The sequence below is a fragment of the Puma concolor genome, chromosome A1, assembly GCF_028749965.1.
Source record: "Puma concolor isolate L17-30 chromosome A1, mPumCon1.1.hap2, whole genome shotgun sequence".
NCBI lineage: Eukaryota > Metazoa > Chordata > Mammalia > Carnivora > Felidae > Puma > Puma concolor.
Window position 1 is genome coordinate 96,647,939 of NC_141667.1, and position 144,179 is coordinate 96,792,117.

The 144,179-nt window shown below is 41.1% G+C and overlaps 2 protein-coding genes, 2 long non-coding RNA genes and 1 pseudogene across 6 annotated transcripts; 4 read left to right on the forward strand and 1 right to left on the reverse strand.

Moving 5' to 3' along the window:
- Positions 1 to 19,620: 19,620 nt before the first annotated feature.
- On the forward strand, positions 19,621 to 22,410 carry LOC112860567 (large ribosomal subunit protein eL20 pseudogene; annotated as a pseudogene).
- A 369-nt stretch (positions 22,411 to 22,779) lies between these two features.
- LOC147584314 (uncharacterized) lies at positions 22,780 to 31,087 on the forward strand. The gene is made up of 3 exons (XR_015255337.1): positions 22,780 to 23,336; positions 25,262 to 25,351; positions 30,832 to 31,087. It is a non-coding gene; the product is annotated as an uncharacterized LOC147584314 (long non-coding RNA).
- Positions 31,088 to 34,360: 3,273 nt separating this feature from the next.
- THBS4 (thrombospondin 4) lies at positions 34,361 to 78,188 on the reverse strand. Its single transcript, XM_025923539.2, has 22 exons — positions 77,933 to 78,188; positions 71,564 to 71,767; positions 60,175 to 60,422; positions 56,663 to 56,771; positions 56,196 to 56,278; positions 55,816 to 55,867; positions 55,390 to 55,601; positions 53,762 to 53,899; positions 51,502 to 51,570; positions 49,412 to 49,564; positions 46,434 to 46,538; positions 45,767 to 45,874; positions 45,354 to 45,513; positions 43,903 to 44,021; positions 42,968 to 43,020; positions 40,275 to 40,468; positions 39,280 to 39,458; positions 38,594 to 38,642; positions 38,300 to 38,496; positions 37,290 to 37,462; positions 35,119 to 35,258; positions 34,361 to 34,586 (listed from the first exon to the last, which is right to left on the reverse strand). The coding sequence occupies exons 1-22, from the start codon at positions 78,018 to 78,020 to the stop codon at positions 34,525 to 34,527; spliced, it is 2,895 nt and encodes a 964-aa protein (XP_025779324.1). The 5' UTR covers positions 78,021 to 78,188; the 3' UTR covers positions 34,361 to 34,524.
- LOC147584315 (uncharacterized) lies at positions 35,221 to 37,065 on the forward strand. The gene is made up of 3 exons (XR_015248365.1): positions 35,221 to 35,311; positions 36,589 to 36,669; positions 36,755 to 37,065. It is a non-coding gene; the product is annotated as an uncharacterized LOC147584315 (long non-coding RNA).
- Positions 78,189 to 124,021: 45,833 nt separating the features above from the next.
- Positions 124,022 to 136,057, forward strand: MTX3 (metaxin 3). Of its 3 annotated transcripts, XR_015248366.1 has the most exons (10): positions 124,022 to 124,119; positions 124,628 to 124,697; positions 125,074 to 125,150; positions 126,113 to 126,205; positions 126,717 to 126,899; positions 127,042 to 127,118; positions 127,626 to 127,783; positions 128,162 to 128,258; positions 129,031 to 129,119; positions 132,805 to 132,827. XR_015248366.1 is itself a non-coding variant. In XM_025924774.2 (9 exons), exons 1-9 carry the CDS (start codon positions 124,039 to 124,041, stop codon positions 132,913 to 132,915), a joined length of 939 nt encoding a protein of 312 aa, XP_025780559.1. In that variant the 5' UTR covers positions 124,022 to 124,038; the 3' UTR covers positions 132,916 to 136,057. The 3 variants fall into 3 exon arrangements, 2 of the variants coding, with proteins under 2 accessions (XP_025780559.1, XP_086554097.1); XM_025924774.2 differs by lacking the exon at positions 128,162 to 128,258 and having other exon boundaries at positions 132,805 to 136,057; XM_086697971.1 differs by lacking the exons at positions 126,113 to 126,205; positions 128,162 to 128,258 and having other exon boundaries at positions 132,805 to 136,057.
- The last annotated feature ends 8,122 nt before the right edge of the window (positions 136,058 to 144,179 follow it).

Consider the following 144,179-nt stretch of genomic DNA (forward strand, 5'->3'; position numbering starts at 1 on the left):
GTGTGTGTGTGTGTGTGTGTGTGTAACTGACATACATCACCAAATACATTTAAGCAGTATAGCACTTTTCACATATATTGTGAAATGATTACACAGTTGGTTCAGCTCACATCCATCATCTCATATAGATACAATAAAAAGAAAATTTTCTTCTTGTGATGAGAATGCTTGGGATTTGCTCTGTTAACAACTTTCTTACATTTCACACACTGCTGTTAGCTATAGTCATCATGTTTATGTTATATCCCTAGTACTTATTATCTTAGTTATTTGTCTTTTAACTGGAAGTTTGTACCTTTTTGTTTAAGATTCTATTTTTAAGTTATGTCTACACGCAGTGTGGGGCTTGAACTCATAATCCTGAGACCAAGAGGTACACGCTCCACTGACTGAGCCAGCCAGGTGCCCCGGAATTGTGTACTTTTTGTCCACCTTTCTCTAATCCCCCTTCCTCTGACCCTTTGCCTCTTGTAACCACAAGTCTGAGCTTGATTTTCCTATAAGTTTGATTTTTTTTTTTTGATTCCACGTGTTAATGAAATCATAGAGTATTGTCTTTCTCTGACTTATTTCACTCTGCATAATGCTTTCAAGGTCTATCTATGTTGCAAATATTAGGATTTCCTTATTTTTTTTAATGGCTGAGTAATATTCTGTGTGTGTGTGTGCATGTGTGTGTGTATATACCACACACATACACCACAACTTGTTCTGTTTTAATATTTACTTAGAGAGAGAGAGCGAGTGTGCAAGTGGGGGAGGGACAGAGAGAGAAGGAGAGAGAAAATCTTAAGCAGGCTCTGCAATATCACCACAAAGCCCGACGTGGAACATGATCTCAGAACCATGAGATCACAACCTGAGCTGAAATCAAGAGTTGGATGTTTAACCAGAGAAGCCACCCAGATGCCCCCACAACTGCTTTTTCCATTTATCCACTGATGGACACTAGGTTCCATGTCTTGGCTATTGTAAACAATGCTGCAATGAATTTGGGGGTGCAGCTTTCTGAATTAGTGTTTCCATTTCTTTTGGATATATTCCTAGAAGTGGAATTGCTGGATATAATAATATAATTTTTGAGGAGCTTCCATACTGTTTTCCACAGTGGCTGTAGCAATTGACAATCCCATAAAGGTTCCTTTTTCTCCACTTCCACACCAACCCTTGTTATCTCTTGTCTTTTTTGGTGATGGCCATTTTAACAGGCATCAGGCAAGATCTTACTGTTTTTAATTTGCATTTCTTTCATGACTAATGATGCTAAAAGCATCTTTTCATGTACGTGTTGTCCTTTCATATCTGGACATTTCATTGGAGAAATAGCTATTCAGGTGCTCTGCCCATTTGTAATTTTTTTTCTTTTGCTGTTGCATTGTATGGGTTCTTTATATTTTTTAAAATATTTTTCCCTTATCAGTTTTATTATTTGCAAGTGTTTTGTACCATCCTGTAAGGTGTTCTTTTCACTTGGTTGATGGTTTCTTTTGCTCTGCAGGAGTTCTAGTTTAATCTATTCCCACTTCTTTATTTTTTATTTTGTTGTTTGTGTTTTAGTTGTCCCATCCAAAAAATCATTATGAAGACCCATGTCAAAGAGATTTATTGCTATATTTTATTCTAGGAGTTTCATGGCTACAGATCTTACATTTAAGGCTTTTTATGTCTATGTATTTATTTTGAGAGAGAGAGAGAGAGAGAGAGAACAGGGGAGGGGCAGAGAGAGAGGAGAGAGAATATCCCAAACAGGCTCCATGCTGTCAGCGCAGAACCAGGCTCCGGGCTTGATCCCACTGTGAGATCATGACCTGAACCAAAATCAAGAGTTGGATGCTTAACAGACTGAGCCACCCAAGTGCCCCAAGGCTTTAACCCATTTTGAGTTAATTTTTGTGAATGACGTTAAGGTATGGATCCAGTTTCGTTCTTTTACATGTGACTATCCAGTTGTCCCGGCACCATTTATTGTAGAGACCAACTTTACTCCACTGAGTATTCTTGGCTCCCTTGTCAAATATTAGTTGACTGTATATATTTGGGTTTATTTTTCAGCTCTAGGTTTTGTTCCATTGGTCTATTTTTCTATCATTATTGCCAATGCCACACTTTTGATGACTATAGCTTGAAATTAGGAAATGTGATGCCTCCTATATTGTTCTTTTTCAGGATTTCTTTGGCTATTCGGGGTCTTTTGTGGTGTTACATTAATTTTAGGAGTGTTTTTTTTTTCTTTTTTTACTTGTGTAAAAAGTGTCATTGGAATTTTGATAGGGATTTTGCAGAAGTTTTTAACCTGGGTGTCATGGGCTGCAGTGGGTTGACTTCCTGAAATGATATGCAAAATTTTGTGTATATATGCACATTAGCAAGAGGGGAGGGTCCTTGACTTTCATCACAACCTCACAGGGATCTGGACCTAAAAGGCTAAGTTATATGATGAAAGTTTTCTGCCCCAAGTAACAAAAAGGTAATACAGGAAGGCTCTGGAGTGAGACTTCCTTGGTTTGAAGTCTCATTCTGCCACTTGTCAGCTTTACCATCTTGGGCAAGCTACTACTGTCTCTGTGCTGTGAGATGGGATGATGGTGATAAAGAGTTTGCACATAAAGTACTTTTAATAGTACCAGGCACAGAAAAAAGAAAAAAAGAAAAAGAAAGGGGCTCCTAGGTGGCTCAGTCCATTAAGTGTCTGATTCTTGGTTTTGTCTCAGGTCATGATCTCACCGTTCGTGGGTTCAAGCCCACGTTGGTCTCTGCACTGACAGCCTGGAACCTGCTTGGGATCCTTTCTTTCTTCTCTCTCTGCCCCTCCTCTGCTTTCTCTCTCTCTCTCTCTGTCTTGAAATAAGTAAGTAAACTTTAAAAAAATAGTACCTGGCACATAGTAAATGTTTAATATATAATACATATATATTTTAATACATAATACATAATATATGTAATACATATAATACATATATAATATGTATTATAAATAAAAAATAATAAATGTTTAGGGGCACCTGGGTGAATTAGTCAATTAAGCATCTGACTTCGGCTCAGGTCATGATCTCATGGTCTGTGGGTTCAAGCCCCGTGTCAGGCTCTGTGCTGACAGCTCAGATTCTGTGTCTTCTCACTCTCTCTGCCCCTCCCCTGCTCATGCTCTCTCTCTCTCTCTCTCTCTCTCTCTCTCTCAATCTCTCAAAAATAAATAAACATTAAAAAATTTTTGAAAATCGAATTTGTCTAAAAACTTAATAATTAGAACCTTCTAACCATAGGATTGGCTATGGCATGTAGCAATGAGTTCCCTGTTGTTTGAAGTGTTCATGAAATAGATGACAAACATCAGGGAGGCTTTTGAGAGGATCTCTGAATTAGAAGAGGGGTTGAATTAGGCCCTCTTAAGTTTCTGTGAATTAAATTTTCCTTTCAGGCAGGTGGCAAGGGTGAGACCAGCAGGCCTCCAGCAGGAGTGACAGCTGCTCTTGCTAAAATGGAAATGTATTTGTGAACAAGCAGGCGGTTTCAAGAGCATATTTCTGGCACACTCTTCAAGACCAAGTGAGATTCTGCACCATTATGAGCAGAGAGAGTACGAGTGGGGAAATCGTCCTGGGTGCCCTGGGAGATCACATAGTAGGGGATTAGGAGTGGAGCCTTGCAGAGCAGAGGCTGCCTGCTCCAACTGCTCCTCTGATTAACATATTTAATGAGCACTTACCAGGCCTGAGGGCTGGGTGTCATGGTGGGTGGTGGGTGGGGTTAAAAGATGAATGAGATCCAATACCACTGTTCCTTCACTGTGCTAGTTTTCATTCCACTTATTGGACTTATGGGCTATTCATGGAGGGGTAATAAAGTCCAGCCAAGTGGCTGAGTAATATGGATGTCTTTGGAATGGTTGGTTCAGAGAGAAGTTCTCTGTGTGGATGTATTTGTGCTCATGAGCATAGGGTATCCATGCACATCTCAGATTCCCGAACTCTGGATTAAGTAAAATTTGAGTGGGCTTGTGCTGAGCGAAATTTTCTTCTGGTTGGTTTATCCAGAAACAGACTCTGAGAGAAGGATTGCGGTACACCCTGTTTATTTGGGAGGTGAAGGAACCCTAGGAAGGGGAGGTGAGAATAAGGCAGGGATGGGGAGGTGAGTGTCACTTGATTCCCCTGCACTTGTAGCCTGCCAAGGGAGGGGGGGTGCGGAGAAGGCCTGAGTGCCAGAGAATGCTCTGAAATAAAGAACTGCAGGTATTGGCAGTTGGACATCAATGGGTGACAAGTGGTAAGAGAGATGGACAGGCCACCAAAAGCATCTGTTACAGTGTTTTTGAGTACAACACTGATGTAAGCAAGGCCCAGTGTGCATTGAGAAGCAAGATGGGTCCCAGTGAGTTCCTTCTCAAGCCTGAGGTTGACCAGGGGCCCTGTATAAAGTTGTTGGGTCTTTGTGCTTCGTAAAGGCAGCTGGCCATGGAGGCACAGGTGGGGCTGAAAGAGCCAGCTTCTGCTCAGTATATGGCCCCTGAGTAAGAGATACTCCCAGTAAACCCAGGTTTGAACTCTGAGGGAAGATGAAAGCATGAAGTCTCAGAAGGGTGAGAGGAAGGTGTAGAGAAGGAAAGTGGGGGCTTCGGAAGTCCCAGGATGTGCCTACCTTCTGCTAAGTCTTCACCAAGACCGGCGGTGGGGACGGCCTCCCACGAGATCCCTGGAACTTTGTCGCATATGCTCTGTCAACACTTTCTGTTTGAGTACCCTGAAGCCTTTCATAGTTAGTGGAGGAGCATGAGCCTACAAGTCCCCAAACCTGGGATCTAGTCCCCGCCCTGTTGCTAACAGCCATGTGACTTTGGCAAACCAGACATGACCAAAATTCAAGTTCTCAGACGCCAGTCGAGGGCCAACTTTGCAAACAGACTTTTAAAAGGATAACAGTCTCAGGCCTGCTATGTTACCTGTTTCTGGCACAACTGATGAATATTTTCTGTAACTACATAATAACTTCAGGTTTGGAGCTAGTGACACTGAGTTTGAACCTTGCCTCCAACATTTATAAAGTAGGTGTCCTTTGCCAAGTCCTTACCATCCTGTGCCTCAATTTCTTCACCTACAGAAAGAAATTCCTTCCCCTGCAGGATTAGAGGGAATGTGTGCAAAGTGTCTGGAAGGTAAGCTGAGCTATTCCTGTTGGTGTCCATCTTTTCTCCTCCCTGTCTGTTGGCAATATGATGTTTTGGTCCGATGCCTGGGGCACAGGGCAGTGTGGTGGAACTTCACAGAACTTCGAGATCAATTCAGGTGGAGGAGGAGTTTGTTGGGGTCTTCTCTGTCCTGGGGCAAAAGTGAGGCCCACTCCCTGCCTGCTTCTACCCTGCTTTCCGTCTCACGGGGCTGGATGAACGTTTCGCATTAATGGACCCCCTTGTACACCTGAGTGCTGAGTTCGAATAACTGGAGAGGGGGGAGGAGATGGGGTTGGGCTACTTATTTCCTTGGTTCCTTCTCCCTACGGTTTTGCGGGATTGCTGTGCCCATCTACCCAAGGCCACAGCTGTTGTCCACCGACCCTCACTGCACTCCTGTCCTCTCCAGGAATGATGATTATTCTTTCCACTTGCTCTGTCAAGGCTGGTGGGAAGGGGTGGGAGCAGCTCCCCCCTCTTGTTTGGCCAGTGGAGGGGAACGCGGGGAGGGATACTGTACTCTCCACTTTGGTTTCCTGAAACCTGCCCCAACCTCATAAATGGCCCTTTTATTAAAAATCCAAATTACCTAATTGAGTGTGCCATCTGTTTCTAGTAGAGCCCTGCTGGTAGGAGGAGTTAGGACTCCTGGCTTGGAGCCCAGGCCTTGCCATTCGGTAGCTGTGGAAGTAGGAACAGGTCGCCTAACAGGTGTCGACCAGAGGGGTGGAGTCTAGCCCTCCTCTGTCTGTGCCTTCAACATCACAAGTTGAGGCCTTCAGACTGTCACTTCTAGGGGCTAGACAAGAGCTCCATGTGTGAAGAGGGTTGAATGAAGAGGGAATGTGGAGAACGCAGCTCTCTCTAAGATTCTTGTGCAGGAATGCAGATAGTGTGGCCAGAGCTTTTCATTTTTATTACTGTTACTCTGCAATACATTTTAAAATTCTACAGTAAGGGCAAACACAAGTGTGTTTCTGCCCACTACACTATGGACAGCAGTTAGAACTTTTGATTTCTTAAGAGAAGCTGAAAATCCAGATTTTAGTGTGAACTCTTATAATTTTTTTCCTTCTTTATTTTGAATTTAAAAAAATTTTGATTATTTTGAGAGAGAGTACAAGCAGGGGAAGGGCAGAGAGAGGGAGAGGGAGAGAGAGAGAGAGAGAGAGAGAGAGAGAATCCCAAGCAGACTCTTTACTATCAACACAGAGCCCAATGAGGGGCTTGAACTCTTGAACTTCGAGATCATGATCTGAGCCAAGATCAAGAGTCAGACACTTAACTGGCTGAGCCACCCAGGCATCCCCCAAGTATTTTTTTAAATTAAAGTATAGTTGGGGCGCCTGGGTGGCGCAGTCGGGTAAGCGTCCGACTTCAGCCAGGTCACGATCTCGCGGTCCGTGAGTTCGAGGCCCGCGTCGGGCTCTGGGCTGATGGCTCAGAGCCTGGAGCCTGTTTCCCATTCTGTGTCTCCCTCTCTCTCTGCCCCTCGCCCGTTCATGCTCTGTCTCTCTCTGTCCCAAAAATAAATAAACGTTGAAAAAAAAAAAAGATTTTAAATTAAAGTATAGTTGATACACAATGGTAATTAGTTTCAGGTGTGCAGCAGAGTGATTCAATGACTCTGTCACAGCAAGTGTAGTTGCCATCTGTCCCCACACATCACTATTATAGCACCACTGGCCATATTCCCTATGTTGTACCTTTCATTACCCTGAGTCATTTGTTCCGTAAGTGGAAGCCATACCTCCCGTTCCCCTTTGCCCCTTTTGCCCATCCCTCTACCTTTCTCTCCTATGGCAACCACCAGTTTGTTCTCTGTATTTATGGGTCTGTTTCTGCTTTTGTTTAGTTTTGTTTTTTTTAGATTTCACATATAAGTGAAATCATATGGTATTTGTTTTTCTTTGTCTGACTTGTTTCACTTCACCTAATACCCTACCCTATAGGTCCATCCATGTTGTTGGAAACGGCAAGATCTCTCTTTTTTAGGCATTAAAAAAATTCATTTATTTTTGCAAGAGTGTAAGTGGGGGAGGGGCACAGAGGGGGACAGAGGATCCCAAGCAGCCTCTGTGCTGACTGGATGATAGCAGAGAGCCTGATGTGGGACTCGAATTCATAAACCGTGAAATCATGACCTGAGTAGAAGTCAGATGCTCAACCAACTGAGCCACCCAGATGCCCCTCTTTTTTTTTTATGGCTTAATAATATTCCAGTGTGTGTGTGTGTGTGTGTGTGCCACTCTTCTTCATCCATTCACCTATCACTGGACACTTTGGACACTTGGGTTGCTTTCATACCTTGGCTATTGTAAATAATGCTACAGTAAACATAGGGGTGCATATATCTTTTCAAATTAGTGTTTTTTTTTCCTATTGGGTAAATACACAGTAGTGGGATTACTGAATTGTATGATATTTCTAATTTTTTGAACATTTTTTGTTTTGTTTTTAAGTAATCTCTACACCCAATCTAGGGCCTGAACTTACCACCCTTGAGATCGAGTGTCACATTCCACTGACAGAGCCAACCAGGTGCCCCATATTTCTAATTTTTGAGACACTGCCATACTGTTTTCCACAGTGGATATACCAATTGACATTGTCACCAACACTTAAGGAGTATTCGTTTTTCTCCATATCCTTGCCAATACTTGTTATTTTTTGTATTGTAAAAAAAATTTTTTTATTAAAAAAAATTTTTTTAATGTTTTTATTTATTTTTGAGACAGAGAGAGACAGAGCATGAGCCCGGAAGGGGACAGAGAGAGAGGGAGACACAGAATCTGAAGCAGGCTCCAGGCTCCGAGCTGTCAGCACAGAGCCTGATGTGGGGCTCGAACTCAGGGACTGTGAGATCATGACCTGAGCTGAAGTCAGACGATTAACCAACTGAGCCACCCAGGTGTCCCCCCACCCCCGCCAAATTTTTTTAATGTTTATTTATTTTTGAGAGAGAGAGAAAGAGAGTGTGTGTGTGGGGGTGGGGTGGGGCGCAGAGAGAGAGAGGAAGACAGATACAGAATCCGAAGCTGTCTCCAGGCTCCGGGCTGTCAGCACAGAGCCTGATGTGGGGCTTGAACCCATGAGCAGCGAAATCATGACTTGAACAGAAGCTGGATGCTCAACTGACTGAGCCACCCAGGTGCCCCATTTCTTGCCTTTTTAATACCTGACAGGTATAAGGTGATATCTCATGGTGGTTTTGATTTGCATTTCCCTGATGATTAGTGATGTTGAACATCTTTTCATGTATCTGTTGGCCATCTGAATGTCTTTTTTGGAAAGATGTCCATTCAGTTTCTCTGTCCACTTTTTAATTGGAATTTTTTTAGTGTTGTAATAATTTATATATTTTGGATATTAACTGCTTATTGGATAGATTTGAAAATATTTCCCCCCATTTAGTAGGTTCCCTTCTTGTTTTGTTGATGGTTTCCTTTGCTGTTCAAAGCTTTTTATTTTGGTGTAGACTCAGCAGTTTAATTTTGCTTTTTGTTTCCCTTGCCAGAGGAGACGTATCTAGAAAAATATCGCTAAGACTGATGTCTAAGAAGTTACTGCCTATGTTTTCTTATAGGAGTTTTATGGTTTCAGGTCTCATATTTAGGTCCTTAATCCATTCTGAGTTTCTTTTTGTGTATGGTGTAAGACAATGGCCCAGTTTCATTCTTTTGCATGTAGCTGTCCAGTTTTTCCAGCACCATTTATTGAAGAGACTGTCTTTTCCCCATTGTATATTGTTGTCTCCTTTGTCATAGACTAATTGACCACATAAGTGTAGGTTTATTTCTGGGCTCTCTATTCTATTGATCTATGTGTCTCTTTTTGTGCCAGTACAATACTGTTTTGATTACTAGAGCATTTTAGTATATCTTGAAATCTGGATGGTGATACCTCCAGTTTTGTTCTTCTTTCTCAAGATTACTTTGGCTATTTGGGGTCTTTTGTGGTTCCATACCAATTTTAGTATTATTTTCTCTAGTTCTGTGACACATGTTATTCATATTTTAATAAGAATTGCACTGAATCTGTAGATTGCCTTGGATAGTATGAATATTTTAATAATATTAATTCTTCTAATCCATGAGTGTGGAATATTTTTTCATTTGTGTCATCTTTAATTCTTTTCATCAACATTTCATAGTCTTCAGACTATGTATTTTAATTCCTTCGTTCAGTTTATTCCTAGGTATTTTATTCTTTTGGGTGCAGTTGTAAATGGAATTTTCTTAATTTCTCTTTCTGCTGCTTTGTTATTAGTGTAGAGAAACACAACAGATTTCTGTATATCAATTTTGTATCCTGTATCTTTACTGAATTATTACTTCTGATAGGTTTTTCTTTGCAAAATCCTAAGGGTTTTCTATGTATAGAATCATATCATCTGCAATTAGTGACAGTTTTATTTCTTTCTTACTAATATGGATGTCCTTTTTTTCCCTTGTCTGATTGCTGCGGCTAGGACTTCTAGTACTATGTTGAATAAAAGTGGAAATCCTTATCTTGTTCCTGATCTTAGATGAAAAGGTCTCAATTTTTTACCATTGTAATGATGTGAGCTGTGGGTTTGTCATATAAGGCCTTTGTTATGTTAAGGTATGTTTCCTCTACACTTGATTTTAACTGTAAGGCTGAGAAGTGATGGGTATATTTCCTCTAAAGCCACTTTGTTACCAGTTTTTATCACGAATGGATATTTCCTCGAATGCTTTCTGCATCTATGGAGATGAATGTATGTTTTTTATCCTTAATTTTGTTAATGTTGTGTATCATGTTAATTGATTTGCAGGTACTGAACCATTCTTGCATCTCTGGAATAAATCCCTGGTGAATGATCCTTTTAATGTGTTATTGAATGTGGTTTGTTAATACTTTGCTGAGGATTTTTGCATTCATGTTCATCAGGAATATTGGCCTGTGGTTTTCTTTTTCTGTGGTGTCTTTGTCTAGTTTTGGCATCAGGGCAATGCTGGCCTCATTTGGAAGCTTTCTTATCCTATTTTTTGGAATATTTTTTTGGAATAATTTGAGGAGAATAGGTATTTTTTAAAAAAAAATTTTTTTTCAACGTTTATTTATTTTTAGGACAGAAAGAGACAGAGCATGAACGGGGGAGGGGCAGAGAGAGACAGAGCATGAACAGGGGAGGGGCAGAGAGAGAGTGAGACACAGAATCGGAAACAGGCTCCAGGCTCTGAGCCATCAGCCCAGAGCCCGACACGGGGCTCGAACTCACAGACCGCGAGATTGTGACCTGGCTGAAGTCGGACGCTTAACCAACTGTGCCACCCAGGTGCCCCTAGGAGAATAGGTATTAACTCTTCTTTAAACATTTGGTAGAGGGGCGCCTGCGTGGCACAGTCGGTTAAGCGTCCGACTTCAGGTCATGATCTCGCGGTCCGTGAGTTCAAGCCCCGCATCAGGCTCTGGGCTGACAGCTCAGAGCCTGGAGCCTGTTTCCGATTCTGTGTCTACCTCTCTCTCTGACCCTCCCCCATTCATGCTCTCTCTCTGTCTCAAAAATAAATAAACGTTAAAAAAAAATTAAAAAAAAAATGTTTGGTAGAATTCACCAGTCAATCCCTCTGGTCCTGGACTTTAGTTCATCAGGAGTTTTTTGATAACTGATTCAGTTTTATTACTAGTATTCATTCTATTCAGATTTTTTTTATTTTTTCCTGATTCAGTTTTGGCAGATTATATGTTTCTAGGAATTTATCCAGTTTTTCTAGGTTGTCCAATTTTTGGTTATCATTTTTGATAGTAGTCCCTTATAATCCTTTGTACTTTTTTTTTTTTAATTTTTTTTTTCAACGTTTTTATTTATTTTTGGGACAGAGAGAGACAGAGCATGAACAGGGGAAGGGCAGAGAGAGAGGGAGACATAGAATCGGAAACAGGCTCCAGGCTCCGAGCCATCAGCCCAGAGCCTGACGCGGGGCTCGAACTCACGGACCGCGAGATCGTGACCTGGCTGAAGTCGGACGCTTAACCGACTGCACCACCCAGGCGCCCCTGTACTTTTTAAAAAGTATTTATTTTTGAGAGAGACAGAGTGTGAGTTGGGGAGAGGCAGAGAGAGAGAGACAAGAACCTGAAGCAGACTCCAGGCTCTGAGCTGTCAGCACAGAACCCAACATGGGACTCGAACCCACTAGCTGTGGGATTATGACCTGAGCCAAACAAAGATGGATGCTTAACTGACTGATCCACCCATGTGCCCCTAATCCTTTGTGTTTTTGTGGTGTCATTTGTTACTTCTCTTTCATTTCATTTCTTTTCTTTTTTTAAGATTTTATTTTTAAGTAATTTCTACACCCAACATGGGGCTCTAACTTACAACCCCATGATCAAGAGTCACATGCTCTTCTGACTGAGCCAGCTAGGCACCCCTCCTCTTGAATTTCCGATTTTGTTTATTTGGGTCCTTTCTCTTTTTTTCTTAATGAGTCTGGCTAAAGGATATTGATTTTATTTATCTTTTCAAAGAACCAGCTCTTGATTTCATTAATCTTTTCTCTCTCTCTTTTTTTTGTCTCTATTTTATTTGTTTCTGTTCTGATCTTTATTATTTCCTTCTTTCTACTAATTTTGGGTGTTGTTCTTCTTTTTCTAGTTTCTTTAGGTATAAAGTTAGATTGAGATTTTCCTTGTTTGTTGAGGTAGGTTTGTATCACTATAAATCTCCCTCTTAGAACGGCTTCTGCTGAGACCCAAAATTTTTGAATTGTTGTGTGTTATTTTCACTTGTTTCCATGTAGTTTTTAATTTCCCTTTTGATTTCCTCATTGACCCATTTGTTGTTTAGTAGCATGGTGTTTAGTCTTTATGTGTTCATTTTTTTTTCCAGTTTTTTTTTCTTGTAATTGATTTCTACTTTAATACTGTTGTGGTTGGAAAAGATGTTTGATGTGATTTCCTTCTTAAATTTGTTGAGATTGTTTTGGGGCCTAATATGTGATCCATCTTAGGGACTGTTCCATGTGCACTTGAAAAACAACAACAACAACAACAACAACAACAACAACAACAACAAAACCCTGTGTATTCTGTTGTTTTTAGATGGAATGTTCTGTATATATCTCTTAAACCCATCTGGTCTAATGTGTCATTCAAAAACATTTCCGAGGGAGGGAGGGAGAAAAAAAAATTTCCTTATTGATTTTCTGCTTGAATGTTCTATCTATTGATGTAAGTAGGGGTTAAGTCTGCTATTAGTATTGTACTCCTGTCAATTTTCCCCTTTATGTCAGTTGATATTTGCTTTATGTATTTAGGTGTCCAATGTCGAGCATATAGTTATTAAAATTGTTACATCCTCTTGTTGGATTTATCCTTTTATTATCGTGCAATGCCCTTCTTTGTTGCTTGTTACAGTCTTTGTTTTAAGGTATGTTTTGTCCCATAGAGGTATTGCTACCCTGGCTTTTTTCCCCCCACCTTTATATGGAGTATCTTTACCATATCTTCACTTTCAATTTGTATGTGTCTTTAGTTCTGAAGTCAGTCTCTTGTAGGCAATATCTAAATGGGACTTGTTTTTTTTTAGTCTATTCCATCTCTCTGTATTTTTTGATTGAAGCATTTAGACCATTTGCAATTAAAGTCATTATTAATAGATATGTACATATTGCCATTTTATTCATTGTTTTCTGGTTGTTTCTGTATTCTCTGTTGCTTCTTCTCTTCCTCTCTTTATGATTGATGACTTTTTTTTAACATTTATTTATTTTTGAGAGATAGAGCATAAGCTGGGGAGGGGCAGAGAGAGAGAAGGAGACACAGAATTTGAAGCAGGTTGCAGGCTCTGAGCAAGCTGTTAGCACAGAGCCTGATGCGGGGCATGAACCCACAAACTGTAAGATCATGACCTGAGCCGAAGTTGGATGCTCAACCAACTGAGCCACCCAGGCGCCCCTGATTGATTACTTTTTTTATTGTTATGCTTGGCTTTCTTTCTCTTAATTTTTTGTGTGTCTCTTACAGGTTTTTGGCTTGTGGTTACCATGAGGTTTATGTATAACATTCTAAATATATAGCAGTCTATATTAACTTGAGGGTCACTTAAGTTCAAACACATTTTATGTATGTGTTGTCATATTTTACATCTTTTTATTTTGTAAGTCCTCTTAATTTTTTAGATGTAATTGATTTTACTACTTCTGTCTTTCAACCTTCATACTAGCTTTATAAGTGATTGCTGTGCTACCTTTATGTTTGATTTTACTCAAGAAATTTTTCCTTTTGTTTTCTTAAGATTTTATTTTTTGGTAATCTTTACACCCAACGTGGGGCTCAAACTTAAAACTCCAATATCAAGAGTTACCTGCTGTACCAACTGAGTCAGCCAGGTGCCCTGAAAATTTTTTCTTTTATAATTTTTTTTCTAATTATGGACATTTCTTCTCTTCTTACAGAAGTCCCCTTAACATTTATTTTAAGACTGGCTTCGTGGTAATGAATTCTTTGATTTTGTTTGGGAAACTATCTTTCCTTCAAATCTGAGTGATGTTCTTGCTGTGTATTCCTGGTTATAGGTTTTTTTTTTTTCTTTCAACACTTTGAATATATCATGCCTCTCCGTTCTAGCCTATAAAATTTCTGCTGAAAAAAAAGCTGATAGCCTTATGGAATTTCCTTTGTATATGACTAGTTGCTTCTCTCTTGCTGTTTTTAAAATTCTTTCTCTTTCATCTTTGACATTTTAATTATTATGTGTCATGGTGTGAACCTCCTGGGATTCATGATGTGGAACTCTCTGTGTTTCTGAACCTGGATATCTGTTTCCTTCCCCAGGTTAGGGAATTTTTTAGCTATTATTTACTCAAGTAAGTTTTCTGCCCTCTTCTCTCTCTCTTCTCCTTCTGGGACCCCTATAATGCAAATGTCAGTTTGCTTGATGTTACCTAAGAGATCCTGTACTCTGTCCTCATTTTATTTTATTTTTGTTGTGTTTTGTTGATTAAGTGTTAATTTTAATTCCAGTAGAGTTAACATACAATGTTACATTAGTTTCAGGTATACAGTATAGTGATTCATTAATTCCATACATCACCCAGTGCTCATCATGACAGGTACACCCCTTAGTCCCAGTTTCCCCCTCCCCCCACCTACCTCCCATCTGGTAACCATCAATTCGTTGTCTATAGTAAAGGATCTGTTTCTTGGCTTCCCTCTCTCTCCCCCTCTCTCTCTTTCTCACTCTCTCTTTTTCCCTTTGCTCATTAGTTTTGTTTCTTAAATTCCACATATGTATGAAATCATATGGTATTTTTCTCTGACTTATTTCACTTAGCATTTGACTCTCTAGCTCCATCCATGCTCTAATCCTTATTATTTCCTTTCTTCTGTTAGGTTTGGGTTTTGTTTGTTCTTCTTTTTCTAGCACCTTTAGGTGTAAGGTTAGGTTGTTGCTTTGATTTTTTTTGCCTCTTGAGGAAGGCCCGTATTGTTTTAAACTTCCTTCCTAGAACCAGTTTTGCTGCACCCCCCAAATTTTGGACTGTTGTGTTTTCATTTTCATTTGTTTCTATGTATGTTTTAAATGTTTATTTATTTATTTTGAGAGAGAAAGCAGGGAAGGGGAAGAGAGAGAGTGGGGGAGAGAGAAAACCCGAAGCAGGCTCCATGCTGCCAGCACAGAGTTTGATGTGGGCCTCAAACCCACAAACCATGAGATCAAGACCTGAGTCAAAACCAAGAGTCAGACGCTTAACTGAGCCACCCAGATGCCCCATCTTTCCATGTATGTTTCGATTTCTTCTTTGATTTCTTGGTTGACCCATTCATTGTTTAGTAGCATGTTATGTAATCTTTTTTTTTTTTTTTTTTGCTCTTTCCAGACTTTTTCTTGTCGTTGATTTCTAGTTTCAGTGTTGTGGTCACAAAAGATGCATGGAATGATATTGATCTTTTTGAATTTCTTGAGACTTGTGGCCTAATATGTGATCTGTTCTGGAAAATGTTCTATGTCTACTTGAAAAAATTTGTATTGTGCTGTTTTAGGATGGGATGTTCTGAATATATCTGTTAAATCCATCCGGTCCAGTGTGTCATTCAAAGCCAATTTCCTTGTTGATATTCTGTTTGGATGATGTGTGCTTGGATATAAGTGGGGTCTTAAAGCCCCCTGCTATTGTATTACTATTGATTATTTTTCTTTATGTTTATTAACTTGTTATGTATTTGGGTGCTTTCATGTTGGGTGTATAAGTTTTTACAATTGTTATATCGTCTTGTTGGACTGTCCCCTTTATTATTAAATAATGTCCATCTTTGTCTCTTGTTGTGGTCTTTGTTTTAAAGTCTCTTTTGTCCATTTTAAGTATGGCTACCGTGGCTTTCTTTACATTTTCATTTGCATGATACCTGTTTCTCTATTCCCTCACTCTGAGTCTGCAGGTGTGTTTAGGTATGAAGTAAGTCTCTTGTAGGCAGCGTATAGATGGGTCTCTTTTTTCCAATGTTTGTTTTTTTGAGAGAGAGACAGACAGACAGGGAGAGAGACCAGCATGAGGGGGGAGGGGCAGAGAGAGAGGGAGACAGAATCTGAAGCAGGCCCAGGTGCTGAGTTGTCAGCACGGAACCTGATATAGGGCTTGAAATCATGAACCCCAAGATCATGACCTGAGCTGAAGTCAGCCACTTTACCCACTGAGCCACCCAGGCACCCCCACCATTTTTATTTTAAAACACCCTATGTCTTTTGATTGGAGCATTGACCCATTTATTTATTTGAGTCCAATTTGAAGTTATTATTGATAGATATATATTTATTGCCATTTTGTTACCTATTTTGTGGCTGTTTTAGTAGTTGTTATGTGATTCTTCTCTTGCTCTCTTTCATGGTTCGTTGGCTTTCCTTGAATTCCTTTCTGTTTATTCTTTGCCTGTCTACTACTGATTTTTGATGTGTGGTTACCATTAGGTTTGTATATAACATCTTCTGTATATAGCAATCTATATTAAGTTAATATTCACTTAAGTTTGAACCCATTCTCTACCCCTTCCCCCTGTCCCCCACATTTTAGATATATGGTATTGTGTTTTACATCCTCTTATTTATTTAGTGAATCCTTTGACTTATTTTTACAGAAATACTTACTTTTACTGCTTTTATGTTTTTTTTACTTTTCATACTCTCACTTATGTTCTTTCCTTTCCATTCAAAGAGTACCCTTTAATGTTTTTTGTAGGGTAGGCTGAGTGGTCACAAACTCCTTTATTTTTTGTTTCAGAAACTCTTTATCTCTCCTTGTATTCTGAATGATAGCTTTGCTGGATAGAGTATTCTTAGCTGCAGGTTTTTCCCTTTCAGGACTTTGAATATATCATGCCACCCTCTTCTGGCCTGTAAAGCTTCTGCTGAAAAATCTGCTGATAGTTACATACAGGGAGAATCTAATGATGCTATCTTATTTTCTGTTGCTGCTTTAAAGTTTTTTTCTTTATCACTACTTTTTGCCATTTTCAGTACTATGTGTCTTGGTGTGGACCTCCTTGAGTTGATTTTCTAGGGGGATTCCTGTGCCTCCTGGATGTGGATATCTGTTTCCAGATTGGGGAAGTTTTCAGCTATTATTTCTTCAAATAAATTTTCTGCAGCCTTTGCTCTCCTCTTCTTCTATGATCCCTATAATGCAAATGTAGAGACTGAGTTCCCTACAACGTTTCTTAATTTGCATAGTTTTTCTTCTCATTTGGTCAGCTTCATTACTTTCTGTTACTTTGTCTTCCACTTCATTAATTCATTCCTCTACTTCATCTAGACTGGTGTTTATTCCATCAAGTGTATTTTTAATTTCATTTATGGTATTCTTCATCTCTGATTGGTTCTTTTTTTCCCCAGAATCTTGAATATTCTGTATTTCATTTCATTACGTTGTTATTGAAGTGTAGTTGACACACAATGTTATGTTAGTTTCAGGGCTACAGCACAGTGATAAAACAACTTTGTATGAAAGGAACTTGATAGATGTTTTCCCAAAAGAGACAACATTCGGAGAAATGTACCTGACTATCAATAATGAGTTGTGAAAGTAAAAGAAGCTTTTTAAAAATTATCAGTGATAGAAACATGCTCGTCAGGTATTCTAGATATTGACATAAACTATCTTTCTAATCTCTATAGAAAATGAACTTACACATTTTTGTCATAAGAGGCAAAGATTTGAATCTGAAAAGTGTATTCTAGAGATGTGTCAGGCAGTAAAAAAAGTACAAAGACATCATTTATATATAGAAAAAATTCAGGCATGAGCAACACCATCTGATGGGTTCTTTTTAAAAAAAATCTCTGTTAAAGATCTCATTGATGTCCTCCACTCTTTTCTCAAGTCTAGTGAATATCTTTATGATCATTATTTTAAATTCTCTTTAAGTCATATTATTTACATCTGTTTTCCTTAGGTATCTTGGTCTGGTTTGGTCCTGTTCTTTCATTTGGGACATAGTTCTCTGTCTCCACATTTTGTCTAACTCTCTGTGTCCATTTCTATGTATTAGAAAAGTCAGCTATGTCTCTTACTCTTGATGCTAGTGGCCTTAAGAAGAAGAGGTCCTTAGTGCATGGCAGTGCAGTGTCCCCTAATCCCCAGGACCTGGTGCTTCAGGGAGTGCCTCTCATGTGTATATCACGAGTTGTGCTGTTGCGTCCTGACCTCTTTTCCCTTCAGTCCATGTCTCTTTGCCTGTTGTGGGCAATATTTGTTCCTCAGAAGGGGTGGGGTGTGTTTTTACAAGTTGTGTGCTCATCTGCTTGTGAAATGAGACCTGCTGCTACCGCTGGCACTGAAACTGAAATCCTGCAAACCTTGTTGGTCAGGAGATGTGGTGTTGGCAGGGTTTGTGCCAGTCTTCTGGGGGAGGGGGCCTGCAGCACCAGGACTAAGGCCAGTGTGACTGGAAAGGGCAGATCTACTGATGTGGGGGGTGGGTGGGCATGGCTTGTGTAAGCAAGTTAGGTAATGAGTGTCAGAGGTACACTTGTTACTGTAGGTGGCCGCTATTTATGCTGGTGGGAGCAGGAGGTAAATGGAATGTGCCAGTTTGTTTGTTCCTGGAGGGGGCTTCTGTGATCTCTGTCTCTCTGAGTCACACTCTGAGATGAGTAAATCACTCTCCCTCCCATCTGCCCCAGTGTATTTCAACTGCTGATTCTGGGCTGTTTTTGCATGGGCTGTTGTGCTATCTCTTTAAGGGTGGCGACTTGGCTTCCTAACACCCTCTGGGCTCTTTCAGAGCTGAGACCTCGGATTTTTTTAAAAAATCCCAGGTTTCAAGTTCTGCTGGTTGTACAAACTCACTAAATTTGGCCGCTCTCACTTTCAAAGCCAAATGTTATGGGGATTTGTCTTGCCTGTGTGGGCTCCCTTATGTGAAATTTTGTTTTTCACCCTTCTCTGTGCTACCAGTTCCCTCCCCACCATGGGTGGCCATGGTCTGTTTTGTTTCCAAACTGTGTCTTCCCCCTTCCTACCTTCCTCAGTGTGGCTTCTTCCCAGCCTTTAGTTGTGGACTTTGTTCTGCCCGTCTTAGGGTTATTTCCTAGTTATATATGCTGATGTGAGTGTTACTTAGTTGTATCCATGGGATAGAGTGAGCTTACGGGTCCTTTTACTCTGCCATTTTCTCAGTCTCTCCTATCCTCATTTTTAGACATTGTTTTTTTGCGGGGTGCCTGGTAGCTCTGTCAGTTGTGTCTCACTCTTGATTTCGGCTCAGGTCATGATCTCACAGCCATGGGGTCAAGCCCCATGTTGGGACCCCATGGAACCTGTTTGGGATTCTCTCTCTCCTTTTGCCTCTCCCCTGCTTGTACTCTCTTTATCTCTATCTCTCTCTCAAAAAAAATCTTTTTTGGGGGTGCTGAGGTGGCATTTGGTTGAGCATCCAAATCTTGGATTGGCTCAGGTCATGATCAACCAAATGCCACCTCATGATCAACCAAATGCACTGTACATGGAGCCTGCTTGAGATTCTCTCATCCTCTTCCCCTTTGCCCTCTCCCCTGCTCCCTGCTTGTGCTTAAAAAATATAAAATAAAAATAAAATAAAAAAATCTTTTTTATTTTCAGCTTGGGTGCTTTCCCTTATCCTGCCTTCCAGATCACTGATTTTTCCTTTTTCATCCTCTAATCTACTGTTAATTCCCTCTTGGGTATTTTTCATTTCAGTTATTATATTCTTCAAGTCCTTCTGAGATTTTTGTCTTATTCTTCTGTTTGGAACATATTGCTCTGTCTCCTCATTTTGCTTGACTTACTGTGTTTCTGTGAATTAGGTGAAACATCTACTTATCCTAACCTTGATGGAATGGTTTTGTTTATCACAGGCCATCCCCTGTGAATACTGTGTGTTACTGGTGACTTTGGTTGGTTGGCTGGAGATGTGGCTGTCATGGGCTGGGGGTCCCAGGAAACTCTATACTAGGCTGCCCTGTTGGGATGGTTGGGACTGAAGTAGGTGTGGGCCAGAGTGGTCCTGGGACCCTCTCTGCAGAAGGTACCTTGGCAGGACAGCTGAAGCTGAAATTACAAGCCAGGGTATTCCAGGGTACCCTGTGCATGGCTGGAGCTGAGGTGTGCACAGGCCAGGGGATTCTGGGATCCTCTGTATAGATGGTTCGTGCCAGAGTGCTTAGAGCCAAGGTCAGTGTACCCCCAGTTGCTCTGCACTGGAGGGGTTCCCTGGCAAGTTGTCTGGAGCCAAAGTGATGTGGGTCTGGAGAGTTGCAGGGTGCTTTGTCCCTGTGTCGCCTTGGTGAAATTGCCATTAGCTGTAGTGAGCATCGACCAGGGATGTCCTGGTGTGTGCACCATGGTGGGGTGGCCTTGGTGGTATGGCTGTGACTGGTGTGGGCTAGGGGCCTGGGGCTCACTGAGGCAGCAGGCCAGCTATCGCACTGGGCCCTGCTCCTGTCCACACTGTCAAGGTGGAGGGAGATTGTAAATTGTGCTGCTCACTAGTCCCTCTAACCTTGAGAGTGTTCCCACAACTCTCCTACCATCTGGCAGGATTTTAGGGTTGGTTTGTTTATATTCTAGTTGCCCTTTTAAACTTGAGCTTTTTTTTTTTTTTCTTGGGTACTCCAGGGAAGAGGATCTCCCAGCCTGTGGGTACCATCCCTCCCCAGTGCAGTTGGCAGCGTTGGGGATGGGGATTCCCCTTGTCGCTCAGTCTCCGTCTCTTGCCATTCTCTCTGGGTTGTTTATATTATTTGTTGCGCAGAAGCTGTTCAGACAGCCCTCAGTCCTTCTCCAGGAGGAATTGATCTACAAATGGGGGTAGATTTGGTATATCTGTGGAGGAGGTGAGTTCAGGGTCTTTGTACATTGTCATCTTAGACTAGAGCTCCAAATTTGTCTCAGTTTTTAAAGTTTGCATTAGTTAACAAAACACACAAAAAAGCCCCAAGAACAGTGAAAACACTGTGCAGACCAAACAGTTTTTGACTGAATTAACTTCTGTCAAGCCACCTGTCCCTGCCTGGTAAGCTATGTTGTGTTCCCTGGAAAGTCATTCTTTCTGGTGAGACATTTAGGACAAGTCTTTTTTTTTTTTTTTTTTTTTTTTTTGACTTAGCTAAAAACTCTCAGGATTAAGTAAATGAGGGTTCTTTCAGTGGACAAATGCTTTACAAAGAGAGTCAGAGAGCAAGGGAATCCAGCAAGTTGCTTTAATAAAGTTTCATCCAGTCCTAAAACAAATTATTCTTTTGCAATTAACAGTGTTGGAGTGCAAATGGCTCTCAGTCAAATAGAGACCTGGACTAATGCCAATTGGATTCACCTACTTTTTTGCGTTCCTCCCAGTGCCTAGCACAGCGCCTAGCACACAGCAGTTGCTCAGTAGGTGTTGGTTTGATGTGTGAGTGAATGAATGATGAATGGTTGGATGAATGGCTCTTTGCTTGGCTCACAGAGAAGACTGGCATGTGAATTTAGGCTGAGGGACAAGGAAGGTCTTCTCTAGGCAATTCCAGAAAAAGAGAAAAAAAAAAAAATGAGGCTTCTGTGTTCATTCACAGCCTCATCTGTAATAATTGAAATATCATTTGTTTCATGTGTGGTTGCTGGTTTTTGTTTAATTTAATGTTTTGGTAATGAGTTCTTAAGCACTGAACTATTAGCAATGTTGTTACTAGGAGTAAAATAAGTAATAAATGGTAGTTGATTTTTAATGAACTTCAGGTGTTGTTTTTTAGCTAGAAAAGGGGAGCCTGCTCAGAATAGGCATGTTTTTGGAGGATTGCCGCCCCCTCGTGGATTCAGTGGGGAAAGACAAGAGTTTGAAGCCTCCTGCTCTTGGCTTAATGGAGGCAACTGGCTTTTCCAGTTCAACAAATACTTTATTCAGGGGCTGAGGGTAGGGTACAGATAAGAATATTGCATACTACTCATCCTCCAGCAGCTCACAAACCACAGAGCTCGAAGGGACTTTTGAGACGTTCGTTTTTAACCCCTGGTCCTCAGAAGTCTGGTGGGAGCGGTCCTCTCTTGGGTGGCGGTTGAGAGTGGACAGTGCGCCATGATGGCACACTTCGGGGTACAAGGTAGTGGAGCGCTGCCTGCCTACCCTGAAGTGCCGCACTCCGCTGTTGTATCTCCTGCGAGTATTTGCACCTAATCATGTCGTCGTCAAGTCCCGCTTTTGGTACTTTGTGTCTGAAGATGAAGAAGGCTTCAGGGAAAATTGTCTACTGTGGACAGGTGTTTGAGAAATTCCCCTTGTGGGTGAAGAACTTCGGCATCTGGCTGCGCTATGACTCCCACAGTGGCTCCCACAACATGTACGGGGCGTATAGGGACCTGACGACGAGGGCGCCATCACCCACTGCGACCGAGACATGGGCACCCCGCACCGCTCCCTGGACCGCTGGATCCAGATCATGAAGGTGGACGAGATTGCAGCCAGCACGTGCCGCCGAGCAGCAGACAGTTCCACGACTCCAAAAATCAAGTTCCCACTGCTCCACCGGGTCCTGCGTCGCCAGCACAACCCACATTTCATCACCAAGAGGCGGAACACCCTCTTTTAGATGCAGAGCCTCCCTGGCTCCAGTTCTGCCCAAATGAATTCAACGGGAAAACAAAACAAAACAAAAATCAAACAACAAAAAATGGGCTTCTTGTGAAGATAACAGAACACCTTTTTCTTTTTTCTTTTCTTTTCTTTTGTTTTCTTTTCTTTTTTCTTTTATGTTTGTTTTGAGAGAGAGAGAGTACACAAGCAGTGAAGGGGCAGAGAGAGGGAGAGAGAGAATCCCAAGCAGGCTCCCTACTGTCAGCGCAGAGCCCATCTGCGCTGAAATCAAGAGTCCCACGCTTAACCCACTGAGCCACCCAGGTGCCCCTAATGGAGAACACTTTCTTTTTAAAAAAAAATTTTTTTTTAACATTTATTTATTTTTGAGACAGAGAGAGACAAAGCATGAATGAGGGAGGGTCAGAGAGAGAGGGAGACACAGAATCTGAAACAGGCTCCAGGCTCTGAGCTGTCAGCACAGAGCCCGACGCGGGGCTTGAACTCCCGGGACCGCGAGATCATGACCTGAGCCCAAGTCGGACACTCAACGGACTGAGCCACCCAGGTGCCGCTGGAGAACACTTTCAATGAAAAACTTACTTCTATAAGTTTTTCTTAGACTTGAGATATCTGCTACTGTTTTTTTCTAGTGGGTGCTATAAAATAAGCAATTAATGAACAGCTATTTAGAAGAACCCCCCACCCAAATATGGCCAGAGATGTTCATATAGTTGGACAACTCTTTTTTGCAGAGATGTATGTGCCTCACAGTGATTACTTATTGTGTTTTATAATGTATAAACCTGATATTACTTAGTAAGGTAACCTTAGTGAAGGGGAGACATGTGTGCTAGATCATAGCTTGGATAAGGGTTTGAAGTGAGTCCTTTCTTCAGGGTACTTTGAACCAAAGCTGTGACTTCAGGAGCTGTCCCTTGAGGGTGCTCCACCCACGTGGAGCACTTCTCAGGGGCTGTTTGTAGAATTTCTAGGTGGAGGACATGGCCTGGTCTAAACATAGGCATCTTTTTATTTTAGGAACAAATCAAACAGTAGGAACTGAATTATCCAGGTCCAGCAAATAGTGGCTGGAGAAACTGCATTGGGGTCCAGCCTTGGTGATGTGAGTTGGAAGGTAAGGTCAAGTTGTTTGTTTGATTTTCATTTTATCTTTTTCCCTTTATGTCATTTAATCACCCATACTTCTCTTAGGTAATATTCTGCTGAATCTATTTATTTATTTAAAACAATGTTTATTTTTTTGAGAGAGAGAGAGCACAAGCAGGGGAGGGGCAGAGAGAGAGGGAGACACAGAATCTGAAGCACACTCCTCCACACTGTCAGCACAGAGATGGATGCAGGGCTCAAACCCACATGCCGTGAGATCATAACCTGAGCTGAATGAAGTCAGACGCTTAGCCAGCTGAGCCACCCAGGCGCCCCATGCTGCTGAATCAGTTTTAACGGCTCATTGGTTTCTTTGGTACTTTCTTAATGTTTATTCCATTTCTTCTTATAGAAACAACACATGTGCAGGAGTTTGAGAACAGTGAATATCCTTGGCGGGCTCCCCATTTCTGCGTGTGGGTCCAAGGCTGCCTGTTTCTGCCTCTGGTGACTGGAGGTTGGATGGAGAGTGTCGCCAGAAACACCTTCTGGAGTTGGGAGTGTGGGGCCTGGAGGTTGTCTGGCTCTCCGTGTGGCCCCCTTCTTTTTCCTGGGCGTAGGTCCCTGTGGCCTCTGCTCTTCAACTTTTCTTTGGTCAGCTCCCCTCTGTTAGAGCTGAGCAGAGCCCTGCTCCCTGCTCTCACTCTGTCCCCCTGCCTCTCACCTAGCCAGCCTGCAATGTCAGTCCTTACTGGGGCTCCTTCCTCAGCCCCATTCTACAGGTTCTCTGCGCGTATTGGGGGGGAGGAGGTGGTGCTTCCTTTAGGAGGGCTGCATTGGTGCTCCTCGAGATCAGCCTGCCTGCTGCTGTAAGCTTGGCCATCTAGAGCCCTCATCTCTGCTCCAGGGTGCAGGCTAAGTGTCCGACCACAGTCATGACCAGGTACTCCCATCAGAGGCTCCTCTCCATTTCTCAAACCATTTAGGCGTGGAGCAGACAAGTCCACTCCAGACTCCACCATGCCCCTGCTCCCCCAGCCTTGGGGAATCCCTTTCTCTTCTTCCTCTGCCACCACACCCTTCTGCCTCTTGAGCACCTGCAATTTCATTCTGTAAGTATGCCTTTTCCAAACAATATTCCTGGTGGCTTTTTTTTTTTTTTTTTTTTTTTTTTGTAGGCTCCAGAAACCCAAAGAGGATCCTATACTACACCTTAGGTCATCATCATTTGGGCTCATTCAGAATGTGGTGGGGTAGCACCAGAAGACACTGAGCCCGTCTCCCTTTGATATTTCCCTCTTCCCCAATTCTCCATTCAGAGGGTGGACTCTGAGCTTATTACCTCAGAGGGGATGTGGCATGTGTGAGTCAGAGCCGGCCTGCAAGCTAAGCCTTTAGGGGAACTTAGGGGCCATAAGTAAAGGAAGACTGGGAACAGACAGAATTTCTTTGCCAAAAGCAAGGAGGGCGGGCGGACATAAGGCTTTCCTTCTCAGATTAGGGACAGATTGTCCCATGCTAGAGAGAGAGGGAGAAGAGGGGCTTCCTGCAGCCCTCCAGGTGAGGGCCAGTAAAGAAATGGCTCCAGGGGTTCATTCAGATTTGGGGGCCCTCTTGTGGTTTTATGGCCTCTGAGAATGGGGGTGGTGGTGAGTGCTGACCATGGTCGTGTTAGGAGGAATCTGTGTGGACAGCCACTCCCCAGTCACTAACACTTTGGTACTGAGAAGGCATCCTAGGGTGATTCTGAGAGAAGAGTGGAAACCTCAAGCAAGACTCAAGTAGTACTTGTCTGGAGTCTGGGAGAATGAGTTTTCAAAATGAAAACGAGTTGGAATTTGGGAATTAAAGTGGGTTTTCTCACAAACCTGAGTTCAAGGGCTGATTCATGTCTACTACATGGCTGAGGAGGCAGGTGATATGAGGAAAATAATTGTCATTGTTTTACAACAGGCTCAGGAAGAGGCCACTGTTACTTCTGGGGCATCTAGCCAGAGAAGGAAGCTTTAATTCTGCAGGTCTCATTCACCCCCAGCCCTCCAGGTAAGTAGGTGCATTTACACTTCTTTTTAAGGTTTAACATGGGGGGGGGGTGGCAGGAGGACGACAAAAGAGGGGTGCTTCTTGCCACATCCCTGCCTGAGGCCCCGAGTCCAGCATGAAATGTTCTTTGGACCAAATGGCCAACAAATAAGGGTTTGATTGCTGAGAGCAACATCACCCAGGCCATTGATATGCTGTAGTAGCTGCCTGGTGATGCCTGGGGAGCCATAGGGAGCGGTACCAAGGCTCTTTTCCCCTCTGTGCAGTGACGGTCCCCATTGTAGAAATGCGCTGTGCTCTAGAACAACTGTCACTCCTTATTTGGAGTTGAGGATGTATTTCCCCAGACTAGCACTGGACTGTATTTTGTTGGTTTTATTTTTTGCTTATGAGGGCAATTTTTGTACATAGAAAGCTATTAATGGCTTTTATGTTTTTTAAAAAAATTTATTTACTTACTTTGAAAGAGAGAGAGAGGGAGGGGGAAGGACAGAGGGAGAGAGAGAATCCCAAGTAGGCTCTGCGCTGTCAGATCCTACTGTCACCATGCGCTGTCACCATGGGGTTCCCTCTGACAAACTGAGAGGTCATGACCTGAGCCAAAGTCAAGAGTCAGATGCTCAATCCAATGAGCCAGCCAGGTGCCTGAGGTTTTTAAAATTAGTATTTGATTAATTAAAGATACAAATTGCAAAACCTTAAGTTTATAAGTTCAACTTAAAAATTTTCTTACTCTTCTATACTCCATAAATATACAAATGTACTTATAAATGTATTATAAATGCACTATAAATGTACTTATAAATGTACTCTAGAACAATTTATCATCACTTTTAAGCTTTTGATTAATGTTTAGTCTCATTTGCAAACTTAAATTTTAAATTGCATTTATAAGTTGAATATATTAATTTATAGCATCTAAAATACTATATTAATGTATAATATACTATAAACTTAATATGTTTATTTTTAAATGTTTACTTATTTAGAGAGAGAGAGAGAGAGAGAGAGAGAGACTCCCAAGCAGGCTTTGTGCTGTCACTACAGAGCTCGATGTGAGACTTGATCCCACGAACAATGAAATCATGACCTGAGCTGAAATCGAGTCAGATGCTTAACTGACTGAGTCACCTAGATTCCCCCAAACTTAATATGTTTAAATTTCATTTATAAAATTAATTTTTGTATCATTTGTCTGGCAAAAACTACCTAGGTACTCAAGTAACTCTTGTAAATATAACAAACTTATAAATATTGTGGATTTAATTTATCTTAATCACCTCACTCTTATTGATATAGTCAACCAAATTCTTCCATACCTTTTAACTTAAAATCAGAAGTCTAAAGTCAAATACACAACTATATGTACATATGTATATATAATACTAATACATTATATATATATTATATATATAAATAAAAATGTTTATATTTTTATTTTGAGAGAGTGCAAGTGGGGGGGAGGGGCAGAGAGAGAAGGAGAGAGGCTCTGCACTGCTGGCATGGAGCCCCACACAGTGCTCTGTTCCAGGAACCCACAAGACCATGACCTGAGCCTAGATCAAGAGTTGGATATTTAACCACTGAGCCACCCAGGTGCCCCAACCCTGAAAGCTTTTTTAAAAATAATGGATGTAGGGGCGCCTGGGTGGCTTGGTCGGTTAAGCGTCTGACTTCAGCTCAGGTCATGATCTCATGGCCCGTGAGTTCGAGCCCCGCATTGGGCTCTGTGCTGACAGCTCAGAGCCTGGAGCCTGTTTCAGATTCTGTGTCTCCCTCTCTCTCTGCCCCTCCCCCGTTCATGCTCTGTCTCAAAAATAAATAAACGTTAAAAAAAAATAATGGATGCTGTGGTCAAATCCACAGATATTCTAATTTAATTGGTTGGGGGCAGGGCATAGATTTATTTTTTAAGTTTCCCCAGCTGATTTTTTTTTTTTTTTTTTAGAGAGAGACAGAGAGGGCACAAGTGAGCAAGGGGCAGAGAGAGAGAGGGAGAGAATATCCCATGAGGGGCAGAGAGAGAGAGAGAAGCAGGGTTTACCTGAAGTGGGGCTTGAGCTCACCTGAAACAAGGCTCGAACTCATGAAACTGTGAGATCATGACCTGAGCCAAAGTCAAACGCTTAACTGAGCCACCGAGGCACCCCTCCCCAACTGATTTTTATATGCAATTTTAATGAGAACGACCTTTCTGAGACTGGGAATATGCTTTACCTTTACCTTTACCATTTTATTTTATATTTTATATTTTATTTTATTATATTTTATTTATGTTGCATTGTGTTGCATTGTGGTCCATTCGATTCCATCCCATTGCATCTCATTGCATTGTATCTCATCCCATCCCATTCCTTTATTTTAGAGAGTGAGAGCCAGGGAGAGGGACAGAGAGAATCTTAATCAGGCTCCACACTCAGCATGGAGCCCAACGTGGGGCTCAATCTCATGGCCCAGGGATCGTAACCTGAGCCAAAATCAAGAGGTGGGCACTCAATGGACTGAATCACCCAGTTCCCCAAAATGCTCTTTTCCTAAAATGACAGTGAGACTTAGCAGGTGTTTGTTTTCATCAAGAGAATTAACTGGGCAAAGTAAGAAATCAGCAATCCTTTATCATCCTCTGAAATTTATTTTGAAATTTCAAAAGAAAGCCAAAGGTTTGGGAGCGACTACATTAGAGGTTAGTAAATTATTAGGACTCTGGAGTTCTTAGCCCTTTAGGGAAGAGGAGTCTGGTATCTTTGCATCCCAGGTGCCTAGTAGAGTGCAGAGAACATAGGAAGCTCAATTTTGCTTTCAAATGAACAAATAAGTGAGGAAAAAAGACTTTTGAATTTCAGAAAATGTGTTTCTAAGCATGGAAACTCTAGTTGTGAGTGGGAACTTAAAAACATGCCTAAATGAGGAAGCTTCAAATGTGTGTTTTTTAAAGTATCTTTATTTTAATAGATAGCACATGTGCACATGCACAAGTGCAAAAGTGGGGGAGTGGCAGAGAGAGAGAGAATCCTAAGCAGGCTCAGTGCTTTCAGTGCGGGACCCTACAAGTGGAGCCCGACATGGGCTTGAACCTACAAACTGGCAGATCATGACCTGAGCTGAAACCAAGAGTTGGATGCTTAACCGACTGAGCCACTAAGATGCCCCAGAATGATATATTTTTAATTGAATCACAAGTTCAATTTATTAGATTCTCTAATATGCCAAATTATTTACAATATTTCAAGTAATTTATTTGTATTTTATTTTTTAAAGTTTATTTAACTAATCTCTACACTCGTGGGGCTTAAACTCACCTTGAGATCAAGAGTCATGTGCTCTTCTGACTGAGCCAGCCAGGCACCCTTCAAGTACTTTAAATACCACATATTCAGAAATAATTCCTAAACACGACACAAAAATATTAGGACAGTAGGTTTAGTATCTCTATACTTAATTCTAAGTGTTTTTAGGAATTAAAAATCCTTACTGATTAAGGAAACTACACTGTCTCAAGAAATTTAGGGTAAACTTCTCAGTGGACTGTGTGCCCTCAAACAAAGGCACCTCATATCCCACTTTTGTAGGTTCATATAAATGACTTAGTTCTCAAGTTTTTTTTAGACCAGATTCTTTTCTGTCTGTTGAATATACTCTGAGTTATCTTCCTAGTCTGGGTCATTAAAAAATGCTTTACAGATACTTTAATAATGGGTGACTAGATGTTGCATCTTTCTCATTTTCTTTGACTCTATAGCCCAGAATTAAAATTAAGCTAAGGATAACCTCCCATGATAATTCTGAGATATGGGAATAATAACCTGGGAAGAGAGAAGCAAGAGCTTCCTTTTTTGAGGGTGCTCTACTTCCCTCTCAGCCCCTCCTCCCATGCCCCTGGGGCTTCTTCTCATGGCCCAGGGCCCTCCTCCTGCCCTCCAAACTCTTCCCTCAACTTGTGGGTGTCTACCCTGGAATGGTCTTTCCCCACAGTGACATTCTCATTTTTCCGTCACTCCTCCCATTTCCTCAGAACCCTTGATCTCAGTGAACAGTCAGGAGGAAGACAGACAATAGAATGAAATCGTGAGTGAGTGAGGGCTGCTCACACTCTTAGAGGTATTAATAAGATTATTCTTCTTTTGTGTTTATTTCTATAAGGCAATTATTCTATGTTTTTAAAAATTTTTTATTTTACTTATTTTTTTTAAGTTTATTTATTTATTTATTTATTTATTTATTTAGAGAGAGATGGGGCGCCTGGGTGGCTCAGTCGGGTGTCCGACTTCGGCTCAGGTCATGGTCTCTCAGTTGGTGGGTTCAAGCCCCGCGGCAGGCTCTGTGCTGACAGTTCGGAGCCTGGAGCCTGCTTGGGATTCTGTGTCTCCTCCTTTCTCTGCCCTTCCCATGCTCATGCTCTGTTGTGCTCTGTCTCTCAATAATAAATAAACATTAAAAAAAAAAAAAGAAAAGAAAAGAAAGAGAGAATGTGACTGGGGAGGAGCAGAGAGAAGGAGAGAGAGAGAATCCCAAGCAGACTCTGAACTGTCAGTATGGAGCCTGATGTGGGGCTTAAACCCACAAACTGTGAGATCATGACCTGAGCCGAAATCAAGAGTTGGATGCTCATTTGAGCCACCGAGGTGCCCCTATGTTTATTTTATTTTTTTTTAATTTTTTTTTTTTAACGTTTGTTATTTTTGAGACAGAGAGAGACAGAGCATGAACGGGGGAGGGTCACAGAGAGAGTGAGACACAGAATCTGAAACAGGCTCCAGGCTCTGAGCTGTCAGCACAGAGCCCGACGCGGGGCTCGAACTCACGGACTGTGACATCATGACCTGAGCTGAAGTCGGACGCTTAACCGACTGAGCCACCCAGGCGCCCCATATGTTTGTTTATTTTTGAGAGAAAGGGAGAGCAAGGGGGGGAAAGGGCCATTAATAAGATTCAAATGAAGACCTTGCTAACATGGATGCAACTCTCATAGAAATTTGAGTTTCTGCACTAGAGTTGAATATAAATATTAAAAACTCCCAGGTTTCAATTTGGGGGAGAGGGCACCACACCAGCTAGGCCATTGCTATAGTTTGTCGCACGCATCTGGCTAGCCTTTTTCAAGTGTTTCCTGATTCTCACAACTTTCTCCACTTCTCCACATTTAAAATATTGAATATATTTGACATGTAATGTGCAAATTTAAGGCATACAACTTATTAGTTTGATACATCTATATATTGTAATATAATTGCCATTGTAGCAATATTTAACCCCTCTATCATGTTATATAATTATTCTTTCTTTTTAGCAGTTGGGATAATTAAGTTTTAGTCTCATAGTAAGTTTGATTGTAGTACAATATTGTACAATCATCTACATTCATTATACTGTATAGACTTTAGATCTCTATGACTTATTTACTACTTGTTGCAAGCTTGTGCCCTTAAACACCATCAATCTTTTTTATTTATTTTTTAAATGTTTGTTTATTTTTGAGAGAGACAGAGCATGAGCCGGAGAGGGGAAGAGAGAGAGGGAGACACAGAATCTGAAGCAGGCTCCAGTGTCTGAACTGTCAACACAGAGCCTGATGTGGGGCTCGAACTCATGGACCACAAGATCATGACCTGAGCCGAAGTCGAATGCTCAACCAACTGAGCCACTCAGGTGCCCCAATCTTTTTTTTTTTTTTTTTTTTTTAAGTTTATTTATTTTTGAGAGAGAGGAGAGAGTACGTGCATAGGGAGGGGCAGAAAGAGAGGGAGACCGAGAATCCCAAGCAGGCTCTTTGCCAATGTGGGGCTGGAACTCATGAACCATGAGATCATTACCTGAGCAAAAGCCAAGAGTCAGATGTTTAACTGTGCCACCCAGTGGCACTTACTGTTCCACATGTAAGTGATATCATACAGTACTTCTCGTTCTCTGACTTACCTTGCTTAGAATATTGTGCCCAAGGACCGTGATGTTGTCAAAAATGGCTGGATATCCTTCTTTCTCATGACTGAATAATTTTCCACCATGTATATTTACCACATATTCTTTATCCTTTACTTCACTGATGGACATTCACGTTTCCATATCTTGGCTATTGTGAATAATGCTGTGATAAATGGGAGTGCAGATATGTGGTTGAACTCCTGTTTTCCTTTCCTTGGGTATATGGTAGATCTTTTTAATTTTTTTGAGGAGCCTCCATATTGTTTTTCATAGTGGTTGGACCAATTTACATTCACATGAATAGTGTAAAAGGGTTCCCTTTTCACCACATTCTCACCGGCACTTGTCTTGTCTTAATGATAGCCATTCTAACAGGTGTGAGTTGATAACTCATTATGGTTTTGATTTGCATTTTTCTGATGGTTGGTCATGTGGCATATTTTTACATATGCCTATTGGCCGTTTTGATGTCCTCTTTGGAAAAATGTCTGTTTAGTTCTGTCCATTTAAAATCAGGGTTTGTTGTTGTTATTGAGTTGTATGAATTCTTTACACGTATTGAATATTAACCCCTTATCTGATGTACATTTAGTTTCTGTTGCTGTGCAGAAGTTTTTGAGGTTGATGTAGTTCCATTTGCTGACTTCTGCTTTTGCTGAATGCTTTTGGCATCATATTCAAATCACTGCCGAGACCAGTGTCCAGAAGCTTCTTCTCTACATTTTTTCCTGTTGCTTCTCCATTTAAACAAGAAGTTTTCTGAAAGTTTCAAGCTTTCTACAGCATTTCCCAGGATACTGAGGAGGGGCAACCAGAAATAGGATAGTATACCCCACCCAGTTGTGTGTTGGTAAATGTTTGACCATCAGGTCTCTGGAGCCCTGCTTTGTAGTGTTTGCCCATTTCTGTGGTGTAAATATTCTCATGATGGCTAATATCAAACCATCAACAGCTTGACGGGATATCCTGTCTTCAAAACCTAATAGTTGGCTCTCCTGAGATGGTAAGCACTGGCTTCAGCACATCACTGGGTCTGTTGCTGTCTGTATATAATGACCTTTGTCTTCCCAATGGTCTAATAAGCTCCCTAAGGGATACAATTGTATTATTGATCTCTTATAGGCCAATGGTACTAGCATGGTTATAGACACAAAAGTATCAAACTTTCCTATGGGTATATTGCTTTCCTAGAGCAGCTGTATTGCTAACAGCAGGGAGACTTGGGGGTGGGGAGGGGACAGGAAGGCTGCCTCCTCTTTCCACCAGCATCAGGGAGGCAGGAAAGGAGAGAATATGGGAGCCAGAGGATGGTTTTGATAAGGAAATCGGGCTCACTGAAAGTCCAATCAAAATACTGTAAGAATTCAGCTCAGCTTCACAACCGGATCTGATTAACACACTCTCTTTAACTTACAGAGTAGTTTATTTCCTGTCCAGGATCTGGTATATACTTTGGTGATGAGAATGAGATCTCTGAAGAAACAGATTTGTGGTTTTCATCACAGACTGCCTAGTAAAGTGCCAAAGACTCAGCAGAAGGGCATGAACAAAGCTATAAAGGTGTAACCTAACTGTATTGTTGACAGAGCGTGTGGAAGACCAAATGGGCCAGAGAGCTCCGAGAGGCCCTAAGGGCTCAGGAAATAATAACCTTTCAGTGAGATAAAAAAAAAAAAAAAGTCAGGAAAAGGACTAGGATTGAAAGAGGATGATCTCTAATGAAATGAACTTGTTCTTAGTTTTTTTTCTTTTTGGAATTGGGAAAGAATTATAGGTGTGAAACCACAAACTGAAAAAAGCCCACGACAGCAGTATGGTCCAGAAATCCTTGAACAGTATCTCTGTGTAACATAGTCCCGCTGGAAGACTCGACAGTGTCAGCAGAGGGAAAAATTGGTAGACAGGCCTGAATTCTGTCCACTCACTGAAGACCTTGATGTGGGAGATCTAGTGTCCTGAATCAGGAGGCAACAGACACCTCTAGGCTTTACATGTGTAGGGGGCTGTCTTGAAATCCTGCATATCTCCTATTGCTCACGCATATGCGTCGTATTTTAGGACTATTGAAATCATGATAAAACTGTGGTGATAGTGTTTATCCTCTATTTATGACTTAAGATACCTCCAGGAGTATTGGAATAGGAGGATATATTACTACCCAGCAATATTCTTTAAAACAGAATTCTTAGGGAGTTTATAAAAATGGGCCTGGATCTTTGCCTTACAAATGGAATGGTATGTCTAAATTAGGCACTGAAATTAGGTTACTGATATAATCATAGAGCATATGTTGTGAGGGTTTTTTTTTTTTTAAATTTATTAGAGAGCGAGCGAGCACGCATTAGTGGGGGAGGAGCAGAGGGAGAGGGAGAGAGAAAATCCCATGCAGGCTCTACCCTGTCAGTGCAGAGCCCAATATGGGGCTCAATCTTACGAACCCGTGAGATCATGACCTGAGCTGAAACTAAGAGCCGGGCACTTAACTGAGCCACCAGGCACCCCTGTGAAGAGCTTTTTGAGTTGTGGAAGGGCTTATATGATCCATCTACACTTTTGTCCTTGTTACTTAAGAGGCATTCGGCCATCAAGCCAGCAAACATTTACTGGATATCTACTATATTTCAGGTACTATGTTGAGTACTGGGAATACCGATTACAGTTAAAAGACATGGTCTTTGATGTCAGTAAGCTTACATTCCACTGGGGGGAGCCAAATATATAAATAAGCACAATAGCTGCTGAATGTGCGGGTGTGGAAAGGTGTGTGTGGAGTGGGGGAGGGTGTCAGAAGGAATTAGATTGGCTCCAGGACTGGTCAGGAAAAATCTTGGGGAAGGTTCCCCTGAGCATGTGTTTTTGAGGCTGCTGAGGTGAGCAATAGCACTGTTAGGCTTTTATGTGAAGATAACCTGAGGGACCAGTGATCAGACCTTCCGCCTGAGTCTCCTGATTCACGCACTTGCTCAATCTCACTGATTCACCCAGTCTAAGCAAAAATTCCCACTACAAGTTCAAGATGTATACCTCAGAGAATCACATACACACCATCAAAGCCTGAGCCACATGTAAGCAATGTCTGAGTAGCCCAGGTTTTAGAAATTATCTCTTCTTTATTGCCACATCCATATAAAAAGTTTGATAGTATTTGGATTGGTAAAAGGCAGGCACAGTGTATATAAAAAAAAAAGGTGTAGTAAGTTAAAAAATAGATGGCTTTAGTGCTTGGAAAAACAATTATGGATTGCTTCTTTGGTTTAATTATCCAGGCGATCGAAATTCTGGGTTTGAAACTCTTGGAAGTCCTCTGGGATGGTGTCTGCAAACCAGAACAGGCACAGCGGGGTTAGTAAAGCTCCTTCCACCTGGAATCCGGGTCCATCTCGTGCTGTGCAAGCATCCTGTAGGGGTCACTGTCAGCCTAAGCAACAGGCCCCTGAAGCCTCCACAGCCATTTTCTACTTCAGGCTGCTTTGCAAATTGTTGGCTTAAAGCCCGGGAGTGCTCATTCATAGGCCTAGAGGAAATTAGCAGGCAGAATGGATTTTGAGTGTGATTATGTTTGAGCCATGAGAAAATAAAGGCTGCCGTAAATTAAATCTGACTGAATTTCTCACTGAACCCCAAATCCTAAGCCAAGCAGTTAAATTCTGTGGGTCTCAATGTCCTCATCTACCAAGCAGGAAAAATGAGATCTACCATTTACTTTGGTTACACAGAGACTGTTACATTTTAATGAATATGCCGCATGAGCTTGGAGCTCCTGAGAAGAAAATGTGCTATAAAAATAAGGCGGCGTTTTCTGATTAATGATAGTAATAATATCGTATAGTAACAAGAATGCACGTTACCATTGCAGCGATATTTGAGGTTGGACCAAATGATGTTTTCTTGGGAGAAGCAGAACACGCCGAGCCGGCCTCCACGCATGGTGGTGTCTATGGTGACCCCGGAGTCAGCTACCAACTCAGAGCCTTCATAAAAGCGCACTCTGCGGACAACACAGCCCAAGCTGGTCTTCATGAACCTCAAACCCAAGTCAAGGTGAAGCACCCACTGTGGGACCCAGGGGCCCCACTTTAAAAAAATTTTTTTTTTTCTATTTTTGAGAGAGAGACAGAGCATGAGGTGGGAAGGGTCAGAGAGAGAGGGAGACACAGAATCCAAAGCAAGCTCCCGGCTCCGAGCTGTCAGCACAGAGCCTGACAGGGAGCTCAAACCCACGGACCACAAAATCGTGACCTGAGCCAACCAGCTAACTGACTGAGCCACCCAGGTGCTCCTGAGGGGCCTCACTTCTTAAATACTCACATCTTTGCTGTTTCATACTCCATTTTTCACAGCCCTGGGTTGTGCTCCAGCTGTGGCCCCTTCCCTATTGGACTGGAAGTTCCATGAGGTCAAGGACTGTATGTTCCTGTCCTCCCATATTCTTTCTCTCCAAAAGCCTAACACAATGCTGGGCACAGAGTCCTATTCGATGGGTACTTGCTGATGAGTTAAAGAGAAACCACAGTGTGAACCATGGCCAAGAGGCTTTGTGACCTCATTGTCCTGTGAGTTACCTTGTCCAGACAACATGCTGAAAAATCACTGCTTTTCCTGAGGTCTGACTGGTAGCACCTGGTGCAGTCTCAGAATAGTGATCCTCCTCGGGAGCAACAGCCCTCCCCTAAACAAGGGCTTTAGAAATTTGTGGCTCTTTGTCTGGCATTTTATGACAGAAGCCAGGGATGCTGAATGGCTTACCAAGCCCTGGAGAGAACAAACTTGTCCTGCATCCTATACTCCTTTGGAGTGTTCCTTCAGACACCTGGGTAGGTGAAAACCCTGCTTACAATTATCAGGGCGGGCCTAGACCCTAACTTCCGTTTACTTGAGAACATCAAGTATTTTTTGCACTGTTTTAATATATACTGAATTGGGGGGGGGGTGGTAAATCGAGAAACGACTACTTTGTTTTGCTTAAAAAGAGGTGTTCACCTTGTTAGAAGTTAACTCACCAGCAGAACAACCTGCATTAGAACGTCACTGCCTCTATTTCATTTTGTGTTGTGATATAGTGGTGTTTAAGCATTTACATGATTTTGTCATAAATTATTATTTTTCTCTTACAGTGTTAGGGAATTAGATAGTTTTGCAAATTATGTGCAGGCAGATTGTATATTCTATGACTGCATTTTGGGACAGAAAAGAAGGCATTAGGCTTCATAAGGCTCAGAACATGAACGTCTTACTGTGTGACAAACAGTACATTTGACTAAATGCTCAAAGAAGAACAAAACATGAATTAGCCACCACGATTTTCTTTTTTCCACCAGGCTGGTTTCCTGGTCAGGAGACTGCCACTGGTCTACATAAGCTGTTGTTGGTGTTGATCTGCACGTTTGAGGAATGAGCAAGTAAGTACGTGGTCTAAATTTCAAAGATGTAGCCTAAGCCATCCTCGTTTCTGAGAAGAGTTTTTAGTGCTTGTTTTTTAAATAGTCCTATAGGGAAATGAGGCAGATGGCATTGGCTCACGTGAAGATCCGCTCCTGCCGCATGTGGTACAGGCCCGGCAGTGGGGAGACCAAGGTAAAAGGAGATACAGGCACTGTCTTCAGGGAGTTGATAGTCCAGAGGGGAAGAGACCACCAAAGGGACCCACCGCAGTGCAGCATGCATATTCGTGAACAAGCCACCATACAGGGCAGGTGTGGATAGGAGGCTTACCCAGGCCTTGCCTCACAGTGGTCAGCATGGCAGAAAGGGGGTCACCACTCAAGCACCTCCTTCCCCAATGCTGACACCTCCCGTGCAGAAAGTCCCTCTACCCCAAGTTGGGCCATAATGTCCAGCTGGTTAGTTTGAGCTTGGGTGTCTTTCTCCTACTACTTTTCTGGGAGCCATGGCCTGAGTCTTGGAAGCATGCCCTTGGAGGGCCATCCGGGGTCAGGACTGCTCAGGGCGGTGAAGGCTCTGTGACGCACAATGAGGATGTGCTTTGCTTCAAGTGCAAGGTGAGATGTCTTCCACGTACCTTATGTAGCCCACCTGGGGCCTGTGCTGCAGGAACCAGCGGTAGGACACCTTGTCCTTCCAGCCCACGTTCCTCGAGTCCTTCCACAGCAGCCGGACCTGGTCACTCGTGTCCCCGGTGTGCCACAGGGAGTTGCGGAGATGCTCCCCCGGGCCTGTCTTAGACTTAACAGCCTGGAAAGGACATGAGCACGGTAGAACCAAATACACAGACCACCCTTCCTGCTTCCTGGGTCCCTGGGGTGGTGACTTCATGGTTAGAATCTGGCTGTCTTGGATTTGGACAAAAGCGTAAACACTTAAATGCCCTTTCTCCTGAGGTGACCCTTAACCCTTTAATAACCAGCCCTGGCTGATACCCCACTAACCCATTCCACTTTTTTTCCTGCTGTAAATCCATTGCTCCCCACATGTGTTTCTGAGAGCTCTCAAGTGTGCCTTTTCTCCAAGCAGGAGTGAGGGAGGCAGCGGCTCAGCCCTCCTGTACACAGCTGGCCCCATCAAGGGAACAGATTAGCCAGTTAAACTGGTATGTTGTGCCTGGTGACATACCCCCAAATCTCTCCCAACTCTTGAGCCCTACTCACACTGACATTTTCACCATCAGTCACCCATAGGTTAGGACACAGCTTATACCCAAGAATGAAGGCCAAGCCCTGGGTGTGCTGTAGCACAAACACCTCGATTTCACAGATGAACTAAATGCCACATGGGACAACAGAGGATTTAAAATTTTTTTTTTTTTTTTCAACGTTTTTTACTTAATTTTGGGACAGAGAGAGACAGAGCATGAACGGGGGAGGGGCAGAGAGAGGGAGACACAGAATCGGAAACAGGCTCCAGGCTCTGAGCCATCAGCCCAGAGCCTGACGCGGGGCTCGAACTCACGGACCGCGAGATCGTGACCTGGCTGAAGTCGGACGCTTAACCGACTGCGCCACCCAGGCGCCCCCAACAGAGGATTTAAATTAGGGCTCCGAAGAGAGATGAGTATCTTAGAGCTGTTGGTACCTTAAGCTGGATGCCAGGTTCCGCCACAGCGCGGAATGGCGTGGCTTGCCAATATGTCTGCTCTGTCTGCTTCCACATGACTACGTAGAAGCTGGAGCTGTCTTGGTAACCAAAGATGAAGCCAGCGTAGTCATCGTCTGTCTGGGTGTTTACGTGGAAGGTCCCTTCAAAGTCAACTCCGTTGAATGCCGTGTACCCTGCAGGGATCAGAAGAAGATCAGAGAGGCAGACCAGCCACATGAGGAGCTGCAATCAGTGGATTCTATACATGTGCTCCTGATGCCCTGGACATACCCACTGCCAGGCCAGGATCGCTGTTCATAGTCTGCACAATCTCCATGCCCTGCAGAGAGAGTTGAAGGCCATCTTAGAGGGTGGAGAAAGCTCAAGGAAGCCCAGAGCCTCCGGCAGCATTGGTGAGTGGTCAGCAAGGTCTGACCTCCACACAAAGATTTAATTACCTGAGGAACTGTTCTACCTCGTTATGTCCTCAAAGAAAGCACATACTTGTGAGAGGGGAAAAAGAATCTGAATAGAGATTATTTTGCTAAAACTGTAATTAAGGGTTTATTGAATCAGCTTCATCGAGAGAACATAGACTTCTAATGAATGTGACTTCCTGGGTGACACTAAAAAACCTAAGCCTCTCTGTGCCTGCTGTTTGTAGCTACACAATAAGGAAGACATGCAGGAGGCAGTCCCCTGGAGAGATCAGGAGCATGGCTCTGGGGTCAGACTGCCTGGGTCCCAGTTCCAGCATTCTTAGCCATCACCTGCATTGCTACCCGGAGCAATCATTTCGGATTGATGGGACTTGATCTCATGTGTAAAACAGGGCTAATGAAAGTGCTCTGTCATAGGGTGATTGTGAGGAGTAAGTGCAGTCCGAAACAGTGCCCCCTGTCACTGTTACCCACTTCTCCCAGAACGACCTGTGCTGAGAGGCAGAGCTGAGCTGCTGTTGACCACGTGACGCTTACCTGGTTCAGGACCACCCAATTGGGATCGATCTGGGCATCCCCTTCAGGGTCCAGGACTACTGTCTGGTAGGCCCTGAAGTCGGTCAGTGTGACCTCCGCATTCTCTGGGCAGACATCAATCCGATCGATGACCTGGTCCTGGTCAAAGTCAGTCTCACAGATGTCTCCCACGCCATCGCCTGGGTGGGGCGGGGGAGGAGGAGAGGAGCTGGCTACCGCCCACTCCGTGCTTGACTGAGACAGGGCTGGGCAAGGAGCTGGAGGGAGCCCACACCCCACCTCCAGGGCTATGACTCTCCACCCATGTGGGCAGAGGAGCCCAGCAGCAGCCATGTCTGAGGTGGCCCCGAGCCCCATCCTGGAGTCATCATGGTTGGTTGCTGAACCCCACTGTAGGTGACCAAAAGAATTTTCTGGGGATAGAGTGGTGTGGTAGGCAACTCTACAAAACTGATCTTGTCAGAAACCTTGGGTCAGGATGCTGGGGTTCACCAAGTGGTGAATCTTAAGGCTGACCTTACATAAGCAAACATCTATAGTACTTTCTCTAGAACATATGAAAAACAGGGAAATTATCATCACCAGACAGTCTCTAAGACCATCCTTAGGCTCTCTGGCTCCTCTGGCTCATGGTTTGTTTTGTTCAGCTGACCTGGTATTAAGATATTTGAACTGAATACTGCTGAGCTGTGGATGGGTGTACCCTCCCCCACTCGCCAAGGTCCTCACTACTCTGTGTCATTTCTGGCTTTGTGCACACTCTTCCTTACTGGCCTCGCCCCTGTAGCCATCTGAGCTTGGGACCTCATCCCAGGGCTACTCAGAGGCTGCCGGGCAGTGCTTCTCTGACGGAGCTCGCCAGTGGTGTCTACCAGCTGTCTGCTGACCACCCAAACTGTGGCTCCTCAGAGAGGCCCTAGGAGAAGCGTGCCACTGTGGGCCTGGCAGAAGGGAGCCTGGGGGCCCCCGTGCAACCCGAGGCTGAGCCCGCCTACTGTTGCTATCCTCCTGGGCTGGGTTGGGGACCAGCCGGCAGTTGTCTGGTCCTGGGGGCACCACGTCTGGGATGCCATCGTTGTCATCATCGTCATCACACTCGTCACCGATGCCATCCTTATCAGTGTCCAGCTGGGCGCTGTTAATGACGGTGGGGCAGTTGTCTGTGCTGTCCTGGTGTCCGTCTCCATCACTGTGGGAGGAGGAAGAGGTGGTTTGTGGCACAGGTGACCAGCGAGCAGGGAGGAAGAGAGAGTTGGGTGTGGGGGCTTGGTCTTTGTTGACCCACATGTCCTTAGGGCTGCCCTGTGGGCCTCCGGGACCATTTTCTCCACTTCCTCATCTTGTTGAAACAAGTACATCATATCCTACTCAAGAAGATAAAGGTTGATTTCTGATTTTGTGACCAGATGTTCCTATCAGTCCCTGGGGACTGTGATCACCTCCCCACACCCTGCCACCTCCAGCTGAGACTGTGCAAAGGGAACAAAGTGAGGGGCAGTGAAGCCAGGCTGCTCAGTGAATCCTGGCTCAGCCACTTGCTAGCATACAGCCCCAGGCGTGATACTTGACCCCTCTGTGGCTCAGTGTCCACATCTGTAAAATGGGAGTAACAGAGCCTACCTCATTGCGTTGTTAGGAAGATTAAATGCTTCTGTAATTAGAATTTTGCATATTGCAATTTAATCGATGACAGAGTACTTGTATGTGCTGGCTCCTAGGAAGCCCTCCAGTGTTTTCCATTCCTCTTCACAATCCCTGGCCAGCAGACCCAAGAAGGATCAGATGTGCATGCCTCAGGAAGAATGGCAGAGAGGAGGGGGCGGCCCCTGCCTGAGAGGTAAGCATGGAGGCTGGGCTCAGTCCTGCTCTAAAGCACTTCTCAGAACCCTCATTCTCCACCTGACATTTCTTTTTTCCAGGCCTTAGAGCCACTCGAGGAGGAGACTGCCCTGTCCCCAGAGTTTTTTTCCCCGTGTTGATGGAGGCCCTCTTTGGCTACTCTGTATCAGAGCAGATGTCCCTTTCACCTCATTCTACCCATGGCCTATCCCAGACAGGGGAGGGAAGCCAGACACCAGCCCATGCCCTCCAGGCCACATGTCCCAGATGGGTCCCAGAGAAAACGAGGCCAACCTGGGCAAGTAGAAGATGACATGGCTCAAACAGCGGAATTCCTGTGCCTGTAGCAGGGCTGACTTTTAAATCCTAAGATCGAGCTGTTTCCATCAGCAGCCATTCTATACGGCCTTGCACATTTTTATGCAAAAACAAGCAGTTCCTGTCCTCCTCCTGAAGGTTCAAGTTTATGGGAATTAAAATGTAGCAGAATGAGTCATTTACTTTAGGCAAATATCTAGAGGGTGACAGGATAGGATATTTTAGAGATTCCGTAGATGGCAGTCGGTGCAAGACCACCTGCACCAAGGAACATTCTTGATGTCCATCCCTTAGGGAAGGTTCCACTTAGAAATGGAGACCTCCTAGGGCAGACTGTGGCCCTCTCCTCGTGTGGTGGTAACAATAACACAGCCACCGTTTGGTGCAGGTCACCTGTGGACCAGCACTCTGCCAGGAGCGTTACCTACTTTAGCTTTTATTCTTACAGAACCTGCAAGGTGCATTTAATTCTCTCTACTTTGCAGATGAAGAAACTGAGACTGCATTGAGAAGTAGGATTAAGTGCACTTGGCTGACACATACTTTGCAGCAAGGACACTGAGCACAAGGACAGAAATGGGACTTTATGGCAGCTGTCCTTGCACAAGGTTGGGCTCAAGAACCACTGGGGATAGGGCCACCTCCAAGGGGTTGAGAAGGGAGGCCCTGCTTTGTCTTCCAGGGTCCTTTCCCTCTCTCATCCCTGTCCTGCCGCCCCGACAAGCATCCCTGATGGAAATGAAAGGGGACAGAGCCTAGGACCACAGCCGCCTCCAGGGCAGAGATAAACTTGTCTGTGTTCTTGCTGATGTTGCTACAGCATCTGATCCAGCCCTGTGTCTTAATATAGGACTACATCGTGTGGGGCTAGACGGGTTGACAAAACTCATTTGCACAGGACAATACCACCAATAAAGGGACACAAAACGAAAAAATTCCAAGGACAATGAAATAACAGTGATCTCTCAGCAAACTGACAGTTTCCTATTTTGGGATGATGGTGAAGCTTCCCTGAGCTGAAAGACTATAATAATAAAAGAGCTCATACCTACTGAGTGCTAGCTATGTAAGGGAAGCTGTGATGTGCACTCTCCATAAATTAACTCCATCTTCACAGCAGACCTGGCTACGTGCCATTGTCGTCCCCATTTTTCAGATGAGAAAACTGAGGCACAGAGATTTGATGACCTAAGGTTAGGTAGTTTGTAAGTGAAGGGGCTGGGATTTATCTAGCTGTGTATCATCCAGAGCCCATGTCTGAAGCATGATGCTCTATTGCCTCTCCTGTGCTAGAATCTCACTTGCTGGAGTGCCTCGTGGCCCCTCCTGACACCGTCACCTGGCTATAGAGAACTTTCAAGGAAGTGCGGTGACCCTGGCCAGAGGCAGGGCTATTGTCCCCCCAGTAGCTCTATCTCTCTCAATTTATTCAGCAAGATCCCAAAGCAAGGTAGCAGCAGAAAGCTCCAAAAGCTAAAATTCCCTCTAAATTTTTCGTTGGGCCTTAATGCAGCTGGGAAATGTGCCATACCTGTCCTGATTGGTGTCACAGGAGTCCCCAACCAGGTCGTTATCCACATCAGACTGCAAAGAGAACGGACCATGTAATTATTTATCCCTGGGCCTTCATGCACAGAACGTTCCAGAGAAGGCAGATCTGGCCCCTCACCACTGCATCTCAGGAAGTCTCTCTGGAATTGGGTTGGTGCAGAACTGCAAAAGGACAGCACCATATTGGTGTAGGCACAATGCTGAATTGTCAAAAAAGCCTTCCAAAATATCAAGCCACATGGCTGGGCTGCCTACACACCAGATGAGCTGATTGGAAAGGGCGCCGGGGCAGGATGGTGGCAGGTGGAGACGTGGAACTCTGGCACGGGTCTGAGGAGAGCCAGCCAAAGGCATGGGGACAAGGCAAACTGATTTGGCTTTGCTTCTGCATGTTGGAATTAAGCCAGAATGGGAGTGAGTCACAGAGGGCAACAATGACGCCCCTCTCTCAGGGCTTTAAAAATACATGACACATCATACCCAATTATCCAGACAGGAAGCGAGAAGGGAAACAACACGGCGCTAACTGAACTTCATCTGAAATGTCCAGACATAGGCTGTATAGGGGCTTGGGGACTAAAAGGGCACAGGCTCCCAAAGGTTAGTTTCCATGCTACATTTTCCTTCCAGCAAAAAGACTTGTTTTGGGCATCATTAAATTCCTACTACTAAGGCACTCTACATAGGCACTCTACAGCCCATGAGATTAGCCCAGAGGGCCTTAGGTCTCGTGAAGCGTTCTTCCTACCACCTCCAGACCTAAGGTGTGCAATTCTACCATGTCTGCTCTGGTAGGTAAGTGCAACAGCAAGGAGCTGAGCCAGTGTGCTCTGCTGTTTTTCTAGGCACCGGTCTTAAAGAATCTTCACATAGGGGAGCTCAGCCTAGAGTATGAGGCCCTCAAACGCTACTCACCTGGTTAGGGTTACTGACATCAGGACAACTGTCACAGGCATCCCCCACGCCATCACCATCCCTGTCCCGTTGGTCACGATTGGGAACTTTTGGGCAGTTGTCCAGAATGTTTTTTATTCCTACAAGAAAGGAATGGTTCCCTGAGTCAGGTGAACACACAGATCTAGAAGACAGGCTTCTGGGTGCTAAGAGATCAAGCCACTACCCAGGCCTGGGGTGAGTGACTTCTGTTGAGCTGTCCTCCAAGAACCACACTACCTTTCTCAGCACTCATCTGGATGTACCCTCAAAGGATGGATTCTGGGAGACTTAAAAATGAACAGCGATCTGAGGCATTTCTCCATGCAGTGAGAAGTTGTGCAAGATGTCAAGGACTATCATGTAACCAGATGAAAAGGTCATGAGGGCTAGGTGGGCCAGCCCTGGAGAGGGAGGACCTTGTGGCAATGTGAATAAAGACTGGGACCCAAGGGCTGGGCCCACCGTGCGCCCCCTCTTCCCAACTGTTGTCTGTGTCCTGTCATGCAAGCAGCCTGTAATCAGTCATGGTGGGAGTGGTATTTATAGCATAGAAACTGGCAAATGCTACATCTTGGAGCTTTTTTTGGTTTGTTGAACTGGTTTACCAGCATACCACTGGATCTGATCATCAGTAGGGCTTGCAGAGGATGAGGTCATGTTTTAGGGAGGTGTGGATATTCTGGAGTGGTGTGTGTGTGTGTGTGTGGTGGGTGAGTAGGTGGAGGGCTGGGAGTGTATTTCTAAAGATTTTCCTTCAAGGCCCTTGTGATGTGAAATATTTTTCAAAAACTATCACATCCAGCCTATACTTTGATGATAGTCATCTATATGCTATGGAAGCTACACAGAAACAAATGTTCTGCCTCCCATCCTGAGAGGCTCCAGAGCTCAAACTGTGCTCCGGGGGTTGCCATTCACACAGCCCACACTAGAAGGCCTCTTCAGGGGAGCCTAGAGCTGGCCCACTCCTGCCTCCACACTCTTCCCAGAATAGGCAGGGGAAGGGCCTGTCTTCCAGGAGATGCCTGATTCTTCACAGGAGGAGCCAGACCCAGGGCCTGTAGTTTGTGACCCTGCTCAAGGCCCCCTCATTCAATTCTCTGCTCCCAGGAATCTTACAGGTGGGAAGTGGGGGTGGGGGAGATCTACTCTTTCTAGGAAGATACATGGCCTACAAAGATGCCGCTCGAAGTAATCCCCACAAAGTTTCTGGCAAAGTTGTAGAATTCCAGAAACACCCAGGGTTATTAAATAGAGGAGTGGGCTATGGAGTCTCCTTCCATCGAAAGAGGCAGGCCAGACACAAGCTGCAGGAAACCACTCCATGTGGGAGGCCTTCTGAGTTAGCAATGCTATTTCTGCTCCTAACAGAGAACAAGGGCAAAAGGACACACGAGTCCCACATAAAAGACAAAGCAAGACAAGCCCACCATCTCCATCCATGTCATCATCACAGGCGTCTCCTTTTCCATCTCCATCAGTGTCTTTCTGGTCATTATTCAGGACATTCCGGCAGTTGTCACAGGCGTCCCCAAAGATATCTTTGTCACTGTTCCTTTGGTCCACATTGTGAGTCAGGACACAGTTATCCTAAAGGATCAGAAGACCATTTAATCAGACTTGATTGAATCCCTCCAAGGTCTCTGGTCCTGCAGTGGATGCCAGCCAGCCCCCACCCCATTGTCATGCACTGTCAGAACTCAGGAGAGAGAGCCGCAATGCCAGGGGATCACAGGCATGGCAACTATCATGGGGGATGACTAATACAATAGGGGACTCTGCAGGCTTTCTTCTGCATCCCTGGTATGTGGCAATTCATGCGCCCGGCTGGCAGAGCAAGTACCTGCTCATTCAGGATCCCGTCTCCGTCAGCGTCGTCGTCACAAGCATCTCCTATGCCATCTCTGTCTGCATCTTCTTGGCCAGAATTGGGCACATACTTGCAATTATCCTAAGGAGAAGAAACAAGAGCTCAGAGAAACATCTACATCTGACTTTTTTTTCAGCTTTATTGATGTATACCTGGCAAAATTCTAATATATTTGAAGTGTACACTGTGATTATTTAATATACCTTTATGTTGTGAAAGGATTCCCACCACTGAGTTAACACATCCAACATCTCACTGGCTCTTTGTGTGTGGGTGAGAACATTTAAGTTCTATCCTTTTAGCCAACTGCAGTTAGACAATACAGGGTTAACAACTACAGTCACCATGTTATACATTAGATCCTCAGGTTTATTCTTCTTATGCCTTCGTATCCCATCTGTACCCTTTTACCAACCTCTCCGTATTTCCCCACCCCCATCTACATCTGTCTTAGGTCAGAAATGATTTCTAACCTCAAGACTGACTGTAGCCGCCTGACTTTCCTGTTGATGGCTGTTTGGCTACGTTTGACATGCAGCTACTTTCAAAATGCAGTTTTAAATGGAACCCTCCCCCATATAAGCTCTGGCTCTGGACAGCCCACAGTGAACGTGGTGTTTTTCTTGTGTGCCCTCCTTACCTTCTTGCAGTTCCTGGCAGAGCACGGCAGTTCTTCGTCGGGGTAACTGTCAATGTCCACATCCTTTCCGCAGATATAGCCATCGCCAGCCCAACCAATGCCACACTGTGAAGGGAAAGCGCAGGAGAAGTTTGGGAAGCCAAGCCTGGGAGGAGGCAGGTGGCTGACAAGGGCCTCAGCTCTGACCCTGTGAATCCCTGCTAATCATATATGCTTCCCCAGAGGGAGGGCCCAGAGCTACACCACCTTGTTGGGTAGGATTTTAAAACTATTGTTTTTTGAATAGTCTTATGAATCAAAAGGTACAAAGGGAGATAGAATCAAGACTCCTCCCCATTCCTATTCTTTTGGCTCAGGCCATCCATTATTATGTATACTTCCACAGATACAACATGCACAGACAAGCAAATACACGCATTCTTTTTCTTTTGACTTTTAACACAACTGACAGCACCTCTATCCACTGTTCTGTACTTTATTTGGAGCTCTTTCCATATCACTCCATGTAGATCACGTCACTCTTTTTAGTGGTCACAGATTATCATACCCAAAGTGGTAGGCATGTGCCTTAATGAATTCAACCAGTCCTCTACTGATGGGTGTCTGGTTTTTAAAACATTTTTCTATTGCAAACAAGGCTACAACAGGTTACTCTAGTACATAGGTCATTCTGCACATGTACTGGTGTCTTAGTGTGGAATTCCTGGTTCAAAAGGTATTTGTAATTTAGAGTTACTGTTAACCTGTTCTCCACATAATTATTCAATTTCCTCTCCCAGCAGAAACGAATGCATGTGGCTTTTGTGCCACTTCCCGTATCATTCTTGAACCGCAGTCATATCTCTGATTTTAACAGTCTTCTAAATCAATTTCCATCAAAAGAGTAACCTTCCAAGGTGCTTTACCTTTACTCATGCCCTGTAGCAGAAGAAGATTCCCACAGGTCCAGGGCTGGGCCTGTGTGTTCTCTCCATCCCTGGAAAAGTCTACCCAAGTACCCTGTCGCCACCAGCCCTCACTTCATTGCCAGCATAAGAGGCATCAATAGTTATTCTGTATCAGACCCTACACCCATTGTCTCCAATCCTTACAATGACACTGCAAGGTCATTGTTACCCCATTGTAGGTGAGACAACTAGGCTATTGAGCAAGGATCGCTGGCAAACCGAAGACAAAAGAAGTTATTCAGTAAGTGGTGCCCTGGGCATGAGGTAGGACCTGGGGGCCCAGCCCAGGAACAGGACAGGCACCTGCAGAGGGGAAAGGCAGAACAGAGGAAGGAACAGTGAGGAAGAGGACCTGGAAAAGGACAGGGAACCAGAAAGTCAGGGAGAGGACAGAGAGCCTGAGGAACAGAAGCAGGGTTTAGGGAAAAAGAACTTGACATGAATAAACATTAAATTTCCTGGCCTTGCTAATCAAAAGAAGGTGATTGAAGACCAGTGACTTCCTAAGCGGCAGCCTGCCTGTTCTCAATCATCCATGCTTTCCTTCTGCAACCAGGAATTTAGAAGGCAGGAGGCCAAAGACACCCCTCCCGTAAGTGCCCCTATTTCCGTGCAGTTGCTTCAGCGGGCCTTCAGAAGGCCTGGAAAGCTTGGCCATGGGGTATGGTCCTTGACTCATTTTAATGAAAGAAAAAATTTCCTCTAGGAACAAATACATTTTTAATGAGCCATTTTCTGGCAGATTAAATTATTTTAGTAGTCACACCAAGTGTATTAATCCTTTACCATCTGTCGTCGTGCCTTATTACATATTCAAAAACATATTAAGAGCTCCATCACCCACCATCCCAGGGAAGTCATTAATTTGTTCACAGAAAATTAGGATTTAAACACAGATTTACACTCGCCTCTCAATGGTAATAAACATGCCCAGGCAACAGGAATTAGGCAAGTTGTGGGGTTTTTCCCTCTGACCCAGCTTGCTCCTTTGTCAGGACCTTGTTACAGACTATATGTGCTGCCAGAGAGAACGCGTGTTATTACATTTCTTCAACTTCATTCTGATTCTTCTCCTTTCCAATATTTGAAAAGCGATATGCTCCCAGTAGAAAATTTTGTGAGCATAATGATAAAGAAGCCTAAGTTCAAGGTATAGAGAAGAGAGAAAGTGTCTCCCAGAATCCATCCTGCCGCTCAGGAGTGACCATCGTAAACCTGGGAGTCCACAGTCTGAAGGGCCACCTGCCATGGGCCTGACTTACTGGGAAGCAGCTGAAGTGGCTGATTTCTCAGTGTCTAGAAGCCCTGAGGACTCTGGAGCCTGGGATTCAGGAGTGGGTGTCAGAAAGGGCCTTCTTCTTCACCAAGGGCCTAGCATGCACCCACCTGGCCCGAGACCCACGTCAGCTCTCTTGCCAGCCAGCTCCTCCCCAGATGGGCTCCAGGGTTGGGTAATGCATAGGGAGAAGAGTGACCATCCGCTGAGCTATTCCTGAATCTGGGTGTCGGTGGAGACGGAAAAGTGCCCTCTGTCCCCTCGCGCTCACTGGCGGGAGACAGGAGGGTTCTCTGAGAGTTGAAACAGCCTACCACTTCCCTCCAACCTGCTTCCTGGAACATCAGGCCAGATTCTAAGGACAGCTAGAAAGGATGGCAGTATGCTAATACATTCCCCGAATAAATAGGGCAGTGGATGGGAGGGAGGGAAGGCGGCCCCTTCGCTTCTTGCCGCCCACTTCTTGGCCCTCCACAGAGGGTATCTAGGAGTGAGGGCTCTACCACTGATGTGCCCGAGGGAATCGTGTTGACCCATGACTGACAGGGAGAGAAAAGGCAGCTGATGTTCAATGGACTTCACATTGCTCTCCGCGAACTCAGCTGACCCTGTTACTATTAAATTCTGTGTTTATCTCAATTGAAATGTTTTCACTTCCGAGTACTTTTTACCTGGAAGCAAGGAGAAACTGGGGAGGGGTTGGTGTTTGAAATGGAAGAGGAAAAAAATCATTGAGTGGGTGACAGACAACTTACCACACATGTCACATCCCCTTGCCTCTCTTCAATGCACTGTGCATTCACACTGCAAGGATTCAGCTCAGGATTTCTGCAGCTCCTTTCGGTTTTGCATCCCCTTGTCTGATCACCAGTGTACCCCGGTTTGCAAGGCCCACAGCGGTAAGATCCCTGCAAAGATCAGATGATGAGCTGGGGCTCAGAACTGTGAGCAAGGTGACTGCAGTTGTGTTTCTTTTTGTAGGTACTCAGTGATGCCAAGATTTAGGGACACCCATGCCTGCCTCTCCGCCCATGTGTACATCTTGGAGGACTGTGCGAATGTTGAGGAAGACACCGCCAGCCTGGAAGCTGCAGCGAGCCACACGGACATGAGGGAAGAGCGGGGAGGGCAGAAGAAGGCTAGAGTGAACCACTGTCACCAGGACTTGCCAGCTCTGCCGTGGAAGACAAAAGGGGAAGGGGCTGATGGCGCCAATGAGGCCCTGGGAGGCAGAGAGCATTTATTCTCAGGACAAGGGAGACGGTTTGATTGAAAAGCATGTTAGGAAAAAACAAGGTTTTTTTTTTTTTTTAACTGTTCCTTTGGCTTTTTAAAAATGGAATGACAAAGAACAGTTGTACAGAGAAATGTCAACGGCCTTGCACTGAGAATTCTTGATGAGGGAGGCTCCGTGGAGAAGCCTGGCAAATGAGCTGTCAGCCCTGCTACAGCAGCCCTTCTACCGGCCGTGACTTTTTTTTAACAGCTTTACTGAGATGAAATTACATTTCATGAAAGACACCCATGTCACCTGTAGGGTTCAATGATTTCGGTCATTAACAACCTCTTACTGCCAACTCCAAGGGATGCTCTTGAGTGGTCTTCCTCTATCTACTGGCCTTACCGGATTGCTCCATTTGGTTGGTTCTCTCCTTTTCTTGGCTCTTGCTCTTTTTCGTCGGCCCATTTTTGAGGTTCTCCGGAGTTCTACTTTCTAGATGGTTCCACCATCTAGTTTTCTTCCCCCAGGGTGACTTTAGTTATTACCTTTATGTCAGTGTCTCCCAAATCTCTATCTGCAGACTCACTGATAAGGGCCTGGTGAAAAGCTAAGAAGCAACAATCCCTATATTCCTAGGTAGCCGAGTATGTGGATAGGAACACAGGCTCTGCAGCTGGAAGTCTTAGGAGAGGTGTGGGCTTGGCCCAGTTACTTTTCTGGAGTTGTTTCTTCAACTGTCAGATGGGAATAATAGTGCCTAGTGACATGGTTGTTGTGAGGACTAAAATAAGGGGCTTGATATTTATAAAATGTTTTTAAATTTAAAAAAATGTTTATTTTTAAGAGAGAGAGAGAGAGCAACAGAGCACAAGTGGAGGAGGGAGAGAGAGAGAGACACCCACAGAAATCCGAAACAGGCTCCAGGCTCTGAGCTGTCAGCACAGAGCCTGATGGCAGGGCTCGAACTCACAAGCTGTGAGGTCATGACCTGAGCTGAAGTCGGACCCTTAACCGACTGAGCCACCCAGGCACCCCTATAAAATGTTTTTACATACAAGCAAACTAGAGTAATTTTCCTAGGGACAAAGTTAGAAGCAGTCACAAATGGAATCAGCAGGTCTCTTGATGGTTACTGGGCCACACCTCTATCTCGGAATCAGTTGACAAGAACTTTCAGAAATAAAACCGTATCTAAATATATACACTTTAGACCTCTTAGGAGCTAAGCATTTTAATACAAATGACTTTTGGAGAGATTTATAAAAATAATGAATACTATTTGGGGATTGTGTCATCACCAATAAAATGTATATACTGAACTGTATAAACTAAGAAGCTCTTCATATTTTTAAAATAAAAGAATATTTCAAAAATATATTCTAAAAGCCCAACATTGCAACTATGATTAAAATATAGCAGTTAGAAAATAATTCTTATATAAAAATTACTTATAAAATTACTCTCACATGAAAAACTATTTTTCAACATAAACTTTTATCTTCATTTGCCAACCAAATATGTTGTACCCACCTGTTCTATGTGTGTTTGGGTTATGATTTATAAACATATGATTGTCTCAATAACTGGTCTGCTTTGATAACATCATCCATGAAAAATACTTACCAGAGTGTTAATACAGATAGAGTTGAGAACACACGCTCCGTTTTGACACTCATCAATGTCAGTGCAGACCTAGTACAGGAAAGTTTAAAGACATACTCCATTTAAGCAGAAATGCAAATAAATTTTGCTTTGATAGCTTTGGGTGAAGACATGGGATTTCAGGTAAAATGATAACAGGAGCGTCACTTTAGCCACCTCCCTGTGTTTGTACCAATCTGTACTTGACCTAATTTCAAGTGATAGTTGCCGCCTTGGGATTTAAGGTTGTTCAGAAAACAGAACTGGTATGATTCATCTGTTCCTGCAACCTTTTTACTCAGGAAAGTACTTCTATATCCTGTTTGGTACTAGATGTACTTCTGTATGAGGATTCCTAGCTTTCTTCAATTCTGGAAAATTCTCAGCTTCCCTCTGCTCCTACTCTTTGAATTCTTTCTTTGGAACTACCAATATAAGCCAATATTGGACTTTCTCATTAATTTCTCCTTTTGACTCAACCTCTTGTTCATATTTTCACATATCTTTATTTTTCTGTGCTGCATTCTGGATGATTTCCTTAGATGCACCTTCCATTCTATATATTCTCTGATAGCTGTCTTGCCCATCTATTGAGTTTTTAATGTCAATGATTACATTTTTCACTGAGTAAGTTTAACCTGTTTTTCAAAGTTGCCTTTTATTTTTCACACTGCCCTATTTTTAAATTATGGTATCTATTCCTTCCTTGGCCTCTTTATCCTTTTGAACTGTTTTATATTTATCATGTATCCTCAGGGTAGCTTAAACCACCATTCACATAAATCACCATTTTTGTTTATGAACAAAATGTTTATGAACAACATACCTTTAGCGCCCTGTTTTTGCATGTTCTACTGGCACTGGGTTTCAGAGTCTCTGGTATGCTTTGACATTAGCCAGGGCCCCAGGGATTTTACTGCACCAGGGCTAATTTTTATGTTAATTTTCTGGCTTGTATTTCCATGTGGTATTAGTAACATAGATTTGAAGCTCATAACGGTGTACGGCACAAACCTGGAGCTCTGATTTGTTGTGGGAAATATTCCTTTTTGTCAACCATGTCCCAAAGATGACATGAAGTTTCCTTGTTGATTTTGGGGGCTAGTAGTTTTCTCATCTCCTTGTAATGCATGGGTAGGGTTCATGGCTTTATGAAGGCGTGGTAGGTCTTTCTAAAGGTCCAGGACTACATCTGCTATACCTACACAGGTGCTAAAACCCCTGATTCCCACTCCTAGGACTGATACCCAGCTCCTACCTCCCATAAGCATTAATTTGTTAAGTTTTAGCAAGGTGGCTCCTTCTACTTCAGTCGAGTCTACCATATTACTGGAAATCCACTGGGCACTGCTTCTTACTCTCTTACACAAAGTACTGTCTATTTCATTTCGTCTATTTTCCTTGGTTTCGTCTTGGAGACTTTTGTCTTTAGAGGAGAGGATGAAAAACTTTGGGTCATTACTCTAATGGTTTCTTGTTACTCGTCTATGTCCAGCTTGCCTCCTTTTTCTAGTCTTAAAAAATGATGCCCTCTAGAATCCTTTGATAGGCAGCTAGGAAATAATGAACCCTTGCCCTTCTTCAAACCTAATAATTTCCCTAAGGCAGTAAAATATATTTATAGACCAACCACTTTTAAGGGCTGAAGACATCAAAAAGAATTTCACAGTCAGTCAGTTAAATAATGGCCAGGATATAGTAGAACATTTGGAAATAAATGGAGACTGTCACAAAGTGCTCAAGTGCTTTATGGCAGTTTATAGCTTATATAAGAAGAAGGGGGGTTTCCTCAGGGGATTATTTCTACTCTTGAAATCCTCTCATCTCTAAAACAGCTTCTTATCAGCAACAATGACTCTATAAAAGTGACCTAATTTTTCAAAGCTTTTATTTGTTTCCTTGATTCTCAAGTTATTCTGCAGGGCAAAACGTTCAATGGCTAACAGAATAAGTCTGAAATCATACCACATATTTAGTTTTCCTAGTGATACTCTATTGGTTTCCTAGTGATACTCTATTATCCTGATTTAATAGTTTCCTCCCTACTGGATATTATGAACATCTATACTCAGAAATGAGTTGGAAAACTTCCCTATTTGTCCTTTGTGCACCATGACATTCCACATGGCATTGGCTGTTCAAGGAGGTAAAGGGTTATAATGAAAGAGGTGGGAACAAACCCAAGGTTTTCTGTTGGTAATTAAGACAAAAAATGAGTAGAAAGACCGTAACTTCAGCCCACCTGCTTGTTTGACTTGGCAAAACTGATCCCAACACCCTGTACCATGGGCCCTGTGAAGCCCATGGGGCACGCATCACATCTGAAGCCAGGAGCCAAGTTCACACAGCGCACACCTGGGTAGCAGGGATGGTATTTGCACTGGGAACAAAAAAACCCAAAGTCTTTAGCCATATGGAGAAAACACAAACTCTCATTCATCTATATGTACATGCTTATTTACTTAACTGTCCATTTCTTGGTGACCAAGATGGTAAAAGGATATAAAGGCTTCTAATTTCATAGTTATAGATGGAATCTCAGACACACACAGTATAAGGCTGACTTCTAGTGGGCTTTGCTGTATTACAAATAACGGCATGGCCAAGTGGAAAAGGTCCTTAACGATAATCAGTCTACCTCCCAGTGTAAATTCTCTGATATTCTACCTTGTAACTTAAAACCACCATGGAAGGACAGTGTTCCTGGACTGCCTGTCAGGTGGCTGTTAGATGAATCCAAATGCATTACTAAACCAAATTCTCAAATGAAAAAATCTCAAGAAGACAAGGTCAGGGTAGCTGTTGCTTTTTTCAACAAGATGTGATCTATTAGGGTCTGTGCCTGCCTTCATGCCCTATAGAGTCCACGGATGTTCTAAGGCTCTTGGTAGTCTAGGAGATTGGTTCTGATTTTTTTTTTAACCGCTTCAACTAATGTAAAAAACATGACCACTTCCTGCCCTTTCAAAAGGAGGAAAATTCCAGCTCACAGATAAAAACCAGATGCAGTTCTGTGAAACATGTACAGACGTCTCTCCAAGTGCGGGATTACTACAGACCATCTTAATTGCTTACTACCTGGGAAAGTAATCAGCTGAGTGCTACCATGAGCCTGAAGGAGCTGTGTGTGTGTGTGTGTGTGTGTGTGTGTGTGTATGCACACACACCTAACTCTTTGCAGGCACTGTTCTTTCTCCTTCTAGTCCTCCTCTGGCTTGGTGGGAGGGGAAAGGCATATTCTGGTGGCGGCCTTGCTACCTACTGTGAACATTGCTTTGGGACTAGACTAAAGACTGGCTAACCACAGTCTTGAAACAATCTCCTTTAGAGGCTTTTGCGAGCCGGCCAAACAGCCTGTGTTTGCTGTATGTCCTTCTGGCTCCATCCCTCAGCACTTTTGGTTACTCACAGGTTATAGGATCTCCTCAACAGGCTTTGCTGGTCTGAGATTCCCCTCTGCACATCTAACCTGAAGAAGTTAGTTGCAACCCCTGAAATATACCCTCACACAGATATTCCCCCTCCCGTGTTTGCAGAAGTGTAGAAAAATCCAAACTGTAACACTGACTACATGAGAGAAATAATCGATGCTGGGGTACAAATCTCAGCATTATAGTGACATGGCCCAGCAGAACAGCCGGGAACACAGAGAGGAGATATTACAAACAGAGCCACAATCAGGTGTCATGCCTCCTTCATCCTGCTGCTCATGGTCTTGTGGTCGCTAAGGATTCACGAGGGAGAGTATTTATGTCACCTGGAGAACAGCCCATGTCATCCCAGCATCATCAAACTGGCTTCCTTTTCCATAAGCTGTAGGGTGTACAAGATACTTAGGGAGCCCCTGTCCCGCGGAAGCTGAACTTTTACCTCATCAATATCAGAACAGGTGATCCCATTTCCTGTGTAGCCCTCGGGGCAGGGCCCACACTGAAAGCCATCTCTGGTGTCAGTACATCGGACGCCGCGGAAACAGGAGTTAGAATCACAGCGGCGCACTGGGGGTGTCGAGGATGTCGTGGGCGCTGGGGATGCAGGGGGCACCAGCGTGTTTGGGGTTGGAGACTGAAAGCTCAGTGGACCTAGAGGAAAACCAATAATCCGCAGACTTTTTGACCACCAGAAAAACGTAGCTGATTCAAAATGCTATTTGATTTTCCAATGAACTTCCCTTCCCTCCAACTCTGTGCCAAACCTCCAGAAACCATAGTCAGTGTAGCCTCACTCCATGGCCCTTCATCAGTCCTCACCTGCTCGTCCAACTCAGGATGAAGCAGTTACTAGAACAGCACTTACCGCAAGCCTGGCACTCAGCTATGGTATTTCGCAAAAATGATGTTTCCTTGACCTTTAGAAATGGGAAGGGAAAAACAGGATGGAAAAGGAATATCTGATATAGAATCCAGGAATGAAAGAATCCATGTGTAGCAATCTAGTAAACACTTCTTAAGGTAGTGCTAATGTAGCCTTTGATGGCTCCAAGGAGAGCCATCACATACCTGTCCCCCACTTCCAGAGCCCTTCGAACAGACCTCCGGGGTAGTGGGCCGCATGGGGCCACCTGAGGTCTGCCACCAGGTCCATCTCCCTGCCCCTGCTGCCTCAGCAGCTCCACTAGCTCGTATGATGAGCTTCTTTGACAGGACTAGGGATTTTTGATGCTGTGGCCTTGTTACCTGCTGTCTCAGAAGATCCTTCACCTCTCCCAGGAGCTGGTTGAGTTGGGTCATTTGCCCCAAGAACTGCCGGTTAAAGTCTCCTGTAGCAATAGCAAAAGGCAAGGAGTATTCAGCCACTAACAGACATTTCTACCATGGCTCAAAAGCAAATGGTTTCCCAGAGAATCATCATGACAAAAACCCGAGGAGAGGAATTTAACTTGGGGTAATTCATCTAATTCACCTAAGAAAAAAAATGATAATGATGCCATTGGCTGTTAGCCCAAATTCATGAGTTATAAAAATAAAAGTACAATGGAAATATTTCTTGTCCCGCTCTTCGGCACAAGAGCCTGATTTCTGTAGACACATCCTGTACCTGTGCTCTACTGAAGTTCACCTTTCAGTGATGGGAGCCAGCCCACTTGGGGGCTCAGGGTTTATCTGTACTGATGAAGGTGTGCAAATTGCCCAAGAGCCCATACCTGTGCTTGTGGTGGCCAGTGGCTCACTCTGCTGTAGGAAGCAGTCTTGCAGGCTGGCCACCTGGAACAGTGAGCCCCTCACCACCAGCTTCAGCTCTTCCAAGGAATCCTGGAAGAAATCACATTCATACCACACATTGCTGACACTGTTAAAAAAACCAATGTGCTTGCATACTCACATAATTTTCATAACAGAGTAAGTAGCCCTGTATACTTAGACTCTGACAGCTTGCATAATTTTGTGGGTTTGATTTTTCCTAAAACCTGCCAGCCCTATCCTTCTGACTGAAGCAAATATGGAAGTAGCCAATAACCTAGGAAAATGCTGGCATCCAACTTGGCCTGAGGGTTCATCAAGGTGTCTCCGAGAAGAGGAAAGGCTTTTGCTTTCATGGTCAACAAGTTATTTTGTGGCAGACACCTCTTAAGAATTGTCTGGAATTTAGTTATGGAGTTTAGACTGTAATAAATAAGACACTGATCTCAATTTTAAACGCTATTGTTTTTAGGATGTCTCGGCTCCAGGTTTTAGCAAAGACCCTGATTTCCTTGGGCTAGGAGAATGAATAAACAGTATACTCTCTGATTATCAGGTAGTTGGAATCATACTTTCACATTATTGGTTGACATCAATCATTCTAGTCACAAAGTCAATTTCCTCACCTCTTTATTTTATAATTTTTAATCTACTCATTATTGTATACTCGTGACAGAAAAAGTTTATGTTAACTGCCAGTGTAAAGTTACCATCCTTATTTTATTATTATTTTTTAAATTTACATCCAAATTAGTTAGCATATAGTGCAACAATGATTTCAGGAGTAGATTCCTTAATGCCCCTTGGCCATTTAGCCCACCCCCCTCCCACAACCCTTCCAGTAACCCTCAGTTTGTTCTCCATATTTATGAGTCTCTTCTGTTTTGTCCCCCTCCCTGTTTTTATATTATTTTTGTTTCCCTTCCCTTATGTTCATCTGTTTTGTCTCTTCAAGTCCTCATATGAGTGAAGTCATATGATATTTGTCTTTCTCTAATTTCACTTAGCATAATACCCTCCCGTTCCATCCACGTAGTTGCAAATGGCAAGATTTCATTCTTTTTGATTGCTGAGTAATACTCTATTGTATATATATACCACATCTTCTTTATCCATTCATCCATTGATGGACATTTGGGCTTTTTCCATACTTTGGCTATTGTTGGTAGTGCTGCTATAAACATGGGGGTGCATGTGTCCCTTCGAAACAGCACACCTGTATCCCTTGGATAAATGCCTAGTAGTGCAATTGCTGGGTCGTAGGGTAGTTCTATTTTTAGTCTTTTGAGGAACCTCCATACTGTTTTCCAGAGCGGCTGCACCAGCTTGCATTCCCATATCATCCTTATTTTAAAAATGAGGATGTTCATATGTGAAATTTAAGACACAAAACAGATGAACATATAGGAAGGTGGGGAAGAGCAGAGAGGAAAGCAAATCACAAGAGACTCTTAACAACAGAGAACTGAGGGTTGATGGAGGGAGGTGGGTGGGGGATGGGCTAGATGGACGATGGGTATTGAGGAAGGCACTTGTGATAATGAGCACTGGGTGATGTATGTAAGGGATGAATCACTGAATTCTACTCCTGAAACCAATACTGCACTGTATGTTGATTAAAATTTAAATTAAAAAATATATAAGTAATAAAGAAATAAAACAAGGACACTAAGTATTTTCAGAGTAATTCTGTTTTCTAATTTTGCTAAGTTAATACGCAACACATGCTATGTAACAGATATTGTTTTGGACATCAGGCTATAAGCTCTATGGAGGCAGGGCCATGACTGTTTTGCCCACTATGCTTTCCTTAACGCCTAGAATATGCCTATTTGTTAGCTGACTGAATAAATAAGACGGTGACTATGAAGATAGAATACTGTAGTCTTTGATAGTCTAAGGATTTAGAACTTTTGGAAAAAGTCCAATGAGTTTAGTTTCTGATGACCTTGACATGGCTGACTCCTGGCTTTTAGAAATTGACTTATTTAGTGGTACACACTAAATTCTGAAATGGTCAGTGACACAATTTGTGACTGTCATTCTGATTATTTGGGCTACTTTGGGGATTCAGAAATAAAGTTTTGCATATCTCTCTATTCACTATTTTTTTCTCTATATAAAAATCTATACTAAGTCTATATGTGTTTTTCTCTTTTTCTGCAAAAACAAAAGAACCCTTGCATTTTAGCTTTCTTGCAGTTTCTGCTTGAAAATGCTTCCTATTCTCCAAACACAAAATTCCAGTATCAGATTCATTGTTTTTATATTTTTATGTAAAACTTCTCAGCATTCCTAGTTGTAATGGAAATTATTGCTTATACCCAGTCTCTTTGTACAAAGGGATCAGAGCAGCTTGTAACTAAAGCACATACAATAAAATAAAGTAGAAATGGAAATGAAGATTGAGACACAGAAGATAACATTATGGGCCGTAACAGATGAACACAGTTACTAATTTTGGCATTGACTTCTACATCAATGGAAGGTAAAATTCAAGAACTATGACCAGTTATAATAAATGGGAAGGACAAAGAATGCTAGTTCTTTATAGGAAACACATTATTTCCTGGCACAAAAATTTTAAAGCAATATATGTGGCAATTTCTAGGGGAGGTGCCATGATATAATAAAAAATACCATCAACATATCATAAAACAGAAAAGGGGTGATGAGACTTTTAAGGCCTCATGGAACTAAGTTGGCAGTAAGGTCTTTTTTGCTAGGATTGCTCTAATAAGACACATGAAAAATGTTCCTAGTGCTTGGAGTTTCCAATCATTCTTTGTCACTTTCATTAAAAACAGTAAAATTATAGAAAGATTTAAAATAGATCATCCTATTGCTCTAAGATTTTGTTTTTGTTTTATGTAATCTCTAGGCCCAATGTGGAGCTCAAACTCAAGAACCCACAATCAAGAGCCGCATGTTCTACCAAACGAGCCAGTCAGGGGCCCCTCTAAGATTGTTCTTTAAATTTTTGCTTTTCCTTTCTGATTAGCTTCTGATTAGAATCAGTGTTATTATTATTATTTAAAAAAAATTTTTTTTAACGTTTGTTTATTTTTGAGACAGAGAGAGACAGAGCATGAACTGGGGAGGAGCAGAGAGAGAGGGAGACACAGAATCTGAAACAGGCTCCAGGCTCTGAGCTGTCAGCACAGAGCCTGGCGCAGAGCTCAAACTCATGGACCGTGAGATCATGACCTGAGCCGAAGTTGGATGCTTAACCGACCAAGCCACCCAGGCGCCCCTAGAATCAGTATTATTAAAAATACTTAGGCCTAGGCACCACCTCTACAGAATTTAATTCAATTTGCCTTGAGCCTAGGCCCTCTTTCAATGGGCTTTTAAGTTCTACAGGTAATGCTAATTATGCATCCAGAATGAGACCCACACATGACCTCAGCATACTCCTCTGCATTCCCTGAGCCTGGGCTCTTTCCACTTTGGAGAATGGCTTATGGGTTTCTACCTGTGCCTTCCTCTGGAAGGTCCTTAATTCAATGGACTCAGGACTCTGGGAAGAGCCGGAAAAGGCTCTGGGGAGATTGTGAACAGAATCCACTTGGGTGCAATCCATGTAGAGCTCTACAGAGCCAGTCCCTCGCCGCAAGTTGGTGAGTCTCAGGAGGACCCTGTGCCGCCTGCCATCAGCCAGATGCAGGTTGTTGAAAACCACCAAATGAATCCTCCCATCGTTCTTCAGGTAACGGAGTACAGCTGGAACCAAGCACATATCAACCAAGGATGAGAAAAGGATGAGAAAGGGCAAGTCTCTGCTAAACAGCCTGTAGGTCACAAGGCTGGGTTACTAGAAAGAATGCAAGCAAGTTGGAACCATAAATATTCAACACATTGTGTGCCAGGCATTATTCTAGACACCTGTAACCCACTCTGTTGTTGAGGATGCTTTGTGCTCATGGAAAGACAGACACTAAGTAGCACATCTGAAAACAAACAATTTCAGACAGTGGTAAGTACAATAAGCAAGCAGAATCCATCAAAAGTCAATTGAAATCCAAATAAGCTCCTGAACGCATAAATCCATTAATTTACCAATTCATTTATTAAGCACTACAATGGAGCTGGGTGCTGCCCTTAGTTGCTTTCAACACTTAATTTCTATTCACTGCAACCCTATCAAAGTGGAATAACTCCAGATGACAAAAGTGAACGTCAGGTAAGTGAAGGAACTTACACAAGGACACCTAAGTGGCAAGACTAGAATTTGAAACTGAGAGGAGGGCACCTTTTGGGATGAGCACTGGGTGTTGTATGGAAACCAATTTGACAATAAATTTCATACATTGAAAAAAAAAAAGTAAAAAAAAAAAAGAAACTGAGAGTGGTTTATTTCATGACTAAAGGAATGCGAACTATGTCTAGGCCTTTGTAAACATATATTGAATGGAGTATTATCTGTCATACTGTCCCTCTGCAACCCATCTTCAATTTAACAATGCTCAGAAAACCTAAGGTATCCATGGTTGCAAAAGAAGGACTAAGAAGAAGATCTACTATCTTATTTTCTGTTTGATTTTTTTTCTTTTTCTATGTAGGTAGCTATCTATTCACATATATCCTTAAGCTCAAGCATTTCCACTTCTTGTTAAATAAAAATTCTTACAAACTTTAAGATTCTGGTTTTCTGTCTTGCTTTTTACTCCATTACTTTCTTGAATTTATTGAGCCCTGAGCTGAAATCTGTTCAGCTGAGCCTTTGGGAGTTAAAGCCCATCGGGTGAGGTTTGCTCTAAAGACCCAAGTTTGGTCTTGGGAGCAAACCGATTTGCTTCTAAGGGCTTAGTGAGTCGACCCAAGAACACCTCCAAATTCATCCATAGGTACCATTGCCAAACTCCAGTTCATTGCCAGAAATAATCATTTCAGGAATATGTAAGAAACATTTGGTACAACATACATGCATAAAAAGACAGGGTGTACTAGCTACTTTAATTTTAGTGTAATCATGAAATGGGATACTATGGAATAGGTGCGCATTAAAAACACAGAGTCCTGGTATTTTGTGGAGTGAGAAACACGTTGAGTCACAGTATAATTTCGTTCAGAAAAAAATATACAGAAATTTAGAAGGAAATATGTCAACTTTAATACGGTCATTGATGGGTGCTTGGATGATGTTTTCCTCTTGCTCATCCTCATTGTCTAATTTTTTTCACAAGAAACATGCGTTATAGTATACAAAAAAAAAAAAATTAAGAAAAAGTGAATTACGTACATATACCCAGACTGTGCTGCTGTCAAGCTGTATGATTTGTAGCAAGTAACTTGGACTATTTTTCCACAGGTACCTTTTCTGAAGAGTGTAAATGCCAACTTGGTGCCTCCCCGTGGAGTAACCAGCCTGTTGATGTTGTAGTACTGCCAGAAAAAATAATCACCACTATGAAACTTTCAGGATTTATTTGAAGACTTCCTCCAAATGTATAAGGCTGTCTAGGTGGATATTCCCACCGCTTCTAAAATCTGCCCAGATCTGTTTTTCCATTTGACCATGACTGGAGAGGGCCAGATAGCCTTAGGTTCTGTGATATACAGAGATGCCAGGAGGAGTAAGGAGATCTTCTCTTAGGCCTATGTGCTCACCACCACTCGCTTACCAAGAGAAAACAATTGGTAAGACCTGGCAGGACAGACTGGCTAAAAGACCTTTCTCTGACTCTAATATAAAACATAGTATTTTATATATGGTGGTATGAAGAGAAAGAGTGGGAAGGAAAAAAGTAGACATGAGTAGACATTCTCGAGGCATTATAAATATGGGATACGCCCGAATTTTTACCTCTTTAATGTTGTTCAGAATTTAAACAATAACTGCACAGCTGGAAATTGAAGGCATATATGGTACCCAAAAGAGGGAGAAAATTGACCAAAACCTATGGACTAATTCAACTTTTCAGAGCTCATTTCTTTATTGTTTTGAACAGTTTTACAAATACCTGGAGTTTTACAGGCCAGTGAGAATACCACTTGGGACACCAAACTTCAATTAGGTCATAGACATGTATACTCAACATCTCCTTATTCTCTTCACACCACAACCTCAGTGCCTCAAATTAACAGTTTAAGAGGATACACACAGTGGCTTAAAACAGATAGCCTTGGTTTTCTTCCTCAAACTGAGATTTCTGTGGAATTCAAAGGAAACATATTTTCATGGGCATCTTGCCTGCTTTTAACAGGCTTTCCAGGGCATGTGGGCCATGATTTATTTTCATAACTGAATCACTAAGTTTAATTTTATAAATAGTACCCAGTGGAGCACTTTACACATAGCAGGTGCACATTAAATGTTGTGAACATGAACTTTCAATGAATAATAAAATGATTGCATGGAAAGTGTTCCATATATAAATTATGAAGTTTAGAGAGGGGCAATTCAGTATCTACTGCAGAGAGCAAAACCTACTGTTGTGCTCATGCTGTTATTTAAGGGGATTCTATACTTCTGCCTGGCTTTGTGTTGCAGTGCAGTGCTGAAATGACAAATTCCTCATGCTCCTAGATCTTGTGACAATGGCAAGAGGAAACAAAAGCAAAAGAAGAATCACGGAAACTTCCATCTTCAAAACGTCCGTTAGCAGAAAAATTATCAAGTGCTTTGACATTTACCATTCTTCATATTTGATCCAGTGATTCTCATTTCTCTTATGGCTTCCATTTTTCATTTTTCTTTTTTATTGCAAAGTAAGGAGTTTCAATGCTTCAGTGCTTCAATACTTATTTTATCTTCAGAGCAGTAAGACTACCCCAGAGGGCAGACAGGCAACTGCTCAGGAAACTCACTGTTGTCACATCAGTCACACTGAGTTGAGACACATTCTAAAGCTCTGGCTCTAGGAGCTTGCAGCCTGCGGGGTGGAAGTTTCCCCGACCTTCTCCAGAGACAGCACCGTTGGAGCAGGAGAGGGTTGGAGCAGGAGAGGGCAGACATAGTTGCCTCCCTCTCTCCAGCCCCCTTTTCCAGTGCTCACCTTGCCCTATCTTAATGCAACACACACACACACACAGCGGAGAGGGCAAAATGGAGGGGAGATACTACAGAGGTAATAACATAATCAGGTCCCCCCCTCCAGGAGGGGTGCAAAGCCAGTCCCCTGAAGCTGCTAAGAGTGGTCTTCTCCTGGGTCAACCACACCTCTGCCCATCACCACCTCCAGGAACACCGCACTCAGGAAAACAGTCATCAGTACAGCTTTGTTTCTTCAGCTGCGGCACACTGCGTTCTCTTATTCCCTCTTCACTCACCACTAGCTGAAACCAGTTTGGTGATAACTGCCTGAAAACCGCACGTCTTCAAACGGCGTTTCTGTCTCCACTCTGTTCTGTCGCTGGCTTTGTCCACCACATTCCTGCCTCACGTTCCCACCGAAAGCTTCTCTCTGCACAATTTATCTAGACCGACAGCTTGAGCTCCTTAAAGGACTCTTCTGACCAAGTTATTGCCTTCTCAAAGCTGCACACAAGCAAGCAACTGAAATCTTTTAATAGCTCCCTAGTGGTTCCTAAATAACATCTAACCTCCTGATCCCAGGACTAGCTGCAACCTTCCCCCTGCCTTCATTACCCAGCCAAGCTGAACAACCCGTATGAGGTTTTCCCTCTGTGTGGAATGCCCTCTGCTCCATCGCTTTCTTTCCTGATCCATCACGGCTACTCATCTGAAACCAAGATCCAGCTCCAGTGCACCCGACTTCCCGAAGTCTTCCTTCTTCCCAATGGCTGGCAGCTGTCTTCATTCCTAGTCCTGTAACACTTTGTCGGGACTTTTCCAGCTGTACTTTTCCAGGACTCAGAGTCCAGTTTTGGCTCAGATACTTAATAGCTATGTGACCCTGGGCCTGTTAATTTTGTTAGCTGTCCATTTCTTAAACTATTAAATGCAGCTAAGAAGAGTTTTCCTTTCTATCTCTTTTGGTTTTCAGTGGTGGTCAAATAAGAAAATGCAAAAACTACCAACTGCTATGCAAATGTAGGTATTAGTGTTATCTATTTGTATTTATTTCTTATCTTCACTACTAGAGCATAAAGTCTGCCGCCAGGATTCTAACTTTTATCAATTTTCTCACATACCATAGCATCTGAAAACGCAAAATACAGCTATTTATTGGATGAAAAATAGAGTATTCATGTATCCACTCTGATTTTTTTTTAACCCACAATCTCTTAAACAACGTGAAGGGCAGTTTCTACTGGTTTATTTTTTTTTTCTACTGGTTTATTTCCTTCTAAACTTAGCATCTTTGTATCCCAGACAATTTGGGGCTTGATTTTATAGCTCCATTTACATGCCTGGCTACCAGCTTGACACAGAAACCACGTAACTTAGCCTGATTAAATACCATCTCCGCGACTGGCAAAAGATGAAAGAGCAAACCCAAGCAATGAAGATGTGAAATACTGCTTTCTTGGAAAAGAATTTTCAAAGGGTGCTTTTCGGAACAGTGGACTTGGTAGTCAAAAATATTATGATGTACTGAATGTCAGAGCAATGAAGTAGGGCGCCAGCTTTAAAGAACTGGAAATGATAATATTTTGTCTGCCTGGGCAAAAGAGTTCAGAGTGACCTGGCCCGCAGGCAGCAAACTCGTGAAGCCGTAGTCCAGGGCTTTCTGCTTTGCTTGGCAAATGGCTTTGCTCTTTGGCACTTTTCAATATTTGATGAAAGCCATTGCTGTCAACCTTTCCTCTTCTTTTAAAATAATTGCACATTAAAAAAAAGTCTTCTTGCCATTAATGTCTCTTGTGATGGATATTCTTGTTTGCCTTTGCTTATTTATCTTCATGCCCTATACACTGAGTCTTTTTAACTTTAGTGCTTTGGAAATACATATAAAAGGTAAGCCGTCAAATTGCTTTTCCTGAAAGTACCCTGGGTGACTCCCAAGTGGGATGAATGCCGTGTGGAGGTTTTGAAATTTTCTTATAGCAGTTTGAACAAATGTACACAGAGTACATGTATACACACACACACACACACACACACACACACACACACATCCTGCAAAGAAACCATCCAGTGAAAGGAAGCACAGTAATTATATTAAACATCTGCAGAGGGCTTGATATTTTGAGAAGTTATGAGATTCCTCAAGTGTGCAACTATCTGGTAGGTGACAAAAGCTGTTGAGTGCACACGAAATCCCAAGGTCATTTTATAGGAGGGAGTTCCAAAGCAATTCCTTAAGCACCCATGGAATCTTCTGGTCTTAGCAGAGCGACAGAATATGAACACTGTAAGTTATCTAGCTCAATATCCCATTTCACAAATCCCTTCAATAAAAGTTTAGCCTCTACCAGCACATTTCCAGGAAGAAGGAACTAATTACTTTGTAGGGAAACCCATTTCACTTTTGGATTGCTCTCCAAGATTTTCCTAATAAAGAACCAATATCTGTTGTTCCCTCTGACTTCCACCAATGAATCCTAACTGTGCTCTTCAGAACTATAGACAGATTTAGTCTTATCCTTAATTCAAATGATATTCTTCAAATATTTTAAGGCAACTTTTATCTCTCTCATGTCTTCTATTTGGCTCCTTTATTTCTCCAGATCCTTTAACATTTTGATTTGTGATGTCATAAAAAATGAGGTCCAAAGGGCTGTTGTTTTGGTGACTCTCCTCAAGGTAATCTCTGACTTGAGAGTGTCCTTGTGTCATGTGTCCTGAATGAGTATGGTGGGACTATTAGCTCCTTTAATCCAGCCACATGAATGCATTAATGAAGTCTAAAATTTAAGGAGATTTTTTTTAAATGATGACAGGTGATATGTATTTTTTTAATTTTTACTTTTAGAGAAAGCATGCAAGTGAGGGAGAAGGGTAGAGGAGGAGAATCCCAAGTAGGCTCCTTGCTCAGGGCAGAGCCTGAGACGGGGTTAGATCCCACAACCCTGGTATCATGACCTGAACTGAAATCAAGAGTCAGACATTCAACCAACTGAGTCACCCAGGCACCCCTTAAGAAGATTTAAAAAACTGTTGCATTACTGCATCTGTTAATTAATTCATTCATTCAGCAAACATTTCTAAACAACTACTAAGTGTCAGGCACTGTGCTTAACATTAGTTGGTTCTTAATGTTGACTAGACCTCTGAGGATAGTTCTCCCACAGCCTGTACTTTGGCAATTTACTTTTCACCCCTAGGTGATGGATTTATATTTATTATTGTTAAATTTCATATGATTGTGGCATATGTGGCAGACTGGTAGGACCTTGTTAAACTTGATGATGGCATCCAACATGTTCAACGGTCTTCTCTAGCTATGTGCCATTTGCAGACATGATAAAATACTATTTATGCCTTCACCTAAGTCACTGATATGCTGAACGGTTCAATGCCCAAGACAGAGCCTTGTCAAAAACCACGAGATTTGCTGTAAAACAACTTACTAACCCCTAATAGTACTATTTATCTAGCTTATTCTTTTTTATACTATCCAGAAATGTATAATGAGTGGCTTCAAAAAATTCTTTTCAGATATCAAGATACATTATGCTCACAGCATCTTTTTGATCTCTCAGCTTAGAAACTACTTTAAAAAAAGTTTGGCATGACTTATTTTTAGTGAACTCATTTTCTTTTAAATAATCCCAGCTCTTTCTTTTCCAGGTAATCCCAAGATACAAGGGTAATAATATAACCCTCCAGGAGTTCGTCCTAAAGTTCACTAATATTCTTTCCATTTTCTATACATGACCATTTTAAAACCAAGCAATTCAAGGGCACCTCATAGGAATACAGTGAAGATCACAACCGATAATGAGGTTTGAGCCTTTAGAACACTCTTGGGACACTGGATGGGCCCATAAATATTATTATTAATGTTTCAGGCACCTCATTGTCCCCCTTCATTACTGGGTTCAAAATTCTAATTTTTTTAGGGGGGGGGAGGGGCAGTGGAAGAGGGAGAATCTTAAGCAGACTCCATGGCCAGTGGAGAGCCTGATATGGGGCTCGATCTCAAAAACCATGAGATCACGACCTGAGCTGAAATCAAGAGATGGACACCTAACCGACTAAGCCACCCAGGTGCCCCCAGAATTCTAGTTTTGAAACTCATCTAGCTCTCTTATACTGTGTTTCTCTTTAGCCCACAGACTTCTCTGTGAACCATTACTCTGAACTATTTGACATGTCCTATCTTAATGCTAAGGAGCTTGACTGTCTGCAGTTATTACTGCAAATTCTTGGGGTTCCCTTCATTTCCACAGCACCAAGTTGTTCTTTTTAAAAAATTTTTTAATGTTTATTTATCTTTGAGAGACAGATTGTGAGCAGGAGGAGGGCAGAGAGAGAGGGAGACACAAAATCCTAAGCAGGCTCCAGGCTCTGAGCTGTCAGCACAGAGCCCAACATGGGACTTGAACCTATGAACCGTGAGATCATGACCTGAGCCAATGTCATGTCGGTCGGACATTAAACCAACCGAGCCACCCAGGCACCCCCCCAAGTTGTTCTTCTGTGGCAAACAAACTAAGACTAAAGAAGCAGTTCTTATTGTTTTTTTCTGAAAGGTGAAGGTCTCATCAAGGCAAGCCAAGAGTTCACCAAATCCTCTCTGGAAGACAGTCCCCTAAAAAAAACAGAGATCTTTCTCTTCCTCTTCTTTCTACCTATCTTATAGAAGCATATGGAAGAACCTGAAATTTTTATTGAGCTTCACAATCTATAAAAAGTATATTTATATAATTCAGTTCTTGCAATCAATCAACCCTACTGTAGAGACAGTAAACCAAGGCTAAGCACTTCAGAGACATATTCATGGAGACAGAGCTGTTAAGAGATTTAACTGTGACTCAAACTCAAAATCCTAACTGGAAGGTTGCTTCTATGCCAGATACAAGAAAAATATCAACCAGGTCTTCTGTACAGCCAGGTGATTTCTGTAGAATGCTTATTTCTACCAAGATTGTACCACCTGTATTACTAACAATCTGATCATTTATATCAAAAATAGTCCATTTCCCTTATGTCCTCATCCAAATGGTCTTCAAAATTCATTAATGCATTTGAGCCAGAACTATTATGTGCCAGACATTGTATACTTCCAGAATTTTCACAACAGTGTATATTTTCTTTAATAAACAAGGCTACTCTTCACAGCCTCCATTTATTCTATTCACTTTGCTCATGAGCTACTTTATGTACAAGGCACTGTGCTAGGGGCTACAAAAGACACAAAGGTGAGTTCAGGGATGCTCAGTTCCTGCTTTGAGGGAGCTTACAACCTACTGGAGAGAAGAATTCAAGAACAAGGCAAACTAAGATTAGTACCTTCTGTAGAAATCGTAATAAAAGGTGTCAGAAAGAATTTGAGAACGGTCTTGTATCTTTAGGATTTTGGTATCTGTATATGATGCAGGAAAGGTACCCGTGGGGAGCAAAGGACAAGAGTAAAAGGATAGAGAAAGACAGACATCATGAGTGGGGCCAGGAAATGGTAACTAGTCCATCTAGCTCAAGCATAGGCTGCATGGAGGGTTGGAAGAAGGGATAAATTGCAAAGGCTGGTTGGGAGATCATGCCACAGAAAGTTCTGACAGCTCAGCAGGGACATCTGTATCTTATTCAGTTTGGAATGGGAAGCTACTAAAGGTTTCTGCCATCCAGCCTAACTCCATCCAAGTTATGCTTATGAACAATAATGAGGCGGCCATGCAAAGGCTGACTTGTAGAAGCAGGGAGCTCATTGGCCAACTTGTGCTGCACATTCTTCACGGAATACACTTCACTTTACTGTAGGAGCTCATCTAGATCCCTAGACAGTGACTGGGGTTCACCTTCAAGGTAGATGATTCTCCTCGACCCTCCAGGTCAGGCCTGCACGGCCACTATCAAATACCTCGACAGGGAGTCACAATCACATCCCCGTCTCTTCCATGGAGCTGATGGACCCAGTCACTTCTCCTTCTCGTTCCAGTCTGAAGGCTACTGCTCCTTCACAGAACCTTCAGATTGACCGTGTTGGCAACTGTCTATACTTTTCTCTATTGCTCCAGTGAAAATTCTCTATGTCAAGTTCGTCCACTCTCCAAACTCTGGTATAAATTCCTCTTTGTTTTCCTTTAATTTTCATTTTCTAACAAAATCCAGAAAGGTGGAGAGGTGTTCATCCAACCTTGGGGTCTTCTCCTCTAACATGGAGATCAGCTGGTGTTTACAGCTGAATCACATGACTGCTGGTTGTTCAAAGGAAGCACTAAAAACACGCTTACCTCTTCATCTTGCTATCTGGTGTTACCTCTGCCCATATAGAGTCAACAAAAAGAATCCGTTCTGGGGAATGTGCTGCCTTGTGTTTCCAGGCAACACAGATTTTCCACAATGGGCTCACGCATACTGGACAATTGTGAAATGGAGGGGGGAGATTCAGTGAGGATGAAAAGCTAGGAGCAGAGTTTTTCACTCCACAGAAGGCCCTTCTGTCACCAAGCTGAGACATGTCACCATGTCCCCAGACTCCCTTCACTATCTGGGACCTCAACACAGCCCCTGACAGGCCCGAGGTACAGACAGAGAGAGCACATATGAGTGGGGAGGGAAGGGGCAGGGGGGTGGTTGGGACTTGACATAAAATGAATTAAAAACCCATTCCTTCCTGCTTTTAACTCTGTAGTCCTATGAAAGCTAAGAATTAGGAATTTCTGTCAGCTCCTGATATCTGAAAATTAAATGTTCAATCACAATTAGAATCTGATAGAGAGTCTGAAGCACTTGAAGTAAAGCAAAGTGAAATAAATATAACATCTAGCCAGAAGGACCAGCCCCCCCCCCCTTTTTTTTATTAAAATCATGAGGCAGCAGGAACACGTATCTGTCACATTCCTCAATAAGCAGGAACAGGTGTTGTCCCCAGGGCATGGGTGGAGGCGAAGGAGATGAAAAAATAGTGACCTGTTTCTTTGAGAATCATTTCTTAGTATTTGTAGTAACTCACTGTGACAATGAAACATTTGACAGCAAAGCAACCAAACAGATGACAGACCTGTGTAAACTGGGATGAAACAGGTGGAAAAGAACGCTGTTCATTTAGTTCTACTGACTGAGGTATGTTCTCTGCATCAAGTCCAGGGAGGTTCTTGCAGAGCTGGGAGTTAGGTCTGCTAAGCCACATGCTTCCGAGGGAACAGAAGAATGGTGTGGGTGGCTGTTAGAGGCTGAATGTTTGTGTCCCTCCTCCCCACCTCCCCCCAAATTCAGATGTTGAAGCTCTAACCCCTCAGTGTGGTGGTATTAGGCAGTGGGCCTTTGGGAAGTAATTAGGTTTAAATTGGGTCATGAGGGTGGGACCCTCACAATGGCATTAGTCTCCTTTTAAAGAAGGCAAGACAGAGAGCTTGCTCTCTTCACTGGCACACACTGAGGAAAGGCCATGGAAGGACATGGCAAGAAGGTGGCAGGACCCAGGCTTTCTCCATGAACAAGATCTGCTGGCACCTTGATCTTGGACTTCTCAGCCTCCAGTACTGTCAGAAATAAATGTCTCTTGTTTGACCACCCCGTCTATGGTATTTGTTGTAACAGCTTGAACTAAGTCAGTGGCCTAATGGTCCTGGGTCCTGTCCCTTCCCAAACTGGACTCAGAATAACAGGAGGTGGGACAATGTCAAAGGGCATTTTGGCCACAAACAATTCTTCATCCTCTCTCCAAATTATCAACTCATCCTCCCCAGACAGGTCAATGAACAATCAGAAGAATTTTGTATTGAAAACTGACATGAATGTTGGATCAGTATAAAATTGGAGGAGGAAACCATCTCAAGACAAGAAGGTCCCAAATGTTCAAATAGGAAAAGAAGATTCTTAGAAAAATGGTTTCTGCAAATGTGCTTACCTTTGTTTAAGCGTCCCATCACAGTGAATTCAAAATATTTGCTGCCATCAACTGAAGAGTAAAGGCCCAAGATGGTGGATGAACTTTTAGAATGTAGCTTGAAGGTGGAGATCACATAGACCTCATTCAAGGTGGGATCTGTCAGGATTGGCTGCAGAACAGCTGGGTTCAGCCTCTGGCTGGAAGATGGGAGAAGGTCAAAGACTAGGGAGAATGGAGAGAAAGGGATAATCAGTGAAAAAAGTTTGGGACAAACATTTTTTTGAGGGGGCACAATTTGACAGTAAGATATAACGTACATGAACACGGTTACCATTTACATTGCTAAACTCACCAGTTCTTCCTTATCATTCTTACAGTGGCTGGACATTTGAACCAGAAAAAATACAGCATAATCATCATCACTAGGTCATGAACCCCCAAGAGAAGACTAAATTTGCAAACCGTAAATCACATTTGGCCCAAGAAGTGGCTCTGAAAAAGCCCACTAGGAAAAGCACTAAAGGCTACAAGGGAGACAGGTGAGAGCATGCAAGTCATTGTTTCTCTTATGTCTCCAAGTAGTAAATGCCTGCCTTAGGGTTCTCATGCACCCCCTGGACCAGAGCTGACTGTAGTTTCCAGGTCAGTGATAAATGATACCAGGCATGCAGCAGAAAGAATGGATGTGGTGGGACACAGTGTGTCAGCAAACAATTTGCTGCCTTTGTGAGACCCAAGTGTTCCCTTTCTGCATATATAGTTCTCCCATATTTCTCTGTTAAAAATCCTGATGCAGGGGTGCCTGGATGGCTCAGCCAGTAGAGTAGGAGACTCTTGGTGTCAGGGTTCTAAGTTCTAGCCCCAGGTTGGATGCATCTATCTCTATCTTTTCTTTCTTTCTTTCTTTCTTTCTTGCTTTCTTTTTCTTTCTTACTTTCTTGCTTTCTTTTTCTATCTATCTATCTATCTATCTATCTATCATCTATCTATCTAGAGATATAGATACATATACATATTTGTAATATTTTTGAGAGCTTTAAGAGTATACATCCAGAATTATTTAAAAGGCAAAGGCCAAATGGGTAATACTCACTAGAAGTTATTCAGTATTTTTGTTGGTTTATACTAATATTGTTTGAACAATTCCAAAGCCTACAGGAACTTCAGCCTCTAAAGCTGTTTTCTAGATACAATAATCTGGTTATGAAAAGGGTAATAGAATCCATAATTTATAAAGAGCTCTTACAAATTAATAAAATAAGCAATAGAAAAATGGACACAGCAGTCAGAGAAAGGTAAGTATCATATGACTTCACTCATATGAGGACTTTAAGACACAGAACAGATGAACATAAGGGAAGGGAAGCAAAAATAATATAAAAACAGGGAGGGGGAGAAAACAGAAGAGACTCTTAAATATGGAGAACAAACAGAGGGTTACTGGAGGGGTTGTGGGAGGTGGGATGGGCTAAGTGGGTAAGGGACACTAAGGAATATACTCCTGAAATCATCGTTGCGCTATATGCTAACTAACTTAGATGTAATTAAAAAAAGTAAAAAGAAAAAAATTTTTTAAAAGAGAAGGAAAATGGGCACAGAATATGAAAAAGCAATTTATAGACAATTTACAGAAAAAGAGTTACAATGGCAAATAAGTACTTTGTGTGTGTGTGTGTGTGTGTGTGTGTGTGTGTGTGTGTACACATTACTGTATCTAGAAAAAAGGTTTAGAGGCCGAAGTTCCTGCAGGCTGTGGTATGTATACACACACACACACACACACACACACACACACACACACACACACACAGTTCATATGCTTAACTAATGATGAAGGAATTGCTAACTTGAACAATAAGGTATTTTTCTCACCATCTGACTGTAAAAACAAAAAATACAATGATACCCAAAGATATCCAAAGAAAATGGGAGAAAATCTAACTGGAAGAGGTGGAAAACCAAAGCCTCGTTAGCATAGCACTTCTTTTTTTTTTTTTTTTTTTAATTTTTTTTTCAACGTTTTTTTATTTATTTTTGGGACAGAGAGAAACAGAGCATGAACGGGGGAGGGGCAGAGAGAGAGGGAGACACAGCATCGGAAACAGGCTCCAGGCTCCGAGCCATCAGCCCAGAGCCTGACGCGGGGCTCGAACTCACGGACCGCGAGATCGTGACCTGGCTGAAGTCAGACGCTTAACCGACTGCGCCACCTAGGCGCCCCAGCATAGCACTTCTTAATGAAAACATCAACTGTCCTTAGCAGAGAAAGAAGGGCTTGACAGAGATCAAAGAGATTTTAGCCATCCAAGCCATCCTGTAGCACTACAATTGTTCAACAAATTATTGTTTATAATATCAAAACACTGCATGCAACTTAAGGGTCCTTTATTAGAGCGCTCAATAAATAAACTTTAGTCCCTCCCAAAAGTGGATTATTATCTATCAAAAATGGTAATGCAGCTGAATACTTACAGATATGGAAGATGTTCATGATATATAGAATTGAAAAAATCTTAAAACTATACATGTAACATGACCCCACTTGAAATATATATTTCCAAATGAAAACATTTGAAAGACAGCACAACAGAACCTAACATGAATAGTACCTATCTCTGGGTCATATAATTATACATTTATTTCCTTTTTTTTGCTTATGCAATTTTTTATTTTTATTTTTACAATGAACAGGTGTTACTTTTGTAATAAGAAAAAATAAATAAAAGTTATAAAACAAACAGGCAAAACCCTAATTACTCAAGAATTTCTACTCTTTAAGAAACTATCTGTCTTTATACTGGATATGTATTCTTTTCCATGTACTTAAGGACCTTACAAAATAATGTATTTAATATTAGAAATACTGGAAAGCAAAACATCTATTATGTTCCTTCTAGGACTCTGCCTTTCCCCCCCACCCCCAAACATGAAGACTATTGCCTACTGTACTTCAAAAAGGGAACAGAATTTTTTAATTTCCAGAGAATTGCAAGCTTTACATTTCCATCAGTAAGAACAAGGGAAAATGAGACAATATGTCTAAAAGTTCCATTCAGGACAAGCCATCTGCCAATGTGTGTTCAAGGTATGGGAACTGCATTCAACACTAAACTCTTGCTATTCTGGAGTCTTGCTTTGACTAGGATTAGGCACATGATTTAGCTCAAGCTAAATTTACCCTATTTCAATCTTCAAGGCTCATCTAACCCACTGGCTTCTCTCTCAAGAGGCAGAGTTGGGATTAGTTGGTAATGAGTTTGGAGAGGGTTTTGAAAAGGAAATGAGACACAATTTTCTATTAATGTTATTACATTTCATTAATAGTGCCACGATCTAAGCACAACTTTCTACTGTTAGAGGTGAAATTACTACTACGAATCAGTCCAACTACCACAGTATGACAATTGAATACATACCAATAAAACTAGCAAGGCAGCTCACAGGAGAAAGGATACAAATTATTATTCAGTTGAGCTGATGATGGTAAGACTAATTAACTCAATAAAACAATCTATCAGAAACTTAACTTAATCTGATAATCTACAGCAACTAAGTTAACCAGATAATTTAGGAAGTATAGCCTTATTCTGAGTCCTATGAAACAGGCAGCTCCAAGAAGCAGCAAAATCCATACCTGCAGCACATCATGAGGCTGTGTGTTCACATGTCAGGAATTCATACAACACAAAATATTAACCCCTAAGTTTAAAACTGCCAAATCCTATGTACAATCAGAAAACTTTTGAATTGTTTTGAAAAGCTTCCTTTTTTTTTTTAATGTTCACTTATTTTTGAGTGGAGAAGGGACAGAATGAGAGAGACCGAGAATCAGAAGTGGGCTCCACGATGACAGCAGAGACCTGATGTGGGGCTTGAACTCACAAAGTTGAGATCATGACCTGAGCCAAAGTCAGACACTTAACCAACTGAGCCACCCAGGCACCCCGAAAAGCTTCCTTTCTAACATCAAAAAGCAAAGGCAGCAGAAGCAAAAGCAAACAAGTGGGACTCCATCAAACTAAAAAGCTTCTGAACAGCAAAAGAAACCATCAACAAAATGAAATGACAACCTACCGAATGACAGAAAATATTGACAAATCATATCTGATAAGGGGTTAATATACAAACTATATAAAGAACTCCTACAACTTAATAGCAAAAAAAGAATCTGATTTTTAAGTGGGTGGAAGATCTGAACAGATATTTTTTTTCCAAAGAAAACATACAGATGAGCACTGGGTGTTGTAGGTAAGTGATGAATCATGGGAATCTACTCCTGAAACCAAGGGCACACTGTATACACTGTATGTTAGCTAACTCGACAATAAATTATATTAAAAAGACATACAAGTGGCCAAGAGACACATGAAAAGATGTTCAACATCAGTAATCATCAGGGAAATTAAAACCACAATGAGTTATCACCTCACACCGGTTGGAATGGTTATTATCAAAAAGAAATACCAAGTGTTGGCAAGGATGTGGAGAAAAGGAAACTCTTGTGTACTGTTTGTGGGAATGTAAATTGGTGCAACCACTATGGAAAACAGTACGGAGGATCCTCAAAAAACTAAAAATAGAACTACTTATGATCCAGCAATTCCACTTGTGGGTATTCATCCAAAAACCCTAAAAACACTAATTCAAAAAGATATATACAGGTTCATGTTCACTGAACCATTACGTACAATAGTCAAGATGTGGAAACCATCGAAGTGTCCATTAATAGATGAATAAAGAAGATGTGGTATATGTGTATCATGGAAAATTATTTAACCTAAGAAAGGAATGAAATCTTGCCATTTGTGACAACATGGAGGGACCTTGAGGGCATTATGCTCAGTGAAATAAGTCAGACACAGAAAGACAGATACTGTATGATCTCATTTTCTATGTGGCAACTAAAACAATAAGCAGCCAGGCTCATAGACAGTGAGCATACTGGTGGGGGGGGGGGGGTAGGGGTGGAGGCAAGGGTGAAAAGTGTCAAAAGGTACCAACTTCCAGTTATAAAACCAATAGGCCATGGGGATTTAAAGTACAGCATACTGATTATAGTTAATAATACAGTATTGCATATTTGAAAGTTGCTGAGAGGAAACCCCAAAAGTTTCCATTGCAGAAAGTCATTTTTTTTTTTTTGTAATGGTGTATGGTGACAGACGTTAACCGGCTTTATTGTGGTGATCATTTCACAATGTATGCAATTTTGGAATCATTATGTTTCATGTTCACCTGAAACTGATATATCCTTCTGTGCCAATTACACTTCAATTTTTTAAAAAAGCTTTCTTACCTTCCTCGAAGAGAGGTCACAATGAATAAATACACACTATAGTATTTCCAATATTTCAAGGCAAACTAAATGCAGTGTATTATTACCTACCCCCTGAAACCACTATTCTGGTTGCCTGGTCTGAAATCAAAAGGAGTTATTTGGTGACATGCAAAGTTTAAATGGGTTATTACTGCAATAGGAGAGGGAGGAATTGGAGACTTCCCTCAGAGGCATGCTTCACCCTGGGTTTGTGAGGAAGAACAACTTTCACTTCAACCTGTTTGACTCCTTCCAGCTTTATTTCATGCCGCAGTAATAAGTCAACAGGTGAAGGTCATCACTGGATGGCCAGTGAGAGCCCTAACATCTTTTCTTGCTTAAGTAATTTCTTCCTTTTGACCTTTACAAAAAAAAAAAAAAAATCAGTTTAAACTTAAGCGCATTCTGCCCAATGGTCATTTTCACCCCATTTCACACAGAGGTTTGAAGATTATTCAGCTGTCTTTTCAAAGCATTTATCGAATTTTTACCTCTAGAAGAGAAACACCGACTTCTTGGTCCTTCCTGCTCTATTCATCTCAGGAATCAAGAGATGATGCCGACTCCCAAAGATGGTTTTGGGGGCCAAAGAGCAGCAAAGAGCCAGTAGCCGGGCAAAGAGAGTAAAGCTGCGTGTGCCTTTCTCGGGAACTTCGCTCCCGCCGGGTCGGAGTTTAGTGTTCAAAGGCTTAGGGGATGGCCGGCCAGAGAGAACCGCAGGGGATACAACCTGGATTTCAGGATGTGTTAGAGGTCTAGCGCAGGGTGAGCTCTGAAATGAACTCCACTTCTTTGCATGGACTGAAAATAAGTTTCGAATCCCCTAAGCTGTTGTTTAGGGAAGTGGTCTCATGGCTGGATAATGGTCTCTCAGAAAATGCTGTACTCCAATCGCCACTTCCAATCACAAAATGCTGGGACTCAGACCCCAGAGGGTCAGAGAAGTACCGACGGAGGCCCTGGGAGCCAAGGGCAAGCAGCGCGCGGAGCTGGTCCCTCCTGTCGTCCAAGAGGAGCGCGAAGGAGGAACCCGGGGCTCGTCGCCCCCGCCCCGGCGAGAGCCCACTTACCCTGGGGGGTGGCCTGGGCGCCGGCCCCTAGCCACGGCTGCAGGGCCAGGTGCAGCAGGAGGAAGGCGGCTCCGCGCGGGGCCAGCATATTGGCTCTTCCTGCAGCCGCGGACGCCCGCGAGCGAGGCGGCTTGGCCGTGCCTCGGTGTCCCCAGCTGCGCGCTGACCCTCCGTCGGGCCCCGCGGGCGGCGCAGGTGCAGGGTGCGCGGGGCGCGGCCTCCGGGGCTGCCGTCGGGGGCGGTGCAGAGCTGAGCGCACTAGCGGCTGCCTCCGCCGCTGGCGCCGGGCTCTTTATGGTCTGGCCGGCCGGAGCCGGGGGAGGGCCGAGGCCGGGGCGGCCCCCTTGGCGGGGAAGCCGGTTCGCCGGGAAGAGAGGGGGCGGCCAAGCGGGGAGCGTGGGCGGCGGAGGGGACGGACTGCGTGTGGCGAGGGGAAGGAGACGCGGTCTAGCGGGACCTGGGCGGGCGAGGGTTCTTGGGAGAGAGCGGGGCAGCCAGGGCTGCTCTAGGCACACAGGACAGGGGAGAGATGAAGTGACCCTGTCCGCCCCCCCCCCCCCCTTCTTTCCTCCTTCTGTTTTCTAAAAAGAACCGCGCTTGGAGAGGCTTTGTAACGCCCGTAGCCCGTCGTAGGTTCCCTTGAGAATGAACCCTGAAGACTCTCCTGCCTCCTAAAGCGGTCCAGACAGCAATTGGTTTCTTTTATTTCAAGCTTTTCTTGAGTGCCTCGGATGTTGAATATTTTTCCCATCAAGTTTTAAGACACGAACAGTGAACGTTTGAAAGTTTTGAGTTTTTAACGGAAATAAAACACATCTCAAGGAATCAATCCGGACAGAACCATTTATAGGAGGGCGGTTTATTTTCAGTCTAGTTTCCAAACACTCTTGCATGCCCACTTCTGTTGCGTCCTCCCAAAAGATTCCACGTGACAGTTTGAAGGTTTGGGAGCAGGGAGCATACCGAAAGAGAGGGAAGGAACATAAGGAATTCATCTCTCTCCTAAGTGAAGCCCCCCAGGATAATGGGGATTAACCAGAGGAAAAGATATTTCAGAACAATGGCAAAATGTTTCCCTGTTAGACAATCTTGAGTAATGGAGAAGATCCAGCAAAGTATTTCTATCCCTGTCGTCATGTCTCAAAGAATGTCACTTGGAAGGTTAATAAGCTATGTGCCACAAGCTGGAAGATGAACCCATCATCTTATTTTCAAGCTTAACCCTTCACCTATTATGATTCCAGCCATTGCTGGTGACCTGGAGATTTGCAAGCTATCTTAGGATATCGCTTCTCTTTGAGGTCTACCACAGTTCTGGGTTTTATTTAATGCCACATTACACTAACGCCACTCTATGGAATGGGGTACTGCTTCTCTACATATGAGAGTGCACTGTAGCGAAAAAGGGCATGTGTTTCCAGCAATGTAACTGTAAACCAATGAAATGACTGAAGAATGTTCAAATCTTCAAACTGTCCCCGACAGTGGCCTGGGTGAGAGCAGCCTCCAGGTTCCCAACTTCTGCTAGAAGCAGAACAGCTTTGCCTATTTATGTCTTCTACAATGGACTGACACAATAACTGTAGTTATTTGGAGGCAGATCTTAGTTTTAAGTCATCTTCATTTAGTCACCTTTGCTAGGTGACCCCAATTCTTAGGAGACGGCCAGCAAAATAGCTTGCCCAGGTAGACACACAATAAATTTTGCTTGAAACTGGATGACTACTAAGGGAAACTGGATGACTACTAAGGGTAATGGATCAACAAGAGAACCAAGTGACTTTCTGCTAGCCCAGCACACTTACAATCTAGTTTTGCTGCTAAAGAGCCTGGATGTTTATTAAACTATTCACTGGAGAATCTCACCCAGCTTTTTCTTTATGTCTTCCATAAGGAAGGAAGAGGAGGAACCAAGAGGAAAATCAATTATTTTTTATTATAATAAAATCCATTAAATTGGCTATGAAATCTATGACCAAGGAGGTGAAAGACTTAATCAGTTTCTTTTCTGTGCCACCTTATTAAAATATCTGTTGTTGCACTTATCACGCTGGATTTTAATTTATCTTAATAACGCATTGTTGGGGGAGCCTGGGTGGCTCGGTCGGTTAAGTGTCCTACTTCGCCTTGCGTCATGGGTTCGAGCCCCATGTCGGACTCTGTGCTGACAGCCCAGAGCCTGGAGCCTGCTTCAAATTCTGTGTCTCCCTCTCTCTCTGCCCCTCCCCTGCTCTCACTCTGTCTCTCTGTCTTTCAAAAATTAAACATTAAAAAAATAATAATGTATTGTTTATTTTACCCCAATATCAGACTATGAGCTCCCTAACACTCTTATTTATTTTTGTAGCCCCAATTGCAAGTATAGAGCCTAGCACCTACTGGTGAATAACTCACTGAACTGATTTTCCATCTCTCAGCAAAGTAGGTTATAAGAGGCTGTGATATGTTAGTAATCCATTTGTGTGAGAGGTTGCAAAAAACTGTCCCTATTCTTTGTTCTTCCATCTACATATCTTTTGCCTTCCCACTATGATTCTCGGCTTGGTCATGTAACGTCCTTGGCCAATAGATTTTAGGAAATATGCCACATTCAGGAGCTTAAAAAGTATTTGTGTGATTGCACTTGCTCGCTCTTTCATCTCTACCTTTGCCATGATAGCATGGCTGTGCTAGCTTGTTGGAGGATGACAGACATGGAGCAGAGATGAGTCACCACAGTCATCCTAGGCAAAGCCACCTGAGATTAGCTGTCAGCTGACTCAGGTGAGTGAGCTCAGGCAAGATCAGCAGAGCTGTCTAGCCAACTCCAGACATGCGAATAAACGTTTATTTTTGGAGGGCATTAAGATTTTAGGATTGTTATGTAACTGACATAGTAGCAGTTACAGTAGGTAACTGATATACTAGGTGTCCTTCCATTTGTAACTGTTTAACACAGAATATAACATTTTTTTATGTTTGCTCACAGCTTTCAATGTCTGCCACTCCCCTCCCCCTCAGCCCCATATCTGAGCAAGCTGAGAAGAAAGCCTGGGTTCTCCCTTCTTTGGTGCTGGCAGGAAGTTCCACTGTGCAAGCCCTAACTATAGCCAGGAACCCTCACCCCAGCCTCACCCCCTAACCACCACGAAAATCCCCAAACCATCTCCTTTCCCTGCTCTCTGAAACCATCTTCACACAAGCTTGGGAGCCCATCCTACTCTCGCCAGAAAGCCTCATTATGTGGGTGATAAACTTTTTCAAACCCTTTTGCTACATGCGTGGCAACATCATCAGTCTCAATATCCAAACCTCATTTTGGATGTGGGGATACCCATCTGCTCCTACTCCTTCTGTTCTTTAGAAGTGCAAGAAGTTACTCATATTACATACTGCTATTGGGCACAACGAAGCAGAAGTTTTGCATATTTGTTAATTGTTATTTGAACAGGGTTATCATTAGTTATGCCAAGTTTTCCACTTGAGTTCTTGAAGGGAATGGAAATGGGAAATAATGATTAATATGTAAAGAAAGCTTGGGGGCGCCTGGGTGGCTCAGTCAGTTAAGCATCTGACTCTTAACTTCAGCTGAGGTCACGAGCTCAGGGTCACGAGGTCATGAGATGGGACCGCGCGTCAAGCTCTGTGCTGAGCATGGAGCCTGCTTAGAATTCTCTGTCTCCCTCTCTCTCTCTCTGCCCCTCCCTCCCTCTCTCTCTCTCTCTAAAAAAATATAATAAAATAAAGATGGCTTAAAAGGAATATAGTTTACACCATGATGTGTGATAACATTTATGCCACAGCACAGGAAAATGCAGAGTTTGGGTTCCTATGTAGTTTAATGTTAATAACAAAGGAAGGTACTTGATTAAGTGACAGGAAAACAGCTTCTCTAGAAACTCATTAGCACAAATAAGGGTCTGTAAATTAGGTAGGGGGCTTTTGATTGGTGTGCAGTTAAAAGTAAAAAGCTTTTTTTCCCAGAAATTAAAAGATAGCAATTTAGGCACTGAAGATTAGTGAAGCGAAAAGAAATGTGTAAAATCACTCATTTTCAATCTCACTAAGAGTCTAAGCAGACTGTTAGAAAAACCTCTCATTAAGCTTCTTTAATATACTAAATGCTGTGTAAAAATTTCTTGGAAAAATGCAGTTGTGCAGACATTTATTACAAATAACTATGTCTACCCAACTTGAAGTCTAAGGAGAGTTTTGAAACTAGCATTTCTTAAAGTAACTTGTCTCCTTTATTAAACAATACATTAATCCATCTGCATGGTAGTTCCTGCAATGTCAAGTGATAATAATGATTATTGTGCCAGGACAATACCAAATTTAGTGCCAGATGTCTAAATATATTTGCTAAGAAAATATGATGCAAGGTGCAATGAAATAATAGGACATAAAGAAAACTTGTAATAAATACTAAAATGCTATTCATTTGGATGTCAGGGGTTTAGAATTCAGGATAATTTGATTTGAATTGAAGTTTATGGGAAAAAAAAGGTTTGTAAGCAAACAAATAGTATCACTTGAATTCCTGGGGACATGTTTAATCTAACTAAAAGAATGAACATATAAAGGATCTCAGTTAACTATCAATAGGAAAACTGGTATAACTAATTACAAATGAGCCTTAATGAGTTCATAAAAGAGTTGGATTAGATATACACAATTTTTCTAATTCCAAATTCTAAAATTATGTGGGTGTTGCTATCCAATCAGTGACAAAATTGTTAAGCTAGAAAGAATAGTTGCCTGTCAGGTATGAAATCTTAATTAGAGAGAGTTTGTTCTCATTAATGTGATCAGTTTAGCAACAAATATTTACTATGTGTCCATCACTTAATATATTTAACAAATATTTATTGACAGTCTTCTAGAATGTGCCCAGCATGCTGTTAGACAATGCCATACAATGATGAATAAAACATAGTTCTTGATCTTCAGCTCACAGTTTACTCAGGAAACCAGATGATGTAAATAATATGATAAGATCTATAGTAGACACGTGTCCTAAGAAACAAGGAAATACTTAGGAGAAAGTAACTTGTAGTTAGAATTGGAAAAGACTTCCTAGAAGGTCTGGCTTTTCATTTGAATCATGAAGGATGAGAATCTCCATGTGACAAAGTAAGGGAAGAACACAACAAACAGGAAATGCATGTTATATGCAAGAGCATCAAGGGACATATCAAGACAATATCTGGGGTTGTGACCTTGGCAACTTGGTGGACTGTAGTGCCATCCACCAAGATATGACGGGGAGGTGATGATTTGTCTTGGCTGTATTGAGGTGAAGGCACCTTTGAGACATTCAAATGGAGCTATCCATTAGGCATTTAGTTTCATGGGTATGTAACTAGGAGAGAATTGGGTTGACATCATAAATTTATAGGTAGCAATATAGGTACCTATATAAGCCATAGGCATAGATAAGACTACCTAAGAAAAGTGTAAGATCAAGGAAGAACATTGATGAACACTACACTACAGAGCCAGTAGAGAAGGAGAAACCAGCAATAAAGAGAGAAAGATGTAAAAGAAGCTAAGGAAAGTGTAGTGTCAGGGAGGAGTGGTAAACAGTATCAGCACTTTTGAGAGGTCAAGCAAGGTAAGGACTAAAAGACCGTGCTTGGATTTATCAACCCAGAAGTCAACGGTGATACTGTTGAAAGCAGCTTGATGGAGTAGTGTGGGTGAAAGGAAGGCAGAGTAATGCCATCAATGAGTGAGGACCACAGAATAGGCAGTGGAGATAGTAAGGGTAACAATAAAAGTAAGGTAACTTTGAAAAAGCTTGCCTATGAAGTGGAAGGTGGAGATAGAGCAGTAACCATTGGGAGAAGTATGAATGTATTTTCATGTATTTTGAAGACAGCTCCTGCCAGGGAGGGAGTCATTGATACATCATTTTTCTTAATCAAGGGGCACTAAAAGTATAACTAGCATCATGTATTGGTCTATACATGTATCAAATATCATGTATTTGATATTTGATATTTGATATTTTCTTTTAATTTAAATTTTAGTTAACATACAGTGCAATGTTGGTTTCAAGAGTAGAATTCAGTGATTCATCACTTACGTACAACACCCAGTGCTCATCACAATAAGGGCTCTCTTTAGTACCCATCACCCACCTAACCTGTCTCCCACCCATCTCCCTCCATAAACCCATAGTTTGTTCTCTATTATTAACAGCCTCTTGTGGTTTGTTTCCCCTCTCTTTTCTACCCACCTCTTTCCATATGTTCATTTGTTTTGTTTCTTAAATTCAACATATGAGTGAAATTATATGGTATTTGTCTTTCTATGATTGACTTATTTTGCTTAGCATAATATAGTCTAGCTCCATCCATGTCATTGCAAATGGAAAAACTTCATTCTTTTTGATGGCTGAGTAATATTCCATTGTATATGTATATACTACATCTTCTTTATCCATTTATCAGTTGATGGACATTTGGGCTATGTCCATATTTTGGCTATTATTGATAATGTTACTATAAACATTGGGGAACATGTACCCCTTCAAATATTTATTTTTGTATCCTTTGGGTAAATACCTAATCGTGCAATTGCTGGATTGTATGGTAGTTCTATTTTTTTTTTTTTTTGAGAAACCTCCATACTGTTATCCAGAGTGGCTGCATCAGTTTGCATTCCCACCAGCAATGCAAGAGGGTTCCCCTCTCTCTGCATCCTGGCCAACACCTGCTATTTGTGTTGTTAATTTTAGCCATTTGGACAGGTGTGAGGTCGTATCTCATCATGGTTTATTTTTTTTAAAGGATGTTAGCATTTTATTTTTTTAAGTTTATTTATTTATTTTGAGAAAGAGTGCACACAAGTGGGGAAGGGGCTGAGAGAGGTAGAGAGAGAATCCGAAGCAGGCTCCACACCAACAGTGCAGAGCCCATCACAGGGCTCGAACTATTAACCATGAGATCTTCACCTGAGCCAAAGTCGGATGCTTAAGCGACTGAGCTTAATCATGGTTTTGATTTCTATTTCCCTGATGATAAGTGACATTGAGCATCTTTTTCATGTGTCTGTTAGCCATCTGGATGTCTTCTTTGGAAAAGTGTCTATTCCTATTTTCTGCCCATTTCTTAACTGGGTTATTTGTTTTTTGGGTGTTAAGTTTGTTAAGTTCTTTATAGACTTTGGATACTAACCCTTTATCTGATATGTCATTTGCAACTATCTTCTCCTATTCCATAGGCTACCTTTTAATTTTGTTGATTGTTTCCTTTGCTGTGCAGAAGTTTTTATATTGATGAAGTCCCAATAATTGATGTTGGCTTTTCTTTCCCTTGCCTTCAGTGACACGTCTAGTAAGAAGTTGCTGCAGCCGAGGTCATCAAGACAGCATGGTACTGGTGGCACAAAAACAGACATAAAGATCAAGGAACAGAATAGAGAATCCAGAAATGGACCCACAACTATATGGTCAACTCATCTTCGACAAAGCAGGAAAAAATATCTAATGGGAAAAAGACAGTCTCTTCAATAAATGGTGCTGGGAAAACTGGGCAGCAACATGAAGAAGAATGAACCTGGCCCACTTTTTTACACCATACACAAAAATGAATTCAATGTGCATGAAAGACCTAAATGTGAGACAGGAAAACATCAAAATCCTAGAGGAGAACACAGGCAGTAACTTCTTTGACCTCAAGCTTTGTATATTAAGCTTTGTAACATAGCTTAAAATCCAGAATTGTGATGCCTCCAATTTTGTTTTTCATTTTTAGGATTGCTTTGGCTATTTGGAGTCCATACAAATTTGTTCCATACAAATTTTAAGATTGTTTGTTCTAGCTCTGGGAAAAATTCTGGGGGTACTTTGATAGGGATGCATTAAATGTGTATATTGCTTTAGATAGTATAGACATCTTAACAATGCTTGTTCTTCCAATCCATGAGTATGGAATTCTTTTCCATTTCTTTAGGTCTTCTTCAATTTATTTCACAAGTGTTCTATAGTTTTTAGAGTGTAGATCTTTTACCTGTTTAGTTAGGTTTATTCCTAGGTTATCTTATTGTTTTGGTGCAATTGCAAATGGGATTGATTCTTTGATTTCTTTTTCTGCTACTTTGTTATTGGTATATAGGAATGCAACAGATTTCTGTGCATTGATTTTATATCCCATGACTTTGCTGAATTCATGTATTGTTCTAGCAATTTTTGATGGAGTCTTTTGGGTTTTCCACATTTTCTAGATGTCATCTGCAAATAGTGACAGTTTAACTTCTTCCTTGCCAGTTTGGATGCCTTTTATTTCTTTTTGTTGTCTGATTGCTGAAGGTAAGACTCCCAGTTCCATGTTAAATAGTAATGGCAAGAGTGGACATCTTTGTCTTGTTCCTGACCATAGGGGAAAGGGTCTCAGTTTTTCCCCATTGAGGATACTAGCTGTGGGTCTTTTGCATGTGGTCTTTATAACGTTGAGGTATGTCCTATCTACTCCTACTTTGTTGAGGGTTTTTTTTATCAAGAATGGATGCTGTATTTTGTCAAATGCTTTTTCTGCATCTATTGACAGGGTCATATGGTTCTTACCCTTTCTTTTATTAATGTGGTGTATCACACTGATTGATTTGCAAATATTAAACCAGCCCTGCAGCCCAGGAATAAATCCCACTTGATCCTGGTGAATAATTCTTTTAATGTACTGTTGAATTTAATTTGCTAATATCTTATTGAGAATTTTTCCATCCATATTCATCAGGGATATTGGCCTGTAATTCTCCTTTTTTAGGGGGATCTTTGTCTGGTTTTGGAATCAAGGTAATGCTAGCTTCATAGAATGACTATTTCTATTTTTGAAACAGTTTGAGAAGAATAGTTATTAGCTCTTCTTTAAATGTCTGATAGAATTCCCCTGAGAAGCCATCTGTCCCAGGACTCTTGTTTGTTGGGAGAGTTTTGATTACTGATTCAGTTTCTTTGCTGGTTATTGGTCTATTCAAATTTTCTATTTTTTCCTGTTGCAGTTTTGGTAGTTTGTGAATTTCTAGGAATTTGTCTATTTCTCCCAGATTGTCCAGTTTGTTGGCATATAATTTTTCACAGTATTCTCTTGTAATTATTTGTATTTCTGTGGTGTTGGTGGTGATCTCTCCTCTTTCATTTGTCGATTTTATCTATTGGGATCCTTTCTCTTTTCTTTTTGGTAAGTCTAGCTAGGGGGTTATCAATTTTGTTTATTCACAAAGAACCAGTTCTTAGTTTCACTGATCTGTTCTACTGTTTTTTATTTTTGGTTTCTATATCATTATTTCTGCTCTAATTAAAAAAAATTTTTTTTTAATCTGTATTTTTGAGAGAGAGAGACAGAGCATGAGCAGAGGAGGAACAGAGAGATAAGGAGACACAGAATCTGAAGCAGGCTCCAGGCTGTGAGCTGTCAGCACAGGGCCCAACGCGGGGCTCAAACCCACTAACTGGGATATCATGACCTGAGCCGAAATCAGATGCTTAACCGACTGAGCCACCCAGGCGCCCCTATTTCTGCTCTAATCTTTATTATTTCCCTTCTTCTTCTGGCTTTAGGCTTTATTTGCTATTCTTTTTCTAGCTCCTTTAGGTGTAAGGTTAGGTTGTGTATTTGGGATCTTTCTTGCTTCTTGAGATAGGCCTGAATTGCAACGTACATCCCTCTTAGGACTACCTTTGCTGCATCCCAAAGGTTTTGACTGTCATGTTTTCATTTGTATTTGCTCCCATGTATTTTAAAAATTTTCTTCTTGGGGCGCCTAGGTGGCTCAGTCGGTTAAGCGTCCGACTTTGGCTCAGGTCACGATCTCGTGGTCCGCGAGTTCGAGCCCCGCGTCGGGCTCTGGGCTGATGGCTCAGAGCCTGGAGCCTGCTTCCAATTCTGTGTCTCCCTCTCTCTCTGCCCCTCCCCCATTCATTCTGTGTCTCTCTCTGTCTCAAAAATAAATAAACGTTAAAAAAAAATTAAAAAAAAAATAAAAATTTTCTTCTTTAATTTCCTGGTTAGGCTATTCATTCTCTAGTTCAATGTTCTTCAACCTCCATGTATTTGAGAGCTTTACAAAATTTTTCTTGGGGTTGAGTTCAAGTTTCATAGCATTATGATCTAAAAATATGCATGGTATGATCTTGATCTTTTTGTGCTTGTTGAGGGCTGATTTGTGACCCAGTATGTGATCTATTCTGGAGAATGTTCCATGTGCACTCAAAAAGAATGTGTATTCTGCTGCTTCAGGGTAAAAGGTTCCAGATATATTAAGTCCATCTGGTCCAGTGTGTCATTCAAAGCCATTGTTTCCTTGTTGATCTTCTGCTTAGGTGATTTGTTATTGTCGTAAGTGGGATGTTAAAGTCACCTACTATTTTTGCATTACTATCAGTGAGTTTCTTTATGTTTATGATTAATCAATTTATATACTTGGACACTTCCAAGTTGGAGGCATAAATATTTACAGTTGTTAGATCTTTTTGATGGATAGACCTCTTAATTATGATATAGTGCCCTCTTCATTTCTTGTTACAGTCTTTCATTTAAAATCTAGTTTGTTTGACATATGACAAGCTGGCTACTCGAGCTTTCTTTTGATGCCCATTAGCATGATAGATAGTTCTCCATCCTCTTTCAATCTCAGTTGTCTCTGGGTCTGAAATGAGTCTCTTGGAGCACATGGGTGGCTCCATTGGTTAAGCATCCAACTCTGAATTTCAACTCAGGTCATGGTCTCATGGTTTGTGAGATTGAGCCCCAGGTCAGGCTCTGCAATGACAGCATGGAGCCTCCTTGGGATTCTCTCTTTCCCTCTCCCCCCCTCTCTCTCACTGTCCCTCGTGTGCTCTCTCACAAAATAAATAAATAAACATTTTTGAAAAAGATTAAAATGAGTCTCTTGTAGGTAGCGTACAGATGAATCTTGTTTTGTTTTTTTACCCATTCAATTTATGTCTTTTGACTGGAGCATTTAGTCCATTTACATTCAGAGTGATTAAAGATATGAATTTAGTGCTATTGTGTTGCCTGTAGAGTCGGTGTTTCTAGTGATGCTCTCTGGTCCTTTCTAGTCTTTGATGCTTTTGATCTTTTTTTTTCCTCCACTCAAAGAGTCCCCCTTAAAATTTCTTGTAGAGCTATTTTAGTGGTCACAAACTTCTTTCATTTTTGTTTGTCTGGGAAACTCTTTATCTGTCCTTCTATTCTGAATGACCACCTTGCTGGATAGAGTACTCTTGGCTGCATATTTTTGCCATTCAACACATTGAATATATCTTGCCACTCCTTTTTTTGTCCTGCCAAGTTTTTGTGGACCTGCTGTGAACCTGATCTGTCTTCCCTTGTAGATCAAGGACTTTTTCCCCCTTGCTACTTTCAGGATTCTTTCCTTGTCTGTGTATTTTGTGATTTTGACTATGATATGGCTTGGTGATGGTGGCTTTTGTTGAATTTAATGGGAGTTCTCTGTGCTTCTTGGATTTTGATGTCTGTGTCCTTCTCCAGATTAAGGAAGTTTTCACCTATAATTTGCTCACATACACCTTCTGCCCCTTTTTATCTCTTTTATCTTCTAGGACTCCTATGATACAAATGTTATTACATTTTAATAAATTGCTGAGTTTCCTATGTCTGCCTTCATGATCCCTGACCTCTTTCCCTCTTCTTTTCAGTTTCATTTTTTCCCATAATTTTATCTTCTGTATTGCTAATTCACTCCTCTGTCTCATCCATCCTCGTTTTTATGGCCTCCATTTGGGTTTGCACCTCAGTTATAGCATTTTTTTTAAAAACTTAAAAAAAAAAGTTATGTATTTATTTTGAGAGAGAGAGAGAGTAAGTGAGTGCAAGGGGGAGAGGGACAGAGAGAGGGACAGAGAGGGACAGAGGGACAAGGGGGAGAGGGACAGAGAGAGGGAGAGAGAGAGAATCCCAAGCAGGCTTCAGGCTATCAGTACATAGCCCAACTCAGGGCTCAATCCCACGACCCTGAGATCATGACCTGAGCTGAAATCAAGAGTTGGATGCCAAACCGACTGAGCTCCCCAGGTGCCCCTCGGTTATAGGATTTTTAATTTTGGCCAAACTAGATTTTAGTTCTTTTATCTCTGCAGGAAGGGACTCTCTGGTGTCTTCCATGATTTTTCGAAGCCCAGCTAGTCTCCTTATAATCACTGTTTTAAATTCTACTCAGACATCTTACTTATATCTGCATGATTAAATACCTGGTCATCATTTCTTCCTATTCTTTCTTTTGAGGTGAATTCCTCCATCTTGTCACTTTGGAGGAAGAAAAAACAATAACGACAATAATAGAATGAAATAAAAATTAAAAAAAATTAAAAATACCATATGAAGGAAGGTACATTGTAGGTATGTTTTGGTCTGCTTTTTAAGAGAAGCTGCAATATTCTCTCTCTCAAATTATGCAGATTGTTCTATTAATCCTCAGATTAATTTCCTAGGTGTTCAAAATGGTTTGATGTTGATCTAACTGCATTCAAGAGATGAGACAAGCCCAGGGTCTCCTTACTACTCTGCCATCTTAATTCCTCCCCTTGATATTTTGTGTTTTCTTGTCATCGTTTTCATTTTATGTGTCCCATCACTCCTCTAATAACAGTTTCACAAGAGTGAAGCCTGTCTGTGTAAGACAGTAACAGAATTCCCATCCCAGGGGTTTATTTTCTCTCCCATAACACGGAGTCCAGAGACAGAGTTGCAGTGGTAGTTCAGTGAATTAACAATGTTATGCCTCTAGATCAGCTTTTGGACTTTTCTCATGGTTACAAGTTAACTGCTGCAGCTCCAAACATCTTATCTTTACATGACATTGTCCAAAAGTAGGAAGCAGGAAATAAGGCTTCTGCTGTTGACTCTCACTCTTGGTGTTGCTCTCTCTTTCTTTCTTATTCCAGTGGGGAAAAAAGGAACCTTTCCCAGGAGCACCCAAACAGACTTCTCAGGTGTTATTGTCTAGGAGTAGATCACAGACATATCCATGTCTTGTCTCTAAGGAAAGGTGGGAAAGTGATGACTAGTGTCCAGCCTCTATTGTGGGAGTAGACTGTACCAGGAAGGAAGAAAAAGAGGACAATGGTTAAATGACCATGTCAACATGGTCAGCCACAGATTCTGTGTCTTCCACTTTGTTAGTGCCACCACAGTGATAGGTGCTTACAGGGAAGTCTTTGGCAAATAGTCTTTATTCTCTTGTGAGGTTCACAAATAAGTGAAGCTAAAGGAAAAGTGATGTACTGGTAAATCAGAGTAGGAGGAAAGGTGTGAGAAAAAAAAAAAAACAATGTAGGAAAAAGTGGAAGGGGGGGGAGGGAAGGACAAAATAACTTCAATTTCAATGGGTCTAACATAAAAAAAAGTTCAAGACCAGGAATTGGCAAACTGGTCCACAGTGGCCCATTATCTGTTTTTGTAGGCTCAGCAAGCTAAGAAGAGTTTTTATATTTTTAAATGGATAGGAAAAAAATAAGAAGAGTATTATTTATGACATGTGAAAATTATGTAAAACTTAAGCTATAAATAAAGTTTTATTGGAACACAGCCATTTTCACTCTTCTGCAGCTGCTTTTGTAGCACAATGGCAAAGTTGAGCAATTGCAACAGAGTGCATATGGCTTGTAAAGTCCTCAAATATTTACTCTCTGGCCCTCAACGGAAAAAGTTACCAAGCCCTGTTTTAGACCACATATTTTCTCAAAATCCTATCCATTAAATCAGGCTTAATATTAAGCAGAGAAAAAACGAAGGGGTGGGAAGGAAGAAGAAGCAAATATTAGTGGGCTCTTGTTGCTAATATTCCATTCCTTACTCTACTCAGACCTAGGAGTTGAGGGGCACAGGGCATGAGTTTCATCTTGCTTCCTAGTACCACAAACGAATAAATATTAGATCTACTGTTCCTCTCCTTCCTCTTTTGAGGTACAGTATTTTTCCAGCAGTATTAAAATGGACCAGTTTATAGCACTTTCAAGAGAAATGGGAGGGAGTTGGTCACTGACCTGAAAAATCCGTCTAATGAAAATGTGATTCCTTTTATGGGAAATGTGAACTGCAAACATATTTTATTATTCCATTTGACCGCTGACTTTCTTTGGTATATAGTATGTGTTCCATCATTCATGTCAGTGAAAAATGAAATTCCAACTTACATAATTCTCAGAAAGAGATTTTCTTGTGGGTCTCTAGCATGTCCCTTTATAGAAGTAATTCTGAGTATGGATATAATTGCTAGTGATGTTGATTCTTTTGGCTGCTACATTTAAAAACTGACCAGCAGAAAAGGAAAATAGACCTGACAAATTCAGTAAAGTAAAAGTTGTGCCAGAAAACCCAGAAGTGAGCAAAAGTAGCATGGGAATTGGGGAACAAGAAAAGAGAGGGGCACTTGGGTGGCTCAGTCGGTTAAGCATCCGATTTCGACTCAGGTCATGATCTCATGGTTCATGAGTTCCAGCCCTGCATCGAGCTCTGTGCTGACAGCTCAGAGCCTGGAGCCTGCTCTGAATTCTGTGTCTCCCTCTCTTTCTGCCCCACCCCTGCTTGCACTGTCTCTCTCTGTCTCTCAAAAATGAATAAATGTTAAATTTTTTTTTCTTAAAGAAAAGAGAAGTGAGGCCTGGGAAGAAAAGGTGAGAAGGCAGCAAAGGGTCCCTCAAGGACAAGCTTATTGTGTCTGCAGGTGTTAAATGCTGATTCCTTTTAAAGAACCTGTCAGAGAGTCCCATGCCCCTTGTAATATTTTCCTCTTTCATTATCCCCCATTTCTCCCCCCATCCCCCATGTGAGAACTCGATTCCAGTGCCCTCTGGGGGAGCTAGGGTGTTCCATGGCAACCCCCTGAAGTCACCAGTGGAGACGCAGCTTTGTGTCAGTCCTTTGAGGACTACTGTTCCTCTTACCTTGGTCCCAGCAGCAATCTTTCAACATTGTCTATATAACTGATAGCTTAAGCTGCTGAAATCAGAGGACTTGTAGGCTTGCCTTAGCATACTCTATCAGGGCTTATCCTGTGACATTATGACTAGTTTTTTCATCTTCATTTGCATAACACAACTTACTTATACACAGTACTTATGTGCATATTCATATATGCATATTTGTTCATGCATACGCATAAGAACACACACATACACCCCTCATCTTTTTCTTTTTTCTGTGGAAGAGTCTTAGTATCCCACACAATAATAGTAATCAACTTTAAATATCTCATTAATATCTCATTAAATATCTCATTTACGTGACCTCAATCTTCACAACAAGTGAGATAGGTAGGATGGTTATAATTCCCACTGTACAGACTAGAAAACTAAAGGTCAAGGAGGTTGAACAGCCTTCCCAAGGAAATGCAAGAGCCTGCACTCGCACTCAAGTCTCTGACCCCAGGCCCAGCACCCTTCTACTCTGCTGTGCTGCCTTAGGGAGAATGGATATCTGATCAATGCATAAAACCCTGCTTCCTGGGACACCTGGGTAGCTCAGTCAGTTGAGTGTCTGACTCTTCATTTTGACTCAGGTCATGATCCATGACTCAGGTCATGGGGGTTATGGGATAGACCCCCAAGTAGGGCTCCGCACTGAGTGGGGAGCCTGCTTAAGATTTTCTCTCTCCCTCTTCCCCTCCCCTATTGGCTTGCGTGCGCGCTCTCTCTCTCTCTCTCTTTCTCTATCAAAAAACAAAAACAAAACCCCAAACCCTGCTTCCTGGGCAAATTAAGTAAAATGAGGCCATAAGAATGCATTTCTTATTATTAATTTAGCTTATTTATATAGAAATATTACATGAAACAAAAAAACCTCAGTTTTCCAGTATTTACTGTTTCTTTCTTTGCACTTTTTAAAGACCATTGCCAAAATGGTGTGGTCACCAGCACAGTATATTATGACCTTGCCCTGACCTGTGAAGGAATGCTAGGTCTAATCTGGGGAAGTGGCATGGAGGAAACACATGGGCTCAGCCACTTATTAGGTCTATGGCCTTGGGAATTCTCTTAAGCTCCTGTTATGGGACAGGTCGTGTCTCCTTGTCATCACTGGAAAATGTGAATGACATCAACCTTGCGAGTTGTATGAGAGGGAGCTCGAGGATGGTGCCTCACATATTGTGGCTTTCAATTAGTAGTAGTTGCTCATTCCTAGGCTGGGCTCTAAATCCGGAGACCTGAAGCTGACAACCTGGATATGTGAATTTGAAGCATTTCTGAGAAGAGTCAGTGAAAACAAGCAGGGGTAGTGTCTTGGTTAGGACTGCAGCAGGCTCTGTGGTCATACTGCCTGGTTTTGTTCCTGACTCCATCACTGTGTGCCCCTGGGCAGCCATTTAATGGCTCCGTTTCTTAGACTGGAGTGTCATCCGAAAATGGAAATGCTAACGGTGCCTGTTTTGAGGTGAATGGAGATGCCAGTAGCACTTTTTAAGTGAAAGAATAAATATAAACATTTAACCTAGTGCCTGGCAAGTAGTTGTTTCATTTTTATCTTCTTCTTCTCCTTTTTTTTTTTTTTTTGATGAGGCTCAAGTATTTTGATTTGTAATTGAGATGGTTAATCTATTATTATCCAGAACCTAAGTGAGAGGAAATGGAGAAGCAGTAGGTTGCCTTGACAATCTTTAAACAAGCAGAACATATTCTCTCAGGGAAAGGGCACCCAACCCTCTTGTAAAAAGAAGAAAAGGACAGCAGGATTTAGAGGAAATTACTCTGACTACAATCATAATTAATGCTTTTGGCTGCTTTGGTAATTTAGAGAAAAAATTGAACACCAAAATCAAGGGGAAGGCTATATATAAAAACACAATAATCTCCCTCCTGAGTAACTATTTGTATGCAGGGACACCTAGATATGTTGACCAACACAGAGATCAGAAAAATAGAGTCTGGGGGCTAGTTCAGAAGGTCCCAGACCCAAGGAAGGTCCCAGAATAAAAATATCCTCCATCTAAAACCTGTAACTAACATTGGGAGTAACTATTCTACTACAATCAGTGACTTTGGGATGTCATGGAATGTTATGATTCTGAGATTTGTTTGTTGCAGAATAAATAATATTTCTTTTCTGTTCTTTATTTTTATTTAATACATATTCTTATTCATCAATTGAGGTTGGTGTTTGTGCAACTGAGGGACTGATGACAGTCTACTCAGCTTTGTAGGGGAAAGGTTCACCCTGGTTCTTAAATGGAGGCTTGTGTCCGGAGCATACCAAATCCATTACAATAAAAAGAAAATGTGAGAGATACTGGCTTTAGTAGTTTGCTCCTCATATAAGCAAATAAATAAAGAATGAAAAAGGGATATATTGCTCTTGTCAACAGGGCTATTTCCATTGTTGTTATGAAAGGTGTTTATGACTTACCGAGAAGGTGTTTTTTCATAATCTAGCCTCTGTGTATATATATATATATATATATATATATATATATATATATATATATATGTATATATATGGTACAGAATTATGACTTTACAATAAATTGAATAAATGAGCTTATAACTTAGGGGAAAAGACTGGCTTGATGGAGTATCTTTTTGTGTTGAGACAACTATATTTTCAACTGGGTAGATGAAAGGTAAATATACTTGATTTATGTATTAAGGCCAGGGGCTTTATAACAATGGTATGATAAGGAATATTTTTTTGAAATGTGCTTGTGGCTTTAACTGCTTTTTAAATCTCTATAGGAATTGGAAGAAAAATAATAAATTTCATTTAAGATGTTGTTGCATGAAGACTTCTGTTTCTACTAGTATAATAGGAAAAGATGCCCTAAATGATCCTCCTACTAAAAACATGAAATTTTGGGGTGAAAAATATTTTACAAATTAGATGAATTACTGAGCAAGCAATCAAGAAATCCATAGTGGCCAAATATAAAGTTAAAGCATGAAACCTGGGCAGTAGATAAGCACCAAAATCAGCTTTTACCCTGAGAGTATCTGATAAACCCCGGGATATTGAACCTCTGTTTTAGCAGCTTCAAAGGTTGAAGGGATTAAAAAAGTATAAGGCTCTACCAGGGTGAAAAATCTAAAAGAAGACCCCCTCCTCCATATCAAGTTGAGACCTCAAGAAGTTATGCCTTCTGTGTAAGAGATTAGAAATGAACCCTCTGTTCAGAAGGGGAAAACGTGGAGACTTGCCTGTCTTGATCTTGGCCCTTGTGTAGGGGAGAAAATCTCCCCCCTAATATTTGTAGCTACAGCTATCCCTAATGTAGTTTGTTTGTTTGTTTTCGCCTTTTCCCACAAAATTTAAAAGTTTGAATACTTAAAAAACCTACAAAAAAGTCAAGAGAAAAGTACAAATGAATAATTCTCCTACAGTCACCGATTTCCCTACCTATACCTATACCAAGGCCTCTATGTGTGTGTGTGTGTGTGTGTGTGTGTGTGTGTGTGTGTGTCGGGTGTGTGTGTGTGTGTGTGTGTGTGTGTGTGTGTAGATAAACATTTGGGGGGTTTTGTTTGAACCGAGTGAAATTAAGTTACAAGTACAGGACATGTTACCCCTAACTACTTCAGTAGGCATCTCCTAGAATAAAGACATCCTCCTATATAATCACCATATCATGATCTCACCTCAGAAAAGTAATGATAATTCCATAAAATCATTTAACATGTGCTCTGTATTCTAATATTCTTAATTGCTTCCCAAATATGTTTTATGACTTAAAAAAAGAAAAACAGAAGCTTATTAAAGTGAATTCATTGCATTTGATCTGTTTCTTTAGTGTTTTTTTTTTTTTTTAATTAAGAAGAGTACCCTGCCTTTTCTTTTTTGTATGCGTGACAATGACTTTTTTAAAGAATTCGGGCCATCAGTCATGTAAAATGTCCTATATTCTGGATTTGACCAATTTTTTCTCATGACTAGATTCAGGTGAAAAACTTTTATCAAAAATGCTTCATAGCTGATGTTGCTCCTTGTTGTACTGTAGTCCCAAATTCATGCTTCTATATGGTATGAAAAACTGTCAGACAGAGAACAGGTAGTGCCTCCAGACAACTAAAGTCACAGGAAATCCTGTCTGGGGGACAAGAACTTTAACCTCGTTCTCAAAAAATTCCTACAGATAACGTTCCAAAGAATATAAGCCTGCAATAAAAAGAAAATTACAGAACACTCAAGGAAACAAGGACCATAAGTGAGAAACAACAGAATCACACTTTCACAGACTTTTGGACCATACAATTAACGCATTTAATATGCTTCAAGAAATAAAAGAGAAGCCTGAAAGTAAAGACAAGAAACAAACAAACAAAAACTATTAAGTAAAAAACCAAGTACAGTAAGACGTTGGATTGCGAGGAACTTGTTCTGTGACTGATCCACAAGATGAGCAAACATTTCTAATAAATTTTAACTTGATAAATGAGCAGTTTCTTGCAATACGAGTAGGACATGACGCCAAATGTCACATGAGCACGACTAAGGTAATGGTTCTTGAAATTTGCTTTGATATACAAGTGCTTTGGATTACGAGCATGTTTCTGGAACAAATTATGCTCACAAACCAAGGTTTTACTGTATATTTGCAAGAAATCTTCTAGAAATGAAAAATATAACTGAAATTAAAAACAATGTATGAATTAAACATCGGCTTGGACAAAATTAAGAGGTAATTAGCAAAATGGAAGATAAAGCGAAAGAAGTTACAAAGAATGTAGTGCAGAGAAACAAGATTAAAAAGAAATACGAGAAATTGAAAGTAAAGGAGGATAGAGTGAGAAAGTACATATGTCTAATTAAAGTTCTAGATGCAGACATTAGAAAAAATGAAAAAGTGACAATACTTAAAGAGATAATGGCTGAGAATTTTTCAGAATTGTTGAAAGACACCAAACCACAGAGTCCCAACAAATCCCAAACAGGATAAATAAGCAGAAAATCACTCCTAGGCACATTGCAGCAAAAGTTCAGAACACCAAGGTCAAAGAGAGGATCTTTAAAGCAGCCAAAGATTAAAGACAAATCCCAAGGGAATAAAAATTAGATTACAACACTGTTTTCAACAGCCTTTGCCAAAGCAAGAAGATACGGAATGTTATCTTTAATGTGCTGAGAAGAGATAACTATCAACCCCAAACTACAATTAGTGAAAACTCCTTCTGAGAATGAGGGCAGAGATGCCTGGGTGGCTCAGTCAGGTTAGCGTCCAACTCTCGACTGGGGCTCAGTACATGGGTTCCAGCCCCATGCTGGACTCCACACTGAAAATGTAGAGCCTGCTTGGGATTCTCTCTCTCAAAATAAAAAAGTGAACTTCTTAAAAAAAGAATAAGGGCAAAATAAAGACATTTTAAGACAAATAAAACTGAGTATAAGGCATTACAAAATGAAATTCTCAAGGATATACTTCAGATGCAGAGAAGATGAATTCAAATGGAAAGTGTGAAATGCAAGAAGAAATGGTAAGCAAAAACATTCTTAAATAAATAAATTTAAACATTGGTCATATAAAACAACAACAATAATGGTTAATTTGTAGAATTAAAAAGTGAGATAGAACTAAAGTACTATAGGGGTGCCTGAGTGGCTCAGTTGATTAAGCATTCGACTTCACTCAGGTCACGATCTCACAGGTTCGTGAGTTCGAGCCCTGCGTCAGGCTCTGTGCTGGCGGCTCGGAGCCTAGAGCCTGCTTTGGATTCTGTGTCATCCTCTGTCTGCCCCTCCCCTGCTTGCACTCTGTCTCTCGCCCTGTCTCAAAAAATAAACATTAAAAAAAAGAACTAAAGTACTTATAAAGTTGGGAGGGAAGCAATTTGATACAGTCTTACAATGTCCATGATCATATGTCTCAGGAGCAGGTAAAAAAAAAATGGATAAGCTTAGATGCTTATTATTAAAATATTTATGCTCTGGAAGAATAGACAGAGGAAGCATTGCTCTAGTAAAAGGAAGAAAATGAATAAGGAAAAAAAATCCCTCAAAAAACACAGAATATTTTTGGTTTGCATGTTGCCAAACTATATTGTGGGATGGTGTCATCCATATCACTGGGTTTTTTATATAAAGATGTAAATAGGAAATTTCACCTTAAGGGGCACCTGGGTGGCTCATTCCTTTGAGCTTCTGACTTCGGCTCACATCATGATCTCATGGTTCATGAGCGAGCCCCGCACTGGGCCCTGCGCTGACAGCTCAGCCTGCAGCCTGCTTTGGATTCTGTGTCTCCTTCTGCCTCTGCCCCTCCCCGACTCGTGCTCTGTCTCTCAAAAATAAATAAACATTAAAAAAAATTCAAAAAAAGAAATTTCACGTTCAAATGCTAAAAAAAGGCTTTATTTATTTGGGGAGATTTTCTTTATAAGTAATAGGTAATTTTGTATCTGTTAAATTTTCACTTTTCCTTTTGCCACCAGGAAGCCCAGCCCAAATACTGACCTCTACTCTAATAATTATGCAGGAACTACTACTATCCTATGTATCTTTACCTCCTCCCTCTAACTATCTAACATTGATTTTTATTTTCCCCTAACCTAACTTCCATCCTGTGTTCTTCTCATCTGTCTTAAGTGCTTTGTGGAACAAAACAGGTAGGAATAAATAAATATATAATAGAGGGGATCAATAAATAAAAATAAATGATTAAAGCAAATAGAAGATCGAAATCTGGAAAGGAGCAACTATTTGCCTGCTCTTTAGCGTTCATTACTGGGAGTGAGGTATGGATTAATCTTATCCTATTTGAATCTGTTCATCTAAGGTTGAAGTCACAAGCAGTTTGTCTAGGCTTGGGGTTTTTAGTAGCCGCTAGTGGTTACAAAACACAAACAAAACAACCAAAATCTTATGAAAAAGAGAAAGGAAAACTTATTACTTCACATTGCCAGTATTTTACTGACCAACTTTTAGAGCTAGTAGTAATTCTAAATGTGATAATATAGGGGCGCCTGGGTGGCGCAGTCGGTTGAGCGTCCGACTTCAGCCAGGTCACGATCTCGCGGTCCGTGGGTTCGAGCCCCGTGTCGGGCTCTGGGCTGATGGCTCGGAGCCTGGAGCCTGTTTCCGATTCTGTGTCTCCCTCTCTCTCTGCCCCTCCCCCGTTCATGCTCTGTCTCTCTCTCTGTCCCAAAAATAAATAAACGTTGAAAAAAAAAAATTAAATGTGATAATATATGTATATTCATCTTACCATTTATGAACACAGTTTTATCTCTCAAATAGAAATTGTACCAGAGAGGGGCACCTGGTTGGCTCAGTCAGTTGAGTGTCTGACTCTTTTTTTTAATTAAAAAAATTTTTTTTTACATTTATTTATTTTTTAGAGACAGAGGGAGAGCACAAGTCGGGGAGGGGCAGAGAGAGAAGGAGACACAGAATCGGAAGCAGGCTCCAGGCTCCGAGCTGTCAGCACAGAGCCCGATGTGGGGATCCAACTCATGAACGGTGAGATCATGACCTGAGCTGAAGTCGGACACCCAACTGATTGAGCCACCCAGGCACCCTGAGTGTCTGACTCTTGATTTTGGCTCAGGTCATGATCCTAGGGTTGTGAGATCGAGTCCTGCGTTGGGTCTGCACTGAGTGTGGAGCCTGCTTGGGACTCTCTCTCTGGCACTCCCCTGTGCGTGTGCTCTTTCTCTCTCAAAATAAATAAACTAAAAAACAAAAACAAAAAAGATTCTCTCTCTCTCCCTCTGCCCCTCTCCCCCCCTTGCACGTACTCTAAATAAATAAATAAATAAATAAATAAATAAATAAATAAATAAATAAATTGTAAGAGGGAAAGAACCTGGCCTCCTTTGATATAATGAAGTTGATTATGGCAGTTGAATTTGTTATGAGATTTCATCTTCCTTGATTCAATCTATGCTAAAAATAACCTCCTTTCTCAGAGCAATCCCACTCAAAAAATCAGTGGAGACATTTAAAAGCACACAGAAAATAAAAGTGAAATGAAATAAAACAAAATGATATTTTAAGACTGCAGTGTAGGTGTTGTATGGGAGGAGGGCAACAAGGAGGTGACCTCAAGAACTAGGCTATGAAAGGAAATAGCCTTTTGTCAGCTGAGCACATGTAGTGGGTAAACTCAGTATGCAGCCATATCTTAGAGTGTGACCTGTCCTGATGAAAGATTGTAACACATTAAAGGAAAGACTCAGTCAGAAAGGGAAGTGGTCAGACATTGAAGTTTGGAAATGGGTGGCACAGGAAGAATCAGTGAGGCAAACATTGGCAGTGGACATGTGAGTAGTGTCCACAGAAGGGTTGTCCTGGCTCCAAACACAACCAAGAAGTCCAAGAGGCAGGCAGGCCACATGGTGGAAATGGATGCATCAGGTAATTACAGGCTGACCCCATCCAGCAGCACCCTTGCTGCTTGCCAGACAGCTTTCTGTTAAATTGGCTTCCTTGCAGTTTGTCTAAGAATGTTCTTACCAGGCTGAGGCGAATGTCAACCTCATAAAAGAGACCTTGCCTTTTAATGACAATACTGGTAGTCTGCTTATTATTCTTCCGCGTCCTTCACACTGACAAGAGAAGAGTATCTGTTTGTCTAAGGCTGAGTCCCAGACCCTGGTCTCTGGCTCGTTCATCATGGAAAGGAACATTCCCCTCGGGAGCCAGTCTTCCAGTCTTCCCTGTGACACCTGGCCTCTCTAGGGACCTTTTCCGTGAAGGTCGACAATCAGCAATCATTTTACTAATGATGAGGATGGTGTTGTTCCAGTGAAACACATGATTATCAGAGGTTCTTTATCAGAGGGGGAGATGTACCAGAAGGCATGGGGATGAGCTCCAGAATATGAATTCACCCCTCCTATTACATCTCATAGAGGTACCAGTTGTCTACCCCTATCCCCCAGGGGAGGCCAGCTTTAGCCCTTTATTTATTTTTTAAATGCTGATTTGTTTATTTGAGAGAGAGAGAGAGAGGCAGAGAGAGAGGGAGAAAGAATCCCAAGCAGGCTCTGTGCTGTCAGCGCAGAGTCGACACAGGGCTCAATCCCATGAACCACGAGGTCATGTCCTGAGCCAAAATCAAGAACTGGTCACTTAGCCAAGTGAGCCCCCCAGGTGCACCAGCTTTAGCCCTTTAGAATGTGCCCTCCTGGGGCGCCTGGGTGGCGCAGTCGGTTAAGCGTCCGACTTCAGCCAGGTCACGATCTCGCGGTCCGTGAGTTCGAGCCCCGCGTCGGGCTCTGGGCTGATGGCTCGGAGCCTGGAGCCTGTTTCCGATTCTGTGTCTCCCTCTCTCTCTGCCCCTCCCCTGTTCATGCTCTGTCTCTGTCCCAAAAATAAATAAAAAACGTTGAAAAAAAAAAAAAAAAAAAGAATGTGCCCTCCTATCTTCCTAGGGACTTGTAGACCTCTACAGAAGGTCTCTTACTTGTAATCAAGCATGCAAGCCCCAGAAGGGCATCATTTGCCTTGGCTGCAAGGACGCAGCCTGGATACCTGAATCACCTCAGGAAAATCTATACCTGAGATAGTCAACTCCTACTTAGCTCTTGCTGCCACCAACTCAGTACTAAAGAAACGAAAACTTTCCCCATCCCCTAAATGAATCTTTATTTGCATGCCCAAAAGAAAAAGTATGATAGGGTAACACCTTTTCCCTTCCTTCATCTTTTCTCATCTAAATTTGGGTAATGTTCTAAGGTTGAGTACTGAATGTTAATTACTTTAAAGGATGTAATATTTCCATGAAAAGATTCCTTACCAAAATGGTAACAGTTCCAAGTCCTTGGGAGTTACACATTTCCACTGGAGAAGAGTGCTAAAGAGACCTTGGCTTTATCTGAATCCGGTAGTGATGAAGTAAAACCATTATAGAAAGGGTCTTGGTTATGGAGTGCAACTCTCTTCCCTCCTTTCTGCAGATGAGAAGCTGAGCTTCCAAGAGGTTAAGGCACTTCCCCAGAGAGAGTCAGTGGCAGGGTAGGATGAAAATCTAGGGCTCTATGGTCCTGGTGCAGGGCTCACTCCAATCCCTCACTGAAATATGGTGCCATAGGGGAAGTTCTTCATTTGATGCTTATAGGGATCCCAGATAAGAGAAGTGTATGCCATACCTCCTTGCCTATTTTCTTCCCTCCAGCTCACTTCAGAATCTCTTCACCACTTCCCTCATACCCAAATTTCTATACCTTGGACTAGAGCTGCACATGTTCATAACTAAACACTAGCAGCCACTCCCCGGTGTCAGCCATGTTCTTCCTCTCTTCCTCCAACCTCTGGCCAATAAATACCACAACCTTGGGCCCCGGCACCACTCGGTCTCAACCAGCCTCAGGCTGTAGTGGCTTCTGAGGGTCCTGCTTTAGCCACAGAGCGCCGGAGATATCACCACGACCGCTAGGAACCATTGTCACATCTGTTGAGTACTGCAGTCGTGTCTGCGGGAGGTCACTGTTATACCAACCATGTTGATGTCTGCTAGGTACTGTCATCACATCATGACCACAGTCACGTCTGCTGGAAACGCGTGTCACGTTTTCCAGGTATCACCGCTGACGCTTTGGATCCTGTGAGATTCCAAAGCTGTGCAGCATTGTGAAGTGAAATTTGAGGGATTACAGCTTCCCCGGTCAGGTGGAACATAGGCATACACACTGCAGAAAGTGGTGGTGGTGCCAAAGCAACACTGCCTTGTACCTCAAAGCCTCAACGAGCTTTTAATGAACAGCTCTTGTCACACTTTACTTATAATCCCACCTCCACGTGGAATATGAGGATGATTTGCTGGGAAGTTGGGCCGGGAGACAGAGGTGAGAGCTGGGAACCAGCCAACTGTATTCAGATTCTCTCCTTTTGAGGTTTGTTTGTTTGTTTGTTTTACTGGGTCCAGTTGACTTTCTTCTTACCTTAAGGTAAATGTCTTCCATGGGGTCTTACTTATGGGGTAGCTACTATTACAGCTGTCATTTTGGGGGTGCTTACTACATTCTAGGCCCTGTGCCAAGAGCTAATTTTACCTCATTTAATTCTCACAATCAAGGAGGAAGCAGACACTATCCTTATGTGCTTATTTTAAAAATGAGAAGCTGAAGGCTTAAAGGGGATACAGGACTTTTCTAAGGCCATATAGCTCATACGTGGCAAAGCTGAAGTTTAAACCCAGGTCTGTGCAAATCCAGAGACAGCTTTCTTAATCTTTCCCTTCCCTGCCTGGTACAAATACGCTTAGGGCAGGCCATCACTATCACCTGCATATACTTGACTATGGCTAAATCCCAGAAGTGGACATAGATGGGCCTCAAAGTAGTTCTCTTTATGGTAATTTCATTTTATTCTTAAAATATCAGTATGCAGAATCCTGGCATGACTCCTCAGGAGTCAAGAAATGAAACACTTTTTCAGGACGGCAGAAACTTGGCCCATCAGGAGGATCCCTGTGGACGTGCCTGTGTGTAGCTAAGAAGCACACCGTAATCCAGCTCTGGATGTGTGGGAGAGGATGGGGACCAGGGCAGAGGGGAGAGGAGAGAGGAATCTTCTAGGAGTCCGTCAGGCATTCTGGAAGTCAGACCGTTATGGTCCTTCATACTCTCTTTATTTTGGTCTCTATAGTTTCACTATTATTTTTCCTGTTCCTGCAGACTGACTGGCTCCTCGTTTCTCTTATTCCAAATGCACAGGAGGTTGGTTGGTTATTGCCGTACTATGCAATACAGTTCTGTTACTGGTGAGGGTTAATTACCAGGCTTCCTTTGAGGCTAATGATCTCCTTATGCGCTCAGCCTATAGTAGTGGCTTTGATTTTAGCTTCCAATTCCTGGTCTAGTCAGTAGCAGGAACCAGTCTGGCTGCTTTGTTCAGAAAGAGGGAGAGCAGGCACTTAAGCTTCCCTCAGTCTCCTTCCTTTCTACACACAATTATTATGCTGAAATCCAAGTACCTTTCACAGAAAGTGATAAAGTATGTCAGTGCTATCTGATGTGTGTTTGATTTGGGTCAGTACAGTTACTGTATTCTCTGCAGAATCAGAATCATATTTTAGTACACTTTACCCTCTATATTAAGTGACTTGTTCTGACATGCAGCAGGTCTTAGAAAAGCCCCTCATCCCATAGATGGATATAGATAGAGCCCAAAGTAAGGCCCTTCATGGAGATACTGCTTCATTTAGTTCTCCTTGTAGCTTGTGCTTTAGGGAAGGAGATTGGAATTGTGCCCCTAGGAACCTCTTCCTGCAGAGTTCTGGGGAATCAGTCCCTGGCTCATTCCAAAATCTAGCTAAGTTTGGTGTAGTCATCACTAGTCAAGGGACATCACTGGATATAAGGAACCTCTGTTGTTCTTGCCCCAATTTTAGCTTTCTTTCTGCCTCGGTGCTTTGCAGGTGGCTTCCTCAGTGAAATAGCTTTTGATCTAAAATAGTCAATAAGTGGAACAAACTCAAGCAATGATTATCTTCCCTCTTGTGATCGTTCCCCAATACCCATTCTCCCCTTCTTCCTTTTAGTTCATAGATAGGCCCATGCCTTTTAGCTAAAGGCTATATTTCTCAGTCTCTTTTGGAACTGTGGTGGTCATTCTAGGTCATTCGAGATATTCCAGATAATGGATGTAAGTAGAAGAGGTTCGTGCAACTTCCAGGTCACATCACGTCCTGGCTGCTGTGCTGTGCTGCCATGTAGCCATCCAGATAGCTGTTGGCCAACAGCCCTCTTTGAAAATCGCCTGAGCTAAAAAGAGCCATCTCATCCCAGGCAACGTCCCCGACCTGGAGCCGCTCACAGCTTATCACTGGTCAAGGGATATAAAGGCCCAACTCTCCATCCCCCTTCTGAAGGGCCATGTTAGCTTCAGGGCTCTCGAGAGGGTCACTTGAGGCCTTGTCATGCCTGTCCTGCAGCATAGCTTCTCCCCTGCACAGTTTTGCTTCCTTCCTCTCCCCCTACAGCTGTTGATCTCAGGAGCACTCCCTAACAAACCTCCTGCATGCTGATCCCCGCCTCAGAATCTGTTTCCTAGGAAACCCACCTGCAACACATCTTTAAAAGAAATCTTTTTCGCCTGCCATTCTGCCCATATTTCTTCAGACTGTAGCACAAAGAGGGTGCTGGTGAGTAAGCTTTGACCATATAGATGAGGAGCAACAAGATAGAGTACCTGGTCACTAGATCACCACATGGGTCGAGCTCCACATGAATCCCGGGCCTTTGAACACCTGCATCATTCTAAACTGTTTTGTGAGAGAATAACCAACTTTGATCTTTTTTGAGCAAATTCACTTTGGGGTCTCTATGTTGGAGCAGCTTAGCCTATATGCTAGGAGCTAGAGAAAGTGTGATCAACTCCAGCCAGATACGTCAGGACCCTGCAGAGTGCAGTACGGATTCAAGACTTTATCTCAACGGCAATGTGTCTCTGCTGCATTGTGTATATTGTGTGTCTAAACAAAGAACTTCAGACCAGAACTTAAGTGCTTCACCCTTAGAGCAGAATTGCCTTGACCTAACTTTAAAAAAGAATATTAGTGGGGATATTTGTCCCCTAAATTTTGTTAGAATGATTCAATTAAAAGAATATTTTTTGCACTACCCTCACAAAATACAAAATTGTAGATTTCAAATTAATAAAGGCAGAATAAGAAGCTCATGTATTCTCTTTGGAATTTTGTTTGAACCACTGTTCTTTTGAGTCTCTCTTCATTGGAAGTTGATTTGATTTTTCACTCCAATCTGGCAATCATGTAGAACTTGAGTGGAAAATAGGATTATGCTGTAAATTCTTTGGAGGAATGAATGATTAGTGACTCTCTATGTACGACCAAAAAACAGTAATTAGAGCCACAAAGGATTGAAAGGTTAATTCTTTAAAAAATGCCTCCATAATATGTGTAACCACATTACTTTCTTGGTTTAGACAATAAACTAAATTCATATGTTTTCTTGGGGAAAACAGAAGCAACAACACCATAGTAAAATTTCCTGTCAAATTGTTTTCTGGAGATCAAACAGTAAACAGTTTTCCCCACTCTGGTTCTCAACACATCTCCTGGCAATTTGGGTTTTTTGGACACACACATGATTCTTCAGCTAGGTGGTCTAGGTTGGAATTTCAATTATTGCTATCCAAATACAACACTCCTTTTCCAGAAATCAGCAGACTCTGTACTAACTGTTCTTTCAGAGCCTGGATGGAGGCTATGTTGGGAACACGAGCCTTCACTTAAGTCCTTTCTACTGCCTTTTTTATCTCAAAGAGGAAGCAGAAGCTTCTCTCACAGGCTTCAGATTGCAAAACAATCCTGTCTACCAGCTCTTCAGCTTCTCAACCACTTTCCATCAGTTCTCCATTGGTGTCTCTCTCAAGATGCTTTAAAATGAAAACTGTATAAAATATGGGGTTTCCCTTCTTTCTTCCAGACAAGGACAGACTAGTTTCCTACCAAAAAAATACATGCACCATATTTACTTATAAATAAGCTTCTTCCCTCAGAACAGTGGTCCTCAGCCAGAGATTATGTTGTGTCCCAGGGGATATTTAGCAATGTCTGGACACATTTCTGGCTGTCACAACTAGGGAATGCTATTGGCACCTAGTGGGTAGAGGCCACGGATGCTGTTAAACACCCTACAATGCGCAGAGTAGCCCCTCACAAAGAATTATCCATCCTAAATGGTCAGTAGTGACAATGCCAAGAAACCCTGCCTCAGTAAGATTTCAAATTGTATTTAAATATTTTCCAAATGAGTGTGCCATCATATCCTTTGGTTTTATACAGGACCACTAGCTGGAAACAAAATTTGCCCCTTAAATTATAGTGTCCATATTTATCAAAAATATGGGAAGCTGAGTTAAATTTAAAGTTTTTACTAGTATAAAAACTATTTGTTATTCATATTAAATTCATATTTAACTGGGCATCTTGTATTTTACCTGGCAACTCTACCTCAGACGGAGACATGTGCTTTAGTTTTTTCACTGGTAGAACCATTTTTATGTCTTAATATAAATCACTGATTTTAGTTAGGAGATGCTCACTGGTCTGTAAAAAATTTTTTGTTGTTAATACAGTACATAAACAAGCTAATTATCTTTCACAAAGACTCTATTACTATGAACACAGCTTGAGTGTATCTTTAGTTTCTTCTCTGAAAATCATACCAATCTGATTTTTATTAGCGTGCTGTGATGTGATAATAAATGTTTTAATGCTCCTAAGCTCTGCTGAGAATGGTCCACATTTATTCTGGACATGGGTTCAGTTTGTAATAAGATCATACCCAAAATACACAGATCAGGGTCTTATACCTTCTTTTCTTGCAGGGACATCTATGGCTTTCTTCACTCTCAAAATTAAGTATTTACCATTTGAGAAGAATAACTGATACTGTTAATCTCAGACAAAACGCAACATACCATCCACATCACCAGAAGAAAAGTGGCAGTAAGACCCAAAACGATATGTGTCTTTCATAAAAATATGTGATATGTGAATGGGCCCAGGGCTGGTACCGGAAGACCTGTATTCTGGATTAGATCCTGTTACTAGCTCACTCTGGGTCTCTCATCTACTCTTGGGCTTCTGTTTGATGCACAGACAAGTTGGGTCCCTGAAGCAAATGGAGCCCAAGAGCTGTGTCAGTTGGCAGGATTCCAGTCTTGAGGTAGAACCTGATCAAGAACAAGGGTCTGGGTACCAGGCGAGTCCTGCAGATGGGGCATGGAAGAAGGATGCCTGATTCTCGGGGGTGAGGTGACTGACCTTGAACACTACTCACCTGGCTTGATGGTACAAACTAATTTTAGGAGGCACAGGATGTCCCTGCGCTCAACTTTGCTTTTGTTCACTCAGAGCAACATGAAGACTGTGCTTTTAAGGCCCACACACCTACAGGCGGGCATGGCTGGGACAAGTAGGAACTGACACTAAATACCAGAAAGTTTGAAAAAAAATGACTGGCGTTAAATTAACTTAGTCCTTTTTAACCATGTTCTTTCATATGCCTGTGAAATTCCTAAGAAAAAATAAGCTTAATTTCTCCCTGTTAGTATCTAGTCACATTGGGCTATGAAGTTATGGAAGAGGATAAACACCTCATGGGCATTATCCTATTCATTGGGCATCAACTACTCACCCTCCTATCTGATCCTTCTGGTACTCTGATGTCTTTGGCTCTCGTATTCTGGAATGCAAGCGCCATGGGAGAAGAAATGCACTCCTGTGGCATCTGCCAGCAGGGCGATGTTGAGGTCCAGTGAGGAGAGTGGTGTCCAATCTGACTGTGAGTGGCAAGAGAATCTGGAGGGAAGAGGTGTCACTCCAGAAAGAACTAGAACAGAGTAGAATTGACTCACGTGGGGAAATGAAACCTCTTGATATTTTATAGTTAAAAGGAAAAAAGTTTCCCCAATTCCTTTTCTGAAAACCATTGCTTTTCAGGAAAATGAGAATGCACACAAAACCCTTTATTTTAATAACAATGCCACAAACAAAACATATATGGTGTGCACGGTGTTCCAGGTTATAAACATCTCTAACTACACTATCTCTCTGGATTCTTACAACAGCCCACCAGCCAGGCAAAAGGGCGACTGGTGCCCTTCTACACAAATTAGGATTCTAGAACTCAGAGAAGTAAACTGAAGAACTCAGGTCAACGTGTGGTCAACCCCAACTCTCTAGAATTCACATATACTGTTCGTCTCTCTAGGCCAAGCTGTCTCCATACAGAGTTTAAGGTACTTCGTGGTTCAGGTCTATTAAAATATATTAGGAATGACTTAATTTAATCAAAATTGTCATGTCTGGTAAATTAAATTTTAAACGATAGTCAATTCAGATAACTGCAAATTTGCTAATTAAATTAACCTTTAACTATACTGATTTTTTTTTAACACATGGAAGTACAAGCCCCTAAACTTTGAGAAAACCATGATCCATTTATGTTTGCCAATAAAGGGAAAGCTGGACAATATTACAGTGAAAGTGAAGACATTTACAATACTTTCTGGATTTTCTAAAATAAATATACACAAAAGGAGCTAAGAAACAGAACATGGAAAGCCTACCTTGTTCCAAAATATATGGACTGTGACTTTCCCACATGAGCTCTGTCTAATTACTGTCGTTTTCTGCTCTCTAATTATTATTCTAATTTTAAATTTGTTTTTATTTTTTATTTTTTCATTCACCACAGTTGAAGAGTGCTAAAAGTTGAATCTTTGCTCCAATGGGCAAACGCTTCTCTGAACTTTCATCTATTTGTTTATTTCTAGATTTTTCTGAAATTCTAAATCAAATCTACAGGCCACAGAGAAGGGACGACTGTAGTACGTGAGAAGGAAGATGGGTCCAACTGATGTCCTGCAAAGATCTAGCCTGTGTGATGGGTCCGGCAAGATCTCAGACCTGCATCTTGAGAATGAACACTGAAAGATATTCTCTGTCACCAATACTGGAAAGCACTTTCCCAGAAGGCATAGAGTCCTGACTCTCTCAGGCCGGTCAAATGCAATGCTGATCCCACTTACAGAAGTTGAACAATATCATTTTACACGTCTTAGTCATCACTCTAAATGGATAATCTAATAAAACCTTTCCATTTTCTCCATTTGGGGGGAAAATAAAACCTTGAGGCAAACCCGAATGACATTTCAGAAAACCTAGCTTCTAGTATTAGCTCAGCCATTGTAGCCAGTGTTCCTTGTAAAAAATCAGGGAGCCAAACTGGAAGACTTTCAAAGTCCCTTTAGCTGTAAAATTTAGTTCCCTTTTGGGCGTCTGGGTGGCTCAGTCAGTTAAGCATCTGACTTTCCACTCAGGTCATGATCTCGCAGTTTGTGACTTTGAGCCCCACGTTGGGCTCTGTGCTGTCAGTGCAGAGCCCGCTTCAGATTCTCTCTGTCCCTCCCCCATTCAAAAATAAATGAACACTAAAAAAATTTAGTTCTGTTTTATCTTCACCTCCCTGGTAATGTGCCCCCCTCCTTTGTATTACATATTTCCCTGTACTCAGCTGCACTTCTAACTTTTAAAGAAATAGACTTGTAGAGAAATGTTAAAAACCCACAATATACGAAGAGCTTCTCCAGAATCTCCCCCAAATCTGTTTCTGATGATAAATACCAGATGCTACAAAAGATTAACTATGCAGACAACTTGCATATAAATTACACAGTAAAGGCAAGAAAAGGGTCTGGAGGGATATGGGATTTCATTTTGAATTTGGCTGGGGTATCTGCTTCTGTCCCCAAAGGGGAATAGTTTAGAGTGGCTTTAGGTTCATTTATATATATATATATATATATATATATATATATATATATATATATATATATATATATATGTTGATTGTTTTTTCTTTTCTTCTTGAAATAACTGCATTTGCTGTCCTTTTCCCCCTCCTTTTCTTTTCTCTTGTTTCCTTCGGAAGAACTGCTTTTTTTGTCTGGGTTGTAAAGATCACAATGCCACGGGCTTCAGCCTCTCCTTGAGCTTCGTGTGGTGAGAGACAGAGAGCTTACTCAATCAGGGCAATGGTTGATAGGGCAAACCACTAGCAAACAGCACTGAGTCAAAAAACTCTTGTAGGTTCAAAACCATCCCTGCTCGTCTTTTTTCTATCTCTCCTTTATTTCTCCTCTTTGTCTCATGCCTGCCCTTCTGATTTCTTTCTTGCCCCCTCTCTCCTTTCTCTAACTATTGCCTGAATCTCCAATCCACTTTTTAAATGTATATAAAATGCTTCAGGTATATACAGGGTTATAAGGAATAATATGACAAACATTCATTCCCACCGTCAGCTAAGTTCGTTACTGCAAATTACTGACACCCCGTCCATCTCCCTCTCCTGGTAATAACCACCCTCCACTCTCCAACCCCAGAGTTAAACACAATATTGAATGTGCCTTCATCTGTAACAGACTATCATATGGAAGTTTAAACCGACGACCTTGTTCTTACTGGAAAACATTTACATTCTTTGGTCTTATGATGAGAATCAGGGCATTTAATCAAAAATTTTGAAGAGAAAGAGGAAGCAAAGTTTGTCACATGAGCTTTCATTGCAATAATAGTTCCTTGACCCACCTCCTGTGGTGGGGGTATGTCCTAGGTCGGCTTTCCAGCACCATCGATGCAATTTTGTTCAGAAGTCTTTTTCTGAAGACGTAGAATCTTAATGCTCTTTCATCTAGTTCTCGAGCTTTCCTTTTTCTTTCCTGGAGTTTCCTCAACTGTTTGATGTTTCTCTCCTGTCTCATTACAGGACTCACCCCAATGACATTTCTTGCTTGGACAATTTATTCTTGAATATAAAACGTTCTCTCTCTGCTCTCTGCTCTGCACCAATTGATTACAGTTGACTTTCTCTGCACCCTCTCTATTTAAATGGTTTGGTGGGAAAGGATGAAGACCATTCATGTTAGGATGGAGCGTGAGGTCATCCAGAGGGTTCTTCCCAGCCCTCCTGAGGCAGTATGACTGTAAAATATGACAGAGGGCATGGTCTTTGTGCTTCTGTTCCTCTTTGGAAAATGCTAATGGTTTAGGGGCAGCAGAGTCATTCTTAGTAACTGGGTTTCCCTTGACCTCCAGCGAGGGGATGTCAGTCCCCTAAGTCAAGCCTGGGAGAGACCTCTGCTCCCATCAGGCCCAGCATATGTGCCTTGGTAGAAATGCCCTTGATGTGAAGGTCTGGTCTCAGATCCATGTCAGGTAGCTACTGAAGGCGGTGGCTGGATTCTCAAAAAGTAGAGTGACTGTTTTGGAGCACCCACCAAGTATAAGCCCAATATTAGATGCTGGTCAGTTTGCTATTTTAATACTAATGACAACAGAGTGCATGGTATGGTATAAAAAAGCAGGGTGTAAAAAATAAATTAAAATAGCAGAGGGTAAGATGTCTAATTAATAGACTCAAAGTTCAAAAAATATTGAAAGCAGGATTATAACACACATTTTCCAAGTAATGTTATTCAAGTATTTTCCAAGTTAATTTAATTTTTTTCCAACTTACAAGACGATTTATTTATATCTTTGGCAAATACTGAACTTTAAGATTGTTTGTCGAGTAAATATGTAATAATGTAAAAAGCACAGGCTTTGGGGACAAATAGAACTGGGTAAAAATCTTCATAGAATCACTTTTCAGGACAAGACATTTACCCCAGGTGCTCCAAGTCCAAATTCCTTAGTGTGGCTGGTGTGGCTACATAGGCTTCTGATTATGTCTGTAGTCTTACTTCTCATCATTATCTACTGCTCACTTCACCCTCCTGAAAAGTTGAATTATACATAGTTCTCAGATGACAACATAGTATTTCTCTACTCCATATCTTTTTAAAAAATTTTAATTCCAGTATAGTTAATATACAGGGTTATATTCATTTCAGATGTACAATATAGTGATCCAACAATTCCATATATAATTCAGTGCTCAGCAAGAGAGGTGTACTCTTTTTTAAAATTTTTTATGTTTATTTATTTTTGAGAGAAATAGAGACAGAGCGTGAGCAGGGGAGGGGCAGAGAGAGAGGGAGTCACAGAATCCGAAGCAGGCTCCAGGCTGTGAGCTGTCAGCACAGAGCCTGACATGGGGCTCAAACCCACCACCTGTAAGATCATGACCCGAGCCAAGTGGATGCTTAACCAACTGAGCCACCCAGGCACCCCAGGAGAAGTATATTCTTAATCCGCTTTACCTATTTCACCCTCCCACCCCCCCCCCCCTTACATCTTCTTTGTTTGTTCTCTATGGTTAAAAGTCTGTTTTTTGGTTTGTCTCTTTTTTTCTTCCTTTGTTCGTTTGTCTTGTTTCTTAAATTCCACATATGAGTGAGCTCATATGGTATTTGTCTTTCTCTGACTGCCTTATTTCACTTAGCATAATACTCTGCTCCACCCATGTTGCTACAAATGGCAAGATTTAATTCTTTTTTTATGGCTGAAGAATATTCCATTGTAATGCTTTATAGACATAATATCTGTATATATCATATATATATGATATATATAATCTCCTTTATCCATTTATCTATCAATGTACACTTAGATTGTTTCAACAATTTGGTTATTGTAGATAATGCTGCAATACACTTAGAGGTGCATATATCTCTTTGGGTTAGTGTTTTCTTATTCTTTGGGTAAGTACTCAGTAGTGTGATTACTGGATCATAGGGTAGTTCGACTGTTAGTTTTGTGAGGAACCTCCATACTGTTTTCCACAGTGACTGCACCAGTTTACATTCCTACCAACAGTACATGAGGGTTCCTATTTCTCCACATTCTCACCAATACTTTTTTCTTGTGTTTTTTATTTTAGCCTTAACAGGTCATAACAGGTGATAAGTCATTGTAGTTTTGATTTGCATTTCCCTGATGATGAGTGATATTGAGCATCTTTTCATGTGTCTGTTGGCTGTCTTCTTTGGAGAAATGTCTGTTCATGTCCTCTGCCCATTTTTAATTGGATTATTTGTTTTTTGGGTGTTGAGTTGTATAAGTTCTTTATATATTTTGGCTACTAACCCTGTATCAGATGTGTCATTTGAAAATATCTTCTTTCATTCAGTAGGTTATACTCCATTGGAGCTACTGTCTCTGCTGGGAACTCCTTCCTGGCCAACTGCCTCCAAGAGTACTTGTCTGATCCCACTTCATCTCCAAGCCCTCTGCAGATGGGTGAATTATCCTTCCCCTATAGTCCCATAATACCTTGAATTTATCCCAATGAGCACAAGCTGCACAGAATGCATGTTATATGCTTATCTTCTCCGATGTAAGCCAGAACTTACAAGAACTACAGTAACAAGAACTACATCTTATTTACCTTGGCATTACCTGTGCTGGCATGTAGTAAACTCAATAAATGTTTGTTGGATTGAAAGGGATATATCTATAAAATGAGTATAATACTATCCCTAGGGTTATTGTGAGGAAAGATTCAAGAATGCTACTGCTAATTCTGTTACCCAACCTTCTCTTAAGGTTTTCCTAAAATACAGAAACAAATACAGAGTACTTGCAAGGAAAATATGTATTGACAGTCACCTCTAAGATGTTGTTTTTGTACTCATAACATTTTTCATGGAAAAATATGTTCAACAGAATTGCAACTATATTTGCCAATTTGAAGACACCATTTGGCTTTTGAAATTCAAATAGAGGGAGGATACTTATGGATCGGATGAGCAGTTTAATTGAGAGTCAACTGGTCTCTTTTAATTTTTATAAACTGTTGGCCATATCTCCAAGTACAAATTATTTTAAAGAAGAATGAATTTAAAAATACACTATTTTAAAAACAGGCCCACACACATAATGAATACCTCTTCACATAAAAAGATCAGAGAGATTTTTTTTCTTCAAAGTAGAGACCTGCTTGAGAATATTTCTTTTGCCTGAGGAAGCTTCTACCACAATTCCTGCCTTGTAACACTTCCCCCACTGCACACACATACATGTTCTTGGAAGCACTGCCCTGGATATTCATACTGAGTCACTGTTCCACACTGGAAAATACACCCAAGAGAATATCCTCTGGACTTGCTTTGCTCACTTTCCTTTATCCTGTTGGTTTCCAGCATTTAGTTAGTCTTGCATGACTAACATGATTTGCATGAGAGTTCAAGGTCACTTAATTATCTACTCCAACAAAGAGGAGGAAAAGCACATTAATTGTATTTATTCACAGAATGGTCTTATTGTCTCATTCACATGATGGATTCAGATGTGCAGAGTGGAAGACTGTGGTGGCAGTAATAGAAAGCATAAAGTATCAGGAAGCTAATGGATGGATATGCCTTGTAGACACAGGAGACAGCAAAAGGAAAAAAGTTTCCAGAAGTGGAGAAAAGATGCAATGGAAAGACAGAACACAGCCCTCAGAGGAAACCACTGCAAGAAGGGGCAGACATTGTGATGGGATGGAATGGGTGAGTCTGAGACTTTGGAAATTGAGGAAGCAATTTTTGCTCTTTTAAAAGATTTGCTCTTTTTTGTTTGTTTGAGTTGTTAACTAGGCTTAAGTTTTCTTTCTTCTTTTTAAAGTTTACTTATTTTTGAGAGAGAGAGAAAACAAGAGAGAGAGAGAGAGAGAGACAGAGAGAGAGAACAAGCAAGTGGGGAAGGGGCAGAGAGAGAGACAGAGAGGAGAGGTAGAATCCAAAGCAGGCCTCAGGTTCTGAGCTGTCAGCGCAGAGCCGGATGTGGGGCTTGAACCCATGAACCATGAGATCATGACCTGAGTCTAAGTCAGACTTTTACTGACTGAGCCACCCAGGCACCCCAAGATTCACTCTTTTAATAGTTGAACATGTGGCACCTGGGTGGCTCAGTCAGTTAAGCGCCTGACTTCAGCTCAGGTCATGATCTCATGGCTTGAGGGTTCGAGCCCCGCATCAGGCTCTGTGCTGACAGCTCAGAGCCTGGAGCCTGCTTCAGATTCTGTGTTTCCCTCTCTCTCTGCCCCTCCCCTGCTCATGCTCTGTCTCTCTCTCAAAAATAAATAAACATTAAAAAAAATAGTTGAACATGTTTGGTGTCCTTGCCTTCCCTTTAGGGGAACGCCATCAACTATGAACATCTATGATGTGCTTGTTGGCTGTGGAGGATATAAGACTTAGCCCCTGCATTTGAAGTCGAAAGTCAGCGCAGCATGATGTGCAAGCAACCATAGGGTGTGAGTAGATACAATAATACAAGTTAATAATAATTCACAAGTTTTTACATAGAGACATATTGTCAAATAGTGAACATACATTCCATTCTTTTATATACCTACTCAGTATACCTTTTGGCTTGGTTTTAATGTTGTTGCCTCAGACCTTTGATGAATATGGAGAACAAAAGGATTTCAAGAGCTGTAAACAGTACACACACGTAAAACTGTCCTGTGACATCATTTCAAATGTGTTGGATTCTGTCCTTTCCTCATCCTAAATCACTTCCATTGCTCAGAATATACACTAATTCCTTTTAGCCTGCTAAGATAACATTTAAAACATTTATGTAAGTAATGGTTATTTCAAGAGGAGGTTCCATGAAGTAGGGTATCAGACCAGATATGTGTCATTTTACACAACTGATATGACTGTGTATAGACAGAATTTGTATTTATGAGCTATTTAAAAATGCTACTGGGTTTTGCTATTTAAAACAACTTAATGTATAAAGCAAAGAATCCCTCAAATGAATGACTACTTATCCAGATCTCAAGATTTCACAAGGTAGGATTTTTTTTTGTCTTTCACTGTTAATGGCAGCCTATTAATCTGGGAAAGTTAATGCAGCTCCCTAAAAACTTAACAATATCATGAATGACTTAAGTTCTGGAAATAACTAGGATTATTTTATACACTCATTTTTAAATATTTACAAAGATGGTACTTTATAGCTTTTTAATAACTACCATAAAAAATGGGGCATGTGAATTTAATGATTTTCCCCCTTGTAAAATGAGCTAATTCAACGGAAGAAACATAAAGGAATTTATGTACATATAAAATTACATGTATATGATTCTAAGTAATATAATTATTATATCTAATATAATAATTAATACTTAAGTTATCAATTAATACAATAATTATAGTGCACAGACACTATATTAAATATAACTTTATTGTTATAACAATTATATTAATATAATCATATATAACATATAATGTATGTATATTTACATGCACATATATAAGTTTATGTATGTATGTATATAAATTCCTTTATACATATATTATATATTGTATTTAATATATAATTCCTTTATATCCGTGAACTGAATCTATGCAACTTTATGCATCACTTTTCTTTTCTTAAAGAAAACTCAAAACTATATCTTTAGCCAAAATAGAGGTAGCTGGATTATTTGTAGGTCACACAGAAGTTCCAAGGTTGACTGAACCCCAGTGGTACAGGGAAGTTTATCTGGTGCTAAGATTGTGTCCTGCAGAGCTCCTTAATCCCAGTTGTCCATCCTTATTCATCATTATTGATTATGGAGAGCTGTGGGGTTGGCTGAACGTAGCTCAACACCTCTTCTGGGAAAACATATAAATGGCATGGCTCTGTTGATGAAAGGATGTCCTAAGAACAAAGGTCCATGAAGGCAGATAGTCTACATTTTTAGTTGCCATCTGGTTGAGGATTCTGGACATTTTATATACGAATTTTTTTTTTTTTTTTTTTTTTTTTGCATCACACACTATTACATCATAACTCTTTTTAAAATTTTTTTTTAATGTTTATTTATTTTTGCGAGAGAGAGAGAGAGAGAGAGAGCAAGTGGGGAATGGGCAGAGAGACAGGGAGACACAGAATCTGAAGCAGGCTCCAGGCTCTGAGCTGTCAGCACAGAGCCCAATGTGGGGCTTGAACCCACGAACTGTGAGATCATGACCTGAGCTGAAGTCGGATGCTTAACCCAGTGAGCCACCCAGAGGCCCATAATTCTTTAAAAAAATCTTTTTATTTTCAAATAAGTATAGATTCATAGGAAGTTGCAAAACAAATGTAAAGGGAGCTTCTGTATACCCTTCATACTGTTTTCCCCAATGACAACATCTTGCATATAATACAACAGAAAACCAGGAAATTAACATTGGTACAACCCGTGGAGCCTTTTCAGATTTCACTAGTTTTACACACTCATTTGCATGTGCCTATGTGTATATAGTTCTATGTAGTTTTATCATGTGCAGATTTGAGTAACCACCACAACTGAGATACAAAATCACTTCATTACTACAAGGCTCTTGAGCTATCCCTTTGTGGACTCACCCAGCCCATCACCCCCATCCCCAACCTCTGGTAGCCACTAATCTGTTGAAATCATACACTGTGAAACATTGTGAAGTTTTTTTTTTTCTTTGCTCAGAATAATTGTTTCTGGATTCATTTAAGTTGTTGTGTGTGTATCAGTAGTTCGTTCCTCTTTACTGTTGAGTAAGGATGAGCTACTTTGTTTAACTATTTACCGACTGAAGGACATTTGAGCTGTTTCTAGTTTTTTGCAATCATGAGTGAAGCTGCTAACGAACATGTGTGTAGTTTTTTGTCTTAACATTTCTTAGAATTCTATTTACATTTATTCAGTGTTTTTGAGTATATCTCTTTGTATACTTTTCTTAGTGGTTGCTCTAGGCATTACAATATACATATATAACTTGTCACAGTCTACTGGTATATAGTTCTTTACCACTTTGAGGAGATATACACACCTTATTTCCTCTTAAGACTCCTCACCATCTTCATTTTTAAAATATAATTTTCCTGTTTGATTGCTATGTCAGATAACACTACTATTTTTGTTTTATCTAATTCTTTTTCTTACAAAACACAGACATCAGGTTCACTATGCTGGAGAAACAAAATTAATCCCTTACAATACATACCACTGCCTGATAGCCTTGATACTACATGAATAAATGAAGCTGGCTCCCTATTTAAACTTCTGGGCCACAAAGTACCACTGGAGGAAGCCACACAACTGTGCTAACTTAGCAAGACATAAAGATGGCTGAACCCCACTGAATCCATAAGTTCCGTCTTCACACAATTCCTAGGATCCTTTCCCTCTTCTCTGTGCCATCCTCTGGAGCAAACTTTAAGTGGTACTAAAGCCTAGGTTTCCATGTAGGACTTTTAACAGATGGAAAGATTAAAATTTAAATTGATCCTGTTATGTTCTCTAGCTACCAACATTACAGTTTTTGAAAAATGGTGAATATTTAAATAATAACTGAAAGGATGACTAATTATTAGCCTGTCCATGACTCTCACTTGATTTCTCTCCTTCATACTAATTTAAATTTGACCTTTGCCACTGTCAGCAACGCTTTCATTCACTTTTTACTAACTCACCAGTACATTCTCTAAATTGTTGTCCTTCTTTCTGAAGCCCCAATCTCTCTTTCAGGCTCTTCTGATTTTTTTCTAATGTAAGACAGAAATTTGAAGGTAACTGGCTTGGGCTAACTCAGGATCCCATGCTGTCCTTGAAACTTCCTTTGGTGTCAGAAAGAAAGCCTCTCTCATTTTCAGTGCCAGCTGCACTGCTCATACTCCTGATCTCAGGCTCTCAACTCTTAGGGTAATTCTGAGAACTCTAAGAATAGGATACAAGGTATCTTCTATCTGGCATCTTTAGGCTTTTGCTCACTAGTAGCCAATTTTGTCTTCATATGTATGTAGATTCACCTTGTCATCTCCTCCAAGACATTTATCTTGAGTCATCTGCTCCCGTCCCATTCTTTCCTTCATCTGTCACATGCCTTTATGATCTTTTCCTTGCCCCTGTTCCTAATACCATTTTCTTCAACAATCCCTTCCAATTTGATTTCTAACAACCTATTCAATGAAAAATGCTCAGCACAAGGGTGCCAGTTGATTTTCTTCTATTAATACTCAGCCTCATTTCCTCACTTCATTTGCCACAACATTTTCCTTCAATTAGTACAATTGATAGGTTCATAAAGCCCTTCCTCCTACGGTGTCCATGAGACGATAGCATCCCACCTTCTATCCATGACTACATGTGTCTGTTAATATTGTATTCAGACTTTTACTCTTCTTTTTTACTTTCTCAAAACTACATATATCCATGCCTTCCAACATCACCAATTCTGGTTCTTAAGTTAGTCAGTCAACATCCCGATCAGTCTTGTTATCAAATTCAGCATCCATTTACTGAAGATTCTTTGCCATAATCATCCCCAGCACTATGCCTTGACTAAGGTAGCATAGCTCATGTGGAATCTCTTCCCTGTGCCAATCTAAATCCAATGTAGCCATCCTTCCTGCCAGGTCAGCTGAAGTCCCACTTCTTCCACTAGGCCTTTGCCATGCAGTGCAGTATGTTAAAGTCTCTTGTCTAAAATCACATTAGACTTGTGGTCTGCTGGACAAAATGGTACTCCTAATCACCTCTACTTACCTCAAACATGTAGGCCTTGTTTTATCAACTATCCCTAGGAAAGCGTGAACATAAGTTATTATTCCCTGATAGCCCAGCAATGTGCTGGGCATACAGAAATTGCTTAAGGAAATTATTTAATGGATTAATACCAAAAAATATTATTAAAACAGGTAATGATAGTACTATCATGGCATTGATAGGTTTATTTTGACTGAAGCTAGGATTTTTAATGGACTACTTAGAAGGCTACCAGCAGTATGACACAGTGGTTAAGAGTATGAGCCCACACTACCTGGGTTCAAATCCTACTTCTGTCACTTACTGGCTAGGTGAACTTGGGAAGGTTAATGAACATCTTTGTGCCTTAATTTCTCTCCTTGGACACAGGAGAACATAACATTACCTACCTTATGGAGTCATCATGAAGATCAAATGAGTTATGTCAGATACAAAGAACAGTTTCTGTCATGTAGAAATTGTTGCAAGAATGTTAACTATTATTAAATGTTTATCACACATAGCATGATAGTATTTCAGTATCTCACTTACTTTATAAGTGAATGAGTTGAGTAATAAAGGTAAAATGATTGGCTTAAGGTCTTATCGTTAATTAGAGGCAAAGTAAGAAACCAACACTCCTGACTTCTACTCAGTGTTTGCTTTTCCTCCCCAAGGATTTTATACCCGAACATGGAACTAAATTATAGATGTTCAGAGTGGAAAGAGATAGTCAAGGCTGTTTGGTTTACCTTTTCCGCAAAGGACCATATTTTCTGATCGCTTATCACAAAACTTTCATCTTTGTTGACAGGGGCATTTCACAGATTCTTAATCACCCAAACAAAAAGATCCTAATAGAACTTACACCATGGCTTTCAAGTTAGGAAACACATGAAGGATACAAATGGATGCCAAGGTCAGGTCCCCTGAGTTCACATGACTGTCACTAGATGAGGCCCTTTTTAATGTCCTTCTTTTCAAAAATAGTATTTCTTTTTAAGGGAAAACATTGTCTGGAATACTCATTATAAAGCTGTGATTCAAGTTATCCCACACATATGTGAATGCTTTGCAGATAATATGCTTCCTGGTAGGAATCTGAAATTATGATTTTGATGAACTCTGAACAACACGCTTTAGCAGCCAAAAAAGGCACAGGGGCCAACTATCCATACCAGGCATAATTCCTGAAGGTTTCAGCTTTCTGTGTGGTTCTCTGGAACAACATTCAGCCTGGTTGTGCAATCAGCTGTGCTAGGGTTTTAAAATTCAACCTAGCAAATACAGACCCTCAGGAGGAATTGCAACAATAAAAGATTGCTATTAAATAGACACAGATAAACCTGTGTGTAAGGATTTTCTCATCAGATGCATTAGCATGCTATTCTGTCTGAATGCAATGCTAAGAGGAGATATTTAATTTCTCTTTAATGCAAACGAAATTGTCATATGTAACATCAGAAATAAGGGAGAAGGCTAAACTGAGTAATTATATTATGTGTCCACAAAAAAATGTGCATCCACTGCCCACCCCCCTCCACCTTGCAAACAAGACTCAGGGCATTCACAGTTTAAATGCTCAGTTGCAGTATATGGACTCTGAGCTTTATGGATTAAGATTTTAACCTCAAAACAGGGAGGTCTTATTTCTTGAGTCTGAAAGTTGAATTACTTTCTTTACTCTGAAGGCTGAAGAGACAGCCTCCGCTGATCACACAGAGAATGCATCCTTTCTGGTTTGTGCTTCTATAGTATTTTCATTTATATCTCTGCCTTTACTCATGATAATATGACTTGTTACCCTTAGTTGTATCTTTCCTTTGTGCACTATAAATTCCTGAGGATAGAGTTCATGTCTTATTTATCTCTGTATTCTCCTAGAGCGTTACTGTGTCTTGCATACAGTAACTACTCAATACATGTTTTGATACTTGGTTTCAATGGTACATATGTTAAGCATTTCCCATTTATAAAGTATTTTTAATGGATTCTCACCATTGACATACTTTACCCTTCTCATTTCTGAGAACTCTTGCATTTGAAAGAGGAAAAATTTAGATAGCCATATAAGCTATATAAACCATGTAACCCTAGGGAGTACCTAGCAATTATATGTCGAATTATAATTTTATGAAAATTTGCAGAGGTTTCTTTTGAGCTTTCAGTTACTGAAGGGGACCCAACTAACTTAGTGAAACAGAGGAAGGCAAAGAATTCAGAGAAGTGACTGAGAGGGTAACCCAGAAAGACTGTTGTGCCTTCTAGAAGATCCAGCACCCAAGGCGTAACTCCCACACTCTGTAAGCATGTTAGGATCATGGCATTCTGAAGGGCCATTTTTCCTCTTTGACAGTTTCCCTGAGAAACTGTCAGTTTGATATTAAAAAAAAAAAAACAAAAAAAAAACACCAAAAACCAAAAAACAAACATTTAGTTCATGCCCACAGACTCAATTGGCTTTACAATCACTAGGACCCAATAGAAAATAAAAATGGAAGGCTCTTGTTCAAAAGTTAAGAATTTCAAGACAATGGTAGCAGAACAGTAAGGCAATTGTGGGCCCTTCTAAGCATGGGGCCTTGGGTGACTGCACAGGTCTCACATCTATGAAGCCAGTCCTTTTGTATCTTCAAGGAGTTTTCAAGGATAGTGAAAGGCAAAAAATCTGTATGGAATAGAAGCTACAATTTAAGTATGTACAAGGAACTTCCTAACTTTGTAAAATCATCCTGGAGAAGGTGACATCTAAGGTCACTTTTGAGGGAGCAATGGCAGGGAAAAGGAGATATTCCAGATTGAAAAAAGGCAATTCACTTCACAAATTTCAGGAATAGGATTACTTTTAAGGAGAGCAGACCAAGTGAACTTGAGGGTGACATAATTCAGAGTGGAAAGAGACAAAAGCCAAATATAAGGAGGAAAGAGCTGAACTATTGAGTGCCTATTGTATGTCAAATTATTTCTCCCTGTGTCATAATTTTAAACACAACAATCATGTCTATTTTACAGATGGCTTAATTGAAGCCCAAGGTAGTAATTCTCAAAGGGCTGGGAGCACTTTAGGTACCTATAAATATTTTAAGACTCTCGGGGAGGGCGGGAGGTCTAACTCAAAGGCCAAGACTCCTAGCCATCAGGCCAAGCTGAGGCTAAGAGAGCTTTTAACCCCTCCACCTCTTGACGCATTTCACAGTCTAAAGGTACCCTTCCCTCCTCTCGCCCCGCCCCGTGTTTCACCGGGCCGGAAATTGAGCGTTTAAGTACTTCCGGGGTAACAAAGGTCGGCCCCGGCAAGATGGCGGCCCCCTTGGAGCTCAGTTGCTGGGGAGGTGGCTGGGGGCTCCCATCGGTGCACAGCGAGTCCCTGGTGGTGATGGTGAGGCCGCCTCGCGGACCAGGGCGCAGGAAAGATGGGCGGGGCCAGAGCGCGAGGCTGGCTGGGCCTGGTCTCCGCTGCTCGCCGTGGTTCCTTGCGGCGCTGCAGGGCCGAGACCGGCCGGGGCGCTTCTCGCTGTACCACATTGGGTTCCCTCCCGTGGAGTCAAAAGCCTGGCTTGTGACCCCGCCGAGGCCTTGGCGGGAGAGTCAAGGCTTCTCCGCTTGCCTGCGAGCCCACTCAGCCTTGCAAAGCTTTCTGGGCGGTGGAGCTTAAGACCAAAGCAGGCTGCGCACGCGCCCCGCTCTGCATCCCCCGGACCTTTGGGGGAACAAAGTCCCCGAAAGCTGGGTAGCTGGCGCGCGCTTCCTCGGCTAGGCCTCCGGAGAGGGATTCAGCCCCGGTGTCAGGAGTTTCTGCCTTAGGGCGACCGGGCTGTGAATTAAAGCTGCTTGCAGATTTGCACTACGTACTCAGTCTAAATGTTTTCTTACCAACTTTGTTTCAGGCTTACGCCAAATTTTCTGGTGCACCCTTGAAAGTCAATGTCATAGATAACACCTGGAGAGGTTCAAGAGGTACAGTGTAAACACAATTTTCTCCTCTCTTAAGGGACTCCCCCCCCCCCCCCCGCCCCCCAACCTCCATATCTGAATTTAAAGCTATGAAGCATATAGCCATGGAGTACCTTGGGGTTTTAGTTTCTTCTTACCATAACTTTGGCTGTGTGTTGCTTACGGTTTGGGCATTCTGAGTAATACTGTAAAGTACAAGTCAGATCAATGGAAATACGGCACTGTTCTCTACAACTGCTTTGTGAAATTGCAAAAAACTAAGATGAGCTTACTCATTTTGCCCCCTCCGAATGTGCAATTGGTATGGTTTTTAGGGGACTGCAATCTCTTCAGAGCAAATAGAAATGTTTCCTTGTATGTCAACTGTTTTTGATTGTAGGAGATGTACCAATTTTGACAACTGAAGACAACATTGTTTCTCAGCCTGCGAAAATACTAAACTTTTTAAGAAAACAGGTGGGTGGTTCCTTTTGAAGAAGTAGATTGTTCCCTACATGTTACTTAAAAAAAAAATACATTGTAAGCTTTGGGGAATTTTTTAAAATTCTTTTTTACCAACTCAGTAGACAATTGGAGTTTGATATAAAAAGAGACTTGAGAATTACCGCTCTGAATCATGAGTTTTACTGTGATTTGAAAGTCATGTAGTGAGGAACACTCAATTTATATTTTCATGTACTTTTTTGGATTTTCTTGAAGTTTAGAAATAGGCAGGTTCAATGAAGCCATCTTTATGATTACACTTATTGATATGATTATCACTTGAGTGAAAGCTGCCACTCACTTTCTGCTGCATATGGCATCTGAGTTCCCATCAACTAGCACCTATTTTATTTTTAAAAAGCGCTTCACTGGAGAGTTGCAGTTAAATGTCCCATGAAGTAAGGTATCTAAAATGTGTGAGCATCTAAAGATTTATATAATGCATACAAAATGTTTAAACATGTAAAGACTTTTATAAATACAAAAGTTGTAATTGGTTTTGCCAATACTTTTCTTGAAAAAATAACTCCTAGGTCAACAAAATTTAGAATTGTTCTAACTTGGAAGGTTTTCTTTTTTCATGGGGAAAAATGCAACCAATTAGAACTTATTGTTGTTTAACTTATTGTTAAAGGTAATAACTTCTATTTATTGTTGGTACAACATGCCATGCGCTAAACTAGGTCGTAAACAATCACAGAATATCAATTAATAAAAAATCGTAGCTGATATTTATTGACCTTACTTTGTGCGGGATGTGCTAAGAACTGTATTTGCATTAAACGGCATTTGTCATTGAATTTGTATTTATCATTATGCCTTTCAATATCATATTTGCCATTTTTGAGGAAGAATAGGAATCTTAATTTATTTAACTTCACTGTTTTGGGATACCCTTGACTTCTGAAGTTTTTTGGTTTTATATTTTTTAATAGAAATATAATGCTGATTATGAACTCTCAGCAAAACAGGGGGCAGATACACTGGCTTACATTGCTCTCCTTGAAGAGAAGCTTCTTCCTGCAGTGGTGAGCATTGGTGAATATTACATCATTGTAGTGACCTACTAAAAGTATGCTTTAATCTATTTAGAAGGAACATAGTGAAAAAGGCTTAAAGGAGGAAATTTCATTTATGAATTAATTTTGATTCTTTCATGTTACTGTGAAACTGGGTTCTGTTAGACATTCAGCTAAGACATGAAACAACATGAAAGATACCGTCATTTTGGAAATAAAAATTATTTGTGGAAGACAGAGTTTGTTCCTCCATGTATAGAATTTAGCTCACTATCATTCACTCCTTCAACAAATATTTATTGAGCACATATGTGCCAGGCCTTGTTCTGGATGCCTGGGATATAGCAATCAACAAATCCACATGTTTAAAATCTTGTTTCATCCTTGAGTCATTCTAATTGGGAAAGTTTTATGAAGCCACTTTATACAAGGATATTTACCCAAAACTTTCACACTGTTTAAATGACCTTTCTTTTCATAAAAGAACATGCTTGCGTTTTTCGTTTGTTTTGTTTTGTAGCTTCACACATTCTGGGTTGAGAGTGACAATTACTTTGCTGTGACAAAGCCATGGTTTGCTTCACGAATTCCTTTTCCCTTGAGTTTGATCCTGCCTGGAAGGATGTCTAAGGGAGCACTGAATAGAATTCTCCTGACTAAAGGAGAGCCTCCCCTTTACCACCTCCGAGAAGTGGAAGCTCAGGTATGGTTGGGATTACTTTCAGAGCAAGGTCCCTCCAGGGGAGGGACAAGAGAGACAGCAGAGATGAACATCCTGGATGCCTGCTTAGAAGGACTTCTAGAGCATCTGTTCTACCTTTGAGTTGTAATTTCATCCTTACTAGATATACAGAGATGCCAAGGAGTGCCTAAATCTTCTGTCAAACAGATTGGGAACATCTCAGTTTTTCTTTGGAGATACGTGAGTGCATTCCCTTAAAAATCGTTTTCGTGTTTTGTATGCATATAGTCCATGAGTAGTTATTTAAAGCAAGTCCTCTTGCCACCCCTCCCACCCATGAGGTTTTGCTTTAAAAAAAAAAAAAAAAAGATTTAATGAATTACTATAGTAATTTCTCTGTCCATGGTAATCAAAAATTGACTAGACATGCTATATATATGAATTTTAAATATCTAAGACTATCCCCACCCTGTCTCATATCTTCATATAACACTTGTAAGTAAAGATGAATTTTTAATTTATAAGTTAATTTTCTTCTAAATAAAATAAATGGTTAGAGTATTAAATTTTTTTTTTTAAAAACCCTCATTACATCATTTTTATAAGCTTACATGTGCAGTAAACCTTCTAAAAGACTATATTGTATACTTCAGAATTGGTAAATGTATTAGAGAAAAAATATTTTTAACATGATCCCAAGTTAATATTTTCCTATGTGTTTTTTAAAAATCCTGAATTTATTTTTAGGCCATCTACCTTGGATGCCTACGTGTTTGGTTTTCTTGCACCTCTTTATAAAATATGCTTTCCTAAAGTTCAATTACAAGAACATTTGAAACAGCTCTCCAACCTGTGCCGCTTTTGTGATGACATCCTAAATAGTTATTTTAAGCTTAGTCTTGGAGGTAAGCTGGCTTCTCTTCAGCTAATCTGCGTTTGCGTAGAGTATCTGCATATTCTCCTAAGGATGGATAAGCAAAATTCATGACTTATTAAAGAAGTTTGTGTATCGTCTTTAAGTGCTGACTTACAGCATTTGAAAAAATTTTATTTTTCCAACTTTATTCCCATGTGTTCTATTTTAAATAGAGAAATAGATATTTTCCTTTTGCCTATTCTTCTAGATTTTATACATTTCTTGCCTCTTGTTCTTCTTTAAATATTGCCCCTTTGAAGTGGATCATTTTCTTCTAAAAGTTAACTACAGGTATTTATTGAGTCCCTGCTGAAAGATAGCATCTATCCTAATGCAAATGGGCAATTATTTTAAATGTTGCTTCTAGCATTTTCCTGCGTGAACAGAAATCAGCAGCAGATTGATTTGGGTGAGGTACACTCCCATGATACCACTACTTGAAAACTGATTGCATCAGACTGGAGGTATTGTAAATAGAGGGCACCTGTCACTTAGGATATGATTCCTTGGGTGTGTGGGCCATGTGTGTAAGTGATTGGGATACTAAATTTGTATTGGGAGAGTTGGCAGAAATTGTCCTTTTAAGAAACAGCAGTTACAAGGATAGCTGGCTTAGGGACAGTTTCTTTTTCATGGTGGTTTATATGTTTTTTAGAGAGAGAGGGGTGAGTCATGAAACTAAATCACTTTCAACCTTGTTACTTTGGAGCAGTGATTAGCAAACCTGGCCAGAGGACATGTACAGTCTTGAGTCCTAAGCCAAAGATACCGCATTAGAATCCCTTCAGGGTAGAGCCCAGAAATCTGTATTTTTTAAGTTCTTCCAAATACTTTGGATGCCTGTTTGATAGCTGTTTGGGAGTCCCTGCCTTAGACAGCTATCCAAATAGCTGTGACTAAAGGCCTATTTGATACGGGTGGGGAAAAGGTACAGCTCAAATTGGAGAAGGAAATGAGGACCATTGTGCTCTTTTACTAATCACTTTGGCTGGTTGCATAACACTTGGCTGTCTACTTCATGGACAAATTTAGTCCTTTTGTTTAGGTTTGGTTTTGGAGCATTACTATCCCTCTTTGCCTTTGAACCCATAATGGTTTTTCTCTTTGCTTGATTTTATTTATTTTTGGAGGGCAGTGTACTTGGGAGGGTGGATAGACTCAAAATTCTTTCAGTCTGAACAGCTTTAAAGACTTTCAAAATTTTCTGTCTTTCTGATTTCTGTCCTGGCTTCTTAGGCACCTCTCCTGCTGGTCAAGAAACAGTAGACGCAAATCTGCAGAAACTCACACAACTTGTAAATAAGGAATCCAACTTGATTGAAAAGGTCAAGTTTACTTCAATCATTATTTTATAGTAGTTTAGTATTTTTCTTTCTGAAATTAATATTGTAACTTTAATTGTATAGTTAATATGCATTATTTTACCCTCTTATTTTTTAAAGAGTTTATTTTTTCATAAAGCTGCTCAAATATACATTTACTACAGTTGTATATAATGTAGTGTTTTGAAGCCAGTAGTGGTTCGATTACTTTGATAGTGGTATTGGGCTTATTTTTACCATATAATTAGTATTTTTCAAGTTGGGAGACCAAAAGCCTAGCTTAAAAAAAAAAAAGACAAAACAAACACACTTCTTGCTTGTCTGTTTCTGTCTCCCAAGGTTAACATTTCTTGAGATTGTAAGCACCAGTGCTGGTCCTTTCTTGTTAATCACACTATGATGTCTTTTTCTTTCTTCTACATAAACTGTTTTGCTTTGCTTCTTCTATCCTTCTCTTTTCTAATTGTTGCCCACAGTTTTTCATCACTGTGGGTATTTTGCCACTTTGGTCGCGTTCATTTGCTGAGAGAGAGATACTGAGGAAGCGGGTAGGAGAGAGAGAGCACGCACGCCAGTAGTGGGAATTTCAAGGGTGATTCTAATTGGAAAAATACAAGAGAGTTGATTCATTTTTTTCCCCAAGTGTCTGATCAACTTCCTTTTTTCTTATGCCAGTGAATGATACTTCATTCTTTCACTAATGACTAATGAGGCAATGTGGCCTAATAACACTGGCTAGCAGTTTTTGAGGTCTGAATAACAGGCATTGTGTCCTATGAGCTTTCGAGTTACCTCATTGAATCCTCACAGCCGCTGTGTGTGCAGCTACTCCGTCAGTCCTATCTTACAGATAAGGATAGTGAAGCCTGGAGAGCAGTGTATGTTACCTGCCCGAGATTATTCAGGTGGTGAGTGGCAAAGGGGATTCGAACCCTACAAATTGGATTCCATCATGGGCTTTGCAGTTAGTAAGCTGCAAATGAATGAAATTATGTATCCAGTGCTAGTAGTACTAGTAGCAAGAAACCTCTGTCACTCTCTGGAATGACCTTTCTGTTTCTTTGTAGAGTATCTCATGTGTTGTTAGAACTTGAGAAGTGAGTAGGACTGAGCAGTAAAAGTGTAAAAGACCAGTATTAAAGTTTAGGTGGGCTCGTTGAATGCCAAGTTTGTCTTCTTAGCCCAGCCCAGTAAATCCCATGAGAGGAAAGATATTGAGTGTTAGGTGTGGATAATGGAAAGATTACTCAGATTGTTTTCGACACTTAGCTGCTGGATGAAGGCTATCCAATACAGTTTTCATTTTCTATATTTGGCAAATTCATGACAGACATGTAAAGGGAACCACGAAATACCTGCATATGCAGGAGGTGAACCCAAGAGGCCCTGTCACCGCTTTGTACACTTCGATCTTGGGTCATTATCAGCATGTGAACGTTTCCTAACTCAGGCACTCTCCTAAATCAGGCACTCTCCTTCCCACCCCTGTTTCATATCTGCTTTTCAGTGTGGTTCACTGTTGGCTGCAGGACAAAAGAGCAGCAAATCCTATTGGCTACTACTGTTCGCCATTTGCGCAGAAAATCTAGAGCTTAAGAAAAAAAGAAAAAAAGTAATGTTTGGGGGACTTAGTTCTTACAAAAAAAAAAAAAAAAAGACAACCCAATTGATTCAAGCAGTCCACTGGGAATATTTTTTTCCATTGGAAAGTTAAAAGTTAATCTTTTATACTCTTTCCTTTCCTGTAAGCTGCTTGTATCTCTGCTGAGACATTTCCTCTGTGCTTTATAAGAGCATCTGGAGGAGATAAGGGAGAGTTTTGCTCTGCACATAATCAAAACTCTGGAAAAGCCTGTTTATCAAGTGGGTAGTCAGATGCTGTTTGCTGTTGGTGGAATCTTGGGCGGCAACTGCTTTCAAGTCTTTTCTGAAGTTGAGCTGATAGAGAGCTCAGCACCAGGCTGTGAACCCTGCACTCTGTTTGTGGGGTGTTCTGGTTGAAAGGTAGCTTTGTAAGGTATGACTCCATTCTTTCCATATATGTGTGTGTGTGTGTGTGTATATATATATACATGGAATATATATATATATACACACATAAATGTATATATGTATGTATATACATATATAAACATATGTATTTCTTATTTATATATAAGTAACATATAATTATTTTTGCTTCTCTTCCCTTATGTTCATCTGCTTTGTCTCTTAAATTCCACATATGAATGAAATCATATTTGTCTTTCTCTGACTTATTTCACTTAGCATAATGCAGTGTAGTTCCATCCACATTGTGGCAAATGGCAAGATTTCATTCTTTTTGATTGCTAAGTAGTATTCCATTATATATATACCACATCTTTATCCATTCATCAGTCGATGGATATATGGGACCTTTCCATAATTTGGCTTGTCTATAGTGCTGCTATAAACATGGGGGTGCGTGTTTCCCTTCGAAACAGCACACCTGTATCCTTTGGATAAATACCTAGTAGGGCAATTGCTGGGTCATAGGGTAGTTCTATTTTTAATTTTTTGAGAAACCTCCATACTGTTTCTGGAGTGGCTGCACCAGTTTGCATTCCCACCAGCCTGACTCAGTTCTAAATGATTCCTCTCCTAGTGTTTCCAGGGATGCTAATGTCCTCCTGAGGGCAAGTCTGAAACTCTTGGACATTTTCTCAATATGCTCCATAGTAATTTCTTTTTCTAGAGCAGGCTTAGAACTGATCTGGTGTTTGGAATACCTGGAATTTTGGATTAGGTCTAAATAGTTTCTCCTTCTATCTGTCTCTTTTCCTAGCTTCCTATGGTCTAAATACTTGCAGCCTAAAAGAATTTGTCTTTTTGAAGGGAGTACAGGTCATTTTCACTGAGGCTGTGGGGTGCAGTTGAAAGAATAATAGTATTGGAATAAGAAGACCTGGGTTTTGGGGCACCTGGGTGGCTCAGTCGGTTAAGCGTCCGACTTTGGCTCAGGTTGTGATCTCGCAGTCCGTGAGTTCGAGCCCTGCATCGGGCTCTGTGCTGACAGCTCGGAGCTTGGAGCCTGTTTCAGATTCTGTGTCTCCCTCTCTCTGACCCTCCCCCATTCATGCTCTGTCTCTCTCTGTCTCAAAAATAAATAAAGGTTAAAGAAAAAATTTTAAAGAAGACCTGGGTTTTAATTTCAACTTTTGATACTAGCTTTGCAACCTAATGCAAATTTCTTAACCTTTCTGAGCTTCGTTTTGCTGCTACGTAAAATAGGGAATGATCGTCTTCCATGGTTTCTTCACAGTTGTGTTGGGAAGATCAAATGAGGTATTGTACATCAACATAATTAGTAAACTGTGGAGCTTAGTGTATCAGAAGTAATGCTTTTCCACTTACTATACTAGGAGACCTCTTAAATCCAGTTGTGATGTGGTTGAGTTCAGTAGAATATTCATTTTGTGGAATTTATAATTTTGCAGAGGCATCAAGGATGAGCAATATTGCTTGTACACATAAACTGAGTTAGCTGGTATTTGAGGTATGACATTTAGAGTTCCTGCGAGATTATCTGTAAGAAAAAGGTTTCTCGAGCAGTCCTGGAACCATATGGTTCTGTACTCTTCTAGGCTATAGTTTGGATGAGGAGGTCACAGTCCACGAAAGTGGTGCCACAGCCATCAGTCACATGTACTTTTTGTACTTCCCACAGATGGATGACAATCTTCGCCAAAGCCCTCAACTTCCTCCTCGGAAACTGCCAACACTCAAATTGACTCCAGCAGAAGATGAAAATAATTCCTTACAACGACTATCACCCTGACAGTCATCATGCTTTGTGTCCACAGTCATGATTATTGCAGTAATCTCTTACACTAAGTGTGAAGGCAAAAAGAAAATGCCATTAGTAGGTATAAGGGAGACTCTAAAAAGAAACTTTCTATGATATCTATTTTTTCTTAATTAGGAAGCTTGTATTTTGACCTGGCAGTGCACTTTAGATAACATCAAAGTGAATGCTAAATGAACTTGGGGAACAAAGAAAACATATTGTACTGTATATTAAAAAAAACCAAAAACCTGCCTTAATCTTGGCAGATTTTTGCCTTTATTTCATATGTTGCTGACCAAAAGCTAGAATTCTGTTCTGAATGTGCACTCTTATTTATTCAAGTTATTTTATTAATTTCGTTTTCTTAGAACAGTTTGAATATCTAATATGTGGCTCTTTGAGGCTTTTTTCTTCTGTTTAGAAATTTGATGACTTTAGACATTAGGAAAAATGTAATATTCTAATATTCTATTCACTTCAATAGAAAAGTCTATTTAAAAAACAAAGAGGAATGTGCTTTTTAATTATGCTCTCAGAAGTGTAACCTTTTGGGAGGATTAGTACCATATATATGTATATATATAAATATCAAAGGTGGTTACATATAATATTCATCTGACTATATGCACTTCTGGTATTTGCTGATGTGTTCAATATAAGGTTGGCAAGGATGCTTTTAGTTTATTGGGCAAATGTGGCAGCTTTAGACCTGTGTATTTGTAGTACATTTTTAACTTTAGTAATCTCTTTCTTGGATTGATTTCAGGAGAACTGAGTATGTTGGTCATCGTTATTACGCCAGGCTGTAAAGTCTTACTGGAATTTGCCCAGTTGTTAGACCTTCCTCAGCCAGAGTAATAGAAGTACCTACTGTGTGCCTGGTCCAAGTTCACCAGGCTTGGTTCAGACCAGTGTTCTTTCAGAAGAAGCCTATCATGTAGTCAAAAGCGTTATGGCAACTTATTATTTTCCATATAGTTAAACTACAACAGTTGAATGATCCAGTGGAATATGCGGAAATAACAATAGTTTTTAAAGAACATTTTCTACTTATTGGTTACTGAACTGTTGAAGGATTTGTTGTGCAGGTGGTTTTGCTTAGAATAGAATCTTGCATACTTTAGTGGCTGAGGTGCTCCTGTTGTCCTAAAACCACTTCTGGGTTTTTTTAATTATGGGCTCATGTTTTTGATTAGTGTCTTAAAAGATTACTATGGTGCTCAGCAAATCTTATCACATCCTGCAGAAACTCCCGTGTTAAGAAAACAGTTTTGTAGTCAAGAGACTCCCCTAATTTGAGCTGAATGGAGCTCAGCTGTATTTGACCCGCATCCTCCCAGTTTGTTCATGTATTAGGTATTATACAGGAGTCTTTAAGTCACTGTAAATATTTTTTCTTGAAAGTTTTAATTAAATGAGAAACAAGGTAATCTTCAAAATCTTGTTCATCTGTTTGGATGCATTTAGGGAAAGTAATGAGTTTCACATTACTTATACAACAGGTTTGTGTGTTTTGTATTAATTTTCCATTAGACTCCAGCATCCAAAACCTGTATGAATATTCTATGTTGAAAATCATTACCATAGGACTTTATTGTCCCCTGGGGTCCATGTATATTGGAGAAGGGTGGTTAACACATTAATCAGACATCTGGTTATGCTGTAGTTAGAGTTGATCATTTTCAATCATGATTTATATTAAACCTTCTAAGAAGCATTTGAAGTGGCTTAAAATTGTCAAATACATAAAACAGGACAATTAAAATTAGTTTTTGGAAAACTAAAAAATGGGGGAGAGAGAGCTATACCAACCCTAACAGATTCTAAAATCAAGTGGTAAATTTAACTCCCAAATTTCTCCATGGTCACAGTCCAAAGTAATACTGGGTTATGTAACAGTTTTCTGTCAGTAAAACTACTAATGCCCATGGTAAGAAATGTGTTCACATTTTTATAAGAATGTGAGATCATGTTCTTTTGACACAGAATTCAGCCAGTAATCATACTGTAATATTTCATGTGTTGAAAGTTTAATGAAAAGACATCATTTTAGAATGACAAGGATTTGTCATATTTTAGTAGAAAAGACAACTGTAAATATGATTTATTTCTTTTTGGTCATTCCTGCTTTGACTTGCCTTTAGCCTTGCAGTAGGTAGGGTCTGATGTTTCCAGACTACCTTTCCTAAGATGCAAAATGAGATTTACATAAGTGAGAATTTGTATATGGGGCTACTTAGTTGAGCATTTTGGGGACTGGCCAACAAGATGCTCGGAAGCTATAACTGAGTATAACCTGCTCCAGGGAGCAGCCACACATATAGGAAGCTCTTAGAAAGGAACAGCTTTCCAGATTGGGAAGAGAATTTGCGATCAGCCTGGCAGGATGTGCTTTGGATAAAGTTTGAGTTTGCTGAGATGGATGGCCCACAGTCTTAAAATACTGTGAGCTATTTTCTTTTGGATGTGATGGTGGAATCTGATAAAAGGGACTATGTGTTTATGTTTGGTGCTAGTATAGGATTAGAAAATTGATCAGATAATTCCCATAAGATAAAGATCCCTCATCAACACATTGTCATCAGTCATCCATAAGACCCACCACTTCTTATAACACCAATTCTCTGTAGAGAGCATTGAGGATGGTCATTCCTTCACAATGGTTTTTTCCCTTACAAAGGTTGGCATTGACAAATTCCAGCTTAGGTATGTTTGCATTATTTTGGGGATACTAGAGAGTTCAAGATTCTTACAATAAATCCAAGCATGTTGATTTCTATTCGTAATTTCTATTCATTTAATGTTGCCAGATATATTAACATGAAGGAATAAGGGAGCTTATTTCAATAACAGCTAAGTTAAAGTTTTCAGAAGCTGCAAAAGTGGGAAACCATTGGACATCAAAAGAGGCAGAGATTGGTAACAGTGACAGAATCTCAGAAAAACAATTTTTAAGGTACCTTCATGTGATAAAAGTGGTGTTTGAAGTCAGCAGTATGTTTTCATAGAGCCTCTTCCAAGAATATGTGTTCATCAGGCCTATTAGGTTTTTTGACAGTTTTTCATGTTGTCAAAACTGTTAACCCTTTAAAAGCCAAAATATAAATAAAGGTAAGAAGCTGAGTGATGGATACACAGAGTCTGTAGTATTTTTGCAACTTCTTGTGAGTCTATAATTTCAAAATAAAAGAGTTTTAAAAGTAAGTAAATGTATCATTATCTAAACTACAATTTAAATTTAATGATCCAAACACAGTATTTACTATTCAGTTTCTGACAAATACATAATGTAAATTAAATATAATTTACTTCTTTCTTAATTTTAAAGAAAAAACAACTCAGGTTTGTAATGAATGGTTATCTAAAGATCTGTTTTGCCTCACCAGAAAAGAAAAAACAATAACCTAAAACTAAGAATTCCTTTTCCCTATAAAATATGCTCTGGTTTTTATATTTGTAATAGTGTCATTTTCTTCCTATGGTACCTGGGTTTACTTCCAAGGATAAATACGTTAAAAACAGTCCTTCTGTGTCTTCATGTGGTAGTCCTTTGCTTTGCTGTGTTATCTCTAATTACACGGTGTGACGAGAGGACATGAGGACCAGGCTTTAATGAAGCAAGTGCAGTCTGTGTTTTTTGTCTTAAGCTCATAGGGATTTAGTAATTGACTTTGTCTTGGTTTGGTTATTTATATAATTGGAATCCTGAGCAGAGCCACTGAGTATAATCTGGGTTGTGATTGTCGTCTTTTGTGTATATTGTTGGCATTGAGAATTATCTTTTGCCTTTTTTTCTTGTTCAGCCCTGTGGAATATACATGTGCTTTTCGGTGTTTTCACTTTTCTTAAATAGATTATGAAGAAATTCGTTGTTCATTACATGAACTAAAGGTTTGTAATCCTTTTATCCTCAAAAGTTTAATTGAAGTGTCATTGGTTCAGAATGCTGCTTTACTCTGAAAGTAAAGATGAAGTTTTGGTTTTTTTTAATGGTTTGCAAAATATTTTGGTCCAAAACTCAGGATGTACTGTATGCTCAGGGCGCAGCTTCCCAGCCCTAGACTTAAAACCACTGTGATTGAGGTGAGGAGGTATTCTAAGAAAGGGAAACTTTGAGCTGGACTTGTATAGGAAGGGGACTTGTTATGATAGAAGAGCATTCTTAGCAAAACAAAGTAGTTTCTTTAAAAAATTCACAGAAAAATAAGTTTTTGCATCGTGATTATTGTTCATTTGAAATGATACTGTAAGATCTTTCAAAAACATCTTTTAGTTTCTTGGAGAAGTAGGTGGGTTTTGGCAGATTCTATCATTATTACGTCAGTAGAGGGTTCTGTTGTCAAAAAAGTTTGGGAAATGCTTGGTTAGACAACATTAAGTTCCTAGAGCCTTTCTGAACCTTTGAAATGCTATTGTGTAGTTTCAATCTCCAACAAAGGTCTGCATTTTATACACTATTTTCCTGATTTATTGTATGTGGTTTTTGGGGTGTGTGTGTGTGTGTGTGTGTGTGTTTAAAGTAGGTCTTGTGGGATTTATATGATGAAAAGCATACTTGGGGAAATGCTGCCCTGGAGTGTTTTTGCTTGTTTGTGCTCATTGCAAAGGTTTCCTGTTGTTAGGTGCTGCTCTAGTGAGTGGTGATAAAATGGAAAGACAGGTCAGGACTCCCTTGGACCCTGAAGTTGAGAGAGGGGTGGCCATGTGTTTAAACAGTTTAGTTATTTAGGCACCTGTGAGGCCCCTGGTCAGTCAGTCATCCCTTTTCCCTAGAATCCCATTTGGCTTGGAACATCTGCACAAGGGTGTGACCTGGTGGTTCCAGGTGTCTGTGAGACAGAGGGAACCAGCTTGGAATTCCAGAACAATTTCCAAACCTTGTTTGGCTGTGCTTTAAAAGTGACAAAAAGGTGATGGGATTTGTAGTGGTAAAGCCACATACAAGCTGCTGATTTTATAAATACATACGCACACACATACACACATGCACATATACACGGTGTTGTAGAAAGTTTACAGTTGTGTCAGTGACCAAGCAAAAGAAATTTAATATTTTCAAGTTCTAGTCTAGTACTGAAGACATGTTCTAAACAAGGATTGCATATTTGTGTGCATTTTCTAGGATGAGGGTTTTCAGTTTTCATAAAATTCTCAGCAGTTTCCTTTAAAAAAAATTTTTTTTTTAATGTTTTTATTTTTGAGAGAGAGAGCGCAAGCAAGGAAGGAGGAGAGAGAGAGGGAGACAAAGAATCCGAAGCAGGCTTCAGGCTCTGAGCTGTCAGAACAGACCCCAACGTGGGGCTCAAACTCACAAACCGTGAGATCGTGACCTGAGCCGAAGTCAGACACTTAACGACTTAGCCACCTAGGCGTTCCCTCAGCAGTTTCTATAGCCTAAAAAATTTAAACATCACTAGACTTCTAAATGTCAGAGGACTAAGTGTGTTTGATCTCCTTTCAAAGTATAAAACCAGATCAAAAAAAAAAAAAAAAAATTAAAAAAGGGGCGCCTGGGTGGCGCAGTCGGTTAAGCGTCTGACTTCAGCCAGGTCACGATCTCGCGGTCCGTGAGTTCGAGCCCCGCGTCAGGCTCTGGGCTGATGGCTCAGAGCCTGGAGCCTGTTTCCGATTCTGTGTCTCCCTCTCTCTCTGCCCCTCCCCCGTTCATGCTCTGTCTCTCTCTGTCCCAAAAATAAATAAACGTTGAAAAAAAAAATTTTTTAAAAGTATAAAACCAGATCTCAAATAGGGCATAAGGATGCTCTTTGTTTCTTCTCCGCTGTGTACAGTTGCATATTTGGAACTCCACACTGTGATTATGTATTTGATAGAAAGCTGGACTTTGGCTTTGAGTTGTGTAACGGTGAACATTTAGCCATGTGTAAAGCAGTTCGATCTCTGTTCTGATTCTTCAGTTTTCCTCATGCACATTCAGAGAAATGCCTTTTAATCATTTAGTTTACGTGCCTCAGGTTGTTGGAAATCAAGAAAAATGGCTTGCCAGGGTTTGCGTCAGTCGTCAGTGAGTCACGCACTGTCGAGAAGGGTGTGCCGGCCCCTCTCTGTTTAGACTGTTGGCTACTTCTCTTGCACTGCTCGTGTCTCTTTTCTTGGAGAAGGAAGGCTGTACTCAAGCTTTTATGTTAATTGCATAAAGATGAGCTTTATTCCTCTTCTGATTCACTGTTTTAGTTTGTACAATAGGAGATAACGTTTCCATTTTTCTAATCATTTTGAAATGGAAATTTGAGGTGTTTGCAATGTAACTGTAGCTTTCTAGAAGATTGACAGCAAAGAAGATAAACAAGAAATCTATGTGTATACATATTGGTTTTGTCTCACCAAGCCTCTCTTTGGTAAATATTTTAAATATCTGTCATACTGTACAAATTACTATAGTTTTATTGTAAAGTAAACATCTTAAAATAAGCAATGTTGGTCATAATTTAAATATTCTAGTCATGCCTAGTATGAATATATTTTACTCACAGACTGTGTATAAATACCCAGAAGTGGTAATGATGATCAATGTTGTAAAGAATTTATTCTGATAAGTGAGAAACTGGATATAATGTCAAAATAGCTATTTTCACAATAAAATCTCAAATTGCCTGAATGTCTATTAATTTCTGATTTAATGTTAATTCCTTGAGGTAATTATTTCCATTGGGAAGAATTTTTGAGTGTTTAAAAATGGTTATTCAGTGCTGGAACTGAGCTAGGTAGGATTTTGAATGTTCATTCTTTCTATGATACACTGAGGTCACTTATGCTCTTTTTACCCTGAGTTCAGGCAGCTTGGAGGCCTGCTCCCTCAGCCACTGGTATGCAAATGACTGAGAGGGCTCAAACAGTTTTGCAGGGCTACAGCTCATCCCTGTGGCCCTATAAGTTTCTTCAAAATTTTCCCTTTTGCCCACCTAGACAGCCCAGTGATGTTGCATGTAATTGAATGGATGACATACACAGAGAAAAATGCATTTTAGTGGGGGATTGGGGTCAGTGTGTGGTGGGGGAAGATACTCATTTTTTTTGGCTGCCACCCCCCTTAAGAAAATTTCTTTTAATGTTTATTATTTATTATTGAGAGAAAGACAGAGCATAAGCATGGGAGGGGCAGAGAGAGGAGGAGACACAGAATCCGAAGCAGGCTCCAGGCTCTGAGCTGTCAGCCAGAGCCTGATGTGGGGCTCGAACTCACAAACCACGAGATCATGACCTGAGCTGAAGTCGGACGCTGAACCGGCAGCCACCTAGGCGCCCCCTCCCACCTTTTATAAATGGGATAGGATATATGGGTATATAGAATCCTGTTACAGCTTTGGTCAAGTAAGGGCAGTTTCCCTGAAGGGGTGAATGCCTTTGTTAGTAGAATTAATTAATTTTTTTTATTTTTTTTTTTTAGAAAGGGACCTGAGCAGGGGAGAGGGGCAGAGAGAGAGGTATTAAGAGAGAGCGAATCCCAAGCGAGCTCTATGCTCAGCACAGAGCCCAACACAGGCTCAATCCCAAGACCCTGGGATCATGACCTAAGCCAAAATCAAGAGTCAGACACTCAACCGATTAAGCCACTGAGGCACTCCTAGAATTAATTTGAGTATAATTAACATACGGTGAAATGCATCAATCCTCCAAGTAAAGCTGTCAGATATATCAGATATATAAGTATTTCTCTCACATGAGAATCTGGCTACATCATTATTGGTACTTCTATCCCCAAAGAACACAAATCCTAACTGCTTATGAAGTGTAGGTTCTAGGTGAAAGGTTCCTGGGTAAATTAAAGTGATTACTAATGATCACCTGCTTTCTGTAAGAGAGCAGGAAAGAAGAGGTGCCACTGTGGAATAATGGAAATCTTTTGAGGAAAGAGAACTATTTGGAGTTATAAAGCTGAGAACCACACAACAAAGGTCTTCAAAATTTTTATTTCTTAATTGCTCAGCTCAGAGCCTTGACTTGGGTCTGGGATTGTTTTGGGTGCTCAAAACCTTGTGGATGACTGTTTAGTACCATGTCCTTCAGTGGATGTAGCTATGACATAAACCAAGCTCTGTTTTTCCTTTGCCACTAATAGCAGCTGTCAGGAGGAAAACTTTTAAGCTTCGCCAAAATGGGAGCTTGTCCTAAGTGAATCTCCACAGGAGAAACATTGAGATAACAGGGTTCCAGTATGATCACTCAGGGTGGCAAAATATGTTTGAGACGAGCCCGTATGACACTGAGAAGGCAATGGTTGTGGAGGAATGTGAGGGTTTGTCTTGCTCAAAAGCATCTTGTAATTAAGTTCCTTATTGTAGAGCAAAGATAAACTAGTCCCTTCTTGAACTGACAAGAGCTTCAAGAGAAAGAATGAGAAACCATGGCCCGTTTCTTCAGGTATATGACTCAGCCTCTTGGAATGCGTTGGACATCTGTGATGAAGACATGAAGACAGCTGTGCATCATCAAAGACATTTCTAATTTCTAACGCAGCCAACTTGAGGCTCCAAAAGTTGTTCTTTGCCAAGGGAGCAGAAGCTATTATATTTATCCTACTTTTTGAGTAAGCAAGTGAAAACAATACGAAATACAATAAAGGATTGGTTCCTCAGATCCTACTTTGGGGGAGGTGGTCCTTTTAAGAATTCAGGAAATCTTTTGGTACAGAAGAAAGTGACACTATCCAAATATCGCAGGTAAGACCAAACAGATTTCAGTTTTATGTTAAATGCATGAAGCAAACTGACTTATCTGCAGACTCTTAGCTTGTGCCAATACTGATATATGTCCCAGTTTTCTCCAGGAGGGGGGAAATTGCCTTTTTCACTTAGTGTGATTTAGTTTGTGTTACATATAACATCCGAATCACAGGGTCACTACTGCTAAAATAGGTCAACAGGTTTAGTCAACAGGTTTAGGAAAGGTGTGAAGGGATATAGTAAATGTAGAAATTAGAAGGAAAAAACCCAACAGAAAGGAACTCTAGATATGATGTCATTGGGGCTCTGGGGAGGAAGATGGATGGAATGGAGAAAGTGGATTTTAGAGTAAGAAAGCCCAGCTTAACACAATATACCAACTGGTGATTTTGAGCAAGCTACCTGATTCTTAGTCTACCTTGCTGTTTACTACAATGCGGGGCAGTAACAGGATCTGAATGTAGGAACAGTTTTATGTGTGTGGGTTGTTTTTTTTTAATTATTAAAATTTAAAAGCTACCAAAAAAACCCTCTTATGGGTAACCTCTGTTAACATATTGGTATCTGGTTTTTTAGTCTTTTTCTGTACACACACATACACAATCCTGTGTATACAGTAATCCCACAGTACACACTATTCTCTAATACACTTTCTCATTTAATATTTACAAAATATTATAGGCCATTACATGTTCTACATGACTTTTAAAGGCTATGAACAATTTCTTTTTTTTTAGTTTTAATTTTATTTTTGAGAGAGACAGACAGCGGGGGAAGGGCAGAGAGACAGAGAATCCTAAGTAAGCTCTGCACTGAAAATGCAGCCCAATGTGGGGCTCAAACTCATGAACCGTGAGATCATGACATGAGCCGAAACCAAGAGTTAGATGCTCAACCGACGGAGCCACCCAGGTGCCCCAAGGCTATGCACAATTTCACTGTATGGATGTAGTATTGTTTATTTCATTCCTTGTGATGGACATTAAGATAAATTCCTCTTTTTAACTGTTCTTGTTACATATTCTTAAACTGTTTTCTCAGGAAGATTGCACTACTTTATCTTCTCTGTAGCCCTATGTAGGAGAGCCTTTATTACTACAACCTCACCAGCTTCAAGTATTCTCTCTCACTTCACCACTTGATAGGTAAAAGCACATTTATTTATTTAATATGTATTTTTTAAATGTTTATTTAGTTTTGAGAGGCAGAGACAGAGACAGAGAGAGTAGAAGTGGGGGAGGGCCAGAGAGAGGGAGACCCAGAATCCGAAGCAGGCTCCAGGCTCAGAGCTGCCAGCACAGAGCCCAATGCGGGGCTCATACTCACAAACTGTGTATGATCTGAGCCAAAGTCGGACGCTGAACCAACTGAGCCATCCAGACACCCCTTCCTTTCTTTTTTTTCTAAGTAGGCTCCACATCCAATGTGGAGCCCAACGCAGGCTCTAACTCATGACCCTGAGATCAAGACCTGAACTGAGATCAAGAGTTAGATAGTCAGATGACTGAGCCACCCAGGTGCCCCTATTTATTTAATATGTATTTCTTTGATAACTTGTAAGGTTGACTATTTTCCTATATGTCTATAGTCCATTTGTATTTCTTCTCTATGTTGTCTAGTCATCCTCTGCATAAAAGGCAAATGATTTCACTTCTCTGAAACCTTGTTTTCTTAGCTGTAAGATGGGGTTTCCATGTGGTCTGAATGGGATAACACATTGCACATCCAGAATATGGCAGGTGCTCAACATTATTATTTCCCTTCATGTTCTTTCCTGGATTAAGAGATTCTGGAGGATGGAGATTCTTTTCTTTATTGTATCTTAGCACAGTGCTTGGAACATAGAAAGAGCTCAAAGAGTTTTTGAGGAAGGAAGAATAGATAGGATTTGAAAACATTTTGAGCATAGCAGGAAAAGGAGTGAGAAAAGCTGAAGCCAAGATCCAATGAATCAGCAGTGAGAAAACTGGTGGCTTCCTCAGAAGCTTGCTATTAAAATGGAAGAATTTAAATTTTATTCTTAAAACTCTACCAAGAAACAATTTCTTATAGACTGAAATGGCTGAAGGACACTAAATTCCTATATTCATGTAAGTAGGCTTGTAAAGTTGTTTTTTTTTTTTTTTTTTTGTAAGCAAAGGAGTATTTTCAGTATGCTAGGAAAGGTGACTAAAGGAATTCATAATTAACTTTTTATAAAGTGAATAGTAAATGAATTTAAAATATGATTAATCTTGATTTTCACATTTGATTTTCCTAGACTGGGAGTAATGTGCAATAATAATGTAATCATATTTCAAAATGTTTATGAGTTAGAATGACCCTGAGTGGTGGTGCGTCAAATGGAAGGAAGAAGACTGGTGATAGGTCTTGTTTTATTCAACATGTCCTGTGACTGTGGGGGAGAGGGAATCAGTGGTTTGTTAATGAGATTTGCAGATGGCTTTAAATCGAGAGGTATTGTAAACAGCAGGAATGACAGAGAAATGATACAAGAGGAGCTGGAAAGGTTAGGAACATGGACAGGAAATCAAGTGATTCAGGCTGGAGTAATGCAAGCCAATATGACATTTG

What these genes read in the sequence shown, in the direction of transcription:
- THBS4 (XM_025923539.2), bottom strand. Translation starts at nt 78,020, where the DNA reads ATGCTGGCCCCGCGCGGAGCCGCCTTCCTCCTGCTGCACCTGGCCCTG. An exon ending in AACCTGGCATCCAGCTTAAG is followed by an intron (nt 37,463 to 38,299) that starts GTACCAACAGCT and finishes TGTCCTTTCCAG; the next exon opens with GCTGTTAAGTCTAAGACAGG. An exon ending in CCCCAGGTGGGCTACATAAG is followed by an intron (nt 35,259 to 37,289) that starts GTACGTGGAAGA and finishes TGTTGTCCGCAG; the next exon opens with AGTGCGCTTTTATGAAGGCT.
- MTX3 (XM_025924774.2), top strand. Translation starts at nt 124,039, where the DNA reads ATGGCGGCCCCCTTGGAGCTCAGTTGCTGGGGAGGTGGCTGGGGGCTC. An exon ending in CACCTGGAGAGGTTCAAGAG is followed by an intron (nt 124,698 to 125,073) that starts GTACAGTGTAAA and finishes TTTTGATTGTAG; the next exon opens with GAGATGTACCAATTTTGACA. An exon ending in TAAACTTTTTAAGAAAACAG is followed by an intron (nt 125,151 to 126,112) that starts GTGGGTGGTTCC and finishes ATTTTTTAATAG; the next exon opens with AAATATAATGCTGATTATGA.